This window comes from Phyllobates terribilis, unplaced genomic scaffold (genome assembly GCF_046119375.1).
Source record: "Phyllobates terribilis strain yellow unplaced genomic scaffold, ASM4611937v1 Scaffold_8__6_contigs__length_399053987, whole genome shotgun sequence".
Classification (NCBI taxonomy): domain Eukaryota; kingdom Metazoa; phylum Chordata; class Amphibia; order Anura; family Dendrobatidae; genus Phyllobates; species Phyllobates terribilis.
The window spans coordinates 289,611,271-289,755,449 of record NW_027362768.1 but is presented as its reverse complement, the minus strand read 5'-3'; the positions used below and the strand labels follow the sequence as shown (position 1 = coordinate 289,755,449).

At 46.9% G+C, this 144,179-nt stretch overlaps 1 protein-coding gene across 1 annotated transcript; it reads right to left on the bottom strand.

Annotated features, from left to right (window-relative positions):
- Nucleotides 1-27,015: 27,015 nt before the first annotated feature.
- On the bottom strand, nt 27,016-92,595 carry NCF4 (neutrophil cytosolic factor 4). Its single transcript, XM_073642731.1, has 11 exons — nt 92,503-92,595; nt 87,829-87,891; nt 83,313-83,397; nt 79,638-79,791; nt 79,310-79,380; nt 72,252-72,379; nt 70,587-70,635; nt 65,574-65,672; nt 33,580-33,710; nt 33,428-33,493; nt 27,016-28,075 (listed from the first exon to the last, which is right to left on the bottom strand). The coding sequence occupies exons 2-11, from the start codon at nt 87,858-87,860 to the stop codon at nt 27,880-27,882; spliced, it is 1,011 nt and encodes a 336-aa protein (XP_073498832.1). The 5' UTR covers nt 87,861-87,891; nt 92,503-92,595; the 3' UTR covers nt 27,016-27,879.
- Nucleotides 92,596-144,179: the final 51,584 nt, after the last annotated feature.

Genomic DNA, 144,179 nt, shown 5'->3' with positions numbered 1-144,179 from the left:
AAGGAGGAACAGGAGGAGCACTGCCAGAACCCTGCAAAATGACCTCCAGCAGGCCACAAGTGTGCATGTGTCTGCACAAATGGTTAGAAACTGACTCCATGAGGGTGGTATGAGGATCCAATGTCCACAGATGGGGGTTGTGCTCACAGCCCAACACCGTGCAGGACGCTTGGCATTTTCCACAAAACACCAGGATTGGCAAAGTCGCCATTGGCGCCCTGTGCTCTTCACAGATGAAAGCAGGTTCACACTGATCACATGTGACAGACGTGACAGAGTCTGGAGACGCCGTGGAGAGCGATCTGCTGCCTGCAACATCCTTCAGCATGACCGGTTTGGCAGTGAGTCAGAAATGGTGTGGGGTGGCATTTCTATGGAGGGCCGCACAGCCTTCCATGTGCTCGCCAGAGGTAGCCTGACTGCCATTAGGTACCGAGATGAGATCCTCAGACCCCTTGTGAGACCATATGCTGGTGCGGTTGGCCCTGGGTTCCTCCTAATGTAGGACAATGCCAGACCTCATGTGGCTGGAGTGTGTCAGCAGTTCCTGCAAGATGAAGGCATTGAAGCTATGGACTGGCTCGCCCGTTCCCCAGACCTGAATCCGATTGAGCACATCTGGGACATCATGTCTCGCTCCATTCACCAACGTCACGTTGCACCACAGACTGTCCAGGAGTTGGCGGATGCTTTAGTCCAGGTCTGGGAGGAGATCCCACAGGAGACCATCCGCAACCTCATCAGGAGCATGCCCAGGCGTTGTAGGGAGCTCATACAGGTACGTGGAGGCCACACACAATACTGAGCCTCATTTTGACTTGTTTTAAGTACATTACATCAAAGTTGGATCAGCCTGTAGTGTGTTTTTCCACTTTAATTTTGGGGGTGACTCCAAATCCAGGCCTCCATTAGTTAATAAATTTGATTTCCATTGATGATTTTTGTGTGATTTTGTTGTCCGCACATTCAACTTTGTACAGAACAAAGTATTCAATGAGAATATTTCATTCATTCAGATCTAGGATGTGTTATTTGAGTGTTCCCTGTACTAACTATAAACAAGCAAATCTCTCCCTAGCTCAGCAGCACCTCTCCCTACTCTGCCTGATTCCGGAGTGACTGTGAGGAGCATAGCGGCGCCAGGTCTTATATAGACCTGATGACGCTGTGCGGCGAGCCAATCACTGTAATTCCACAACCAACATGGCTACGGCATTACAGTGCATGGCAGGCAATCCCTGCATGTTCATTGGCTCTCTAAAAAGCCAAACATGCAGGGCAGGGACCCAAGCCCCCGTCCGAGCAACCCGGAAATACTCGCCGAGCGCCAAGCTTGTCGAGCACTGTGATGCTCGGGCAAGTATCGAACAATGGCGAGCACGTTCACTCATCACTAGTAAACAGTATAGAGAGCTGGAACAGCACGGCTCCGTATACAGTGTAGCGGCTCTTCCCTGTGGCTTGGCTCCTATTGAAGAGAATGTGAGCGGAGCTGCAGTACACAGGAATAGCCGCTCTACAGTGTATGGTGTTGTGCTGCAACCAGTAGTCAGACCCTCCACCAATCTGATATCGATCATTAATTTGTCAATCGGGAACAATCCTTTTAAATGGAGAAAACCATGTGGTCCACAGTGAGATCCATTCCATGACCAACAATGACCTTCCTGATATGATATTATTCTATCAAGCGGAAGTGTTAACCAGATCGGATGACTGGCACCAGCGCCCTCTTCTAAACTGTGGTTAGAACTAGCATCTGCCATGCTACCTATGCTGTTATGTTCGCTGCCCTGGGTGGGCCCTCCTTTATATCCACAAAAGTCTTCCGTCCCCCTTTTGACACTACTTTTTCTCAGTGCCTGGGATAGGAAAGTGCTTGACAGGTCACTGTCTTCTAGACCTGGCCCACTGTCACAGTTTTGTCACTTGCAGTCCATAATGAGTTGTGGCGCCCCTGCGGGTCCAGTTGCCACAGAGGTACCGCATCTCAGCCAGAGATGTGGTACCCCACTCTCAGGTAAGGAGGGAGCACTACCCGGGACCCACACACTCACATCCAACACTACACAAGTCCATGAGGGAGGGTCCAGATAGCTCCTAAGGGAGATCACAGACCAGGTCCCTGTCTGGAGGGTGGAACTAAGTAGAGGAGGTGGGTGGAGGAAGTAGTTTAGGGGAGCACTGAAAGAAGAGTATTAAAACAAGGGTAAAAAGATCTAGAAAAGTCATTTCTGGTTCAAGAGCGAGACCTGGTTCTAGTCCTTGGAGCAGGAGTTCAGTGAGTGAGGACCGTGGAGGAGAGGGGCCCAGTCAGAGAGGCCCAGCAGCAGAGTGAAGAGAGAAGACCGGAGCAGTGAGGAGGTCTCCAGAGATAGAAGGGAGCTTTACAGGCACGGGAAGTGCGGAGTCCACCCGTGCGCCCGAGTTTACGCTGACCGTGAAGAGATCAGGTCGCAGGAGAGGACCAGCCCCAGACTAGTGGAGAACTACAAGACTCAGCTAGCAAACCGGAGGTTATGGTATCTTCACGTACCGTAGCCAAACACCACACACATTCGCTGAAAAGGTGGCCATATAGGACAAAGGGGACAGAAAAGACATTGCCCAACAAGGCCCGCGGCCACTGGCTCGGGACACTGTGTGAGGCGCAGGGCAGGAGGGCGAGAGCCAGGGCAGAGAGACGACCTGAGAAGGTACACAAGAAGGGAGTCCCGATCAAGTGCACCCAAATTATCTGAGAGTTGGCTGGATCACTTGCCCAGAGGACACAGGACTCGGCGGGCGGTTATAATCTGGCTGTTATAACCTGGAGCATCTTAACAACTGTGAGTAAATACTTGAAGACTGCACCCCGCTGTGTCTGTGTGACGCTCGAAAGCCCTACCCTGGGAGATGGGGGACTCGGAGCCGGGTCCTATGTTGTCGATGGGGTGCAGCCGTGGCCCGGACCCGCTCCGTGCCCAGGGCCATCACATTGAAAAGGATGGTACGGGCTTATCTGGGTTGAGTGGCTGATCTCGACTACGCCACCTGTGGCACCTGGTGAAGGCCACCAGCGCTGCTGCAGTCCGCTGAGGCAGGGTGTTATGGCAGCCGTCGTTGGTACTACTCCCCACAGGTGGAGCAGTGCCTCAGGGCAGAGAGACAGGATGAAGGGGGGTTGTAGTATAGGATGTCTGGTGCTGCGTAGTGCGGTGTAATGCAGAATAAAGAGTCCGGAGGCCATAGGGGTTAACTTCCACGGTTTTTACTCACGGTGGAGATTGCAGTTGAAAGGCTTCTCCCTGCTCCTCGCGGAGTTCTGCAGTCACCAGAGACAGGGGGGTCCGACAACCTCCGAGTAAGTCCAGTGTTCAATCAGGACCCCGCACCAGAGTGTTCCTAGACTTCAGACCGAGTCCTTTCCTGTCTGTGTGTGTGTAGATAGGCCGGGTCTCCCTCTGAACTTCACTCAGAAAAAGGGTACGGGTGGCAGCTCCGCTCCTTCCGTTACCCGGTGGGATCCTCAGGGCCTACCGGGCTTCCCTGACCAGGACATAGAGTAGGAAGGTCAGGTGTCGGGGGCCGGTACCCCTCTTGCAGCCGGAATCCCTCTGAATAGATCAGCTTGGAGAGGACAGGTGGCGTATACCGCTCCGTCTGCATCCCCCCCGGGATCCATTTGCGGTGGAGCTACACTCCTGAGCTCCGGGCCTTCTTGGTCTTGGTCCTTGACCGGGCTGAGACATACATTATCTGCAACCTGCCCCTCGACCCAAGGCCAGGCTACGAGGGCCGTGTCTCCATCCTCTGCAGGTCCACACAGGATCCACGCTCAGGGAGGGAGATCACGATCAAAGAACCCAGAACCAAGATGGCTGTGTATTAAATATGAAATTTAAAGTGTCACGAAAATGTGAGTCCTCCACCCTCACGCACTAATTGGTTCCCCTATCACTTGGTTCCCCAGTCTCCCAACTTCCAGTAGCGGCAGCACCTAGCGCCTAATAGCCCCCTCTGGTGGGAGAAGTGTGGTGTTGGATGTGGAGGTGGGGTCCTGACCATCGCACTGTTCTTATCTCAAAGGAGGAACACTACACCCCATTAAAGAGGTGCAGCATCCCTGTGGCGGTCGAACCCTCAGGGGCACCACATGTCCTTGACTTAATGGCTGCGTCACATGCTTTGCACTACACAACACCAACATCATAAACCTCCTATTTAACTTCCCTAGGGTCTAGCTCTACCCGTGGAGAGCTGAACCATCTCTGCTGCGTCACCAACAGCCCCAGTGGATCTGAACAGCAGAGGCAGCCATCTATAGCCGCATACCACGGGTGGCGTCACAAACTTTATCCCCAAAACTTTATTTCTCCAATTTACTTTACATTGATTGACCGCCTTGGCCATGGACCGGGTCACTGCCGCCGTGACTACCCCAAATAGAATCGACCGGCCCAGTTACCGAGTACCGAGTACCGAGTACCCCACGGCCCAGGGGGCGCGTCAGAGTCTTCTGATATGGTCCTCCTCAGAGGGTATAACCAGTGGTGGACACAGACTGAAGAAAACCCCTATGCAAGAACTGTATAAGGGCCCTTTGCAGTCCATTAGAGGTTGTTGTGGGCCCCATTACCTCTTGGGCCCCTGTGTGGCTGCACAAGTTTCTCCAATTGTATGTACGCTACATAAATTATGTGTTTTGTAAAGTCAATAGGGACTAGATTTTCCTTAAATATTATACTCTTGTGATACTGTAGTGAGATCATATAATGACACGATTTTACTAAGCTTTTATATTTGTATATTTTATTCTGTCTTTCCTGTTAAAACAAAAGTTGATTGTGCAAAAAATAAAATTTGTGACCCAAAAAAGCCAACAGTTACCTCCAGAAGAGCAGAAGAGCTTGTCCTTATTTTAGATCATATTGTCCCATCCTCAATGAAAGAACAGGTGCTGTTGAAAAATGCATACAATTTGATTTTAATGGCGTTCCATCTCAAGGACCATATAGTGGTACAAAATATTTGTGTGTAGCCAACTGTCTATCATTGAGTATGGTTTCATTTTGTTAATCCAAGTAAGTCGAAAATCATGTTGTCATGTCTGACAGAAGGCACTGGCTCAAAAAGGCTACCCCGGACAGACTTGGCACAAGCAACTCTGTCTCGCAGATTCCAGAGGTACCTCGACCTTCATTCTTTACCCCTGTACAGGGATCTGGTCTTACAATAGGGTGAAGCAGATTGTTTCCCCATGAAATGGCTGCCATCTGTAAGAGCAAGCTAGAGGGAGGAAGGGTCGCCAAGCAGAGTCAAAGCCAAGAGGTCACGTCAGGAACAGAATTGTAAAACATGAGGAAGGTCAAAATTCATGACGACGTCAGAAAACAGGAATATTCAAGAAAGCAAGACAAGTAATGACTACCACAAGCCAGGTAGCAAAACAAATTGACTGGCAGTGGGAGTCAGAAACCCAGGGGTTAAAATAGCAGGCAGCCCCGCACAGGGCTCTCAGAAAGTAGCACTCAAAACCAGAAACTAACTCAATAGCTCCCTGATATCATGGCTCCAAACGTTCCAGGAATAAAACAGGACTCATGCTGTCAAGCATCACCTGCCACAAAGGCACGGTGCCACCTGGCGGCAGAAGCCAGCACAGGTGTTCGGGCTCTTTCACACTGCATTCTTTCCCATATTTGGTGGCCTCATTGAGGATTCGGGCATATGCGTCGACAGGGCCATTGACTATAATGCATCATTTTTGGCTGTATTCGCCTATTGGAGGTGAACATCAAGACATAGACTACTACGTCTTGCTATCCGCCTCCAATAGGTGAATACAGCCAAAAATGATGCATGAAAGAGCTCACAGTGACTCCATCTGCACCATTAGTCAATGGCCCCGTCGGAGAATTCACTTGAATTCCATTTTGCGGGGAGTTCAGACTGGAGCCCGTACTGGGCCACCGAACGTGGGAAAGAACGCCGTTTGAAAGGGCCCTTACGCATGTACTATTTATTTTAGTAATATACAATGTATTGATAGAGTTCATCGCTCCATCCTATTGATGCAGAACTCCAAATACCCTGATTAGCGGGTACAGAGATGAGAACATATACAAGGCCATTCTACTGGTCTTATTTACTAACATAATGTAATTTATACTATTCTCTCAGCTGGATTCTATATGACTAGACATTTTAATGACAGGAAATGAAAGATGATATGAAGCTGTGTTTTAAGGAAGTTACTATGTGAAGAAATGAGGAATATCTTTATATTTCATCATTATCTTGTTGCCAAATAGCAGTTTATAAACAGATTAGATTCATCATTGCATGTATTTTTGTACTATCTTGCCATTGCTTATAAGGACACTTCACTATCATCTGACCCGGCGATACATCACCGTCCCCTGTGTTATTTGTTGAGCGAGTTCCTCCCCACTGGGACTGTCCAGCTGGGCCCAGATCCACTGCTCCCTCTCCTTTTAACCTTGACCAACCCCGCAATCCACCCTGTCCGAGGGCTAAGGTGTGTACATCCTGGGTTGGAGTTCACCTCCAGGATAGGCGGGGGAGGCCTCAGGATCAGAGGGGGACACTCTGGCATAGGTGGGGGACCCACTGGACACTGGACTAACAAGGCTCTAAGGCATTCAGCATGTCCACGAGCCAGAGGCTAAACAGGGATGTAGGCCTCAGCCTCTGATTCAGAGTCGAAGTATCGGGCGACTTTCTCTGAAAGCCGCCTGGCCTCACCTCTTGCTCCACAAAGGCCATAAGCCTCCGCCACTCAATGTTTCCCGGTCCCCCTCGATTAGGTACACCGTACCAGAGCCCAGTGCACTCCATCCAAGATCTTCGATCCGCCATAATCTCTTGCACTTTCTTCTCCAACTTAAAACCCACAAATTACGCTGTCTCTTCTGTCTCCTGAAGCCCGTCATGGCCCCGATTTTCACTGGGTGGAGTAATCTTTGACTCACCATCCCGTTTCTCAGCTGTCTCTGCCCGTTTTCTTGGACCACACCTTATTGGGCGTCCCTTCTTCTTCCATCTCACTCTGTGATGATGGTCACTCCCTGCTGTGGGCTGGCACTCTCCTGTAGGTGACGCGCCCCCTGGGCTGTAGGGTACTTGGTGCCGGACCGGTCGTTGCAAGGGGAGATGTCACAGTGGCGGTGACCCGGTCCGTGACCCAGGGCGGTCAATAAAAGGGGATATTTACAGGGGAATTAAAGTTCTTATATAGTGTTCGTGACACCACCTGTGGTATGCGGCTAAAGGGAGCTGCCGCTGCGGAGCAGGTCCTCTGGAGCTGTTGTTAATGCAGCAGAGTTGGTTTAGCTCTCCACAGGTAGAGCTTAGCTCCAGGGCAGTTTAGATGTTGCTGTTATGGAAGTAGCACTCATGGTACAGTGTAGTGCAGGGGGTGATGGCGCAGCAGTAATAATTGACCGAGACAGTGGGGTGCAGTCTTCCGGATTTACTCACAGTTCTTACTTTGCTCCTGGTTACAACTGCAGATCATAATTTCCCATGTCGTGCTGCGTTCACCGGGCAGGGGCTCAGCCAACCCTCAGGTACCTCCGGAGAACATAACGGGACCCCCTTCTGTGTGTTCCTTCTGGCCGTCTCCCTGCACCTCACACCCAGTGTCCCAATCCAGTGGCCGCGGGCCTTGTCGGGCGACGTCTTCTCTGTCCCCTGGGCCCTCTATGGCCACCTTCTCGGTGAAATAGATGTGGTCTTTCAGCTGCAGCACTTGAAATGCTGCACCCTCCGGTTACCTAGTTGAATATTGTAATTCTCACTAGTTAGGGGCCGGTCCCCTCTGTGACCCGATCCCTCTACCGCCAGGTAGACTCGGGCGTACGGGTAGCCTCCAGCACTGCCCGTACCCCTGGGATCCTTTCTTCTTTAACTCCTGGAGCCTTCTCTCTGCTCCCGTTCCTTCTTCCTCTCCTTCTCCTGGGCCTCCTCACTCAGGCCCACGCTTTCCCTGAGCAGAGCTCATGCAGAGCTCCTGCTCCCAACTCTTCCTCTCACTCTCTCTCATCAGACTCGACTGACTGGACTCAACTCCCAAGATGGCTTCCCTCTTTATACTATTCCTAACAAGTGCTCCCCTGAACTTCTTCCTCCACCCACACCCACTACATGGTTCCCCCTACTTTGGTTCCCCCCACTCCTGCCAGGGACAGGGCTCAGCAGGAAAGCGACGCATCTTTCCCCTCCTGCTGGTCTGGAGTAGTGTAGTGTTGGATGCAGGTGTTAGGGTCCCGGGCAGTACTCCTTCCTTACCTGAGAGTGAGATACCACACCTCTGGGTGAGATGCAGTACCTCTGTGGCGACTGAACCCACGGGGCGCCACATAGGCATACCTTCTGAAGTGCTGGACACCACTTTGCGTCCTTTCTTTACTTCTATGGACACTCTTGGTAGGTTCCTCTCGCCGTTACGCACCACTTATCGGCATCTTGTAGTCCTTGTTCTGTGCGATCTTAGACTGCATAACGGTCGCCATCTTCCTGTAAGTCGAGTCTTCCATGCGCTGTTCTTTCAACTGCAAGACTCTATGCTGCCGATTACGCCAAGTCTAATGTTGCACGGTACGGTAGCCATGGACGAGGCACTCGTCTTCAGCTCCCCGATACATTACATGAAAAGTGTGGGTCCTGGCTGGGTTTGCGGACTTGTGCTGTGAGGGCTTACGCCCATGCAGGCTGCATGTAGCTGGTGTTGTGGGCTTGCCAGGACCAGATGTTTCACAGTTCAATGAGGGAGACCACCTTTCTAAAATAAACTGCTTATTTAACGGTAACTTGGTAGAGGTTATATACAAGGGATAGCGGGTGCAAAGTCTTATGGACATTTTTTTTACAGTATGAAGCATTATTCCACACAGTATCCTTCCTCTTTAGCATACTCTAGGGCTTTCAAGGTACACTGTATCTCCCTACTTTGACACAACCCAGCCTTAACGCTACAATCCTGATTTACAAGTCTCCTCTACTTACTCAGCAGCTCCTATTTCTTCCCCTACTGGCATCCTGGATCTCCCGCTCGGGACCCTTCTCTAATCCCCATCTCTCAGTCTTGCTAAGGCCTGTTACCTTCTGCATTACAAGCTCTAGGTATTGTGGCTAGTTGTCCTTTCCTAGGACCAGTCTCTAGAAGGCCACTCTGTCTCTTTCTGTCACTTTTCTTCAGGATCTCACTATCCCTCGCCTTTGGTCTCCTCTCTCTCAGGGTCACCATCTGATGCAGCTCTGCTCACTTTGAACTCCAGACCCTATCTGCTTTCCCAGCAGGATGCAGTCACTCTCCCTAACACCAACCCCTCCACTGTGGACTAGTCCCAAACATTAACTCTATCTTGCCCTATTGTCAAGTATCTATATCTATCGCATCACACTACTTATCCTATAATACTATGCTTTATATTACCACACACTATACAGGAACACATATTAACAATACTCATCACACTCTATACATTACAATTCACATAACACAATATATATACAAAAGACACAAGACATTATTCAATTTACAATACAACACATAACATGACTGGTGTCTTCAGGGGTAGGAATGTGACAGCAATTGTCCACCACCCTTACAATGAATCGGGCCCACAGTGTTTATCTTTAAGGTGCAGGTAACTGAGCAACCAACAAAACTACATTGTCTATGGGAATGCTGCAGCCATGGGATGTCCTGAACTGAACACAACAGAAGCAATCTTAACAGTCTGAGCGAAGTGTTTTTCCTACCTCCCTCTGGAGTCAGCCTCTCGGTACTCAAGGTGCTCTTTACCTCCTGAGTCAGCCTCTCAGTACCCCAGGTGCTGTTTACCTTCTGAGTCAGCCTCTCTGTACACCAGGTGCTCTTTTGCTGTGTACACTCACCAGTACAGCCAAGTTACTGGTAGTACTGGTAGTCGTGAATTCTTGAAGTTGTGGTCTACAACAACATTTCACTTTGCTTCTTCAGGGGTTCTGGTAATCTCTCCTTGATTCTATACACAGGCCCCCAATTGAGTTGTTCAGCTGTACATCTGACTCCTCAGTCATGGCACACTGAGCTTTGCACAAGAGTAAGATCTAATCACCCACTTCCTGTTAAGGCCAAATCTCCTTCCCCAGTCATCCCGACCAATAATCTGGGAACCTCTACTGCACAATACAGGCACATAAAAGGTGGCAGCAGCATCTGTGTGTGTTACTAATTATTATTATTATATTATTATTTATTATTATTATAGCGCCATTTATTCCATGGCGCTTTACATGTGAAAAAGGGGTATACATAGCAAAAAAAAGCTTACAATAATCTTAACAGAACAGAATCTACAATGGCGAGTCATTCGGAGCTAAGGTTCACTTCTTGGAGCAGACCCTCCTGGCTTCTTCCTGCAGATCTATGTAAATCTTTACAGAATATATTTTCCTTACAGCAGCACTCTATTAACAGTAAGTAAAATTGAAAGATCCTGTAAATCAAAGATCCTTCACAGTAAAAAAAAAAAAAGGTGCACTCTCCCATGCATCTCAACTATGCAAGGGAATCTCAAGCTTTGAAGCTACTTTTGTAAAAATATTAGCAAATGGCTTATTTAATTAGTTACTAAGATCAATTCATGTAGAGCTAATGTGAAGCCCAGCTGTGCTTGGTCTCACAAATCCTAGAAGGGTGTATTGAAGGATTCCTCCACAAGAGGCCCCCATAACCATTCACACATTTCCACCTTCCACCTCAGACCACCAGAGGGAGCCCGTTAGGGAGATATAAAAGGGAAGGTGGAGCCAAGCAGCAGTTAGTTGAGTCTAGACTGGAACTGACAGAGAGCAAACCTGTTGAGAGAGTTTCTGCAGTAGAAGCCTGAGAGAGGTCAGTCTGCAGTGGAGCGTGTTCTAGACTCAGTTGTAGCTCAAAGAAGTGAGATTTAGGTGTTGCGGCGCCATAAGATCGGTGAAAAGCGGCACACTGCTGTTAGTGTGAGTAGCCTATTGAGGGTCCGAGTAGGCCGAAGGCGAAGAGTAGAGAGTTAGTTCATAGGGGTCAGAGGAGCTTAACTAGCTCACCCCGAAGAAGCAGTTACCGGACACCGGGTCCGAAGCTTGCCGGGATCTCCACGACCCAGTAAGATAAACTGGAATCCCTTGAGAACTACAGGTCCCAGGATCGCTAAAGTGCTGATACGTACCAGAGCCAGGAGACACATAGGCCCCGTAGGTCGGGAGCGTGCACTCCAAGAGAAGGCCCTACCACAAGGTCAGCCAGTGCAGGACAGAGACAAAGTTAGGCCTAGCTCCAGGCAGGTCAGAAACTTATTACGCAGCAGCAAGAACCAGGAGGCTCAAAACCTGCTCATTGGGCAGGATCCGGACATACACCCTTCACCCTACAGTGCTCCGGGGAGTGCCTGAAATTCCACCAGTAAAAGGTACTGAAGTGACTTTTGTGTCCGTCCCTATTCTTGCTCCGACTTGGCTGAGTCTCCTTGTCCTGCATCCCCGTTCTTATACTGCCCTGAGGCCCAGCTCCACCTGTGGGGAGCTATACCATCAAGCTGCCTTATCATCAGCCTCAGTGGACTGCGCAGCGCTGGTGATCATCACCAGAAGCCACAGGTGGTGTCACGAACTCTTTTATAAACTTAACAAATCACCAACCCCTTTTTAAAGGAGATGCCCAGGGTAAGGGCCCAGGAGCCGACCACCGCGACATCCCTAAAGGCCAGGCTAAAGGCCCGGGTACCGAGTCATCCCCATCTCCCCCTGGGCTAGTCATCTCCTACTTGGCGTCACGAATAGGATTGCGTGCCCGCTGCAACGACGCCGTGTTTTGCCCATTGCCACCGGGTACTGTGCGCCTTTATTCTGAACTGTGTACGTGAAGTTGTGGTGAAGATAGTCGCCATTGTTGGGCCTTTGAGCAAGAAGAAGGGCGTAACCGCTGGAAAATAAGGGGCGTAACTGCAAAAGAGCGCGAAGTCCAGGACATGCCCCACGCCTCAACGTCAAATCAGGAAGCGCCAGGTCCTGTACGGAGCGTCGCTGAACGCTCTGACGTAGGACGCAAGCGACGCAAGGTCCTGAAGACAACTGTCACCTGCGGAGCTGCGGCCTACCGGAAGAAAAAGCAGAAGGTAGGCCACGGTTAACTAGGGGGCGCTAAGATGTCCGTCGAACAGCAGAACGCCGACCTACCGGTCAACGTCCCTGAAGTTCAGCCCGCACCCGATAATGGGCAGGCCGAAGCCGCCGCTCCACCAGCAGCGCCTGTAACACCTGTGATTCCTATGACTTTACCGTACATTCCTGGAGCAAAGTGGCTCCCAAAGTACAACAGCAAACCAGATACCCTGTCTGGATTCAAGCGGAAGATATGTGGTATCTTAGACATGTACTCTATGACCAGCAAACAAAGAGCTGCCGTTGTATTAGGACAACTGACCGGTGCTGCGGAACGGGAAGTGGAAACATGGTCGGCCGCAGACCAGGAGTCAGTGTCCGCAATATTCCAAAAACTACAGACTGTATTTGAGGACCTTACTGAGGCGGACCTCCGGATGAGGTTCTACAGCTGCTCCCAACAACCAGAGGACAATGTTCGGGACTACGCCTGGAGTCTCCAAGGGGCCCTGCGGGCTCTGAACCAGGTTAGTCCAACCAGCGTTGAGAATGAGAACAAAATGCTGAAGGAACAGTTAGTCCGGGGACTGAAGTCGCCAGTGGAGAGAAGGACTGTGCGTTGGTGGTCCCTGGATCATCCAGATGCCACCTTTGACAATCTTAAGGACATGGCTATAAAAGGGCTGCAGCCCCTGGAAACTAATGCCATCCAACGTTACCAGGGTGGGGCTACTCCAGTGCCTACTACACCCACCTTTTCCCCAGTGGCTGCTGAAGCTAAAGTCCCAGCAACGTCCCCTAAAGAACTGGACAGTCTGCGCTCTGAGGTACGTCAGTTGAGCAAAACCCTGACCACCGTGCTGAGTGCCCTGCAGCTGCGGACGGAGCCCGAGGAAGGAGGGAAGATCCTGCTAGCCGACAGCCCTGAGGATGTCCCCTGGATGCGGAGGAGGAGGAGGCCAACACCACCCTCGCCAAGGACCAGTGACCAGCGCCGCCCACCGAGGGAACCAACCTGCTACCGATGCCGTAAGACCAGACACCTCGCCCAGAAGTGTCCTTTAAATGAGAAAACCCTGGGTCCGAGGGCCGACACTCAGGAGTAGACTCACCAGGCCCATCAGACTGGTACAACAGGTTCGTCGGAGGAAGACCTTTCCTGTCCATTGTACTGGACGGGATCCCAACGCATGCCTTGCTGGACACAGGATCTCAGGGAACCATCATGCCTGAAGTCCTCTACAAGAGGTTCTGGTCCATGGACGATCTACGTCCGCCAGCTCCAAATTTGTCTGTATATGCTTCAAATGGACTCCCCCTTAACCTACTCGGGGTTAAGAATGTGACTGTAAAGGTGGGGAGAGTGGAGCTGAAGGACCAGGGACTAATTGTAGTGGAGACTAACCCTGATGACAGCAACCCATATATGGTACTAGGCACTAATGTTGTTGGTAACTGTTTGGGAGAGGTTGTGTTCTTGCTCCAACAGATCGCTGACACTGCCAGACCGAGACAGAGGAGGGCGCTGCAGAGAGAGATCCGCGTCCTGATGTATCAACAGCAAGTAAAGTTAAAAGATGGTGAAATTGGTAACGTGAGACTAACAGACCCCATACCCATTGTCATCCCCCCAATGAGTGAAATGCTCATCTGGTGTAGAGCTGCCATAGGTCTTAGAGGACAGAGCTACCAGGCGGTAGTAGAACCCCTTTGCTCCGAGCATAGTCCCACGCTCTTAACTGCTAGGGGAGTGGTAGATGTACGTAATGGGAGGGTGCTTGTCCGTCTCCTCAATTTAGGGGAAGATGAGGTCAAACTGCCACGTTATGCCACTGTTGCCAAATTACATGCTGTCAATAACAACTGCATCCATGAGGCGGAGTCCTTAACCTCACCAGATGAAGTAGAGGATAATGACCCTGCAACCCAGGTGGAGGATTGGTGTCAACAGCTCCATGTTGGGATGGACACCACTCCTGCCCATCAAAAACAGGGTGTACACCGGGTGGTACAAGAATACTCGCAGGTGTTCAGTAAACATCCACTAGACTTCGGGAGGGTTAAGGGGGTTCAACATCATATCCCCACAGGCAACCATTCCCCAATCAAAGAACGTTATAGGCTTATACCCCCAGCTCACTACCAGAAGGCGAAAGAAATGCTGCATGACATGAGGAAGGCGGGAGTGATAAGGGATAGTTGTAGTCCCTGGGCGTCTCCCCTAGTGCTGGTTAGGAAAAAGGATGGGAGCATGAGAATGTGTGTAGATTAACGTCAAGTAAATCGCATTACACATAAGGATGCATACCCTTTACCACGCATAGAGGAGTCCCTAGCTGCCTTAAAGTCTGCAAATTACTTTTCCACCCTTGACCTCACTAGTGGATACTGGCAAGTAGCTGTGGCTGAGGAGGATCGGGAGAAGACGGCCTTCACCACCCCGATGGGACTCTGCGAGTTCAACAGCATGCCGTTTGGACTCTGCAATGCCCCCGGAACGTTCCAGAGATTGATGGAGTGCTGCCTGGGACACCGCAACTTCGAGACTGTGTTACTTTACCTGGATGACGTAATTGTGTATTCCAGAACGTACGAGGACCACTTGAAACACCTGGCAGAGGTATTTGAGTCACTGTCCCGGTACGGGATGAAGTTGAAGCCCTCAAAGTGCCACCTGCTCAAGAGGAAGGTACAGTACCTGGGGCACATTGTCAGTCCGAAAGGGGTAGCACCAGACCCGGAGAAAGTCACAGCCATCCAGAAGTGGCCGGAGCCGAAGAACCTCAAGGAGGTGCGTCAGTTCTTGGGACTAGTAGGATACTACCGGAGGTTCGTAAAGGACTACACGAAGAAAGCAGCTCCTCTGCAAGACCTCCTGGTAGGGCAGTCCCCCAAAGGCAAAAACCCTCCATTCCACTGGGGTAAGGAGCAAGCAGAGTCGTTTCAGGAGATGAAGGAGATCCTGACAGGTGATGAGATCCTAGCCTACCCTGACTACAGCCAACCGTTCCTGCTGTATACGGATGCCAGCAATGAAGGCCTGGGCGCTGTCTTAAGTCAGAAGCAGAATGGGCAAGAGAAAGTCATCGCATACGTAAGCAGGAAGCTCCGTCCGACTGAGAGGAACCCAGAGAACTATAGCAGCTTCAAGTTGGAGTTCCTGGCCTTAGTCTGGGCCATCACTGAAAGATTCAAGCACTATCTGGCTTCCAACAAGTTCACTGCCTTTACTGATAACAACCCCTTGACCCATCTTGAAACAGCTAAGTTGGGGGCTCTGGAACAACGATGGATGGCTCAGCAGTCAAACTACCAATTTACAATTAAATACCGGGCGGGCCGCAAGAACGCCAACGCCGATGCCCTGTCTAGGATGCCTCACCAGTCAGACACAGAAGAAGAAGTGGATGACCTGGAAGAGATAGAGCTACCTCCCTTTCACCGGAGTTGGATGATCCATGAGCAACGAGCCTCCAGGAAGCCGCATGAAAAGACGTTAAACCCCCTTCCTCACCACAGCTGGAAAGAGACCCAGGACAGCGACCCAGTTGTCAGCCGCATCAAACAGCTGATAACCCAAGAAGGTGCCTCCCTGGAGAAAGATGCATCTCTGCAAGCAAAGCAGTTGTGGAACGAGAGAAGCCGGCTGTTTATCTACCGTGAGAAGCTGTGCCGGAGGTACGTTAATCCAAGAACCCATGAGATGGTATGGCAGATAGTAGTCCCTAAGACAGACATCCAGATGGTATTAGAAGCTTACCACGATCAGGCGGGGCACTTTGGCTGGAAAAAGCTAGAGACCCTGCTGAAATGTCGATTCTACTGGGTAGGAATGCGCAGCTCCATTGAAAGGTGGTGCCGGGACTGTGGACCCTGCGGCCTAAGAAGGAAGGACTTCAGGGCCAGAAGGCACCCCTGCAACCCATCAAGACGACTCGGCCCCTGGAGATCGTGGCCCTGGACCATGTCAAGCTCTCCCCCAGCAGGTCAGGGTACTCCTATGCTCTGACCATGGTAGATCACTACTCACGTTTCCTGGTGGTCGCCCCTGTCAAAGACCTGACAGCAGAGACAGCAGCAAAGACGTTCCAAGCATACTTCTGCAGACCCCATGGGTATCCTGAGCAAGTATTGACGGACCAAGGCCCGTCCTTTGAGGCTGAATTGTTCAAGGAGTTCTGCCATCTCTACGGGTGTAAAAAGATAAGAACTACACCTTACCACCCACAAACAAACGGTCTCTGCGAAAAGATGAACATCATCATCGACCTGCTAAAGACCATACCACTTGAGGAGAGAAACCAGTGGCCAGACCTACTACCAGACCTAGTGGATCTGTACAATCATATACCAGTCAGTTCCACCAATTGCACTCCGGCATATCTCATGCGGGCTAGGCCAGGAAAGCTGCCCATGGATTTGGAGCTTGGTGTTGTTGAACCTGAAGCTGATATGACCACTGAGGACTGGGACACCACCAGACAAGAGCAGTACAGAAGGGTACAAGCTTGTGTCAAGGACAGTCTTACTCGGGTGAGAGAAAAGCAGGAAATGCACTACAACAAAAACGCACCAGCAGAACCTTTCACACCAGGTGAAACAGTACGAAAAGACGCAACCACAAACTTGATGACCAGTGGGAAAAAGACCCTTACACTGTGTTACCGTCAAGATTTGACAACAAAAAGACTTGTATAATCAGTCGAGATGGAGGGAAAACATCTGCTACAGTGTCCAGGGACCACTTAAAGTTGTGTCCAGAATTACTGAAACCCCAAGAAAAAGTGCCTCTCACAATCCAGGAAGAACCTAAAGAAGCGGTGATACACACTAACCTTGGAGACTTCCCAGCTGATTGGCCTCAAGTAGGAGGTGCAGTAATCATTCCAGTACTCCAATTCTATGAACAGCCAGAAAACCCTCTACAGCAAGTTGTACCTGTAAGTGCTGCAGAAGAGCCAGCTCAAGAAGTATCCCCGGATGAAGGATCCCCGGCAGAAGCGGAGCAAGAGGGCCCAGCCAATGGTAGACTTGCCAGTCCAAGAGAGAGGTTAAGGCAGTTTTACAACATGGTTACACGTAGAACTGGTAGAGTAACTGAGGATACAGATACTGACACTCCACCAACCACAGTACTATGCAGATCAGTACGCAGCACAAGAGGTAAACCCCCTGCTAGGTACACTGAGTAAAGTAGCAAAATGTCAGAGAGTGTAGATAGTTACCCCTGGGGTATTGTATATTAAAATGTAATGTACTGCATAATTGTGTATTTCCCATGCAAATGTACATTATTTTGTGTTTTGCTTATTTTTGAACAGTTTAAGTATATGGACACTTTGCCAATTTACTTCTTTATTTACCAAAGAACTTCGTGGCTGAGGACTGTGTGCAGCCCAAAAACTCTTATTGTATATAATTGCGCTCCTTGGAGTGCCCTTTTAGGTGACCTCAGAAGGAAAACCTGTCTGGAGTGGCACGTGTGGAGGTCCAACACGGGATCTTCATGCCCTGCAGCCACCCCAGGGCCTACATAGAGGGTTTAGGACAGGTCTCTCAAAACTACCAAAGTACTCTACCTTGTGAGATGGACATCCTTGCTGGGAACCTTACCACAAGAGACTTGGATTCTGAGGACACTCTGTAATTATTTTGGTATGCAACGTTTAAGATTCGTGCCTCCCATAAAGGGAAGATTGTTTTAGTATTGCTTATTTTTCCATTGTTACTGTTGTTATATAAAATGTACTTCAGCCAGGGAGTGCTGAGTTTAACTAGGGGGGAATGTGAAGCCCAGCTGTGCTTGGTCTCACAAATCCTAGAAGGGTGTATTGAAGGATTCCTCCACAAGAGGCCCCCATAACCATTCACACATCTCCACCTTCCACCTCAGACCACCAGAGGGAGCCCGTTAGGGAGATATAAAAGGGAAGGTGGAGCCAGGCAGCAGTTAGTTGAGTCTAGACTGGAACTGACAGAGAGAAAACCTGATGAGAGAGTTCCTGCAGTAGAAGCCTGAGAGAGGTCAGTCTGCAGTGGAGCGTGTTCTAGACTCAGTTGTAGCTCAGAGAAGTGAGCTTTAGGTGTGCCGGCGCCATAAGATCGGTGAAGAGCAGCACGCTGCCGTTAGTGTGAGTAGCCTATTGAGGGTCCGAGTAGGCCGAAGGCGAAGAGTAGAGAGTTAGTTCATAAGGAGCAGAGGAGCTTAACTAGCTCACCCCGAAGAAGCAGTTACCGGACCCCGGGTCCGAAGCTTGCCAGGATCTCCACGACCCAGTAAGATAAACCGGAATCCCTGGAGAACTACAGGTCCCAGGATCGCTAAAGTGCTGATACGTACCAGAGCCAGGAGACACATAGGCCCCGTAGGTCGGGAGCGTGCACTCCAAGAGAAGGCCCTACCACAAGGTCAGCCAGCGCAGGATAGAGACAAAGTTAGGCCTAGCTTCAGGCAGGTCAGAAACTTATTACGCAGCAGCAAGAACCAGGAGGCTCAAAAACCTGCTCATTGGGCAGGATCCGGACATACACCCTTCACCCTACAGTGCTCCGGGGAGTGCCTGAAATTCCACCAGTAAAAGGTACTGAAGTGACTTTTGTGTCCTTCCCTGTTCTTGCTCCGACTCGGCTGAGTCTCCTTGTCCTGCATCCCCGTTCTTATACTGCCCTGAGGCCCAGCTCCACCTGTGGGGAGCTATACCATCAAGCTGCCTTATCATCAGCCTCAGTGGACTGCGCAGCGCTGGTGATCATCACCAGAAGCCACAGGTGGCGTCACGAACTCTTTTATAAACTTAACAAATCACCAACACCTTTTTAAAGGAGAGGCCCAGGGTACGGGCCCGGGAGCCGACCACCGCGACATCCCTAAAGGCCAGGCTAAAGGCCCGGGTACCGAGTCATCCCCATCTCCCTCTGGGCTAGTCACTAACCTAGTGTACATTCCCCAAATCAACCTGGAAAGGCTCTAGGTCTTATCCAAATTTGCATCAAAACTTGAATTTTGGATGTATTTCTTAACAATCCGGTGCATGGCTTAAAAGGGCTGCAGTTAGGCACTCAAATTTTAGGAGTTATGCTGTGTATTGACTGTAATTTCAAACACAAGTCCCTGTCCCCCTGGGGCTCACAATGTAATCTCCCTAGAGCATGGGGCATAGTTGAAAGGGTTGCAGTTGCTCCCTGGCACTTGTGCTTGAGGGGTTCTGTGGCTTCACTGCCACATAAGATGAGACCAGTGTTATAAATGGTAGATATATTTACAGATTTTGCATTGAGGTCTAGCAGCTTAACATTACTCCTCTGGTTACAATTCATCCTCCCTTCAACTCAAAAGAACATCGCTCACGAGTTGATTTGTAATTGACACTGTGCTATCAATAGAACTATATTTTTCTACCCCAAAGAATGCTTCAAGCATTGTCCGAAGCGATATTGCTGTATACCGATTAGTTCTCACAAAATCTACGGCTTCCTACTTTTTTTTTACTATTATGCAGCTTAACTACTTCTGGACTGCCCATAGACTGTAAACGTCTGGGTGGTACACACTTTACTCTGCACTGACGTTTTAAAATGTCAATGCAGAGTAAGCATCTTGCAGGAGACTGTGGAGATATGGTTGTCAGAGACAGCCAGACGCCCCACAGACAAGGCAGACATGATTTATTATGTTTGCCTTTATGATCGCGGTGTAAAAAACACTGAACAAGCACTTGTTTATACAGATTCGGAAGCACTGACAGCAGTTCCCCCTCTGGATCCAGTGATCATCTGATTGCTGAGTGAGGGAGGGAGTAAGAGTTGCTGGGTCCTAGGAAATCCAGTCAGCTCTGCAGTGCAGGTAGGAGGCAGAATGTTCCATGTTAGTGTGGCTAATATATCAGCACCAGTTACAGAGGAAATCAGCAATAAAAATAATGTATTAATATGTTCAAAGGCCCCCCAAAGGTCTTTTAAATGTGTGAAATAAATGAAAAAATAAAGCAAGAAAATATATAAGCAAAACTAAAAAAAAATAGAAATACTGTCAGTTTACAGCCCCACCTACGTTGAAAAAATAAAAAATATACTCAATATATAAAAATAATTTCTATGGAAAGGGGAATGCAGTTTTACATATTTTTTTACGCGGTCCACCTGCGGCTGTTAACTAGTTAAATGCCGCTGTCAATCTATGACAGTGGCATTTAACTCGCGCTTCCGGGAAGCGCGTCATTAGCCCCGCCCCCGTCGGTGACCCCGTCACGTGATCACATCACGAGAACGCGGGTCACCGATGGCAGCAGACCCCTGTGATTGTCATGTCCTGATTGCTATGAGCGCCGCCCAGTGGCAAGTGAGCATTTCTGCTGCATACAGGGGATCTGCTCGTCCCCTGTATGCAGCAGAGCCGATCAGGCAAGTGGTGCTTCTAGTCTCCCATAGAAGCATGCAAAAAGTAAGAAAAAATGTTTTTAAAAATATTAAAAAATAAAAAATATATAAAAGATTAAATCACCCCCCTTTCGCCCCATTCAAAATAAAATAATAAATAAAACCATACAAATATTTGGTATCGCCACGTTCACAATCACCCGATCTATCAATATAAAAAATAATTAATCCGATCGGTAGACGGCGTAACGAGAAAAAAATTCTAAACGCCTGAATTACGTCTTTTTGGTTGCCGCAACATTGCAATAAAAGGCGATCAAAACATTGTATCTACCCCAAAATGGTATCAGTAAAAACGTCATCTCAGCTCGCAAAAAATAAGCCCTCACCCGGCCCCAGATCCCGAAAAATGGAGACGCTACGGCTCTCGGAAATTGGCGCCATTTTTTTTTTTTTTTTAAAGCAAACTTTGGATTTTTTTTCACCACTTAAATAAAAAATAACCTATACATGTCTGGTGTCTACGAAATCGTAATGACCTGGAGAATAATAATGGCAGGTCAGTTGTAGCATTCAATGAACGTGGTGAAAAACAAAACACAACTGTGGAATTGCATTTTTTTTGCAATTTCACCGCACTTGGAAATTTTTTTTCCCGTTTTCCAGTACACGATATAGTAAAACCCGTGATGGTGTTCAAAAGTACAACTTGTTCCGCAAAATATATGCCCTCACACGGTCGTATTGACAGAAAAATAAAAACGCTATGGCTCTGGGAACAAGGAGAGCAAAATCGAAAACTCAATAACGGAAAATCCCAAGGTTGTTAAAGGGTTAAATAAATAATTTTAAAAATTGACGTGGGGTCCCCCCTATTTTTGATAACCAGCAAAGGTAAAGCAGACAGATGTGGACTTATATTATCAGGCTGGGAAGGTTCATGGATATTGGGCCACTCGCAGCCTAAAATTACCAGCCCGCGGCCACCCCATAATTGGCGCATCACATGAGATGCACAAATTCTGGCACTTTGCCCGGCTTTTTCCGATTGTCCTGGTGTATTCGGGGTAATGGTAGTTGGGGTTGATGACAGCTGTGATTTGTCAAAAATCACAGCTGCCATCAACCCCTGGGGTTAGTAATGGAGAGGCGTCTATAAGACACCCCCATTACTAACCCAGTAATCAAAAATTGTTCACCAATTTATTGCAAAAAAAAATCCCATCCACTGTAATCCACAGAATCCGAAGTAGTTCAGAAAATGATGCCTGAAAAACAAGACAGTCCCTTGTTCACCAATTATTTGCCCAAAATGTTCCCATGAAGCTCCACCGTAGTCCACGTTTCCCGAATCTGACTCCGGCGAATGTGAATAGCAGTGACTGCTATTCACAAGCGCTGGGTCCTCACAACAACACTCATCAGCGTCGCTGGCTCCCGCTGAACACAGCAAAAACCTGGACTAATGCGGAGCTTCATGGGAACATTTGTGGGTAATAAATTGGTGATCGAGGGACTATCTCTTGTTTTTATTTCTGTGTTTTTATGTTTTTCAGGTATCCTTTTCTGTACTACATTGGATTCGGTGGATTATGGCGGACCTGCATGGGATTTTTTTTATTTTTTTTTTTCAATAAATTGGTGAATGAGGGATAGTGTGGGGGAGTCTTTATCCAAATAAAGTGTTTTTTTCTGTATGTGTGTCTTTATTCTTGATTACTGGGTTAGTAATGGGGGTGTCTTATAGACGCCTCTCCATTATTAGCCCCAGGGGTTGATGGTAGCTGTGATTTTTCACAAATCACAGCTGTCATCAACCCCAACTACTATTAATCCGATTGCTACCGCACCAATAGGGAAGAGCCGGGCAAATAGACAACTCTGGGGAGGCTAGGGGCTTGTATTTTATTCTGGGAAGGGCCCAATAACCAGGGACCTTGTCAGCCTGATAATATAAGCCCATAGCTGTCAGCTTTACCCTTGCTGGTTATCATAAATAGGGGGAACCCAACATCATTTTTTTTCTTATTTATTTAATAGGTTAAATAAAGCTAAACACCCTTTAGTGCCACATGAAAGGCACTCATTTAATGGGTTGCTGGCCAATTACATCCAATTTTATTTGTGTCTTGTACATATTTATTCAAACATAAGTGTATGATGGAGTCATGAAGCTCATTGAATGGCATTAGTGGATAAACATGTATTATATGGTAGCACGTTTTGGTACATTAAGTGCATCCATACTCCATTCATTTTACTTTAGGGATAGTTGACAGCTCACAAAAGTTTAACACACATAAGACTTTATAGCTTTAGATATACTGTAGAGCAGTGTTCCTCAACTGCAGTCCCCAAGAGCCACCAACAGATCATGTTTTCAAGATTTCCTTAGTATTCCATCACCTGAGCAATAGTTAGGAAATCCTCAAAACAAGATCTGTTGGTGGCTCTTGGGGACTGGAGTTGGGTAATTCTGGTGTAATGCTTTGGGCAGGATGGTACATTTATTTGTAGTGCAAGTATAGCAGGACATTTATCTTGGAGTCGGTGTAGGTCACCCTTTATTTCTGTTATTATTGTTTGAGTTTGCATAATATCAGGAGTACCCTCGGGTGGGAGTGCTTCACCTTTTTAGTTTAGTTGTGCACACCCTGAGGTCAAGCGGCTCAATTGCAAAAAATATTTTTTCAATTGGTATTTATTTTCGAAGCGTCATTTATTATGTGTACGTATTAATTAATTCACTGTTGTGCCACTACATACCTACCTATACTAATACTGTAAATCATGCAATTATGTTTCAGTATTGATGTTTGGGTGTGTACCTCACCAGTGGGAAATATCTATGGCAAAAATAAAATATGTCACAATTTATCTTAGATTCGTCTCCTTGATCAAGAATTACATTAAGAAAAGTATTAAAAAAAAAGGTATGTTGATAAAGAGATTGACCCAAGAATGGTGCAAAGTCTTGTGGTGTCTTCTTAGTTCTTGGTCATACCCCACCAAAAACAGGGGGCACCACACCAATGAGGCCTGCTTCTCACAGTTTGAAAGAGAACAGGTTTCTCACATTCAAGTACAATAAGTGTATTTTCTCCAATGCTATTCCAAATGATTCCTCATGGGCACAGCAACAATATGGAAGTGACGCGCCCCCTGGGCCGTGGGGTACTCGGTGCCGGGCCGGTCGTTGCTAGGGGAGATGTCACAGTGGCGGTGACCTGGTCCGTGACCCAGGGCGGTCAATAAAAGGGGATATTTACAGGGGAATTTAAGTTATTTTAATGTTCGCTACGCCACCGGTGGTATGCGGCTAAAGGGAGCCGCCGCTGCGGAGCAGGTCCTCTGGAGCTGTTGTTAATGCAGCAGAGTTGGTTTAGCTCTCCACAGGTAGAGCTTAGCTCCAGGACAGTGTATATATTGAACATATTGAAGTAGTGCTCATGGTGCAGTGTAGTGCAGGGGGTGATGGCGCAGCAATAATAATTCACACAGTGAGGTGCAGTCTTCCGGATTTACTCACAGTTCTCCTTTTGCTCCTGGTTACAACTGCAGATCATAACTTCCCACGTCGTGCTGCGTTCACCGGGCTGGGGCTCAGCCAACCCAAGCCAGTGACCGCGGACCTTGTCGGGCGACGTCTTCTCTGTCCCCTGGGTCCTCTATGGCCGCCTTTTCGGTGAGTTAGGTGTGGTTTTTGGGCTGCAGCGCCTGAAATGCTGCACCCTCCGGTTACCTAGTTGAATATTGTAATTCTCACTAGTTAGGGGCGGTTCCCTCTGCGACCCAATCCCTCCACCGCCTGGTTGACTCGGGAGTACGGGTGGCCTCCAGCACTGCCCGTACCCCTGGAATCCTTTCTTCACTCCTGGAGCCTTCTCTCTGCTCCCGTTCCTTCTTCCTCTCCTTCTCCTGGGCCTCCTCACTCAGGCCTGTGCTTCCCTGAGCAGAGCTCCTACAGAGCTCCTGCTCCCAACTCTTCCTCTCACTCTCTCTCCTCAGACTGGACTGACTGACTAGAATGTTCCACCCTCTCTTTTATATTGCTTCTTACTGAGCTCCCCTGAACTTCTTCCTCCACCCACACCCACTACATGGTTCCCCCTACTTTGGTTCCCCCCACTCCTGCCAGGGACAGGGCTCAGCAGGAGAGCGACGCATCTTGCCCCTCCTGCTGGTCTGGAGTAGTGTAGTGTTGGATGCAGGTGTTAGGGTCCCGGGCTGCACTCCCTCCTTAAATGAGAGTGAGATACTACACCTCTGGGTGAGGTGCAGTACCTCTGTGGCGACTGAACCCTCAGGGGCGCCATAGAAGCCTAATGAATAATTAAAAGGTAATATGGAGACGGAATCTTTTCTGTTGATTGCTATTTTCATACAATATATTTTTCATTTTGGTAACGAAAGGTTTTTGTTTCTTTTTTTCTTTATTTTGTAATTGTTACTAGGTTGTAGTCTAGCCTTTAAAGGGGTTGTCTTGTGAAGGTACAGTACGTTAATCAGGTTGTCCAGACTAAATTGATAAGTCTGCGGTCACTCTGTGTGACTGCAGACTTATGAATCCCCCCAGTGTACGCACTGTGCGCTGCGAGGATTTGATGGTTTCTGAGCCGGGACTGGCAGATACGTATGCGTTATACATACTCCCGGCCAGAATCCAACTAGTGGGCACGGTCTAGCTTCATACACTTGTATTGAGCGAGGCCGCGCCCCATCTAGTGATGCGGCTGTCCAGTGGGCACGGGAGTCCAGCAGGCGTGGCCTTGCATCATACACTTATTTAGAGCTAGGCCACGCCTGCTGGACTCCCGTCTAGTGATGCGACTGTCCAGTGGGCCTGGCCTAGCTTTATATAACTGTATGAAGCAAGGTCGCGCCCCATCTAGCGATGCAGCTGTCCAGTGGGCGTGGAAGTCCAGTGGGTGCGGCCTAGCTCTATATAAGTGTATGATGCAAGGCCACGCCCTGTCTAGTGATGCAGCTGTCCAGTGGATGTGGGAGTCCAGTGGGCGTGGCCTAGCTTTATATAAGTGTATGATGCAAGGCCACGCCCCATCTAGTGATGCAGCTGTCCAGTGGATGTGGGAGTTCAGCAGGTGCGGCCTAGCTTTATATAAGTGTATGATGCAAGGCCACGCCCCATCTAGTGATGCGGCTGTCCAGTGAGCGTGGGAGTCCAGTGGGCATGGCCTAGCTTTATATAAGTGTATGATGCAAGGCCACGCCCCATCTAGTGATGCAGCTGTCCAGTGGATGTGGGAGTTCAGCAGGCGCGGCCTAGCTTTATATAAGTGTATGATGCAAGGCCACGCCCCATCTAGTGATGCAGCTGTCCAGTGGATGTGGGAGTTCAGCAGGCGCGGCCTAGCTTTATATAAGTGTATGATGCAAGGCCACGCCCCATCTAGTGATGCGGCTGTCCAGTGAGCGTGGGAGTCCAGTGGGCGTGGCCTAGCTTTATATAAGTGTATGATGCAAGGCCACGCCCCGTCTAGTGATGCGACTGTCCAGTGGATGTGGGAGTTCAGCAGGCGCGGCCTAGCTCTATGTAAGTGTATGATGCAAGGCCATGCCCCATCTAGTGATGCGGCTGTCCAGTGGGCGTGGGAGTCCAGCAGGCGCGGCCTAGCTCTATATAAGTGTATGATGCAAGGCCACGCCCCATCTAGTGATGCAGCTGTCCAGTGGATGTGGGAGTTCAGCAGGCGCGGCCTAGCTCTATATAAGTGTATGATGCAAGGCCATGCCCCATCTAGTGATGCGGCTGTCCAGTGGGCGTGGGAGTCCAGCAGGCGCGGCCTAGCTCTATATAAGTGTATGATGCAAGGCCACGCCCCATCTAGTGATGCGGCTGTCCAGTGAGCGTGGAAGTTCAGTGGGCCTGGCCTAGCTTTATATAAGCGTATGAAGCAAGGTCGCGCCCCGTCTAGTGATGCGGCTGTCCAGTGGGAGTGGGAGTCCAGTGGGCGTGGCCTAGCTTTATATGAGTGTATGAAGCAAGGTCGCGCCCCGTCTAGTGATGCGGCTGTCCAGTGGGCGTGGGAGTCCAGTGGGCGTGGCCTAGCTTTATATAAGTGTATGAAGCAAGGTCGCGCCCCGTCTAGTGATGCGTCTGTCCAGTGGACGTCGAAGTCCAGTGGGCGCGGCCTAGCTCTATATAAGTGTATGATGCAAGGTCGCGACCACTAGTCGGGTTCTGGCTGGGAGTATGTATAACGCTTACGTATCCGCCGGTTCAGGCTCAGTAACCGGCGAATCCTCACAGCACACTTATCAATTTAGACCGGACAACTCCTTTAACATCTATCCATAGGATAAGTGATAGCTTATGCATCGATGGGGGTCCAACCGCTGGGAAAGGGGGAACTTTTATCCCTGTTAAAAATTGCAGCGGTAGTGCACATGCTCGACCTATGCTGCAATATATGAAAAAGCTAAAAAACACAAATGTTCAAACTATGCCCACAATGGCAAACATAAATGAAAAAAAAACAACATGGGTGAAACACATAAAATAAACTTTAAACAAATGTACAAATTAAAAGAAGAATAGATTGCAAATGAACAACAGGTGACAAATGCAAATAACTAGTCAAAAAAGGCACAAATGCAGTAATAAATTGGGTCCTGTATCTTTTATAGGAGAAGAATGATTGAGGTAGAGAGAAAAAATTACATTAGACATTGGTTCCCACAACATATATCAGTAATAATATTAAATATAATAAAATTCATAAAGGAACAATGGAATGTCATACTAAAAGGAACAAAAAGGTAATTGTAGAATGGAATGTCCCTTTAAGTGCTTTATAAATCTCTACAAGTGCAAAAAACGTAAGCTTCTATTTTATTAATGCTGTCAGAGCAGAACCCCAAGAGCCCAATGTTGTGAAAACTCAAATGGGCAGGGTTCACTTTGTCTTACCTCAGGACCAGGAGTTTTGGATCAGCTTTTTGTTTTATAGGGAACCTATCAAATTGTACATGTGGTCCTATATATGGCGACCATGGTATAGAACAGGAGGAGCTCAGCAGATTGATATATAATTTTGGAAGGAAAGGATTCAGTATATTTAGCAATTTTTTTCATTTAAATCTGTTCTTTTTCTATAGTCAGGAGTCCAGTGGGTGGTCCTACTCAGTGATTGACAGTCAATCACTGACCTCCTACTGGACTCCTAAACCCAGGATGAGCAGTGAATAAATAATCTGAATTCTTTGGATTAGATGATAAGTAGTTTTTTCATTGATTGACTTTTCAACCTCAATGTAATTTTCTGTTACAAGATGTCTCTGGACTAAATTTGAGTAGAATTATTTTTGACCCTCTCGTGATCCTGACATCTCCAGGCTCTGATTTCCCTCTCATTCCATTTTTCTGTAAACGTCCAGGTCATCCATGCGTGTGATATGTAATTCCCAGGGGAAGAAGTTCTTTAGTTGTGCTTTTCTCTTTCCCTTTGTAACAAGAAGTTCCATGTCACTGTTGTCCATAAGGCGAATCAGGTCACCGTCTGGGTCCTTCATATTCAGAGCCAGGTCAATGCCAGGGAACTCGTTTCTGGATTAGGCATCAAGATATGAATAAATAAATTTACAAAATAGTTACATAATTATAAAGGGAGAAAAAGAAAGACCTCTCACTGGCGCTCATGCACAAAGTCATATTACAGATCTGTGTTATATGGATCCTACATCCTATACCGTACCACTAATTTTAAAAGGGGCACACAGAGATTTGTATTGTATTGTTTCGAAGAACGGCAAAATAGCAGCACACAGATGAGCAGAGTTATCAACACTGTCTAATTCTAGACTGTCTAATCTAATGGTTCACCACTAGTGATGAGCGAGCGTGCTCGTTTAACCCTTTCACCGAGCATGCTCGGGTGCTTTCCGAGTATCTTCGGCGTGCTCGTTTATTATGTTCGAGTACTTGCATCTTGCATCTGGTGTAAGACATCCTGAACACATTCAGGGATTGCTTGTTTGTTAGACAGCTTCAACACATGCGAGGATTCCCTAACAGCCATAAATCATGCTGACGCAGGGACTTAAATATAATATACGAGCATGCTGAAGATACTCGGAAAGCATCTGAGCTTGCTCGGTGAAAGGGTTAAATGAGCACGCTTGCTCATCACTAGTCACCACTTATTAATTAACTTACCACAATTTTGGTACATTGGCCCCAATTCATCAAAATATTTCTCAACAGAATTCTGGAGTAAATCGTTTTGAAAAATCGCAAAAAAGTTTCCACCACTCATTAGATGCTCCTGATTCAGAGACTTGTGCCTCTTAATGAATCAGGAGCGTCTGACTCCAACTCGCCCCCTGATCAAGACTGGTGAGAAAATCGCCAGTCTTGATGAATCGGGGCCATTATATAACAGAATAAGCTAACCCCTTTTCCGGCCAAGCCTTTTTGCCCCTGTTCAGACAAGTGGTAAAAACTGTCTAAAACACATCATAAATATTGTACAAGTCATAAAAGACATTTTTTTTGGCTCAGATTATGCCAGAATTGTAGTACATTTAGCTTAATAATAATGTTCCAGAGCATCTACAGATCTATAATATAGAACTGTGGTGGCGGAGTACATTGTCATAGGCATAAGTTCCTTAGTTTCACACCAAAAATATCAATTTCTTGTTGTTTTTCTACAAATCAGACCAATGTGTGCTTGAAAGGTATCCATATCCAATTTAGCCACATACCTAAATATGAGGGCCTCAATTCATCAAGACCAGCAATGTTCAGCCGGTCTTGATGATGAGGTGTGATGGAGCGAGATGCTCTTGATTCATTAAGAGGCGTATGCCTCTTAATGAATTAGGTGCATCTGAAAAGTGGCATGGGTCTCTGTATGCCTTGTCACAAATCTTACTCCAGTTACTGACTGAAGTAAGATTTCTGGTGTAAAGTACGCCAAAGCTCAAAGTTGCACAAAAATGTTGCGACTTTTTGAACCAATTTACGCCAGAATTTTTCAGAAATTGCCTTGCTGACTCAAGGCTGAGATCTCTGAAATGTCAGAATCACAGATCTTCTTTCTTTCACTTAAACCTCTTTTTTAATGTTTATTTCAAACAAAGGTATTAATTCTTACAAACATTAGACATCTAATAATAATTTATGCACTTAGAAACCCATTAAGGCCCTGATACACATTAAAGTTGGCTGAACCCACCAATCATAGTGGGACATGCTGATGTGGCGCCCCTGCGGGTTCAGTCACCACAGAGGTACTGCATCTCACCCAGAGGTGTGGTATCTCACTCTCAGGTAAGGATGGAGTACTGCCCGGGACCCACACACCTGCATCCAACACTACACTCCTCCAGACCAGCAGGCGGGGCAAGATGCATGTGTACAATGCTGAGCCCTGCCCCCTGGTTGGAAGGGGGGAACCAAGAGAGGGGGAACCATTTAGTTGGTGTGGGTGGAGGAAGTAGTTCAGGGGAGCACCTTCAGAAGGAGTATAAGAAGGGAACCATCTTGTAGGAGACAGATCAGTCTGAGGAGAGAGTCAGAAGAGAGAGAGAGTTGGAAGCGGGAGCTCTGTAGGAGCTCTGCTCAGGAGGAGAGGAGGAAGGAGCGGGCCTAGACTGAGAGGCCCAGGAGAACAGACTGAGAGAGGATGGGAGCAGAAGGAAGGCTTCAAGAGGAACAGAGGGGATCCCAGGGGCACGGGAAGTGCAGGAAGCCACCAGTGCGCCCGAATCTACATGGACGTGGAGGGATCAGGCCGCAGAGGGGACTGGCCCCTAACTAGTGGAGAACTACAAGGCTCAGCTAGATAGCCGGAGGCTACTGTACTTTCAAGGTGCAGCGGCTAGAAACCACAATTACATCGCCGAAAAGGTAGCCGCATAGAGTCCAGGGGACTGCACATCGCCTGACAAGATGCGAGGCTAATGACTTGGGACACTGATTGTGATGCGCAGGGCAGGAGGGTGAGAGCCAGCGCAGGAAGACGACCAAAGAAGGCACATAGAACGGGGTCCCGTGTAAGTACTACTGAAACACCTGAGAGATTGCTGAACCCCTTCCTTGGTGAACGCAGGACGACGTGGGAGGTTACACACTGGCGCTGGTAACCTGGAGTCTTGAACAACTGTGAGTAAAACCTTAAAGACTGCACCCCACTGTGTCCTAGAATTATTGCTGCGCCATCACCAGCCCTGCACTACACAGCACCAGCAACATCTACCTCATAACATCACTATTCCCTGCCCTGGAGCTTAGCTCTACCTGTGGAGAGCTGAACCAACTCTGTTGCATCACCATCAGCTCCAGAGGATCTGCACCGCAGCGGCGGCTCCATATAGCCGCATACCACAGGTGGCGTCATGAATATTTATCTATAAAAACTTTATTCCTTTTACTTGTTCCCCTTTTATTGACCGCCCTGGGTTACGGACCGGGTCACTGCCACTATGACATCCCCCAGCATCGACCGGCCGGGCTACCGAGTACCCCACGGCCCATGGGGCGCGTGACTGACAATTCAATATCTATGGGGTGCACTTTAGATAGTTGTTGGCCAAACGACTCCCCATACACAGGAGCGCTCTTCCAGAGAACAAAAGGATTGGTACTGTATTTGGAAAACCAACGTGCTGGATCCTTTTCTCTGCAAACGCCTCCTATCAGGAAAGAGTCAAGGGGCCATCATGCACATTAAACTGGCGCCCTATACTACTAATATTGGCGGTTTCGATTAATTTAATCTAATCTGTATGAGAGCCTTAAAAAATGTACAGTGATACGGTATATATTACTCTATACTAATAGAAGAGTAAAGACAAGTATTGCGATAATTGTTAAAAAAGATTGCACAGGTTGATTTAAATTATTAAACAACGTGTCAAAAAGCAGCACCAATAAACAAAGAGCACCTCCACCATCATGATATGTAGTGCATAGTATATAGTACATGAAGGTGAAAATAAAGTAGGACTAAATAAATGCAGATCTGAAAATGCCAACATCAAAATACGTACAGTTACAAAAAGTTTTGCCACATGTATCGCCACAAACAAGAGGCTTCCTCAGGGGTCTTTACTCTAATATTATGGGTTGCATCAATGCACTTCATTTTTGTTATTGCTATGGGATCAGTGAGTTTATAATGCAATTCGTGACCATATATTTATATTATATGTGGCAGTGCTTCAGGTTGATTGACCATATCACAGCTACATCTAAAGTCTCTTAGATATCTCTGTGGGGCCTTTTTACATATTTTTAGTCTTTTTTATCTGTGTCTGGATTGTTGTATAAAGTATAAATATTAAATGAAATCCTCACTCTATTTAATCCTTGAAGTTGATATTAACAGCACAATTAGTGCAGACATTACATTGGTAAGTATATAATGAAACATCATAGTGACCCAGTTATGTAGATAGCACGCCTGGTCCCCCATGCAGTACTCCGAAGTGACCCATCTACATAACTGGGTCAGTACAATGTTTCAAATAAGATGTGGCTCTTGAACTAATTATTTATAGCTAAGACATTCTTGTCTATTGGGCTTATGCAATAGCATCACTTGTTTGGACATTTCTAATTATAGGGCCTGTGCAATAAAATCATTACTTTGGACATTGGTTCCTTTAGCTCCGCATTCCCCTGTTTTAAAAAGAATATGTCACCTGGTTTTTGCTGCCCTATCTGAGATCTGCATAACGCAAGGGCAGAGATCCTGATTCTAGTGATGTTTCACTTACTGGGCTGCTTGCTGCAGTTTTGAGAAAATCACTGTTTTATCTGCTGCAAATCTAGCAGTTCTCTGAATGCTGAGCTCTTCATAACCCCGCCCACACCACTGATTGGCTGCTTTCTGTGTACTCTGTGCATAAGCAGAAAGCTGCCAATCAGTGGTGGGGGCGGAGTTACACAAAGCTCATGAATATGGAGGACTACATGGCAGCAGGTTTACTAGTCCTCTAGCGATAATCTCCTGCTGATAAAGCTGAATTTTTCAGAAGTACAGCAAGCAGCCCAGTAAGTGACATATCAATGGAATCAGGGTCTCTGTCTCTACATCATGCTGCTCTCAGATTAGGTGACAAAAACCTGATGAGAGATTCCCTTTACCCTATAGTCCCATAGGAAAATGTGCGTACTGTTTTGATATTGCAAGCATTATTTATATAACTAATCAATTCTTAAATCCTAATCTTGGCACCATTTTTTAATCTGCTTTAATCATGTCTATTGTGATTTATTTATTTATTGTACTTTTTCATAATACAGTTATTTTACTGATCAATTGAAAAATTATTTTTGTCTTTTTTTTTTAATACAATTTTTTGGGTTTATTATATTGGTAAATGCCTTAATTTGTTTTTAGATCCTCATAATTGCTCAATAATATATTTTTTAACTTCTGAAAAACTCTTGGGTAAAAAAACAAAACAAAAAACTTTCATATATCAGCAGTTGACAGTGCATTGGTTTGGAATGAATGGTATCAATACACAAAATTAAAATTATGTATTTATTAGACCTCTCAAGGGATTGTTATTAAACCTGTTTCTGCAATACTCCTGGCATCAAGGCAAAATATTTTGTAAATGGTTCGGTTTGTCTGGACAATTGAAGTCATATAACAAAAATGGGCTTTATTTTCTTGAGAAGTTATTGATTTTCTTCCATGATAAAAATATCAATAGTGCATACTGAAGCCTTTGTGAGAAATGCTGCCCATTAGCGGCGTGACCTTCTTTCAACCAAGGGAAATGCCCCTTGCCAGTAATAATGTACATATTGAATAAACCGGCCAATTAAAGCGCACAATAAACTCGCAAATCTTTTATAGAACAAGAGATCAATTGATTGGATCCATTACACAGTTTATTAACCGACCTCAAGTTTTATATTCAGAAAGTAGATGTCTACCTTATTAACTGTAGCAGTTCGTTGTATGACGGCCGTTTCTTTACGTCTTCTTCCAAGGGGATATCTCTAAAACACAGAAGATTGTACACATCTGTGTGCTGCACTGGCAAAATGGGAACGGTGACCACAATAGCGCCCCCTACCATAAATACCTGATCGAGCACACATCATAATCGTGGAAATAGCAACGTAGCCAGCTGGCAGGAAACTTTTCCTCCGGAAGATCCTTGATGATTCTCACAAAGGACAGTGGGAAAATCCCTACTCCATCTGCAGTAGATCCCTGATAACCAAAGCAAGACAAGCACATTGGGTTGTAGTACGAAATATACAGTATTACTGCTGATTATTTTATTACCACGTCAAATATCAGATGCATAGTTAATTTGTGGCTAAATAACATATTGTACTTCTGTAAGGAGATGGACATATTCTCCTGTTCCCCCCTTGAAGACATCAGTGCTGTGTACAATGTAAAGTGTAGTGTATATAATGTCATGTGTTATTGTGATGTGGTGTATTGTAATGTTTTGCAATGTACTGTTAGGAAGATGCGTTCCGCCCAGCAACAGACAGTGAGTAGGGTAAGACATAGTTAAGTGTTGGGACTAGCCCAGAGAGGGAGGGGCTATGTAGCAGGAACAGAGAGGACTTCCTGGTTGTGACTCAGACAGGGCCCAGCTTGCAGCTAGAGCAGAGGTTTGGTCTGAGCGCTCAGCAAGACCACATGCAATGGGTTTTCTGTGGCAAGAGAGAGAGATCGGGATGGAGATAGCGTGATCCAGAGGAACGGACAGAGAGAGATTTACAGAGATGCAGAGAGAAGGACAGTGAAAGCTCATAGGACTGATGAGAAAGCAGAGTGACCAAGTGAGAAGGGTCTGGAGAAAATACGCCTAGCGCAAGGCCCTGAGTAGCTTACAACTCTTAAAGGAAACGGACCAGGACGGAATAGAACGTGAGTCGAAGTGAGTGTCCTGGGCAGGAGTTCCCAAAGTGTTAGAAAACTTGAAGCTGAGTCTGACCATATTGGCAAACCCTCTCCTCTGCGAGGAGATTCAGATGCAGAATCGCGGGAAGAGGAATTGACTTTCACGGACTGTACTGTGGTGATAAGCTGGGTGGTGGTGAAGGAAATGAGACCAGTGGAGGCAGGAATTTGTGACGCTGAGGAAGTAACGAGACTGTGTTTTGAGATGCTCTGTATTAATGAAGAAACGTGCGAGAAGTTGTGTACCCACTATCCTGTGTACTTAGTTGCCATGCAACGCCTGTTTAGTAAAGCTTCGATTGTTAAGAACTGATGGTCTCCTTTCATGAACTGCTTAACATCTAGTCCTGGTAAACCAGTGTCATCGTTTACATGTGACCGGCATGAGCATAACGCCCTCACAGCACAAGTCCACAGAAACATCCGAGAACCCCACCTTCATGTAACGTGCAAGGGCGCAACAGACAAGTATCTCGCCCACCACGTTACACTATGAACAGTTACATAAGAGGAGATCAGTCAGCAAATTTAACCCTACAAAACTACTGAAAGTGCCAGATAAGATGCCTTTGTTTAATTTTAGCTGCATCATATATGATAGTCAGGTTTTATTACAGTATTCACTGATATCACCAGGAGTCTGATCCATATGTGGTGGTGTTTAACACCTTAGACACCTTGGCCAACAGCGACCAAGGCATCAAGGTGGTTCAACAAAGGAGGGCATCACTCTGTCACTGGATTGCTCACCTCTCCTGCAAAATCATCATAGCCACAGAAGCTCGGGACCCTATAAAAGGCCCTAGGCTTGCCATCCTGTAGTCCTTAAAGGGCTTGTCCAGCCATCTAATACTGATGATGCATAAATCAGAAGATCAAGCAAATATAACAAACTTTGTAATAGACTATATGTTAGGGGTCCCCAACTTGTGGCTAGGATGGCACATGTGGCTTGTGGGTCCGTGATGTGTGGCTCATGGTTGTTTGCCAACTTTGGGCATTAGCACCAGGTCTAGCAAACAGCTATTAAGAGAAGGGGATCAGATATGGACTTTTGTGAGTAGCCCCGCACAGAACAGCAGATCTGGATGCACATATACTGTCCTTGTGGGTTGGGAGATGATTTGATTATGGTTAGCTGGTAGGATAATACTAACTGTCAGAATTGCTTGAAGTTGGTTGTGACGGTGTGGTGGAGTACTTGATGAATGGGGTTGAGGCGGAAACCCCTGAATTTTAGTATACTACCTGAATGTGATTTCTGTGGAAAAGTTTTGAATAACTTTATACTGGTAATGGGGGCTCTGTCTGTCACTACTATGAGGGGGCCAGAAGCTGGATGTGTCTCGTGACTCTCTCTCAGAGCTGAATATGGCTCTGAAGGTCAAAAAGGTTGGGGACCATTGCTATGTTATCAGAGAAATGGACTTCTTTCTCCACTTATTAGCCACTTCTAACCCTCCCCTACTCTGCCTTTTCAACTCAAATTCACTCTGAAAACTGCTAAAATCCATCATGTTAAAAACAAAACGGACTGCCAGCTCTGTGAGGGATCATATTAAGGCCGCTTATTGACGTCTATGTAAGGATAGGAAGAAGAAGGAGGAGCAGAGGGAGAGAGATGCACAGAAACATAGACCCTACGGCTGCTTTATCTCACCCTAGTGCTGGACTCACATATATATTGCTCAGTGCTGCTTTACTTCCTGCTGCATCTTCTGGACATGTGCTGCAGAGGTAGGAGAGAGCAGGAATCCTTCAAATCTGTGTGTGCTGTGTATGGGACAATTCACTGCACTCCTCAGCACAGTAGTAGTGATGCTCATAAGGTTTTATTGTGAAAACACACAGGATTATAGTTGAATATAAAGATACACAAGAAAAGTGACAATCAAATCTTGACATTTTGACCCTCTTGGGAGAAGGTAGATAATGGGGACAGGTGGGAGGTGCAGAGGATACGCAGGTCTGAAAATAGTTTAAGGAGCATAAGGGAAGAATACACAGGTAGCAGGTATAAAAAAAACACATAGGAGAGCATATGTACACCGGCCATGAGAGTTACCTGAGTCAGGTACAGTATGTTGAAGGGGTAGAGGTACTGCCAATGCTTACCGGGTATGGAGCAGGAGAGGAAAAATCCCACTATTTATAATCCGATGTAGCTTTGTGCCCTGCTACAGGTATATCAAGGGGGCCATGACTGAGATAATGCACAGGAATGCAGGACACGTTGTTAAGGCAGCGGCTGTCATGGAACAGCTCTTATGCCTCAGAGCAATAAATCAGAACCAGCACTGGGGGTGGAATAGTTAGAAGTGACCCATTAGAAAGTTGGGTCCAAGTGGAAAAAGTCCATAATAAACAGAATGTGTAATGTATGAGAATGGCATAGGACTGTAGTGGTAAATGAATAAATGTGTGAATGAGAAAAATGAGGAATCACCAGCTGGCAAATGTGTATAGATAAGTAAATATACACACATTTAAACACATATGCCAATGCATATATGGAACCAAGGACTAAGGGTGCATCAATGTATCTATGCCAGAAAATTGCATGTTGTATGAATTGCGTGGTGTATGGAACAGCAATGGGGTCCAGTGTGGCCCCAGCTTATGCTAACTACTTCATGAGTCAATTCGAGTACCAGCATGTATACACCAACAATTTATTCATAAAATATGCAATTTATTGGCATTTATAGACTAAAGATATATTTTGTATCTACTATGGTCCCATTGACACACTCATGTCTTTCGTCTCCAATCTCAACAACACAAGCCAAGAGCTCCAGTTTACACTTAATCAAAATACAAAACAGATCTATTTCCTTGGTACTTCGGTCATAAAACATAAAGGAATCCTGCTGCTAATCTTTACTCAAAATCTACAGATAGGAACAGTTTACTTCAGTTGTAATCTCAAATACACAAAAGTAGTCTTCCTCGTTCACAATATCAAGGAGTATCCAGAATAGTTAGCCACAAGACACTCTTACCTACTAGATTAGATGAGATATTGTCCAAGAGGTTCTTGGACAGAGACTATCTGACATATGTCTTAGACCTTAAAAAAATACATGGCAATGACTATCACCCCATCACCAACTAAACTGCATACCATTAGTTCTTAGATACCACCCCAACATGCCCAAATATATAACATTATACACAAACAGTGGCTTCTACTACTGAAAGCGTAGCCAGATATTCAGGATACCAGCACAGATGTGTATGAAAAGACCCCGTAACACTAAAGATCACTTCATATGGCCAGATGTGAGCAATCTAAGCACAACAATTTCTAGGAACCAGGAAACATGGCACACTTCCATGCTTACACAAATGTTATGAAATCAAGACTGGGAAGACATATCCCATTAAGAATTTATACACACGGGAATCCAACTTTGTAGTCTATGTCATCCAATATCCCTGTAGCCTCCGTTATGTGGGTGAAACAATCCAACACATACAGGATAGAACAGAGAGCCACAAGTCCCCCATCAGATGTGGCAAGATTTGCTTACCACTTTCTAACCAAAACATACGGTGGCCCAGCTATGTGATCAGGTGATTGAGCGGCTACCTAGGCCCAGATGGGGTATAGTAATAATCATGTAAGATTACTCAAATAAAGGGAATATTCTTGGATTCACACACTCCAAACACTTGTCCACAAGGGTCTTAATTGTGAACTTGACTTGTTAACCTAATCTATTATTGCTATTGTATACTTAACTATATAAATCCTATTTTCGCAGACTTCTTACTATCACTGTTTATGAGGCAGAGCAGCAATCTTATACCTCCTGTGCTCTCTTTTCTGCTCAGAATCTCCTTCTCTATTTTCTCTTTCTTTAATTTTTCTACTGTTCTTATGGGCACCTACACCCGCAGAACTGTATCCCCATGTCATCTATATCCATACATACATACATTTACTTACAGCTACTTACATATATACATACTTACATACCAGATACCACACACATAGCCTTCATCACGCACCTGCCATGTCCCTTCAACACATTATTTTCAGACTTAGACTGGCCCACTGAGAAATATGTGAGTCCCCTGGTGGACCTCTATAGAGGAGTGGACCCTCCATGCCCCGACATGAGCAATGTTTGGCATAGTACACTTGATGGTAACTTGTCATGTGAAAAAAACGCTATTAACCTGCAGATATGGGGTTAATCCACAGGTTAATAGCATTCTAAACCTGCCCGGTGCCCGCACTGAGGGCCCTGCTGACGGGAGAAAATGAACTTTATTCCTCTCTGCAGTGTATGGGTTTCAGTCATAGGAGTGGCGCCGGCACGGTTTCAGCCACTACCCTGAGCGATGACTGAAACTGTACTTGGGTCACCCCTATGACTGAAACCCAAACTCAGCCAGGAGGAACATAGTTGTTAATTTCCTCCTGGCAGCGGGGCTCTCAGTGCGGGCGCCGGGTAGGTTCAGAACGCTATTAACCTGCAGATTAACCCCATATTTGCTGGTTAATAGCGTTTTTTCACATGAGAGGTTCCCTTTAATGCAACATGTACAGATAAGGGCAACATCTCATCATTTATTTAACAAACTATTATTATATTGAAGCAAAGACAAATTTGTGAACAAGGGTTGCGTAATACTGCATGTAGCTCTATAGCAGGCCCTTGGAATCAATGTCACTACTAGACCCTTTGACACTGTATATCACACATACCCACCCCCACCCCCTGCACAGTCAGTCCTTGGTTCCATATGTGCATTGGTATATATACAAATATATATATGTATATATATATACAGTACAGACCAAAAGTTTGGACACACCTTCTGATTTAAAGATTTTTCTGTATTTTCATGACTTTGAAAATTGTACATTCACACTGAAGGCATGAAAACTATGAATTAACACATGTGGAATTATATACTTCACAAAAAAGTGTGAAACAACTGAAAATATGTCTTATATTCTAGGTTCTTCAAAGTAGCCACCTTTTGCCTTGAAAAGGCATAGAGGGAAACCGTATCTACCCTGCGTGTCATTTCTCCCGGGAAGTCCTCTAAAGCTGCTTGCACTTGAAATGTGGCCTGAACATTACTGCTGGTACTTTTCTGTGGGAATTTGCTTGCCTCCTACCAGCCTGGAATATTTCCAGCAAACTATGGTATGAAGCCATGGTATTAGCACTGCCCCCAGCACCAGTAGCGAAGCCATCCCCAATTTCTTTCTCAGGAATTTTATTTGGTAGACTGAGTGGCTGCCCAAATACATTTTCTCACAAAGGAGCTGAAGATAGAGTGGCAGTAGGTGCAAGTTTCTCCAGCCTGTTAGATATTAGAGGGTGAACGGCAGCACATTGGGTCAGTGGTTAGCACTGAAGCCTTGCAGCGCTGGGATCCTGGGTTCAAATCCCAGCAAGGACAACATCTGCAAGGATTTTGTATGTTCTCCCTATGTTTGCGTGTGTTTCCTCCTCAGTAAAAAAGCAGCCATAGAGTGTCCGGGAACCTTCCCACACACTTTTCTTAGCCAGGACTGCTTCTCAGCAGGGTTGGACAGTCCCACCAGAGAATCCTCTGGTGTGCCTTGGCTTCTACCTCAGGAGAGTTCATGATAGGGCTAACTTTGCAGCTGCTATGGGGCTCTTGAGCGGGTGAGAAAGGTTAGCCCTCAGAATCAAATCCTCTAGTGGGTACAATGTTTTTCAATCTGAAACAGCATCTCAGTGGGAGTTGTATTTCACCACAGCCATATTCTTTAGCTCGGTGAAAGGACTGGCATAGAGGGAAACCGTATCTACCCCGGCTGTCATTTCTCCATCACCAGGTTCCGCCCATTGTCACACACGACCATGCCTGGCTGTATGTTCAGCGGTGAGAGGCGCAGATCAGACTGCTGTGTTACAGCTTTCAACAACTCTGCAGCGCTGGGCGGTTTGTCAATTAAGCATTAAGCATGTTATCTTCAGCACAGCCTGTTGCCGCTTGGCCAAGGCAGTGCTGCAGTGCTGTCAGCTTGTGACTGATGTGATCATTTTGGAGATGGAGGAGGAGGTGCATGAGCTGAACAATGTGATTACATTGAGGTTAAATTGGTGACGCTGTTTTTTATACTAAAGAAAGATCCTATTGTTTTGTTTTTTTTACGTTATTTTTTAAGATAAATGCATTCACCGGGAAATGTCATTTTAACATTTTACAACCTTATCTGGCAATGTGGTGTGTGACACTTCATCAGACACATCCTTTTTTATTCATGATGGAGGGACTCTGAAAGTCATAAAGCCTATTTTTACAGGGACATCAGACGGCCCTTACTATTTTTAAAAGGCCAGCAGTCGGCCGTAGCTATTGTTAGAGATCCATCAGCCGGCTATGCTTTGTTATTCCCATTATTAACAAGTGGGTCTCTTATACTGTTATTGCGTATACAGTGACTGCAAGGGCTGCCAAAAATTTGGACGCAACCCAATACCCCTTTGAAGAGACATAGAGGAGGGTCTCAGTAAAAAAAATGTTCCCATTATAAAGGAGCGGGTCTCCTATCGTGGTAATGCCCATGCTGTGACTGCAAGGGCTGCCAAAATTTGGGAAAAAACCCACTAAGAATTTAAAGACACATAGAGCAGGGCCACAGTAACAAGGTACGACATGTTCCCATTAGAAAGGAGAGGGTCTGCTATACAGTTATAGGTTATGCAGTGAGTCCAACGGCTGACCAATTTTATGAAAAACCCCACTAAGAATTTAAAGACACATGGAGCAGGGCCACAGTAACAAGGTATGACATGTTCCCATTAGAAAGGAGAGGGTCTGCTATACAGTTATAGGGTATGCAGTGAGTCCAACGGCTGACCAATTTTAGGAAAAACCCCACTAAGAATTTAAAGACACACAGAGCAGGGCCACAGTAACGACAAATTCCCATTAGAAAGGAGAGAGTCTCTCATAGTGTTGGCCTATGCAGTGAATGCAAGGGCTGCCAAAAATGTGTAGGCACTTCAATGCCCCTTGGAAGAGACGTGGAGGAGGGCCTCATAAAAAAATGTTCCCATTAGAAAGAAGCGGGCCTCCTATACTTGTAATGCCCATGCACTAAGTGTATGGGCTGACAAACATTTACCCCTGGGGGGTATACATGAACATACTGTATAAAAAAAAATTTTCACGGGCATCATAAACACCCTTTAAAAAAATTATGTGGGTGTTGCATCACGAACCACGGTCACCCTGGTGATATGGTGGTGAAGGATGAGGAGAAGGAGGAGGACAAGAGCAAATAGACAAAATCAGGAAGCGTATACCCATGTGTGGGTGTGAAAAGGTGCATGGGAATACAACTCCCAAGAAAAGACACTGGATTTGAGTTTATGTTACGCTGCTATCATTCGGTGGTGTTGAGAAGTCTGGCCCAATCCAGCCCTTGTTCATTTTTATAAGAGTCTGCCTGTCAGCATTTTCAGTTGACAGGTGGATGCACTTATCAGTTATAATTCCACCAGTGGCACTAAAAACCCGCTCTGATAAAACGCTGGTGGCAGGGCAGGCCAGGACCTCCAAGGCATAGAGAGCAAGTTCATTCCATGTATCCAGCTTGGATGCCCAACAATTATAAGGCACAGAGGAATCACGGATGACGTTGGTATGGTCCGCAAGGTTCTCCCTCAGCATCTTCCCAAACTTTGCACTCCTTGTGAGAGTACCCCGCGCCTCAGGGCCTGTGCGATGGGAGGGTCTGAAGAAACTCTCCCAGAACTTTGAAAGTGTTCCCCTGCCTCTGCTGGATTGAAGTTGTGTCTCTCTCGCCTGTACTCCTTGGTTGTCCAACGAAGTGTGCCCTCTGCCGCCAGCGTTTTCAGATGGGAATTTTAACAGTTCCGCAACAAAGGCCTTCTGGTACTGCCCCATTTTTGTAGACCTGTCCGCCTCAGGAATAAGAGATATAAAGTTCTCCTTGTAGCGTGGGTCTAGAAGTGTCACCAACCAGTAATGACTGTCACCCAAAATTTTGAGAACGCGAGGGTCATGGGAAAGGCAGCGTAACATAAATTCAGCCATGCGTGCCAGACTACTAACCGGCAAGACTTCCGTGTCCTCACCAAGAGGATGACTGACCATGCTCTCCTCCTCCTCTTCTCTGTCCTCTGGCCATCCACGCTGAACAGACGGTATGACAGCTGTGCATGTAGTACCAACTATAGTGCATGAAACTAGCTCCTGTCCTTCCTCCTCCTCCTCTTCCTCATTGTCACCCAATCCACGTTGGGATGAGATGAGGCTGGGCTGTGTGTAATCACCCTGTATGGTTCCTTGCTCCAGCTCATCGTGCTCCGCCTGCAATGCATCCTCTTTGATTGTGAGCAGAGAATGTTTCAAAAAACAGAGAAGCGGGATGGTGACACTAATTATGGCGTCATCGCCGCTCACCATCTTGGTGGAGTCCTCAAAGTTTTGGAGGATGGTACATATGTCTGACATCCATGTCCACTCCTGAGGTCTTATGTGTGGAGTCTGAACTGAATACCGACGGCATGGTTGATGCTGGTACTCAACAACTGCCCTCTTCTGCTCACAAATCCTTCCCAACATCTGCAGTGTAGAGTTCCAACGCGTGGGGACATCACACACCAGTCTGTGAGCCGGAAGCTGCAAACCCTGCTGAAACACGGCAAGGGCGGTGGAAGCTGTAGCTGACTTTCTAAAATGGGCACACAGGCGGCGTACTTTAACAAGCAGATCCGGCAGCTCCAGGAAGGATTTGAGAAACTGCTGAACCACAAGGTTAAGCACATGGGCCAGACATGGTACGTGTGTGAGCTCGCCTCGCCTCAGAGCCGCCACCAGGTTCCAACCATTGTCACACACGACCATGCCTGGCTGTAGGTTCAGCGGTGTGAGCCACCGATCTGCCTGCTCTTTCAGAGCTGTCCACAACTCTTCAGCATTGTGCGGTTTTTCACCTAGGCATATTAGCTTCAGCACAGCCTGTTGCCGCTTGGCTGAGGCAGTGCTGCAGTGCTTCCAGCTTGTGACTGATGTGGTCATTTCGGAGATGGAGGCTGAAGAGGAGGAGGAGGCTGAGGAGGATGAGGTGCAGGAGCTGTAGACCATGGGGGCAACCCTGATTGACCTAGGGCCCGCAATCCTTGGCGTCAGGAGGACGTGTTCCGTCCCAAGGTCTGACTGGGTCCCGGCTTCCACTATGTTAACCCAGTGTGCCGTCAGCGAGACGTACCGTCCCTGCCCACAAGCACTTGTCCACGTGTCCGTGGTTAGGTGGACTTTACCGGTAACTGCGTTGTTGAGAGCACCGCTAATGTTTTGGGACACGTGCTTGTGTAACGCGGGGACGGCACACTGGGAGAAATAGTGGCGGCTGGGAACTGAGTACCGAGGGACGGCCGCCGCCATCAGGTTGCGGAATGCTTCCGTCTCCACAAGCCTAAAAGGCAACATTTCGAGCACAAGCAGTCGTGAAATGTGAGAATTTAGTAGTGTGGCCTGTGGAGCGTTGGCTGCATATTTGCGCTTGCGTTCCAAGGACTGGGGTATGGACAACTGAAAGCTGCGCTGGGACAAGGACATGGACGTGCTTCCTGATGCTGCTACTTGAGAGTGTGCAACGACAGGTGCAGGGCAGGAGGCGTCTTCGCATGCACCATGGACAGGGGATTGGCTTGCATGCACAACAGCGGAAGAAGCAATGGTGCCACCCGCAGACACTGTTCCTGGACCCTGGGGTTCGGCCCACAAAGTCGGGTGCTTTGCTGCCATGTGCCTGATCATGCTGGTGGTGGTCAGGCTGGTCGTTTTGCCACCCCTGCTGATGCTGGCCTGGCAGGTGGTGCAAATGGCCTTTTTGGGGTTATCGGCAGAGTCTTTAAAACACAACCAGACTCGGGAACACCTAACAGTTGTACTGGCAACTTCCTTCATGTTGGTGTTACGGGGAACGGTTGCCTGCCTTCTGTCTGCGGCCACCACACTGCTTCTTCCTCCCTGTTGGGGTGCTCTGCCTCCCTCTCCCTGTGTGCTGCTGTCCTCGCTCTGCATGTCCTCCTGCCAGATTGGGTCAGTTACTATATCATCCACCACCTCATCTTCCACTTCCGCACCCTGGTCCTCCTACTGATTTTCTGGCAATTGTGTCTCATCATCGTCCACCTCTTGTGAAACTTTCCCACCGTCGCCTTCGTGTGACCGTGGCTGCTCAAATATTTGGGCATCGCTACACATGATCTCCTCTTGCCCCGCTTCAAGTGGACCGGGTGAGAGGCCCGAATCTATAAATGGAAAAGTGAACAGCTCTTCAGAGTGTCCAAGTGTGGGATCAGTTGTCTCAGGTTACTCGGCATGGTGCGAGGAAGGATGATCAGGGTGAGGAATATGCAGTCCAGACTCATGGCTACTGAGACTTGACCGTGTGGAAGACAGGGAGGTGGTGGTGGTGGCTAAGTGACTGGAAGCATTATCCGCTATCCAACCAACAACCTTTTGACACTGCTCTGGGTTCAATGGTGGTGTGCTGCGGTCCCCTAGAAATTGGGACAGAAAGGTCAAGCGAGAAGATGTGGGTGTTTGTTGTGGCACAATTTCGGCTTGCCCACGGCCTTGTCCTCGGCCTCTGCATGCACCATTACCATCACGTCCAGTTCCCCGTCCCTTGCCACGTGCCTTGCCTATTTTAAATGGAGGACAGTATCTTCCACGCTCACTACAAATGACTGAGTTTGGAGCGAACTTATATGTGATCCGTGTGATAGAGAAAACAGAGTTTTAAATACCTGGCCTGTAAGTAACTAGTTTGAACAGCAAACTGGTGTGAATTGCTTCAATGACACACTAAAGGAAATTTTTAATGGAAGCCAGAAATGGCAGTATTTTCTGACAACGTATATGTGATCCGTTTGACGGAGAAAACACAGTTTTCAATACCTGGCCTGTAGGTAAGTAGTTTGAACAGCAAACTGCGGTGAATTGCTTCAATGACACACTAAAGGAAATTTTTAATGGAGGCCAGAAATGGCAGTATTTTCTGACAATGTATATGTGATCCGTTTGACGGAGAAAACACAGTTTTAAATAGCTGGATTTCTAGCTCTCTAATATGGAAAGGACCTGGCTGTATTCTGCAGTGCCAACAAGCAAACGGCACAGAAAAAATCGTGTTCTCTGGATTGCTTTTTAAGCAAATAATGAGGATTAAGATCCAAAGAAAAGTATTCCTGGCCCCTGAGACCTGGGCCTTTGTATAGAAATATCTAACAGCAGCAGAAGGCAGAATTGGAATGGAGCCTCTTGTGCTATATGCACTGCAGTCTGCTATATACACTGCCTGCCTATACACCCTGCCTGCCTGATATCTCTGCAGATAGATTAGTCCTCAGAAGGACTGTTTGTTAAGGTGGATATGTGTAATGTATGGTTTTTCTCCCTACACTACCTAATACACAAGCAAATCTGTCCCTAACACAGCAGCAGCTCTCCCTACAGTGTCTGATCCGGAGTGACTGTGACGAACATGGCGGCGCCAGGTCTGATATAGATCTGATGACGCTGTGCGGCCAGCCAATCACTGTAATGCCCACAACCAACATGGCTACGGCATTACAGTGCATGGCAGGCAATCCCTGCATGTTCATTGGCTCTCTAAAGAGCGCCAAACATGCAGGGAGGGGACCCGAGTTCCCTCACAAGCAACCCGGAAATACTCGGCGAGCGCCGAGCATCTCGAGCAGTGAGATGCTCAGGCGAGCACCGAGCAGTAGCGAGCATGCTCGTGTGGCGCCCCTGAGGGTTCAGTCGCCACAGAGGTACTGCATCTCACCCAGAGGTGTGGTATCTCACTCTCAGGTAAGGATAGAGTGCTGCCCGGGACACCTGTATCCAACACTACACTACTCCAGACCAGCAGGAAGGGCAAGATGCGTCGCTTTCCTGCTGAGCCCTGTCCCTGGCTGGAGTGGGGGGAACCAAAGTAGGGGGAACCATGTAGTGGGTGTGGGTGGAGGAAGTAAATCAGGGGAGCACTTGTTAGGAATAGTATAAAGAGGGAAGCCATCTTGAAAGGACAGATCAGTCTGAGAGAAGAAGTAGTGGGAGCAGGAGCTCTGAAGGAGCTCTGCTCAAGAGGAAGGCCTAGCCAGAGAGGTGCAAGACTGAAGAGAGAGAGAGGAGCAGGAGAAAGGATCCAGGAAAGAGGGGATCTCTAATTTTGTGAGAAGCACTTGTATATTGTGGTAGATCGGCTCACTTGGTTGCACATAGAGGTACACAGGAACACTGTCTCTTTAAATCTTCTGCTGAGTTTATTAAGAGCACTGCATGAACTACAGCAATGTTAGCAAAACAAACACGGCCTTCCTGTCCTAACAGGTAAAGCAAAACATAACCATAACGTATGGCACAGTCCTTGTTGCTATGGGTAACCGCAAAACAAAACAACCCAAGGTTTAGCTTTCCTTAAAATGCACACCACAGCTCCAAAGCTTGTGCCTCCAGGCCCTGTAAATTGAGGAAAATCACCAGCTCACCTGGGCTCCGGCGTCATGAAGCATGGAAACGAGGAACCACTCGTGGAGTATCCAAGAAATAAGAGAAGAGTTCCAGCTTCATATATAGTCCAAAAAGGTTTTATTGCAGATGAAAATTAAAATCGGATTCCATAGTCAAATTCAATGAAAAACCAGAGCAACGCGTTTCGAATGCTCTGAAAGGCAGTGATTTTATCCTCTGACCTCTTCCCTTTCTACAGCTGTTCAATCATCCTAGAGCCAAGATGGCTGATTAACCCAATCGTGTGCTGGAACTTTTTTCCTATGTATAATTACTGCTGCTATTAATCTCAGTGCTACATATCTCCCCTCCAGTACTTTGCCAGTGACTTTGTCACATATTCCCCCCCTCAGCCCAAAGCCGTAGGTTTTTGCACCTTCAGTCACCAAACAGGAGAGTCTAAACTAGCGTCTGCATTACTATGCAGCTTCCCAGGCCTGTGTTCACATGAAAGATGAAGATCTGTAGCTCTGAGATTCAACTCTTGGAACACCATCTCTGCTTCAAGAGACCATTTAGCCATTGACATCTTCGTGCCCTTAAGAAGGTCGGTGAGGGGTGCGGCTATCATGGTGAAATTCGGGATACACCGCTGATAGTATCCCACCATTCCCAAAAATGCCTGAAGCTGTTCCTTGGAGACCGGTTTCTGCCAACTTTGGACTGCCTCCACCTTATTCACTTGCAGCTTTATTTTGCTTCTTTCAACGATGTAGCTCAGGTATTTTCCCTTCTTTTTCCCGATGGTACACTTTTTTGGGTTTATGGTAATCCCTCCTTTCCTCAGTGCATCCAGGACGGCCTGGACTTTCTGCAGATGACTTCCCCAATCCAGGCTGAATATCACAATATCGTCGAGGTAAGCTGCAGCGTACTTTTTGTGAGGGGCTAGGGTCCAGTCTATGGCCCTCCAGAATGTAGCTGGGGCTCCTTGCAGCCCAAACGGAATGCTGGTATACTGGAAGTAACCGTCAGGAGTAGAAGAGGCTGTCTTCTCCTTTGCACTTTGAGTGAGAAGGATTTGGGAGTAACCTTTCGTTAGGTCCAGGGTGGTGATGTATCTGGCTGACCTTAGCTTCTCTACGAGATCATTAATGCAGGCTATTGGATATGCATCATATTTCAACATCCGCACATGTGTTTCCGTCAGGATTTCATGTTCAACCAACTGCATACTGTACGTCCTGGCAACTCCGAGAACAGGTCCAAGTTCCGCTAAAGCAGTTCTCAGCACTGTTGTTTTCATTGTCCCCTTCTGGCTTGTCCAGCCCACATGGAGGTTCAACAGGATCCCTCTGTTGCAGTGCCTTGATGGATATCGGCATGAGAGGATTTTGGACGAGAGAGGTGGTAGCAGTTAACTGGCAGGTGGGACAGGACTTGCAATATCTTAGGATTTCTCTGTGACATCTGGGCCAATAGAACCTCTGCATGACTCGTTCTTGAGTTTTGTCCACCCCGAGATGGTCACTTAAGACAGGTGAATAGGCTCTATTCAACACCCTTTGTCTATAGGGTGCTGGTGTAGCACCCTGAGGATTCGGCTGCTACAGGGGTATTGCACCTCAACCCAGAGGTGTGATATTCCACTCCCGGGTAAGGATGGAGTGTGGAACTGAGCTCAGTTAGCTGCATGCACTACACACATCCCATTTCCGAGGGACAGACCGATGGTACTCCCACCAGTTTATGTGCAGGTACGACAGTGTCTGTTCCTGGCTGGAGTGGGAGGGGGGTGGAACATCCCAGTAGTGTAGGGGCAGATAGGGGGAGCAGCCTGGGTAAAGCTAGGAGCTCATTGGGTGCTGGTCACCTGAGCTCACACATAGAGGGAGTATATAAGGTGGGCACCATCTTAGATCAGGGTCAGTCAGTTGTCAGTCAGCCACAGTCAGTCAGTCAGACAGTCTGTCTGAGAGCCTGAGAAGCAGAGCAGAGGAGAAGGAAGAGAGACCCAGAGGCGCAGAGGGGACCCCAAGATCCCAAAATAAGGACAAAAGGGTGAAGGGTCGGCAAAAGGGTACCGGATCCCAAGCTGGCAGAGGCTACAGCACACCTTAGCCAGGAACCGGAGGTCGTGGGCAGGATCTGCCACGACCACCCACTAAATCCACCCGGAAGGCAAACCAAGAATAGGGTCAGGGAACCCAGAGACAAGGGTTTACCAACAGGAGGCCCGAGGGAGCCGGACTTAGGTGGATCCCTGGTGGGGAAGGCCGGAGAGGAGGACAAGTCAGAAAGGGAGCTCAGGACCACACTCCGGAGTTGCCTGGGAGTTGACCGAGTCCAGGACCTGGTGGACGCAGCACGGCTTGGGTGGTCACTGCTGTACACAGTGACCCGAGCAACACCAGTAAGTAAAACCCTGGAACTGCATTTTATGCCTCTGAGTCTCCTTGCTGCACCTTCACAACCACCATCCTCCACGGCTGACCCCCTGAGGCTATACCCCTCCCGTTGGGGGTTATACTACCTAAGCTGCACACACATCACCAGCCTCAGTGGACCCTGCTGCAGCGGCGGCCGTATTGACCGCAATTCAACGGGTGGCGTAGTCGACACAAAAGAACATCTAGTAACATCTATAAGGACTGCCACACACTGAGTTTGCCACCCTGGGCACGGACCGGGTCACCGCCACTCGGAGACTACAACCCCCATCTGATCCGGCTCCGGGTATCCCTAACAGCACTGGCCCAGGGGGCGCGTCACTGGTACCAACAACTGCTCCACTATCTCCTCCCTCACTTTATTAACTCGGTACAATAAGTCCCCACTCAACATAAAATAGGGAAACCTGGTGTCAGCCCCTGACTCCTGTGCTATGCCATTTATGATGGTTACCTTACTGAATGCTTCTTTTAGCGATAGGTCTATATGCTGGGTGATCCCCAAATTTTCTCTGGTCACCGCTATCTCAGGAATATCTGCCCCAGGGAATACTACTTTCTCCTATTTTCCCAATACACAGAAGGGAAACCCATCAGACTCTGGGGTTGGTGAGACTTTTTTAGGGACAACCCGTTTCTTACCCGAGTAATCCAGGTCTCCACCCTTCCCTCACAAGTCCCAAAACAACACAAAGTCCCGGCCTATGCTGATTGGGTGCAACAATTCCGGGACCACGCCGACCTCATGGGACTCAGTATCTCGGGCCGTTTCAGTGACCACTCTGGACACCGGATAGTCTTTAGCATCCCTGTGAATGCAGCGGATGCCAACCTTCTTCCCAGGGATCAATTGGAGAGGGAGTGTGGCCCTCACGAGGACCACCAAACTTCCTGAGTTTAGTAGTCCAGTCATTTGCAGGAAATTCACTTTTACAGGGCAAGTTTGGGGACCCTTGCTGGGTGGACAGTCCACACTGCAATCTGGATGTGGGTAGAAGGAACACCAGCATCCCATGCTACAGTCCATTTGCTTGGTGGTCAGGGGACAATGGGCTTCTATATGACCTGAACCATGACATGTCCAGCAAATTACATCCCCCGATGAGGGCCTTGGCATAACCTCTGCCGCCCCCTTGGATTTTGGACACCACACCCCCTTTTTATCTCCGCCCCCCAGAATGGAATGGGTTTCCTCCCCACAGACCCGTCGACCCCCTCATACCATTCGACCAGTCCGACCAAGTCATCGGCGTTCTGGGGATCTCCCTGGGCAACCCAAGTCTGCAATGGGCTCGGAAGGGAGTGTATGAACCGGTCCATTACAACTCGCTCCACCATCTGCGCTGGGGTAGAGGACTCCGGCTGTAACCACTTTTGGACGAGGTGCAGCAGATCAAACATTTGGGAGTGAGGGGGTTGTGCCGTTGTGCCTGGACAGACATTGTCACCCCCAAACGCGCCAAAATTTCTGTTTTCAATTTTTCATATTCTTTGGCGTCCTGTAAAGCCAAATCATATTAGGCCTTTTGTGGCTCCCCCGTTAAGTATGGCACCAGAACTTCTGCCCACTGCTCTGGCGGGAATTTCTCTATATCAGTGACCCTTTCCAAAACGGTTAAAAAAGCCTCTATGTCATCACCCGGGGTCATTTTCCGTAAGGCTTTCCTCACCGCCTTCCGAACAGAGAAATCATCAGCTGACATTAGTGTTGGAGCCGCTGCCATGCCACAAACCGCCTCTGTGAGTAAATCAATCTGCTGCTGTCGACTGGTACTGTTGGAGATGCTGTTGCTGCTGCAGCTGTTGCTGCTGCTATTGGAGCTGCTGCTGGTGCTGTTGCTGCTGCTGCAGCTGTTGCATAGGCAGCTTACTTGTCTCCTGTTTTGCCAGCTGCTGCTGCTCCTGATGCTGCTTCTTCCGATGCTGATGCTGCTCCTGATGCTTCTGCATTTGTTGCTGTTGGAGCTGCTGCTGCTCCCATTGCTGCTGCAACTGCTGCTGGTGTTGTTGGTGTTGACTTTGCACCAGGTGCTTGATCAGCTCCTCCATTTTGTCTGACAGCTGTTCCTTGCTCACAGCCACCTTTGCTCAGCACATGCAGTCTGTCCACAGCAATCAAATTTGCTTCCTGGGAATCTTGCCCACACTTCTAACACCATCTGTGGTAGATCGGCTCTCTTAGCTGCATATAGAGGTACACAGGAACACTGTCTCTTTAAATCTTCTGCTGAGTTTATTAAGAGCACTGCATAAATTACAGTAATGTTAGCAAAATTAACACGGCCTTCCTGGCCTAACAGTACATGGTACAGTCAGGGGTGGATTAAGAGTAGCAAGGGCCCCGGGCAGTTTAGAAGGCGCTGCCCCCCCCCCCCCACACACACACCTGATGTATCACATGTCACATGATCCCCTGTGATAGATCATGTGATAGTTCACGTGAAATTTGGCACAATATTAATTATAATAATTTTTTTTAGGCTGTGTGCCCTCTATGCGTTTTTTAAGCGTTTCCGCAGCGGCAATTCCGCTGCAGAAACGCTTAAAAAACGCTTGGTAGAAGGCGTGCCATGTTCCCCAATGATAATCCGCATGTGCTGTGCACATGCTGCGGAAATTTTCGATGCGGATTATCATTGCGGAAAAATCCGCAGCATTACCAATTATTTTGCGGAAGCGCGGCGTTTTCGCCGCCATTGACTTGCATTGGAACACATGGAATCCACATCACTGCATCTGTACATGCGGATTCCATGCGTTTCAATGTGCGGATGGTACCCGGGTGTGGAGGACAGGAGACTCTCCTCCAGACTCAGGTACCATAGAACCTGTAAAAAAAGAATAAAATAAAAAATAAATATTATACTTACCTTCTGATGGCCCCCGGTTTCTTTATCCGATGCGTCCTGGCTTGCCGGCAGCTCGCGATGGTCTGAAAAGGACCTGCCGTGACGTCATTTAGTCATGTGACGGATCACGTGACCGCTGACGTCGGCAGGCCATCAGAAGGTAATTATTAGTGTTGAGCGAGTATTTTCTGTTAACCCTTTCGCCGAGTATGCTCGGACAAGCACCGAGTAGTTACAGCTGCTCGGTGTTATGTTTAAATCACTCCCGTGTGCATGATTTGCGACTGTTTGACAGCTTTATTACATGTGAGGAATGCAAAAGAAACAATCATTCCTCACATGTAATAAAGCTGTCAAACAAACAGTCGCAAATCATGCACACGGGAGTGATTTAAACATATCACCGAGCAGCTGTAACTACTCGGTGCTCGCCCGAGCATACTCGGCGAAAGGGTTAACAGAATATACTCGCTCAACACTAGTAATTATATATTTATTTTCTATTTTTTACCATTCTTTTACGGTCACACTATATAAATCCATGCTGGTTGCATGGATTTATATAGTGTGACCAAGTTGTCAAGCACTTTCTAAGTGATGCTAAAATCGCTTGGAAAGCGCTTGTCAACCCGCATGCAGAAATGCATGTGAAGAACGCTTCACTTCAGTTTGTCCCTGGCAGGAAAAACGCATGTACAATCCGCATGTACAATCCGCATGTAAGATCCGCATGTACAATCCGCATGTAAAATCCGCATGCGTTTTTTCTGCCAGGGAGATGCAGAAACGCTCAAAAAAAATCCGGAGCATTTCTGCATCGTGGGCACATAGCCTTATATTAATTGTATGACTCAATATTGAGCACACGTAGCCATCTATACACGACGGGAGGCCACACGGCGCCATCTATACACAGCGGAAGGCCGCACGGCGCCATCTATACACAGCGGGAGACCGCACTGAGCCATCAATACACAGCAGGAGGCCGCACGTACCCATCTATAGACAGCAGGAGGCCGCACGTAGCCATCAATACACAGCAGGAGGCCGCACGTAGCCATCTATACACAGCAGGAGGCCGCACGTAGCCATCTATACACAGCAGGAGGCCGCACGTAGCCATCTATACACAGCGGGAGGCCACATGTAGCCATCTATACACAGCGGGAGGCTGCACGTAGCCATCTATACACAGCGAGAGGCCGCACGTAGCCATCTATACACAACGGGAGGCTGCACGGCGCCATCAATACACAGTGGGAGGCTGCACGTAGCCATCTATACACAGCAGGAGGCCGCACGTAGCCATCTATACACAGCAGGAGGCCGCACGTAGCCATCTATATACAGCGGGAGGCCGCATGTAGCCATCTATACACAGCAGGAGGCCGCACATAGCCATCTATACACAGCAGGAGGCTGCACGGCGCCATCGATACACAACGGGAGGCCGCACGTAGCCATCTATATACAGTGGGAGGCCACACGTAGCCATCTATACACAGCGGGAGGCCGCACGGCACCCCCCCAGAGACAGCGGGAGGCCGCACGTAGCCATCTATACACAGCAGGAGGCCGCACATAGCCATCTATACACAGCAGGAGGCTGCACGGTGCCATCTATACACAACGGGAGGCCGCACGTAGCCATCTATATACAGCGGGAGGCCGCACGTAGCCATCTATACACAGCGGGAGGCCACACGGCGCCCCCCCAGAGACAGCGGGAGGCCGCACATAGCCATCTATACACAGCAGGAGGCCACACGTAGCCATCTATACACAGCAGGAGGCCGCATGGCGCCATCTATACACAGCGGGAGGCCACACGTAGCCATCTATATACAGCGGGAGGCCGCACGTAGCCATCTATACACAGCGGGAGGCCGCACGTAGCCATCTATACACAGCGGGAGGCCGCACGGCTCCATCTACACACAGCAGGAGGCCACATGTAGCCATCTATACACAGCAGGAGGCCGCACGTAGCCATCTATATACAGCGGGAGGCCACACGTAGCCATCTATACACAGTGGGAGGCCGCGCGTAGCCATCTATACACAGCGGGAGGCCGCACATAGCCATCTATACACAGCGGGAGGCCGCACGTAGCCATCTATACACAGCAGGATGCTGTACGGCACCATCTATATACAGCGGGAGGCCGCACGTAGCCATCTATACACAGCAGAAGGCCACATGTAGCCATCTATACACAGAGGGAGGCCGCACGTAGCCATCTATATACAGCGGGAGGCCGCACATAGCCATCTATACACAGCAGGAGGCCGCACGTAGCCATCTATACACAGCAGGAGGCTGCACGGCGCCATCTATACACAGCGGGAGGCTGCACATAGCCATCTATAAACAGTGGGAGGCCGCACGGCGCCCCCCCAGAGACAGCGGGATGCTGCACGTAGCCATCTATACACAGTAGGAGGCCGCACGTAGCCATCTATACACAGCAAGAGGCCGCACGGCGCCATCTATACACAGCGGGAGGCCAAACGTAGCCATCTATATACAGCAGGAGGCCGCACGTAGCCATCTATACACAGAGGGAGGCCGCACGGCGCCATCTACACACAGCAGGAGGCCACATGTAGTCATCTATACACAGCAGGAGGCCGCACGTAGCCATCTATATACAGCGGGAGTCCGCACGTAGCCATCTATACACAGCGGGAGGCCGCAAATAGCCATCTATACACAGCGGGAGGCTGCACGGCGCCATCTATAAACAGCGGGAGGCCGCACGTAGCCATCTATAGACAGCAGGATGCCGCACGGCGCCATCTATACACAGCGGGAGGCCGCACGTAGCCATCTATACACAGCAGGAGGCCACATGGCGCTATCTATACACAGCAGGAGGCCGCACGATGCCCCTCCCAGAGACAGCGGGAGGCCGCACGCAGTCATGCACACACAAACATATACAGACATATACAGTACATACACGCATAAACACATTTGAAACACAAAAATACATATAAACAGACATCACACAATGATATCTGCCTGCACACACACACTCACTCAATCACACACACACACACTCACACTCACACACACACACTCTCACACACACACACTCACCATCCCCCGGCTCCAGTCCTCCTCCTCCTCTCCGGTGCAGCAGTGCAGGCCGGGCGCGCACTGCGTGACATCACAGCTAGGAGACACGGCCGCGCACAGGGCCGTGTCTCCTAGCTGTGACGCGGCCGGGCCAGCACAGGGAAGTTAACTGCTGCAGTGCTGGCCCGGCCGAAGAAGAAGTATCGGCCGTGCGCCGCTGCTGGGGGAGCGGTCTGGGGGCCCCCCGCCACTGTCTGCCGGTATGTGCCGCGGCGCTGCACATATAATGAGGGCAATCTTGCCATAGACACCCCGGAGCCCCGGGCCCCTTGGAGGCCTGGGGCCCCGGGTGGTAGCCCAGATTGCCCTCATTATAATCCGCCTATGGGCACAGTCCTTGTTGCTACGGGCAACTGCCCACTTCAGGAATAAAACAACCCAAGGTTTAGCTTTCCTTAACATGCACACCACAGCTCCAGAGCTTGTGTCTCCAGGCCCTCCCCACCAAATGCTCTGAAAGGCTGTGATTTTATCCTCTGAGTTCCTCCCTTTCTACAGGTGTTCAATCATCCTAGCATTTTTCCTATGTATTACTGCTGCTATTAATCTCAGTGCTACATATCTCCCCTCTAGTACTTTGCCAGTGACTTTGTCACTATATATATATATCCATGCTTATGACCACTGATACAGTGACCATTAGTTAGTTGCTAGTGGTCGTAACCATGGATACCTAAGGTCCTGCAATGCCTGCACATGAGGAAAGAGACATAGCGAAATTAGAAAACTATACTATATTTCTAATTGCAGGTATTTGCTAATATTATTATTATTACACCTACTACATATTGGGATAGGATCTTAGAGACGGGAATACCCCTTTAAGAACTATCTTCATTGTAAAGAGTCTGTGTCGGATTACATGAAGAGACAGAAGGACTTGCACAAGCCTACATCCACAGAAGATCTCTAGTTAGTTCTCCAAGATGTTTGAAACAACCTCCTTGCCAAGTTCCTTTAAAAACTGTGTGCAAGTCTATGTAGAAGAATTGATGATGTTTTGAAAGCAAAGGGAGGTGAGCCGGTGACACCAAATATTAATGTGACTTAGATTTCTCTTTTGTTCATTGACTTTGCGTTTTATTGATTGATAAAAATAAACTAATAATGTTTTTATTTTAAAAGCATTCTTTGAATCATTTTTCACACCTGCCCAAAAACATTTGCACAGTATTATAGCTTATTACTGGGTGCTTGATGCTCGGGTACTCGTTGCTCGGGTCGAACACATTGGAATACTCGGGTGTTGACCCGAGCGACGAGCCCAATATAAGTCTATGGGAAACTCGACCATTTTTCAGGCGGCTCCCCCCTGCGGTCTGCAGAAGGCCTAAAAATTGCCGAAATCGGTGGGAATAGTGCTCAAATGGCATGGGAACAGCATGGGGAAGACCCCTGGAAGCACTTCTGACTCCCAGGTCACTGCTGTCAACAACGTTGACAGAGTATTACGCCACTTTTACGGACTCACAATAAAGCATACAAAAATGAAACCAAAATGGATTTTCCTGGGAAATATGTTAAGGAACATCCTTTACAGGGTAATGACTTGTATATAAGGCAAAATAAATAAACAAAACAAAAAATACTCCTCCACACCTTGGGCTATGTTCCCACGTAGCATTTTTGATGCATTTTGCACTTTTGCATTGCTTTCAACCAAGACAAATGCATTCACTGGGAAAAGTCATTTTAACATTTTACAATCTTATCTGGCCATGTGGTGTGTGACACATCATCAGACACATGCATACAGTGCTGAAAAGACATGGGAACAGCATGGGGAAGATCCCTGGAAGCATGTCTGACTCCCAGGTCACTGCTTAAAAGTGTGCCCATCATAAGTGATCCTTGGCGCATGCGAAGATGCCTCCCGCCATGCACCTGTCGTTGCAGACTTGCAACAATCACCGTCTACCTCCTTGTCCCAGTGCAGCGTTCAGTTGTCCCTACCCCATTCCTTGGAATGCAAGCGCAAGTATGCAGCCAGCCACCCACCCACCCACAGGCTGCAAAACTAAACTGCCAGATATCAGGGCAGCTGCTTGCACTTGAAATGTGGCCTTTTAGGCTCGTGGAGGCGGAAGCTTTTCACAACCTCATGCCGGCGGCCGGGTGTCCATACTCGGTCCCCAGCCGACACTATTTCTCCCAGTATCATCTCTGTCTTCTACAAGCGTGGGTACCTGAACATTACTGCTGGTACTTTTGTGTGGGAATCTGCTTGCCTCCTACCAGCCTGAAATATTTCCAGTAAACTATGGTATGACGCCATGGTATTAGCACTGCTCCAAGTACCAGTAGCAAAGCTATCCCGAATTTCCTTCTCAGGAAATTTATTTGGTAGACTGAGTGGCTGCCCAAATACATTAGTTTCTCACAAAGGAGCTGAAGATAGAGTGTCAGTAGGTGCAAGTTTCTCTAGCCTGTTAGATATCAGAGGGTGAACGGCAGCACATTGGATCAGTGGTTAGCACTGAAGCCTTGCAGTGCTGGGATCCTGGGTTCAAATCCCAGTAAGGACAACATCTGCAAGGATTTTGTATGTTCTCCCCGTGTTTGCGTGGGTTTCCACCTCAGTAAAAATGCAGCCATAGAGTGTCCGGGCACCTTCCCACACACTTTTTCTTAGCCAGGACTGCTTCTCGGCAGGGTTGGACGGTCCCACCAGAGAATCCTCCGGTGTGCCCTGGCTTCTACATCAGGAGAGTTCATGATAGCGCTAACTTTGCAGCTCCTATGGGGCTCTTGAGCAGGGGAGAAAGGTGAGCCCTCAGAATCAAATCCTCTGGTGGGCCCAATGTTTTTCAATCTGAAACAGCTTCTCAGTGGGAGTTGTATTTCACCACAGCCATATTCTTTGGCTCGGTGAAAGGACTGGCATAGAGGAAAACTGTATCTACTCCGGCTGTCATTTCTCCGTCATCAAGTTCGGCCCATTGTCACACACGACCATGCCTGGCTGTATGTTCAGCGGTGAGAGCCACAGATCAGGCTGCTGTGTTACACCTTTCAACAACTCTGCAGCGCTGGGCGGTTTGTCACCTAAGCATTAAGCATGTTATCTTCAGCACAGCCTGTTGCCGCTTGCCCAAGGCAGTGCTGCAGTGCTTTCAGCTTGTGACTGATGTGGTCATTTCAGAGATGGAGGAGGAGGTGCAGGAGCTGAACAATGTGATTACATTGAGGTTACATTGGCGACTCTGTTTTTTATACTAAAGAAAGATCCTACTGTTTTTTGTTTTTCTTTACATTACTTTTTAAGATAAATGCATTCACCTGGAAATGTCACTTTAACATTTTACAACCTTATCTGGCCATGTGGTGTGTAACACATCATCAGACACATCATTTATGATGGAGGGACTCTGAAAGTCACAAGGCCTATTTTTATAGGGCCATCTGGCGGCCCTTACTATTCTTAAAAGGCCAGCAGTCGGCCCTCGCTATTGTTAGAGAGCCATCAGCCAGCTATGCTTTGTCGTTCCCATTATTAACGAGTGGGTCTCCTATACTGTTATTGCATATGCAGTGACTGCAAGGGCTGCCAAAAATTCGGACACAACCCAATACCCCTTTCAAGAGGCATAGAGTAGGGTCTCAGTAAAAAAAATGTTCCCATTATAAAGGAGCAGGTCTCCTATAGTTGTAATGCCCATGCAGTGACTGCAAGGGCTGCCAAAATTTGGTAAAAACCCCACTAACAATTTAAAGACACATAGAGCAGGGCCACAGTAATGATATGTTTCCATTACAAAGGAGCGGGTGTGCTATACAGTTATAGGGTATGCAGTGAGTACAACGGCAGAAAAAATTTGGGGAAAAGCCCACTAACAATTTAAAGACACATAGAGCAGGGCCACAGTAATGACAAATTCCCATTAGAAAGGAGAGGGTCTCCTATAGTGGTAATGCCCATGTTGTGACTGCAATGGCTGCCAAAATTTGGGAAAAACCCCACTAACAATTTAAAGACACACAGAGCAGGGCTACAGTAATGACATGTTTCCATTACAAAGGAGCGGCTGTGCTATACAGTTATAGGGTATGCAGCGAGTCCAACGGCTGACAAAATTTAGGAAAAACCCCACTAACAATTTAAAGACACATAGAGCAGGGCCACAGTAACGACAAATTCCCATTAGAAAGGAGAGGGTCTCCTGTACTGTTTGCCTATGCAGTGAGTCCAACGGCTGCCAAAAATTTGGAGGAACTACAATGCCCCTTGTAAGAGACGTAGAGGTCGGAGAGCCTCCTAAAAACAATGTTCCCATTGTTAGGAAGTGGGTCTCCCATAGTGTTGGCCTATGAAGTGAATGCAAGGGCTGCCAAAAATTGGGAGGCACTCCAATGTCCCTTGGAAGAGACGTGGAGGAGGGCCTCATAAAAACATGTTCCCATTAGAAAGGAGCGGGTCTCCTATACTTGTAATGCCCATGCACTAAGTGTATGGCTGACAAACATTTACCCCTGGGAGGTATACATGAACATACTGTATAAAAAAATTTTTTTACGAGCATCATAAACACCCTTTAAAAAAATTATGTGGGTGTTGCATCACGGACCACGGTCACCCTGGTGATATGGTGGTGGAGGATGAGGATGAAGAGAAGGAGGAGGACAAGAGCAAATAGCCAAAATCAGGAAGCGTATACCCATGTGTGGGTATGAAAAGGTGCATGGAAATGCACCTCCCAAAAAAAGATACTGGATTTGAGTTTATGTGGTGTTAAGAAGTCTGGCCCAATCCAGGCCTTGTTCATTTTTTGTTCATTTTTATAAGAGTCAGCCTGTCAGCATTTTCAGTTGACAGGCGGTTTCGCTTTTCAGTTATAATTCCACCAGCGGCACTAAAAACCCGCTATGATAAAATGCTAGCGGCAGGGCAGGCCAGGACCTCCAAGGCGTAAAGAGCCAGTTCATGCCACGTATCCAGTTTGGATACCCAATAATAATAAGGCACAGAGGAATCACGGAGGACTTTGGTATGGTCGGCAAGGTACTCCCTCAGCATCTTCCCAAACTTTGCACTCCTTATGAGAGTACCCCGCGCCTCAGGGCCTGTGCGATGAGAGGGGCTGAGAAAATTCTCCCCGAACTTTGAAAGTGTTCCCCTGTCTCTGCTGGATTGGAGTTGTGTCTCTCTCACCTGTAGTCCTTGGTTGTCCAATGAACTATGACCTCTGCCGCCAGCGTTTTCAGATGGGAATTTTTTTAATAGTTCCGCAACAAGGGCCTTCTGGTACTGCCCCATTTTTGTAGACCTGTCCGCCTCAGGAATAAGAGATATAAAGTTCTCCTTGTAGCGTGGGTCTAGAAGTGTCACCAACCAGTAATGACTGTCACCCAAAATTTCGAGAACACGAGGGTCATGGGAAAGGCAGCGTAACATAAACTCAGCAATGCGTGCCAGACTGCTAACAGGCAAGACTTCAATGTCCTCACCAAGAGGACAACTGACCATGCTCTCCTCCTCCTCCTCCTCTCTGTCCTCAGGCCATCCACGCTGAACAGATGGTATGACAGTTGTGCAGGTAGGACCGTCTATAGCGCATGAAACTAGCTCCTGTTCTTCCACCTCCTCTTCCTCATTGTCACCCAATCCACGTTGGGATGAGATGAGGCTGGGCTGTGTGTAATCACCCGGGATGGTGACGCTAATTATGGCATCATCGCCGCTTACCATCTTAGTGGAGTCCTCAAAATTTTGGAAGATTGTACATATGTCTGACATCCATGTCCACTCCTGAGGTCTTATGTGTGGAGTCTGAACTGAATACCGACAGCCTTGTTGATGCTGGTACTCAACAACTGCCCTCTTCTGCTCACAAATCCTTCCCAACATCTGCAATGTAGAGTTCCAACGCGTGGGGACATCACACACCAGTCTGTGAGCCGGAACCTGCAAACGCTGCTGAAACACGGCAAGGGCGGCGGAAGCTGTAGCTGACTTTCTAAAATGGCCACACAGGCGGCGTACTTTAACAAGCAGATCCGGCAGCTCCGGGTAGGATTTGAGAAATCGCAGAACAACGAGGTTAAGCACATGGGCCAGGCATGGTATATGTGTGAGCTCGCCTCACCTCAGAGCCGCCACCAGGTTCTGGCCATTGTCACACATGACCATGCCTGACAGTAGGTTCAGCTGTATGAGCCACAGATCTGCCTGCTCTTTCAGAGCTGTCCACAACTCTTCAGCATTGTGCGGTTTTTCACCTAAGCATATTAGCTTCAGCACAGCCTGTTGCCGCTTGGCCGAGGCACTGCTGCAGTGCTTCCAGCTTGTGACTGATGTGGTCATTTCGGAGATGGAGGCTGAAGAGGAGGAGGAGGCTGAGAAGGATGAAGTGCAGGAGCTGTAGACTGTGGGGGCATACCTGATTGACCTAGGGCCCGCAATCCTTGGCGTCGGGAGGACATGTTCCGTCCCAAGGTCCGACTGGGTCCCGGCTTCCACTATGTTAACCCAGTGTGCCGTCAGCGAGATGTACCCTCCCTGCCCACAAGCACTTGTCCACGTGTCCGTGGTTAGGTGGACTTTCCCAGTAACTGCGTTGTTGAGGGCACGGCTAATGTTTAGGGACACGTGCTTGTGTAATGCGGGGACGGCACACCGAGAGAAATAGTGGCGGCTAGGGACCGAGTACCGAGGAACGGCCGCCGCCATCAGGTTGCAGAATGCTTCCGTCTCCACGAGCCTAAAAGGCAACATTTCGAGTGCAAGCAGATGCGAAATGTGGGAATTTAGTAGTGTGGCCTGTGGGGTGTTGGCTGCGTATTTGAATAAATGGAAAAGTGAACAGCTCTTTGGAGTGTCCAAGTGTGGGATCAGTTGTCTCTGGGCACTCGGCATGGTGGGAAGAAGGAGGTTCAGGGTGAGGAATACGCGGTCCCAACTCACAGCTACTGAGACTTGACCGTGTGGAAGACAAAGTGGTGGTGGTGGCTAAGTGACTGGAAGCATTATCTGCTATCCAACCAATAACCTTTTCACACTGCTCTGTGTTCAATAGTAGTGCTCTGCGGTCGCCTATTAATTGGGACAGGAAGGTTGAGCGAGAAGATGTGGGTGTTTGTTGTGGCACAATTTCAGCTTGCCCACGGCCTCGGCCTCTGCATGCACCATCACCATCACGTCCAGTTCCCAGTCCCTTGCCACGTGCCTTGCTCATTTTAAATGGAGGACAATATCTTCCACGCTCACTACAAATGGCTGAATTTGGAGCAAACTTCTATGTGATCCCTGTGACGGACAAACCCCAGTTTTAAATACCTGGCCTGCAGGTAACTATTTTGAACAGCAAACTGGTGTCAATAGCTTCACTGTCACACCGAAACAAATTTTTAAACGGTGTTCTCTGGATTGCTTTTTAAGCAAATAATGAGGATTAAGATCCAAAAAAAATTATTCCTGGCCCCTGAGACCTGGGCCTTTGTCTAGAAATATCTAACAGCAGCAGCAGCAGACAAAACTGGAATGGAGCCTCTTGTGCTATGTGCACTGCAGTTTGCTATATACCCTGCCTGCCTGCCTATATACACTGCTGCCTGCGTGATATCTCTACAGATGGATTAGTCCTCAGAAGGACTGTTTGTTGAGATGGATATGTGTAATGTACTTCTGTTCTACCTACACTAAGTAGAAACAAGCTAATCTCTCCCTAGCTCAGCAGCTCTCCCTACACTGTCTGATTCTGGACTGACTGTGACGAGCATGGCAGCGCCAGGTCCGATATAGACCTGATGACGCTGTGCGGCCAGCCAATCACTGTAATGCCACAACCAACATAGCTACGGCATTACAGTGAGTGGCAGGCAATCTCTGCATGTTCATTGGCTCTGTAAAGATCGCCAAACATGCAGGGAGGGGACCCGAGCTCCCGCCGAGCAACCCGGAAATACTCGGCGAGTGCCGAGCATCTCGAGCAGTGAGATGCTCGGGCGAGCTCCGAGCAGTAGCGAGCATGCTCGCTCATCACTAGACATTAGCTTATTATTATTGGCCCTACTGATGCAGGATCATGCCCTTGTTATATTACAGATCTTCAGACCAGAGATACCTGCTTTATGCCCAGGTCAATATCATGTCTAAGGATCCGTTATGCCAGAAACCTATCACTGACATATCATCAGCACAGTGCCCTCCTTTCTTGTAGAGAATCTGCAGCTTCAGTCTACACTACATATATCACACAGGGTGTAACATCCTTGGTGGCGTGCTTGCATAGTGCACCACCTCCCACTATGCAAGACCGCAATTTTACCTGTCAGTCCAGCCTACAAACCTTGCTCCAGTTCATGCTATGTGCATGTCTCTTGACTGACTGTTTAGGACGGCGGCCCGGTTACTTCCTGATTCTTATAGCTGCTGTGGGCGCACCCCTAATGCGACTCCAGCCTATTGCTGTGAGTCACTGGATATTTAAACCCCCTCCACCCAGTAGGAGGGGCCTGAGCAACACCTTCACTCAGTTAGTCTTTGCTACTGAATTGCCAGGTCCTGTCCTGTTTCTAGTCTGTCTCCGCCATTCTGGGGGCTGCATTCCCAGACCTGTTATCTCTGACTTCTAGTCTGTTCCCGCCACTCTGGGGGCTGTATACCCAGGCTCGTTCTTGTATCTCATTGCAGTAGCAGTTCCTGTCTGAACTGTATCCTAGCCTGTTACCTGTTTCTCTCTATGTCCGTACCTTCCCTTTTCCTGCAGTATCTAAACCTGCACCTAACTCCAACTCGTTGTCTCTGTACTTCTGTTTGTGAGTTTTGTGTCCACTCGCTACTTCATGTGAAGTACCTTGTGTGTATCTGGTTCTGCTTGTCCCTTTTCCCTTCCTCCGTATCTTCCTCCTGTGTTCTAGCCATCTTCCTGCATTTTCCTGTCTGTTCCATGTGAACAGAGCCCTGTCCTCTCTGCCTTGTCCACCGCACCTGCGGTTTCGCTCTGCTCAGCCTTGTCCACCGCACCTGCGGTTTCGCTCTGCTCAGCCTTGTCCACCGCACCTGCGGTTTCGCTCTGCTCAGCCTTGTCCACCGCACCTGCGGTTTCACTTTACTCTGCTTGACTACCGCATCTGCGGCTCTGAACCCGTCTCCCAGTCTGTACTGGACCCTATCCAGCCTGCGCTCCAACCTGCTAGTACCTCCCTGTCTGCACTCCAGCCGTGCTTGCCAGTGCCCACCTGTCTGCATACCAGCCTTGCTTGCCAGTGCCCACCTGTCTGCAAACCAGCCGTGCTTGCCAGTGCCCACCTGTCTGCATACCAGCCGTGCTTGCCAGTGCCCACCTGTCTGCATACCAGCCGTGCTTGCCAGTGCCCACCTGTCTGCATACCAGCCGTGCTTGCCAGTGCGCACCTGTCTGCATACCAGCCGTACTTGCCAATACCCACCTGCCTGTATGCCAGTCTAACCTGCCTGTTCCTGCATTCCCTGGTGTGGGTCAACAACTATGACCGGGGTCTGACCTGGAGTCGCACCTGGTCCCTCTGCTCGGTTCCTCCTTGGTCCACGGAGTCGACTAAGCCGACGTGCGACCTTGGTCGGATCGGGTTGATACTTAGTTACGCCCCTCCAGGCACTCCTCGGTTCATGGTACAGTGGGATCACTAATCACGCTCACGCCAGTCAGTCCAGGCGCGAGCGTAACACAGGGTTTTATTACTGTTGCAGACATTGCACAACATAATTTTCAATAAAATGAAAACACCAGTAGCCAAGTGAGTTCTTTCAGTGATCTTTGAATGTGACGATTGGGGATAATTATTAATAATCACTTAATTATCTTTGTTTAAAGAGAACCTCTCACATTGTACATGCAGTCTCATCTGTGATCAGTACTGCTTAGAAGAAAAGCTGAGCAGAATACTATATAGGATTGTTGCAAAATATTCAGTATCACTTGCATTTTATTCATTGAAATCCCTGGTGTTTGACTGCATATGACACCTGTGGGCGGAGCTATTAGTGATTGACAGTTATCTCTACATGCACAATACAGGGAAGACTGTCAATCACTGTATAGGACCACTCACTGGACTCATATACATATAAACATCAGGAATGTCTATTAATAAAATGCAAGTGTTACTGAAATGTTACCCAAATAATGTAAATCTATCTGATCAGCTCTTCTTGCTCTTTTACATCCTGCCTGCAGATCAGATGCCACATTTTCAACATGCAAGGTTCCCATTATACTCAACCAAGTTGTCCCTTTTTTACCTCCAACCAGTTTTTGTTGACTCGGCTCAAAAGATATATGAGATCTCCACACTTAAAGTTCAGTTCTTGGTCAGCATTCCCTTTAAAGTCAAACAGAGCCTAAGAAAAGAAATGTAAAAAATCATGTAAATAGATAGATAACACTGGTATACAGTTTTTGGTGCCAAGGATGTTTGAACAATTTTATATTAAGTTTATGGCGCCGTTTAAGGATAAAGGGGTTTTCCCACAAACAAAAGTTGATTTTAATCAATAGATCTTGGAATAATAATAAGTTCCCCAATTGGATGTGTTTAAATAAAATGTTCCTGTGCTGAGATAATCTTATAAATGTGCCCCTGCTGTGTACTGTGTAATGGCTGTGTCTGACCGTGTACAGAACATGGTCTGATCATACCACATCTCCTGGGCAGGGGAGGAGGTAAAAGAGTATACAGACAGGACAGCACGGGATCATAGCTGATTCTTTTAGTGAGGTAAAGCATTTCCCTGCCTGTTTTTAAACAATGTTTTACCTTAAAGAAAGAATCATTTGCGATCTCCTGCTGTAATGTCTGTATACTCTTTTGCTTCTTTCCCTGCCCAGGAGCTGTGGTATGATCAGACCATGTTCCTGTACGGTCAGACACAGCCATTACACAGTACACAGCGGGGCACATTAATAACATTATCTCAGCACAGGAACATTTTATTTAAATAACTTATTATTATTCCAAGATCTATTGATTAAAATGATCTTTTATCCAAGGGAAAACCCCTTTAAGTTTTGCCAGATTGGCTCTAGATTCTGAGATATTTAATAGTTAATTAATTAATTGAAGTAGAATTCTGGCTTTAAAATAGTTTTTATAACATTGGAAGCCTACAAATTGAAATACAAAATAATTATATGGGATATTCCATTACTTAAGACAGTGACTTAGGTCAATGAAGAGTCAAAATAATTATCTAAGAGTTATTGCATTTGTTATCACACACAAGTTGCATTGGGGAATGCATTTTCATGGATACATTATCTCAATAACTAGAACCAATTCAGCAAAAATAATGGGACTTTTGAATTCAGCACCCTCAAAATACCCTAAATTCATTAAAAAAACCTTGGCACCTGCAAAAAAATGTTTTGTAGACCTGTGAGATAGATAGATAGATAGATAGATAGATAGATAGATAGATAGATAGATAGATAGATAGATAGATCTAAGAAAGGGGATGCAGGCTTGTTACGTTTATATAGAAACATTTTAGGTTAGATCATTAAGTTAAAATTGATATTAAAAACCATCTTCAATTAATTAGGTAATTTCAGAAAAGTATAAGAAGTGGTGCACTGGCTGGTACGCCTCATTACGGAGAGGTTTAGCTTTCACTGCATTGCAGCTTTCCTGCATTCTTCGCTTCTCTCTGTGTATGACCCTTGGTGAAGCCTCATTGAAGCATTAATCTGGTGTCTGCTCCGACTGTGCACTGGTTAACATGCAGTGAAGCGAAAATGCAAAGTACACATACACTTATCAGGGAGAAAAAGATCAGTATATGTAGATATACAGAGCAAGAAGGTGACAGGTACTGCTGTGGACCAGAACTGGCACAAATACTGTATTAGGAGCATTGACATTCTCTGTATTTACAAGAGTGTGTAATGGGTCTTATACAGGATTAGTTTTGGGGTTATGTTACCCAAATAGTCGTACAGCATACGTCACCATTCACTATTGGAGGAGGCACCGTGCTTGCACAGGGTACTTTTATCACTACTGAAGAGGCACTAAGAAGAAGGTCGACGCTTGGACCAGAATAGCAGTTTCAGCCAAAAATGACATAGCTTAGTTGTAACATGACGGCAGCAGTTTGGGCAGCACCGGTCCTGCACACCCATTCTGTATACAGTAAACAGGGATGTCTGGTGTTCTCTTTTTTAGGTGTTGTTTTTGATGGCAGCTGTGGATGGGTGTCCTTGGATTTTATAACAAAATTGGCAGGTTAAAGGATATGGGCCTCCCTGATTATAATGGTACTTTGGAAGGTCTGGCTGTTTTTTTGGGCTTCCTGTTAGTTTAAATATTAAGTGGCATCTGCCATTGGCTTTTATACCCCCTAAGCTAGTGATAATGGTTCAAGGGTAAATAATATCTAATATCTCTAGCTCCACTGACGTTCACTGAAACTGTGGGCCACAGGCTCAAACAGTGGATCACAGGCTGCAGGATCCCTCGCCCGCCGTCCGTCCATCGCCCAGTGTCATCTCTATCTGCATCCTCGGGTGAAAACAGTGGTGAATACATTGGTGGAGGACGGAGCCATCAGCTCCTTCTTCCACCAATCAGCAGATACAATGATATCACTTCTCCTGTGTAGAGAATCAGAGCAAAGGAGAAAGGGAGCGAGGTCTGTATGTGTTGATCTTTTTGCATATGGGATGTTTGCATGTATTTAGGGGGCTATGTGAGAGCTCATACTGTATTTAGGGCTTATGGGCTTATACTGTATATAGTAGGCTATGTGAGTCCTCAAACTGTATATGGCAGGCTATGTGCTGGTTCATACTGTATATTGGGGGTTATGTGGGGGCTCATATTGTATTTAGTGGGCTATGTGAGGGTTCATACTGTATATAGGAGGCTATATGGGGGCTCATACTGTATATTGGAGGCTATGCGGGGACTCATACTGTATGTAGGAGGCTCTGTAGGGGATCATATTGTATATAGCGGGCTATGTGGGGGCTTATCCTGTATATAGGAGGCTATGCAGGGGCTCATTCTGTATGTAGGAGGCTATGCGGGGGCTCATACTGTATGTAGGAGGCTACGTGGGGGATCATATTGTATTTAGTGGGCAATATGGGGGCTCATACTGTATAAAGAAGGCTATGCGGGGGCTCATACTGTATGTAGGAGGCTACGTGGTGGAGCATATTGTATATACAGAGGCTATGTGGGGGCTCATACTGTATATAGCGGGCTATATGGGGGCTTATACTGTATATAGTGGGCTATGTGGGTGCTCATACAGCACATAGGAGGATGTCAGCATACTTACTTCTGCTCAACATTAAGTGATACAACTAATAATAATATAAAATAACTATGATTAATATATTAATATTGAGCAGAATTAAGTTCAGCCTATTGGCTTGATCCTCCACAACAGTCATGGTCTCTCGTGTGGGCCCTCGGAAAAATTTAATTGCCAACCCCTGATTTATATCATCAATCCTGTGGGGAAATGATAACTTTTTTTCACCAGGCAACCCCTTTGATTCCTGTGAAGCACCTGTATTAGCAAAATGTCTAAATGCTGCTTTAAAAACTTTCAGAGTTAATTCCGTAAGGTATTAGGTTTTCCAAAATATGCCTACACAAACTGTCAGATGGTGAGTGCCATTGAGGGTCCACTTTTGACCAGTTACCGAACATGGATCGGCACGATGAGAGTGCTTTTTTTACTGGCCTGTTTACACGGGCCGATAAAGACTGATGGTAACTGAATTAATATGATCATTATGTCCCCATGCACCATGATGTTGTGGGCAGCCCATCTCCAGTTTCTTGGGTCATCGCCGGTATTTCTACACAGAACGATTACCGGCTCATCTAAGCGGACCATTAATTTTCTTCCGGATGTATTTTTCAAATGTATATACTCAGCACAAAGAAATTATTTCAGTGCACTTAATGGTATTAAACATAATGCCTAATATCCTGTATCCATTCAGTATAACGAAGACTTATTTTACCATGCACCAAGCATAAGTACTTGGGGAACGTAATAACTAATTTTGACCTTTGTGAGTCATAATGATATGAAAAGCCCCGATTTTCCGTATAACCCCATCTCATTTACATAGACATCTAATCAGATCTATCACTTATGTGAATACATAGATCACAGGGACAGAATTTTATCTGCCTATTAAGCGAGATAGAGACATCCAGCTTTGAGCTCCACTCTATAAATACATTAGTCTGCTCATTATATTGAACGACCACAAATCCCAGCACGATGCCAAGTATGTCTACAGCGGCTCCTGGAGATTATGGTATGTAATGCTGTAAAACGTTAAACCATTAAAACTGATTTGTTGAAAGACTATGGTAATCAACCTTATTGAATTTCTCCTATTAGGGAATGCAGCGGGGCAAGTCAGGCGAAGGGATCACCCTACAGGTGAACTTCCCTTTTAGGTGCAATGGTAATCCTAGACTCGTACGACAGAATTGACTTCTTCATTTTATAAACTCTTGAATAAAAATTAAATTTTTTGGGAATAACATTTTTTAGAAAGTTATTTAGAATAAAAGTTACAACTTAAAAAGTGATGAAGATAAGAGATAAAAAGATACGAATACGGAGATCTCCATGAATATGAGAGAGAGAGAGATCTGTTGCAAATGGTGCAGTATTTAAAGGGAATCTATCACTAGGATTTGCTACCCCATCTGAGAGCAGCTTAATATAGAGGCAGAGACCCTGATTCCAGTGATGCATCACTTATTAGGCTGCTTGCTGTTATTTTGAAAAAAAAATCACAATGTTATCTAAGGCTGATCTATCAGTTCTGTGAATGCTGTGCTCTGTATAACCCCGCCCACACCACTGATTGGCTGCTTTTTGCCCATATACACAAAAAGCTGCCAATCAGTGGGGGGGGTGGGGTTTTACAGAGCTCGTTAATATGCTTGACTAATTGGCAGCAGCTTTACTAGTCCTCTAGTGATAATATCCAGTTGATAAAAAAGTGACTTTATCAAAACTATAGCAAGCAGCCCAGTAACTGAAATATCGCTGGAATCAGAGTCACTGCAGCTACATTATGCTCATGTCAGATTAGGTGACAAAAACCTGGTAACAGATTCCTTTTAACTCCACATTTTGGTTCACTGCTATGGAGTTTCTTGGCATGCTCAAACTAAAATTTTATTGCAGGTTTACATAAACAATTTCCTGCAAATTATAGATTATAAAAGCTATATTGATTATTTTCTCTATGAATCCTTATAACTGTATTACCTCTGCCCGGGGTCTCTCCATATCTGAAATGGTCTGCGAGTTCTTCTTACTGTCAGAAAAAAATAGATATATAGATTACGCCATTTGGTTGCCCTTTCACATCAGTCCTATTCTGAAATATAGTACTAAGGGCTCATTCACACTTGCAATTTTCTCACGTTCAAGAAAAACGGACCGATTATTGATCCGGCTTGATCCGGCTTCGATCAGCGTTTGATCAGAGTGTGGTCCATGTGTCACTAAAGTTTCTCCACCTTCTCCTTTCTGACAGTCCGTGAAAATCGTTTTTCACGCACCATTTTTTAATGGACTCATAGACTTGCATTGCCAATTCTGATCCGACACTTGGATCAAAATTGAACATGTCTCCGTTAATCCAGTTGCATGGATTTATATAGTGTGACCAACTTGTCAAGCACTTCAACAAGTGATGCTCAAAATCGCTTGGAAAAGTGCTTTAAAAAACGCATGCAGAAATGCATGCAAAAACGCTTCAAAAACGCTTCTACCTGGCAGAAAAACGCATGTAAAATCCGCATGCGTTTTTTTCTGCCAAGGAGAAACGCTCAGGAAAATTTCTGCATAATTTCTGCATCGTGGGCACATAGCCTTCTAGCTGATCAGAACAGTTTGGCAATGTTCACACTGAGTTTTTTTAAGAGTTTTTTTGGGATCATATCCTCACTCAAAAACTCTTGGAATACTCTTCCAATTCATTTCTATGGCAACTCCTCTTTGCCTTTCATATGAGGAAGGTTTTTTTTTTTCGCTTTTTTTAACCTAAAGAAGTTTGGAAAAATGCCTTGTGGAGAAAAGAAAGTGCATGAGAATTTTTGCGAAGAGGATACTGAAGGAAACCTCTCCAAACTAAGCACTGTCCATTCAAAGGCTATGTGTGCACAGAGTCTTTTTGCAGTGGTCTTTTTTTGAGGAAACTGAGCAGAGCCTGCAACTTTTTGAGGAGCTTTGCAATTTTAAGGAGGATTTGAAGAGTTACCTCTCTGTCTCCTCTAAACTTCTGCTTCAAAAACTCATTGAAATACTCCATGTGCACATAGTCAAAAGGCTGTAAAGAACACTTCAAGAAACATAAAACTCTTCAAAAAAACTGCTTCAAGAAACTAAAAACTTCTCCAAAAAATGCTGTGTGCACACAGGGGATTTTGTGCAGAGTTTTCAAAGCAGAAACTGTCCATGTGCACACGATGTCTTTAATATTCAGGCAAAGCCTCACAGTTCTTCAAGCAGAAGATACTTCAGGAAACACTGGTGTTTTTTTTCCTGAAGCGTCTTTTGTGTCACTTTTGTAGTCACTTCCTGAGCATTTTTCAGACTTTTTTCAGCCAAAGGTTTTTTGAAGGGTTTTCCCATAGTTTAATTTAAGTCTTTTTTTAATGTAGTTTTCCAGTTGTTTTTTTCACTCCAGTGCTGATCATTGGCTAAAAAAATCCAAAATGCTCGATCAGTGTTTTGAACAATTATGAATGTTCAGTCGAAAAGAATGATGGTTCATTTCACCGATCCGGCAAATCATTGGTTCTGGTCGAAATCGGCCCATTCATTCATCTCTAATCTAATGCACATGGGCTCCCTTCTTCTTTCTATGCCATAGCTATTGAAAAAGACATGATGCTCTGAATATTCAGTTTACAAAGAACGACTTACATTCTCCGAGTCTGAGGGCGTAACCTGCGCAGGGCTCGGGGGATTCTTTCACTGTCATCGGTTGTTTGGTAGAAGAATAACCGAAGATCTTCATCTAATAGAATCCAGACAGGTGAGGTCAGAAGTGTCTATAGATCACAGATGGAAATGACAATGCAAGGAATATTAATTGTGGTAGTGTGACAGTATGAACATGAAATTAAACATTACTAACAAACCACTATATTGTTTAAAGATGTGGTCAGGGATTAGAAAAAGAGTCTCTCCTTTTTTTCTGTAAAAGCACTGCAGAATATGTTGGCAGTATACAAGTATAAGAAAAAAGAGAAACATTTTCAATCATTAAAGAGAATCTGTCAGCAGATTTTGTTATGTAATCTGAAAGCATCATGTAGGGACAGAGACCCTGATTCCAGTGATGTGTCACTTACTAGGCTGTGTTCTGCTGTTTCAATAAAATCATTGTTTTATCAGCAATAGATTCTCACTACAGGATAACCGGCCTCGTGCCTCCAGGTCTAACCCTGCCCATAGCACTGATTAGCAGCTTTCTGTCACTATACATTGTACACATAAAGCTGAGGTTGGACACAGCTCAACAACTGAGATCTGCTAGATCTGCAGCATTGGTTAGTGGGGCCGATCTGCAATACCAAACTGAGCCCAGAGGAGAGAGTGGCGCTGTTTCTGGAAAATAAAAAAGCTGTCCATTATCTTGCATAACAATAACCCGTGAAAAAATACTTTACAAAGGAGTTTTCACCAGTTTTAGCGTATTGAACTGGCCACATGACGGATTTATGGTTGCAGAGCTGAGTAAAATGTTGTTGTTTTTTTTTCATTTCTCTTGTGCATTGTGCAGATATTTTCTTGGAAAGTTTAAGTTATAATTTAAGATAAATCCAACTTGGTGTTACCAGAAATTCTTCTCTGGGGCGTGTACTTCTTCCCCTGTATGACACTGACCATTCATAAGCAGGCAGTAACATACCAAAGGGAAAAAAACATGCCTCCACAATAGGTTAGAGCAGATTTCTTAATGTGAGACATGTAATGACAGACAGTCTGCTCTCCTCAGTGATCTCAATGATAATAGATAATTACAATGTGTTGGGAATAGAGCAGAAAACAGTGTAGTTAGAAATACCTCACAGCTTTCATCTCTCAACAGTCACTGTAGGGGAAGGGGACGTACAGCTGAGCTGACAGCACTTTGAGAGGAGATCTGCAGCTGCAGACTTGTTTGTAATGAGACAAAGCTCAGCTCTGCTGTACTCTCCTCCCCAACATGACTGCCATGAGATGAAAACTAAGAGATTTTTTAAACACACTCATCTCTGCTCTACTCCCGGCACTATGTAATCACACAAAACTCTGCTGTGATATCAGCGAGGAGATCAGACTTTCATTATGTCTCACACAGGAGAGACTGCTCTTCTTTACTAACACCCCTTCAGCTTTCATCTCAAGGCAGCCAGTGTGTGTGGAGGGGCAGTACAACAGAACCGAGTTTTGTCTCATTACAAACACATCTGCAGCTCTCAAGATACAGTGCCTTCAGCTTTGCTGTATTGTGCCTCCCCACACACTGACTGCTGTGAGATGAAAGCTAAAGAAGTGTTAGCAATCTCTGCTCTACTCACAGCACTTTGTAATCACACATAGCTCTGCAGTAAAACTAGTGAGAAGAGCAGACTGTCTGTCATTAGATGTCTCAAACTGAGAAAGTCTGTTCTAAGCTATTGGGGGCGTGTTCTTTTTTCCACCCTGTATCGCTGCCTTCTTATGATTGGTCAATGTCATACAGGAGAAGAACAATGCAGCCCCAGAGAAAAATCTCTGGTAACACCCCGTTAGTTTATCATAGATTATAATTTAACCTTTATAAGCTAATGTGAAGACACGGGGGTCAGTGTGTGCTCTTGTCCGCTGACCTGGCTGTCTTTAGAAAGACCACATGGACCAGGGCTCATACTACTGAATGCCCACTTTCTTTTACTGTGGGCAGAACATTACTCAGACAACACAGGGTGAGGACAAAACAGTGTGGCAATAATTTATTGAACCACCAACAAACAATGACATATAGAACAGTCCCAGCAAATACCCAAGATGGTGCAAATTACAGAGTCCTCAGCCTTCCACTGGCCCGTCGGGAATAGAGTAGCTGTGATTTCCGGGCTTCCAGGGCCGACTATCCCCACCAGTAGCACCCCGCTTTTCGCAGGCACCCACAGAGAGGAGGTAACAACAAGCTTAGGAAACTAGCCGAGATAAGTGAGGTCTGAGGTCTGTGACCTGATTGTCCCAACCTGGATTCTTCAAGACATCTCTGAGGGCTCAATGGAGCTGATCTGTATTTCTCCAGCTGGGGCCGTAGTACCCTAAGCTGACATACTGTGGAATGACATCGAATAGAGGCAGAGACCCTCTTTTTATAGATCACAATTATCCTTTCAGCCATCATTCACAGGTCAAGGGTCAGAGATGAAGGTGGAAGAGGCTCATGACTCATTGTTTGAGCATTTAATCAACTTGCATAGTTTGTCCTCCATTGCTCTGCAAATCAACAACTCCCTGGGCTGGTATAATATGTAATCAACATATTATCAAAAAGTATTGCTCTGTGACTCTATCTTGCAAGATTTGCAGACAATAATTTGCAGTACATCTCAACTCAAGTGTCAACATTCAGGATTTTTCAAACAATAGTCTGTGTTAATCAACTAAAGAAAAACACCAATGCAAAAGTCAACATGAAGATAAAAGCATATAGATCCTGGCTTACTGAATTTGTCTGGCATAATTAAGACGAAAAGCTGTGGCGTCACAGCTGATATCTCCGCATGATATTCCATGAAGTTGTCAGTTTAACATGCTTCAACTACTGAAAGATCTTCTTTAAGCAGACATTTGAAGTCCATCAATTATTTTGCTGTAGCAACCTTAGGCAAAGGAAATACTGACTGTAAATATTTATTTCTTATACTTTCTTATGTGGCGCCAGCATAATTGCCAGTGGTTTTACACACATTATCTGCACTGTCCCCATTGGGGCTCACAATCTACATTCCCTATCAGTATGTCTTTGTAGTGTGGGAGGAAACCGGAAAACCCGGAGGAAACCCACAGAAACACGGGGAGAACATACAAACTCCTTGCAGATTTTGTCCTTGGTGGGATTAGAATCCAGGACCCCAGGTCTACAAAGCAAAAGTTACTATGTTGCCCAAAAGTCTTTGCCCCTTTATCTCCAATGCAAAATGTTACTTTAAGGAACCATTTTCATATTGCTTATACTCTGCTAAAATATTTATTTCATATTACAAGCCAAAATAATAATAATATGTATAAACAGATTATTACTGACAGTGACAGCACAGCAACCTATAAATGGAAAAATGTTCCATTTTCTATATATTTGTACAGCAAGCAAACCTCTGAACGTGGTTACTATGTAACTACCACTACAGTATAATCATAAAATCATAGCAGAAATACTTTAATATCAGACTAGACAAATCAGTCAAACTCAGAACAACTCGCAGAAATAAAGCTCAAAAAAATGAGAAAGCGAGAGGAGGGTGTGTAAAGAAATGTGGCAAAATACATAGTACCAAATAAAAAGGCTAGAAACGACTTCCTTCCCTTAATTTGAAGGGCTTATTAATGGGAGTGTGTCGCTCCCAAAATCAGAGGCAGGAAAAGTCCCAAAAATGCAGAGTGAGGGGCCGTAACATGCCCAATGTTAGACTGGGGTGCCAAGGGCCCACCAGTAACCAATGGGTACGCCTTGTTGTGCTGGGATGGCTTTTATGCTTTTTTGATCAAAATGAACCCCTTTACCACCTTGGATGTATGAGTACATCCAAGGTGGTATCTCTGCACTCCATGCAGGCTCTGGCGCTGAGCCCGCATGTTACCGGGCACATGACAGCTGATCTGTACAGCTGTCATGCACCCCTAACAGCCGCGGGTGGAATCGCGATCCAATCACGGCTGTTAACTAGTTAAATGCCACAGTCAATCGCTGACAGCGGCATTTAACATTGCCGCACCAGAAGCGCGTCACTAGTCCCACCCATCGGTGCCCGTGTCACATGACCGCAGGTCGCCAATGGGTTAGCATGACAACCTGGGGTCTGCAGGAGACCCCTGCGGTTGTCATTGCCGGGATGCTGTGAGCGCCGCCCAGTGGTCAGCGCACATAGCTAGTGAGCACTTCTGCTGAAGCCCTGCTGTATGAAGCACAGGCAATTAGAAGATCACAGCTTCTAGTCTCCCATGGAAACTATTGAAGCAAGTGTAAAGTAAAAAAAAAATGTTTTTAAAATATTTAACATTTTTTAAAAAATATAAACGTTCAAATCACCCCCTTTCAACCCATTCAAAATAAAACAAAAATAAATCAAATATACACATTTGGTATCACCGCGTTCAGAATCGCCCAATCTATCAATATAAAAAAAGAATTAATCCGATCGGTAAACGGCGTAACGAGAAAAAGCAATCAAAACACCAGAATTAAATTTTTTTGCTCGCCGCAACATTTAAATAAAATGCAATAACGGGCGATCAAAATATCGTATCTACTCCAAAATGGTATCAATAAAAACGTCAGCTCAGCGCGCAAAAAATAAGCCCTCGCCCAGCCCCAGATCCCGAAAAATGGAGACGCCACGGCTCTAGGAAAATGCCACCATTTTTTTGTGTGCAAACTTTGGATTTTTTTTCACCACTTTAAATTAAAAAAAAAACCTATATATGTTTGGTATCTACGAACGCGTAATGACATGGAGAATCATAATGTCTGGTCAGTTTTAGCATTTAGTGAACATGGTAAAAAAAATTGTGGGATTGCACTTTTTTTGCTATTTTACCACACTTTGATTTCTTTTTTTCCATTTTAAAGGAAACGATATGACAAAATTAATGGTGTCATTCAAAAGTACAACTCATCCCGCAAAAAAAAAGCCCTCACATGGCCATATTGATAGAAAAATAAAAAAAATATATGGCTCTGGGAAGAAGAGGAGCAAAAAACGAAAGCACAAAAACGGAAAAACCCAAGGTGGTGAAGGAGTTCATTGAGTGCCCTGTGTTATTTACGTGTACTGTTACTATGTACTTATTTACTTGCTGGAGGGTTTATGCTCATTTTTGTTTTTCTGTTTCTTTCTTGGGTTTCTAAAACCATCAAGCAATTTAAAGAAGTGACATGCCTATTCACCTGGCATTTTCCATTCGGAAGATGCTCTATACTTTATAATTCTCAATACTTTTAGTACAATTATATTTTATTTTTTTCTTACCTAAAAGCATGTTTTTTGAGGCTAAAAATCATTTTTGCATTTGGACCTCCTTAACAAGTTTGCCCCGTTTGGCTTTTACAGGCTCTTTGTTTCCTGCACATTCAACTTTGATGTGGTCCACGGTCATAAATCTATTAAGAGCGGCTCAGAAAAGAACAGATAAGAGAGCTTCAAACTCCCAGTCATTCAATCTGAATTAGCTCACTGACAGATTCGCAGTTAACTTATTCTGCAGCCATCACAGAGGTTATAGAAAGTAAATGGTGGCAATTTTTTAATGAATCCCAATTGAAAATAGGAGTTTTAGCCCAAAATGCATGCCTTTAAGTAACACATTGCTCTATGTTCACTGAAATCAATGGACTTTCCATGTAATGCTCGGAACTGCAAAACAAGAGGCATTATGTATAGCCACTGACTCACCCCCAGGGCCGTGGGGTACTCGGCAGCCGGGCCTCTGGTTGCCGGGGGATATCACGGTGGCTGGCCCGGTCCGTGACCCAGGGCGGTCAGTAAAAATGGGAAGAGTATTATATGGGATTGGAATGTTCGTGACGCCACCTGTGGTGTCTGATGAGGATCACCAGCGCTGCGACAGTCCTCTGAGGCAGATGTTGGGTCAGTTTGTGATGGGACAGCTCCCCACAGGTGGAGCAGGCCTCATGGCAGTGTAGTAGTAGAGAGTGGGTTGCGCTGGGCGTTATGGTGCAGGGGGAACGATAGTGCCGATGAAGAATGGACGGAGGCAGTGCAGTGCAGTCATCCAAGATTTTACTCACAGTTCTTAAGACACTTCACAGGTGCACTATACAGGTAAAGGCCTCCCACGTCGCGCTGCATTCACCGGGCAGGGGTCCAATCCTTCCTCAGGCAACTTGGGAATGCCCGGCAGAACCCCACTTTCTCGTGTTCCTATTTTGACCGTCTTCACACTGGTCCTTCTCCCTCCTGCTCTGCGCTGCCCACTCTCAGTCCTGTTCAGGTACTCTGAAGTCCCTCCTGTCCGTCGGAGTTACACAGAATTGCTTGACCCTCAGGGGACTAGAATGCGGCTGCGATCCCTCTGTCTTCTGGCAGATGCGGGGTGTACGGGTGCCTTCCTGGACTCGCCGTAGCCCCTGGGATCCCTTCTCAAAACGGAGCCTACTCCCTGCTCCCCTCCGGGGCCTCCTGACCTGGCCCTACTTGTGGAGCAGATCTCCTAATGAGACGCAGCTCCCGGACTGTTCTTCTGAACTGTCCCAAGCTGTTCTTCTGCTCCCACTCACTAGACTGCCACCCTAAGATGGCTTCCCTATTTTATACTCCTACCAAAGTTCTCCCTCTAACTACTTCCTCCACCCACACCCACTACTGGTTCCCCCTACCTTTGGGTTCCCCCCACTCCAGCCAGGGTCAGGGCTCAGCAGCAGCGCTCTGCATGTTGCCCCTCCAGCCGGCCTGGAGCAGTGTAGTGTTGGATGCAGGTGTTTGGGGTTCTGTGCAGCACTCCCTCCTTACCTGAGAGAAGGGAGACACCACACCTCTGGATGAGGTGCAGTACCTCTATGGCAACTGAACCCTCAAGGGCGCCACAGCCACCATTGACTCTCGCTAATACATGAGGGTCCTTCTATTAATACAGAATTCCCTACTAAAGTATTTTCAAATGGAAATGTGTTTTCTAACCAGATAACCTCTTTAAATAATTGGTTATTTTTTGTATGGAGGACGGTATTGGAAGGTAATGGATTGTAGCCACTATACCTTCATATAGGCATTCAAAAGCGGAATGCGACTCTCAGCAATTTCCTTCTTGTTCCCAACATAAATCTTTCCTGCAAGACAAGGTTATTAAATCCATTACACTGGGCAAGGCTCACATAACAGCTCACACAACAAGTAAATGTTAAATTAGGCTACGGAGAAATGCAGGTCCCATGACAATGGTCATTGACTAAAGGTACAGAGTGCACTGACCAAAGCTCATTGCCAGAAAACAAAGAACTGCTCGATCAGTCCCCAAGAGATCAAGTAATTCAATTACTCATTCACTGCGTGATCTGAACCAACTGGAAATACTATGTCTACTTACCAGGTAATGGTGGGAGGGTGCAGATATAAGGGACTGTGCCATTCTCAGGCCCATAATTGCCGTCAAGCTTGGCGTGCAGAGTGAAGAACTGGCTGTATCTTCTATATATGAAATACTTAGATCCACCTTTTGTTTTGACCTCAATCACAAATGTCTGCAATAGCAATTGAAATAAATAACAGTGGTGATGTCATGGGTGTGTCAGATGTGACAGACAGTCGCCCTGCAGTTGGTTGCAGGAGATCTCTTTGTTTGGCATTACAGACACCTTCTTAGCTGTCTCACTCTAGGACCCAGCGGCTACCTCCCTCCTGCTCTAATTGACAATTAGGCCTGGGTGTTTAAATACTTCCTGGTTGCTACACAGAGGTGCCGGTGATATTCACATGACCCCTTGTGAAGGCTTGGAGCAAGTGCAGTTCTTACTTCCTCTCTGGTGCTAAGAGGACGTGTGTGCCATCTCTCTGAATTCAACTCAAGCTAAGCTACTTCCCCCCTCTTCCCTATCCAGGGCCAAGCGCTAGGGAAATACAGGGATAGGTGCCTGTGCGGAGATTGGTGAGGAACCTCGGTAGGGAGAGACAGGGTGATTGCAGATCAGCCTAGGAGGTCTCCACTTCCACCTTTTCCTAGTATCTGGGCTCCCTTCCCCTCATCCCTTCATGTCACACTTTGTCTTTCCTACACTGTGCATGACTGGTGACCACTATAACCCAAGGATCAGTGATCTTACTGTGATGGAAGAAGATATAGAGATCATCACTAAACATAATTTAAATTCAAGTAGGATTTCCTTGGATTATTAGATATGAGTTGAAAGATCATCTGAGATGTACAAAGACAGTGGTCACTTGGGTCAAAGATCAAATTTTGCTTTGATGCTCTAATAAGTTCGCTGAGCAGCAAGCAATGACCTTTAGTCACACAGCATCCTTGGGGCAATAGTGATGAGATTGGGATCACAAAAAAGTTGCAAATATATTTTCCAAACAACTACATCAATTCGAGTAGCAATTAGGCTGGTGCCTGTTTTCCTGAAGTGGTTTCGCGAGGTTCGCCTTTGCTGTCGTTCTTGCAGCGGCTCCGGCTTTATACTGTGAAGTAGAGAGAGCGGGCAGCTTCCGAACAAAAGCCGTCTGAAGAATGAGAATGTCACTTCTTTTACCCGCTTCAGGGGTTCCGAACCTTGAAGCAGGTAAAAGAAGTGACATAAGACAGAGCATGTGCACAGCAATGTCATTTTGACATTACTGTCCACTATGTTAATTTTTTGGGGTGCTTTTAAGGATCTTTTTCAAGCTGATTTCATGCTGAATCCGCATGCACATAGTCATAACAGAGTTTTTTCATGACTTAGGCTTCATGATTATGGACTCAAAGTGCCACGGTATAGTGCTCCACATAGCTCTCACAGTTTTAGAAGAATTGTCACAATAAAAACATACTGCTTATGAAATCGGTGGTATGGGGTGGTACGGAAAGGCACCGAATGAAAAAATAGTTTCTGCCATTTTAATACTGATGACCTGTCCTTAAACCCTTGAGAAAGCAGACAATTTTCATCTCTGAGATTTGTTTCTTTTCGTCCACTTTGTCCAAGAGCCACATTTCTATTTTTCCATTGGCATACAGCAGCTCTACGAGAGGTTGATTTTTGGGCAACAAGTTGTAGTTATGAATGACATTATCACTTTACCATATGATATACTAAAAAAACAGGGATTGAAATGGTGAAAAAAAAAAACCTGCAATTCTATACACCTTCTCCATGATGCAATAGTATGTCATCACGGAACAGGAAGGAGTTAAAATAGACCATCAATAAAAAATAGACGGGGGGGCCAAACTTTCAGTACATTCTGGACACCATGTATTTATTAGCCATTGTGCTGGGCAAGTCAGTTTTGTTGTATTCATTATGTTCAATGTTTTGGTGTATGAAACAGTGTAAACAATAAAGAAGCGGAAGTGCTCACTTGGGTGGAGAACTCCTTCAAACAGCTGATCAGTAGTGATGAGCGAGCGTGCTTGGGTATCGTGTTATCCGAGCATGTTCGGGTGTTATCCGAGTATTTCGGGCGTGCTCGAGTAATATGTTCAAGTCCCTGCAGCTGCATGATTCGTTGCTGTTAGACAGCAGCAAAACATGCGGGGATTGCCTATTTGTTAGGCAATCCCCGCATGTTTGTGGCTGTCTAAAAGCCGCGAAACATGCAATCGCGAGAGCTCAAACATTACTCGAGCGCGCCCAAAATATTTGTGTAAGCACGCTCGCTCATCACTACATCAGCTTTGGTACCTACCAAGAGATGGACACCCAACGATCTAATATTGATGGCCTATCCTAAGGATATGTCAAGAATATAAAATCCTGAACAACCCTTTTGAGTGCAATAAATGTACTATTGTATAACACTCGTGTGCGTGAATTTTTGTATCTACATCGGGCTTCTGTTTTATTTGTAAAAAAAAAAAGTTTCATTTACCATTTTCTACAGTTTTTCAATTGTCTTTGGGGAAGATTTACTGATAATGTCTAAAAGGCCGGGTTCTCAAAAGTGTATAAAAAAAATCGTCCAAATTTCATCCAGAAAAAATGGATGATTTTCATTTATATGCTTGGTCTATTTTGAGCCCTGGTAGGCACATAGCCTTTAAGTTTTCTTGTTTTAAAAAAAACCAGACCTGCTCAAAAAGGAAGCTCAAGATCTTCTGTGTACAAATAAGGTTGTATTCACACTGCATTTTTTTCCCAGCATTTTTGAGCAGCTCCGCTCCTAAAAATTTTGAAAAAGTGCTCAGAAGAATCTTCTCATTAATTTCTATGGAGATTGCTGTTCATATGCTCAGTCTTTCAAAACTGCCAAGCAGTTAAAAGTGTCACGTCCATTATTCAGTTTTTTTTCCACTAGGAAGATGCTCTTTACTTTACAACAGAAGTGAATGGAAAAGCTAACAAAAATGGCCAGAAGATATCTAGCCAACTTTTTGAGCATTTTGTTAACTGTTTTCACCTAAAAAAAAAAAAAAAACAGAGACAAGCAATTTTCTGAACAGTCTTCCACTTGAAAAACAAATGTTTTTAATAGGTGGAAAAAGACGCAGTGTGAAAAATTCAACCTTTGTTGCTTCAGATGGTAAGGGACTGTCTGCTGAAATTACTAGATCCTTTGACAGGTATGGTTTACATCTACCTTAAAGGGGTAGTCCAGAGGATGAAAAGTATTTAATAGGGCTCAGTCTTGTGGAATGGAACATTTGCCTATCTCACGCAGCTTCAGTTCTGAGGTTTACCTGGTTCCTGCTGGTTTCCACTTCCTGCACACCGGAAGTCCAATCAGCCAATTACTGGCCACAAAGGTGACCCGTTTCTGTCTTTGATTAGCTGAGCAGGCAATTCTGGACATTTCTGGTGTCTCAAGATGGTACAGGAAGTAGAGACCACGGGGACATGGTAAACATCAGAAAGGGAGCTGCAAGGTATTGTTGAGGTTACTATTTTTAATTTTTAATCAGTCTAAGCCCTTTTATAAATGTTTCATTGTCTGGACAGCCTCTTTAAGATCTATGAGCCACAATTTAAAGGTCCCCAGGTCCCCATCCTTTTATATGCAGATAGTATAATTTATGTTCTTTTGGGGAAAAGAGGAATACTCTGATATAAATTTTTCTTACATAGTATACTGAGAAACCACTTCTCTCTTCTATATCTGCTATATGGGCGGACACAGCAACATCTTCTGGAAGCTGCTCAAAGTCACTAGTGCAATGAAAACAAAGTACATAAAAATCAGAAACACAAATGAGTAACAGATGTTATAATGAATATATATATCTGTATAACCACACACAGTAATTGTCTAATCTGCACTGGACAGATAATGTAAAAAGCAACTACTGACTTGGTGCTGACTTAGTAAGTGATCAGTTAACCAGAACACATCTATGTATGGTCGTATTTGCCAATAGATGCAGGAGGTCAAGTGCCTAGGGCGGCAGATTGCCAGAGGTGGTGTTAAATATCTAGAATTTTTTTTATTTTATTTTTCTATCTTTTCCCCCCATCCTCCTCTCTGACTTCTACTAAATTAGCATCTCAAGAGCGGAAGGTTGGGGTAGGGCAAGGGGGTGCTATTAGCAGTAAGCTGAAGGGAAGTAGCTCTTCTGCGGTATGTGTGATTTGAGTGCTGCTCTGATTGGTGGAGCAGCAGTCACTGTGATGTTCCTCCACCAATCACAGCTAAATATACTCACAGCACCACTAAGGAAGCACCCCAGGCTGCTGACCCTGCACACCTCCAGCAAGCCAGGGTTACCTCGCCCTGCAGTGCACCATTTAAGTGTAAGTACAACACTTACACCACAATTAAATGCTTCTGTGACCACTTTGTTATTGCACACCGCTGATCTAGTGCACTCAAGAGGGAGTAGTGAGGAGTGTAGTGGCTGGAGGGAAGAGATACAGTGGTGTTGGGACATGGGCACAGTTTTGGGGATGCAATGTCTGGGCAAGCCTCTGCAGTCTTCACCACCTTCAGAACACCACGGCATCTTCTACTGTCCTGTAATGTAAGTAAATTTACTACTTAAGATGATGTATTTTGCCTTAATTTGGAGAGCAGTGCAGTGGGATGTGGAATGGAGATCGGTTGCGTTGTCGAGGGTGGGGGTGCATTACCAGGATCAGGTCATAATTCCCTCCCTGATGTTACTGTGACCACACTGTGCAAGTTGTACTTATGCTCCCAGTTAGGTGATATCTTATTGATCGTTGTGGGTTTGACCGCGGGGACCCCCGGCGATTGGCAGAATGGGGCACTTTTATTCCAGTTAGAATGGAGCAGCAGTGCACATTCTCATCCCCTGCGCTCAGCTTTTTTTAGGAGCTCCATAGAGAATGAATTGAGAGGTGTTCGGATATGCACATTGCCGCCCCATCCAAACTGGGATAAAAGTGCCCCATCGGAGATAAAAGTTCCCCGTTCTGGTTGTTTACACTGGAGAATGCCCATTTAAAGGGTTCTCTGGCACCGTTTACTTCCTCATCAGGAGCTGAGCGGCACTGATTATGTCACGTGTACACATATCTACGAGGATTGCAAACCTGTAATATTCTTATGAATAGGATGAGTGCATGATGCCTTCCGATCTGGCAGCTTTGTATAGATGCAGCGTCATCAGCATCAAGAGGCCCTTTAAGGTTATGTTCACACAGCAGAATTTTTCAATAATATACAGCAGTAAATCTGCATCAAAAGGTGTGGATTTTGCAGTTGATTAGCTTGCGAAAAATGACAGGGCATGAGTAAAAAAACACAATATTCACCCCCTCCATGGCTTTGTTGCCTTGTCCCCCACCAGTCTCAGTATAACTAGGCCTCCTGCAATGATGTTCCAAGGTGACCTGCAGCCCTCCATGGAATGAGTCAACATCGTAGTGTGGCGCCCCTGAGGGTTTGACCGCCACAGGGATGCTGCACCTCTTTAATGGGGTGTAGTGTTCCTCCTCTGAGGTAAGAACAGTGCGATGGTAAGGACCCTTCCTTCACATCCAACACCACACTTCTCCCACCAGAGGGAGCTAATAGGCACTAGTGTGCTATCCCTACTGGGAATTGGGAGACTGGGGAACCAAAAGTTAGGGGAACCAATGTAGTGGGTGAGGGTGGAGGACTCACATTTAGTTTACACTTAATATTTGATATTTAATACACAGCCATCTTGGCTCTTGGTTCTTTTGACTTTTCTTGTAATGTGATCTCCCTCCCTGAGAGTGGATCCTGTGTGGACCTGCAGAGGATGGAGACACAGCCTTCGTACCCTGGCCTTGGGTCGAGGGGCAGGTTGCAGATAATGAATGTCTCAACCCGGTCAAGAACCATGACCAAGAAGGCCCGGAGCTTAAGAGTGTAGCTCCACCGCAAATGGATCCCAGGGAGGATGCAGACGGACCGGTGTACGCCACCTGTCCTCTCTATGCTGATCTAGTCAGAGGGATTCCGGCTGCAAAAGGGGTAACGGCCCCCGACATCTGATCTTGCTACTCTACGTCCTGGTCAGGGAAGCCCGGGTAGGCCCTGAGGATCCCACCGGGTAACGGACGGAGCGGAGCTGCCACCCGTACCCTTGTTCTGTGCATAGTCCAGAGGGAGACCTGGCCTATCTACACACAAACAGACAGGAGAGGACTCAGTCTGAAGTTTAGGAACACTCTGAGTGGGGTCCTGATTAAGCACTGGAATTATTCGGAGGTTGTCGGACCCCCGTCCCTGGTGACCGCAGAACTCCGTGAGGAGCAGGGAGAAGCCTTGCAGCTGTACTCTCCACCGTGAGTAAAAACCCTGGAAGTCTACCCCTATGGCCTCCGGACTCTTTATTTCTTCACCGCACCACACAGCACCAGAACTTCTACACTACGACTCCCTCCATCCTCGTCTCTGCCCTGAGGCCCTGCTCCGCCTGTGGGGAGTAGTACCATCTTCGGCTGCCATTACAACCCGCCTCAGAGGACTGCAGCAGCGCTGGTGGCCATCACCAGACACCACAGATGGCGTAGTCGAAATACCACTCAACCCTGAAAGCCCATTACATCTTTTTTTAATGTGACGGCCCTGGACACCGAACCGGTCCAGGCCACGACTGCTTCCCCCAACATCTGACCTGGCTCCGAGTAACCCCACTTCCCAGAGTGAGGGCTGTGAGCGTCACAGTAGGAGGCCTGGTGCAGGGTTTAACATATCATTGGTGCAACCTGTGCGGCAGCACAGGTGCCCAAGAGGTAAGGGGGCCCATTTCTATCTCCAAAGCAGGTGCAATTTAGCATTTTTAGGAGCTCTTGGGCTGCAAAGGGCCCATATATTGTTCTTGCACAGGGGCCCTTTTCTGTCTGTGTCCGCCAGTGGCCTGGTGGTACTGAGACTGGTGGGGGACAATGCAACGGAGCCATGGAGGTGCCAATGGAGGTGATTATAGTGGGCTTTTTATTTATTTTTTATTTTATTTCCTGGTTGAAAGTAATTTTTTTCCCTTGACGCAGATTTTGCTGTTAATCTGCAGGTATATGCAACAATCTACGATTAGAGATTGTTGCAGAGAAACATGAGGCCCCCATAGACATTAGATGGTCAGCCAATCCTGCCACAATGAGCAGGTTAGGATGACTTTCACCTAATGTATATGGGTGGCAAAAGGTGTGGGTTAACAGGTTGCTGCCACACTATGGTGGATGTGCCCCCAGGATGTTTTTTAAATTGACTGTAGTTAAAAGCAGTTTCATTATTAATGGTCGCACAGATATGCAGTGTTAGGGCGCAGTCAGATGCCAGTGTAAACTAGACCGAGTGTAGGGACTGGCCAGTGGCTCTCCCGACCCGAATGTTACAGCTGCATGTTACAGCTGCATAGAAATACATGAAGCTGTCACGCTCAGGTCGGGAGAGCCGCCAGCTGCGTTGCGACATCGGTCCGAACCTGCCAAATCTCATAGGGTGTGGTAGATCTCCCAAGAACACATTAAAACAAAGCACTGATGACCAAGCTGGGTGGACACATGGAGTGACTTTAAGTTATTAGAATACTGCTATTTGCTATCATTCGGAACCCCTATATTCACGAAGGGTATAAAATATACAAACACTCCAGCAGTCACTGGAGATTGTTGGAAATCACAAGCCTGTGTATTTCTCTGTTCTCACAAGCCTTAAACTGAATCCCCAAACCTTCTAAGTTGGAGTTATGTTTTGGACTGAGTCAATTTGAAAACCGTGATCTAACAAACCCAGAAACTGACAGCAGCTAGTAAGGGTGGGGCAAGGTGTCTTGGTACCCAAGATGATGGCTTCAAAATGTTCCCCCTAGCCTCTGTTCCTAAAATTCAGCATAGGGGCTGTCATATCTTTGGGATGGTCTTTCATTAATTTTCTATTTATGCAACTTTTTCAACCAGTACTTAAAATTAGAAAGTTTCTGTTTTTTTCTATCCGCAGCTCCTATGTAATCTTGTATTTGTGTCACCCACATAATTCAGAATAGGTGCAAGACGGTTAGATATTTTTATGCACAAAAGTTTTTGCAATGTTTCTTTTTTTTTAATTTAAAATGTATTGGAATATTAACAAAAATGGGTGCAAATATTGACTTTTATGCTGTTTAGATTATGTCATTGATTTCTGATAAACTGTATGTCACTTACCTTTCATCCCTTAGCTGACGAGGGAGAGACATGATCAGTTGGATGACTGCAGCTATGTCTACCCTGTATTAATAATAATTAAAAAAAAATATTTAAAGGTGTTTTCCAGTAGAAAAAAAATATACACATGTTGCAACGCTAAACTGAACTTGCAAGACACGCTATGCCGTTATCATAGTAAGCATACACTATTTACATAGCGCCATTGCTCATTCACATTATATTAAACCAGCCCCTTTTCCTCTCTTTCCATAAGTCCTGAGAAAGAAGCGGGCTGGTATGGCTACTGAAAGCGTCCAGTCAGTAAGCCCCCTTCAGCACTCGCTCTTGTGCTGAACTCAAGTCACAAATTAATCTTCTGGGATCAGCACTGATACATTATAAGAAATATCTAAAATATTGCAACATCTACACATTACACCTACAGCAGCTTTTCTGACCTCCCATTCAACATCCATTGGCATTAATATGGATCGGACCCTTTGCATCTATAAAAGCTTCCACTCTTCTGGGAAGTTTTTCTGCAAGATTTTGGAGTCTGTCCAAAGATTTTGCCCATTCATCCAGAAGAGCATTTGTGAGGTCAGACACCAAAGTTGTACAAGTTGGCCAGGATCACAATCTATGTTCTAGTTCATCTCAAAGGTGTTTAATAGGGTTGAGGTTGGGGCCAGTATATGGTCTAGTCAAGTTCTTTCACATCAAGTTCACCCAAGCATGTCTTTTTGAACCTTGCTTTGTGCACTGGGCACAGTCATGCTGGAAGAGCAAAGTCTTCCCACAAAGTTGGAAACTGCAATTGTCCAAAATGCATTGTTTGCTGAAGCATTAAGATTTCTCTTTACTGAAACTAATGAACCTAGGCGACCCCTGAAAAACAGCTCAATAGCATTTTCCCTCTTCCAGCAACCCTTACAGATGGCACTATACAGTCAGGTAGGTAATGTTTTCCTGACATTCACCAAACCTAGACTTGTCCATCAGGCTTTCAGATAGCTCATCACTCCACACAACACAGTTCAACATCTCCGGAGTCCAATGGTGGTGACCACTGGTGAGCTGACACCACTCCATCCAACACTTGGTATTGTGCTTGGTAATGTAAAGCTTGCATGCAGGTGCTCAGCCATGGAAACCCATATCATGAAGCTCCTGGTGCACAGTTTTTGTGCTGGTGTGCCGGTGTTAATGCCAGAGATAGTTTGGACTCTGCAGTTATAGAGTCAGCAGAACGGTGATGACTTTTATGCCCTCTGTTACTCAGCATTCTGCAAACCTGATCTGTAACTTTAGATGGTCTCCACTTTATTTCCTAAACTCTTCTACTTTTCAAGAATACCACTCACAATTGATTGTAGAGGGGGATGGAGAAGTGTGAGAGGACAGTATGGGGGAGTGTGTGATGGCAGCATGGGGAGGAGTGTGAGGGAACAGTATAAGGTGGGAAATGTGTGAGGGCACAGTATTGGGGACGTGAGAGAGGACAGTATGGGGTGTGTGGTGACAGTATGGGAGAAAAGTGTGAGGTGACAGTATGGGGGAAGTGTGAGGAGAGAGTATGGGAGGAATAGTATAAGGGGACAGTATGGGGGAAATACTATAGAGTGAAGGGACAGTATGGAGGGAAGTATGACAGGACAGTATGGGGGGATAGTGTAAGGGGACAGTGTGGGGGAAAAGTGTAAAGGGATAGTGTGAGGGAAGAAATGTGTGAGGGAACAGTATGAGGGAGAATAGTGTGAGGAGATAGTATGGAGGTAGTGTGAGGGGACTGTATATGTAGAGAAAAGTGTGAGGTGGCACAGTATACAGATTTGGTTGTGTGAGGGGACAATATAGAGAGTGGGCAGAATAGAGGGGACACAGTGTGAGGGAACAGTGTGAAGAAAGGCCTAGTATAAAAAGGAGAGGCCATGTACCATAAAATGGACAGTGTTAGGGTTATATTTTGTGCATAGAGCACAGTGAGAAGTAATTATTCAAGAGCACACTGTAAAGCAAAAAAATAAAGTAAAGATATCCCCTTTAAGCTATGTATAGGAGGGGATGTCAAACTGAATTTTTTTAACCGATGCAGGAAAACCCAAATACACCTTTGCTCTTGGGGGTTTTGCTTTCTTTAGATTGACATGTTATGTTATTAGTTGAACTTGATAGATTTGTGTCTTCTTTCAACCTTAAAACTTTGAAACTATTACAGGACCAGCTCAAATTCAGTGAGCACTTTAGAACGAGCTATTCTGTCACAAATGTCAGTAAAGGCAGACTGCGTGGTGAGAGGCCGGATTTTATACACCTGTGGAAATGGAAATGAAAGAAAAACATAGGGTGTCCCAATACTTTTGTCTATATAGTATAAAACAAAAAGAAAGTAATTCAGCTCACCTTCCTTCTGGCCAGTAGTCACAAAAGATACGGCGCACAGAAGTATGCAGGAGAGTTAGTCCCGGTAAAGGAAAATTTCCGAGACACTAGAGGAGCTAGAATTCGGGAAGCTAGATTTTAACTAGTTTTACAAGTCTTAGATCCTCTACTACCTTGGACATTTTGTCAATATAGTGTAGCTTGAGATAAGGGCAGCTCTCTTCCTTCTTTAACTACACTGCTCAAAAAAATAAAGGGAACGCTTAAACAACAGAATATAACTCCAAGTAAATCAAACTTCTGTGAAATCAAACTGTTCACTTAGGAAGCAACACTGATTGACAATCAATTTCACATGCTGTTGTGCAAATGGAATAGACAATAGATGGAAATTATTGGCAATTATAAAGACCCACTCAATAAAGGAGTGGTTCTGCAGGTGGGGGCCACAGACCACATCTCAGCACCAATGCTTTCTGGCTGATGTTTTGGTCACTTTTAAATGTTGGTTGTGGTTTCACACTCGTGGTAGCATGAGACGGACTCTACAACCCACAGAAGTTGCTCAGGTAGTGTAGCTCATCCAGGATGGCACATCAATGCGAGCTGTGGCAAGAAGGTTTGCTGTGTCTGTCAGTGTAGTGTCCAGAGGCTGGAGGCACTATCAGGAGACAGGCCAGTACACCAGGAGACGTGGAGGGGGCCGTAGGAGGGCAACAACCCAGCAGCAGGACCGCTACCTCTGCCTTTGTGCAAGGAGGAACAGGAGGAGCACTGCCAGAGCCCTGCAAAATGACCTCCAGCAGGCCACAAATGTGCATGTGTCTGCACAAACGGTTAGAAACCGACTCCATGAGGGTGGTATGAGGGCCCGACGTCCACAGATGAGGGTTGCGCTCACAGCCCAACACCGTGCAGGACACTTGGCATTTGCCACAGAACACCAGGATTGGCAAAGTCACCACTGGCGCCCTGTGCTCTTCACAGATGAAAGCAGGTTCACACTGAGCACATGTGACAGACGTGACAGAGTCTGGAGACGCCGTGGAGAGCGATCTGCTGCCTGCAACATCCTTCAGCATGACCGGTTTGGCAGTGGGTCAAGTAATGGTGTGGCATTTCTTTGGAGGGCCCCACAGCCCTCCATCTGCTCGCCAGAGGTAGCCTGACTGCCATTAGGTACCGAGGTGAGATCCTCAGACCCCTTGTGAGACCATATGCTGGTGCGGTTGGCCCTGGGTTCCTCCTAATGCAGGACAATGCCAGACCTCATGTGGCTGGAGTGTGTCAGCAGTTCCTGCAAAATGAAGGCATTGAAGCTATAGAGTGGCCGGCCCGTTCCCCAGACCTGAATCCGATTGAGCACATCTGGGACATCATGTCTCGCTCCATCCACCACAGACTGTCCAGGAGTTGGCGGATGCTTTAGTCCAGGTCTAGGAGGAGATCCCACAGGAGACCATCCACAACCTCATCAGGAGCATGCCCAGGCATTGTAGGGAGGTCACACAGGCACGTGGAGGCCACACACAATACTGAGCCTCATTTTGACTTGTTTTAAGGACATTACATCAAAGTTGGATCAGCCTGTAGTGTGTTTTTCCTTTAATTTTGGGGGTGACTCCAAATCCAGGCCTCCATTGGTTAATAAATTTGATTTCCATTGATGATTTTTGAGTGATTTTGTTGTCAGCACATTCAACTTTGTACAGAACAAAGTATTCAATGAGAATATTTCATTCATTCAGATCTAGGATGTGTTATTTGAGTGTTCCCTTTATTTTTTTGAGCAGTGTATATTAGTAAGGTCTACTTACACAAAGGGATCGGTGGTATCTGAATATTTCTCTGTTTGGTAAGACTCATTCACAATTTTCTAAATGGATAATAAATTTTATCAACAGTGGATTACATATATTATTGTTCGTTTGGCTCATTAATATAGGGCAACTTTCAATATGGCATTCAGAAAATAAAATGACCAGGTTTACATTTTAGCAATCATTTGAGTTCAGTCGTTACACTTTCAAAAGTGTCAGATTTCTAAACATTTCTCCATTCATAGCGCAATGCACAAGGAAGTCAGCGTGTAATCTTCCTCTTACTTCACAGGAGCACGAAACTGTCAGGACTGTACCCGAACACATAGCTCTAACACATCGTACACAGCTTAGACACATCATCGGCTTGCTAATCTGTCATAGAAAATACAGTTTACATGGATCACCTATACGACCTGCACATAGATTACCCCTGAGTCCCATCTCGAAGCCAAAAACTCTACAGTCCCATGCTGCTCCTGTCTCTCACCTGTTCCACTGTCTGGGAACACCACGACGGGTTTACTCTTGTCTCTGTCAAAGAAGGAAGTGTATAGAATAAATTGTGAACAAAAGCAGAAGGAGAGTTATAGGAAGTGGTGACACAAGTCAGACCAAGCCTCCCCTTCCACCGGCATGCTCTTTTTTGACTCTTCCTATTTACAACACTGATATGGATACTGGAGATTTAGTCATATGTGTAAGAAATTTTTAACATCGGTCACATTCATGTTTAATAACTGATAATTACATGGTTAACAATACAATCATACTGCAATATATCTGTATCTTCCTAACAAGGATCCCAAAGTCTAAATAAACTATCGTTCAGTAGTTTTGATCAGGGGAGGTTTGTCTCCTGAAATTCCCATTGATCGCTCAATGGAAGGGGCAGAAATGCTCAACGTAACGTCGAGCACCGGCAAAGTGGAGTACAGGATGGAAAGTCACTGTTCTATTTGTACGTCTGCGACTTCCTTTGAGTGAAAGGTGGAGGTATTTGGACCTGGACCACCACACATTTTTGATCAAAAACAGTGTTTACTAGGTATCCTATGTTATTTAGAGTGGGGAAAATAAGTATTTGATACACTGCCGATTTTGCAAGTTTTCCCACCTAGAAAAAATGGAGAGGTCTGTAATTTTTATCATAGGTACACTTCAACTGTAAGAGATAGACGCTTTAAAAAAATCCAGAAAATCACATTGTATGATTTTTACATAATTAATTAGCATTTTATTGCATGAAATAAATATTTGATACAATAGAAAAACAGAAGTTAATATCTGGTACAGAAACCTTTGTTTGCAATTACAGAGGTCAGACGTTTCCTGTTGTTCTTTACCAAGTTTGCACACACTGCAGCAGGGATTTTGGCCCAGTCCTCCATACAGATCTTCTCCAGATCTTTTAGCTTTCGGGGCTGTCACTGGACAACATTGAGTTTCAGCTTCCTCCAAAGATTTTCTATTGAATTCAGGTCTGGAGACTGGCTAGGCCACTCCAGGACCTTGAAATGCTTCTTATGGAGCCACTTCTTAGTTGCCCTGGCTATGTGTTTCCGGTCATTGTCATGCCGGAAGACCCAACCAGGACCCATCTTCAATGCTCTTATTCAGGCAAGGAGGTTGTTGTTGGCCAAAATCTTGCGATACATGACCCCATCCATCCCCCCTTCAATATGGTGCAGTCGTCCTGTCCCTTTTACAGAAAAGAACCCCCAAAGTATGATGTTTCCCCCACGGTGCTTCACAGTTAGGATGGTGTTTTTGGTATTGTACTCATCCTTCTTCTACTGTGGCTGTGGATGGGGGTTGGGGGCGGCAGCGGAGGAGCAGCAAGTCACAGAGGCAGGAGCTGGCTGCTGCAGCTATCACGTGTGCCCGCTGATAAAGAAAATGAATATTCGCTGCTCCCCATGCCCATAGTCCCACCCATCTCTATGCACTGAAGCTTGCGCAGAGAGGTGTACAGGACTATGGGAGTGGGGAGAAGTGAATATTAATTTTCTTTAATAGCGATCACACTGTTAGCTGCAGCTGCTGGCTCCTGCAGCAGCTGGGCAATCACGTGTGCCCACTATTAAAGAGAATTAATATGAACTGCTCCCCACGCCCATAGGAGTGGAGAGCAGTGAATATTCATTCTCTTTAATAATGAGCACACGTGATCTCCGAGCAGCTGCAGGCGCCACCGCAGTGGCTAACACTGGGCCCCGCTATTAAAGAAAAAGAATATTCACTGCTCTCCATGCCCATAGTCCCGGAGTGGGGAGCAGTGAATATTCCGGCAGCTGACCTCAGCGTGTGAAAGCGCATGGCAGTGATGTCATGAGCTGCTTACACGCTGAGATCAGCTGCTGTCATCAGAACATGAGGCAGCTCTGTGAGGGAGCAGAGGGAAGATAAGTAGAATCATTTCTTTTATGTGTGCAGCATATACCAGGATGGGGAGGGGGGACATGTATACCAGGATAGGGATGAGGGGGCCATATGTACAAGAATGAGGATGAGGGGGCCATGTATACCAGGATGGAGATGTGGGGGCCATAAATACCAGGATGGGGATGAGGGGGCCATATATACCAGGATGGGGACGAGGGGGCCATGTATACCAGGATGTGGATGAGGGGACCATGTATACCAGGATGGGGATGAGGGGGCTAAGTATACCAGGATGGGGATGGGGGGCCATGTATACCTGGATGGTGGGCCATGTAAACCTGGATGGGGGGCCATGTATACCTGGATGGGGTGACATATTTACCTGGATTAGGGGACATATATACCAGGATGGGGATCATATATATATGGATGGTGACATATGTATATATCAGGATGGGGGAGGCATATATACCAGGATGGGGACAATATATATACCAGGATGTTGGATATTAGTACAGAATTGGGGTACATTACCCCTATAACAATGTCAGCAGCAGATCCCCACCCTATAACAGTGAGTCATGACCACATTTTTTGCTTCAAGTTTTTTTCTATTTTCCTCCTCTAAAATCTAGGTGCGTCTAATGGTCCAATGCATCTTATAGTCTGAAAAATATTGTATTTCATGCAATAAAATGCAATTTAATTATGTAAAAATCATACAATGTGATTTTCTGGTTTTTATCTTTAGATTCTGTCTCTCACAGTTGAAGTGTACCTACGATAAAAATTATAGACCTCCATCTCGCTAAAAGACTCCAGAGGTCTAGGATTCTCCAGATGTACTCTTTTACAAGAAAACGTTTATAAAACATTAACAAGATGGTACTGAACAACCTGAATTATTACACCATTTAGGACTCTCTAACTCAAAAGTGTGTTGGAGATGTAATTCAGGAGTAGGAAACATGACACTCATATTCTAGTCTTGTCCACTCTTACAAAAGTTCTGGTCAGACATCAATAGAACATTTAAGGAACTAAATCTAATAAACAGAAACCTCTCCCCCAAAAGAAATCCTACTCTCATGCCCTTCCCCTGATATTAAACTTAAAAAACATGACCTGCTATCGCTTATGATAAGTGCAGCTAAACACTTAATCCCAATTCATTGGAAAAATTCTACACCATCAACACATTCTGAATGAATGGAAAAAAATAGATTAATATTCCGACTAGTAGAAATCACTAGCTGGGAAACACATACACACCCTATCTGTCTAAAAATTTGCCCCCTTTGACCCAGAAATATAACAATAAACCATAGAATCCTTCTACACCAAACAAGTCATCTACAGTATATGTGTTCGTGTTAACATAACATGACGACTTTACATTTATCTTCGTTGCTGTCAAAAGTAGTCAGCAGGCTAAGATGAAGAGACTACTTGCGATCATCGTTACCACCAAAACTAATATAGAAATAAGTTACCTAAGGATTATTCATGCTTTAATGTAACATGAAAATAAGTTAGGTTTCATACCGTAATTGGCATAAATTCCTAGACTGTATCAACAAATATGCACACATTTGTACCAAATATCTGTTTGGTTTACTTGTTTATTCGTTACTTTTTTGTTACATTTTACCAATGCTTATATTGGACTATGTAACAACCCAAATGTTGGTAAAAATCTTTGTTCAATAAAAAAAATTATAGAAAAAAAATTACAGACCTCTCCATTCTTTGTAGGTGGGAAAACTTGCAAACTCAGCAGTGTAACAAATACTTATCTACCCCACTGTATTTGTACTATTACTACTTACATACTTACTTACAGCAGGGTATATGCTCATTTTATTTCTCTCTTTGGTTTTGTCTGTTAAATGGCCACAGTGTGAACATGCTCTTGTATGTTGCATGCATACCAACTTATGCTATAGCTCCTTTTTTTTGTTTTGCTGTAGTTTCTTGTACTTGGTACAAACAAAGATGTGGTCCTCTTTTTTGAGATGGGCATTTCATTTAAATAGCTTCCCATGGCCAGGTGTCTGAACAGTTGGACTCCGGTCCTATTCTGCGCCCATCTACATTGAGGTTGTCTGACACAAGTTGATGTTTTAATACTAGAGGATAGGACTGTCCTGATTTGGAATGCCCCTTGAGGTGAAAACATTAACTAAAAGCTCTAACTCATGATGATAATCCGTTTATCCTGAGTAATTTTGTTTATCTCTGGTTATCTATCCAACTGGCATTGCTTTGATGATATGCCCCAGGTGACAGCTCCCAGCACTGAGAGTGATGTTAGCAGCCATCGGTTCTTGAGATGTAATTACTTTGTCCTGGTGTGGAAGAAAGAGATCTGCACATGATGTGGGATCCAAGACAATTCTGAGGAACATCGAATATGAAAGATGTCTTCTCAAGGTTGAATAGTAGTAGAATATCCAACCAAAGGGTTCTGAAGCAGGGGTCTATGTGACGCGCCCTGGGCCTATGTGATGCAGCGTTGCGCACGCAGGGACTACCCAGAGCCGGATCTGATAGGGGTAGTAGTCTCGTGGCGGTGACCCGGTCCGTGCCCAGGGAGTCAGACTAAGTGGCGGTATATTAGCAGTAGATGTAGAACGACTACGCCACCCGTTGAATGCAGCTATGGAGCTGCCGCTGCAGGGCAAACCGCTGAGGCCGGTGGGAGCATGGTGCAGCGTGGATGGTATAAGGCCCAACGGGAGGGGTATGGCCTCAGGGCAGCCGACGTGGATGATGGGGGTAGCAGGAATCACTCAGAGACGATACGGTGTAGTTCAGGGTCTTTACTGGTGACAAAGATAGACCCTCCCGGAGTACTGGCTAGCGATCGGGGCCTGGTCAGTCCTTGAGCAGATGGGATCCCCCTTGGCCAGGCGGAGTTGTAGGCCTCCCCAACTAATTGTACTCTTCTGGCTACCTTGCTAGAGGCGGGTAAAGGTAGCCCACGTCCCTGAGTGTACCGTGTGGTGCTCACCCGTATGGCCGGTGACTCGGGGCCTTCTAGTAGCTTCCGCTCCACGACGGCGGTGCTGGTCCCACACGTGTGACCGAGCCTTCGGGTTTCTGGGCCAGAGGACCTGAAATCCCCTGCCGGTCGGTTTCTGCTGCTGGGTAGGAGTTAGTCCCCACAGCCTCGGACTCCGGGTCCGGTAAGAAATCTTCAATCAGGGCGAGCTCTACAGCTTCCAGCCCTGATCTCCTCTTAGCACGACTCCCACAGAGCTCCTGATCTTTCTTTCCTATCACTGCTTCTCTTCTTCTCTCTACTCTTCTTCTCTAACCCTGCCTCAGCCCCAGGTTTATATAGGGGAAGTCCTTCCCCTCCCAGGACTGGGCAGGAGGTGTGGCATGCATAGGATTCCTGACCAAGAGACCTCCCACCTGCTCTCAGACATAACACTGCTGTTACTGTGGAAACCAGACCCCTGGGGTGCCACATTCCCCCCTAGTGAAATTTAGTACTCCGGGACTAAACATATTTTAGAAAAACATAACCAATACAAACAGAAACGGTACAATAGAAAAAAAACATATTAGAATGGTCACGGCGTGTCCACAACCGGGTGCAGTTTTTGAAGAAAAGCAAGGTGTCCATTTCACCAAAACAGGGAGACGTAACCAGGTAGGGGTCTGTCCTGCCCCGAGTCCTTAACAGTCTTTAGTCCATTCCTAAGTTACGCTCCAACCAATTGTACAAGGATTCCCGGTAAATCCACCAAGGACTCCTAAAAATAACTAGAAACACATAATTATTTACAAGTAACAGACAGGTGACCACAAATAAAACAATTTAAACACTTCAAATTCTCCAACGTGCGGGTAACTGGCCTTTAGTGGCCCTAGTGGACCTACGGAGCTGACTGTCTGGCCCTGAACTACAGGGTGTAGGAGCTGTCAAGGGTAAACTGGGCAGCTGTCTACAGGCTCTTTGGCTCACTAGGGCTATGGCAGGCTCACTATAAGCAGAGGGTTGATCCTCCTGATCTGCTTGTGTGGAGTCTTCTGCCTCCTGGACCGGCTGTTCTTCCAGCTCTACCGGTTGCTCCGTGAGTACTTGGGATGCTGGTTGGAGGAACGTGAGGACGGGTACCACAACTGCACCATTGACTTGAGTCCAGGACCGAGGGAAGTCTCCGAGCACAGTACTAACCACATCTTCCCTTTCCTCTACGGGTCGAGGGTCTTCTTGTTCCTCTTCAGGATTCCGTAGCTGTTCGGGACACTTCTTCAGGTGATCCCGGGATACAATGGTTGTGGTTTCCCCTCCGTCTTTACTGATGGTACAGACCTTCGGGTTGTCGTGGCTTGAGGGCAGTACGATGTACGGGTCCTTCTCCCACTGGTCGTCCAACTTGTGGAGCCGTCTTTTCCTCTTCAAGACCTGCTCTCCGGGTACCAAGGGAACAGCGGGAGCATACTGGTTGTAAGTTTTCTCTTGTCTTTCCCTAGTTAGACAGAGACTTCGCTCCACGCTCTCCTGTACTTTCCGGTACTGCTGCTGCCTCTCTGTGTCCCAGTCTGCTTCCGGTGAAGTGTCCTCGGGTGTCAGGACTCCCATCTCCAGGTCAACAGGTAGCTTACCGGGTCTTGCCCTCATTAGGTAAGCCGGGGTACAGTTGGTGGAACCTACAGGGATGTAGTTGTATAGGTCCACCAGGTCGGGCAGCTTCTCAGGCCACAGACTGCGTTCTTCCAGGGGCAATGTTTTTAGAAGATCTATCACCACCTGGTTCATTTTCTCACAAAGTCCATTAGTTTGCGGATGATAGGGTGTCGTCCTGATCTTCCGGCAGCCATACAGAGTACAGAACTCTTGGAAGACCTCCGCTTCAAAGGCAGGTCCCTGGTCCGTCAGCACCTGCTCTGGGTAGCCGTGTGGACGGCAGAAGTGCTGCTGGAAGGCTCTAGCTGCTGTTTGAGCCGTTAAGTCCTTGACGGGGACGACAACCAAGAACCGGGAGTAGTGATCCACGATGGTTAATGCGTAGACGTAGCCACTTCTGCTTGGGGTCAGTTTTACATGATCCAAGGCTACCAGTTCCAACGGCTGCCGGGTGACGATGGACTGAAGGGGGGTCTTCTGGCTGGCACGGTCCTTCCTTCTTAGGTTGCATGGGCCACAGTCTCTGCACCACCTCTTGTTGGTTCCTCTCATGCCTACCCAATGGAACCGCCCGCGCAGCAGGAACTCCAGCTTCTTCCATCCGAAGTGCCCAGCCCCGTCGTGGTATGCCTCCATCACCATAGCTGCGTCCCTTCTTGGCACCACTACTTGCCAGATCAGTTCATGCGTCCGGGAGTTAACCATTCTGCGGCACAACTTCCCCTTGTAAAGGAACAGTCGACTCTTCTCTGCCCACAGTTGCTTGGCCTCCTCCGGAGCGTCTGGGTCAAGGCGAGCTTCTGGCTGAGTCAGCATCTCCTTCACCAGCCGGACGGCAGGGTCACTGTCTTGCGTTTCCGCCCAGTTGTAGTGAGGTAAGGGGTTGAACGTAGCAGCTTGCTTACCCCTTACACGGTGGGAATACTGGATAGTCCCATGACGGTGGAAAGCAGGGAGTTCGACCTCTTCCAAATCTTCTGAATCCTCACCCTCGTCCGGTAGGTTTGGCATCCTGGACAGGGCGTTCGCGTTGGTATTGGAGCGTCCTGCCCGGTATTTGATTGTAAACTCATAGTTGGACAAGCGGGCCATCCATCTCTGCTCTAGAGCACCGAGTCTTGCAGTGTCCAGGTGTGTCAACGGGTTGTTATCCGTGTACACGGTGAACCGGGAAGAAGCGAGGTAGTGCTTAAAGCGTTCGGTGACTGCCCACACCACTGCCAGGAACTCTAGCTTAAATGAGCTGTAATTCTCAGGATTTCTTTCGGTGGGTCGCAGTTTTCGGCTGGCGTAAGCAATTACCCGTTCTTTCCCCTGCTGGATCTGGGATAGTACGGCTCCTAGCCCGATGTTACTGGCGTCGGTGTAGAGGATAAAGGGTTGGCTATAATCAGGGTACGCCAGGATTTCATCCCCCGTGAGGGCCATCTTCAGCTGGCGGAAGGACTCTTCTTCCAACTTCTCCCATCTGAAGGGCGGCTTCTGGTTCTTGGCCTTCCTGGACTGGCCTATCAGGAGGTCCTGCATAGGAGCTGCCTTTTTGGTGAAACCGGGTATGAACCTTCGGTAGTAGCCTACCAACCCGAGGAACTGCCTCACTTCCTTTACACTGGAGGGGCTTGGCCATTCCTTAATTGCGGTGATCTTATCAGGGTTGGGAGCCACTCCGTCAGCACTCACCACGTGTCCCAGGTACTGCACCTTTGGCTTCAGGAGGTGACACTTGGAGGGTTTCACCTTTAGGCCGTAACTTGCCAGAGCTTCAAACACTTCCGCCAGGTGCTTCAGGTGGTCCTCGTAGGTTTTGGAGTAGACGATGACATCGTCCAGGTATAACAGGACCGTCTCAAAGTTCCGGTGTCCCAGACAGCACTCCATCAATCGCTGGAAGGTTCCTGGTGCGTTGCAGAGTCCAAACGGCATGCAGGTAAACTCACTAAGTCCCATCGGGGTGGTGAATGCGGTCTTTTCCCGATCCGCCTCTGCTACAGGAACCTGCCAGTACCCGCTAGTGAGATCCAAGGTGGAGAAGAAGTTAGCAGATTTTAAAGCAGCCAAAGACTCCTCTATTCTTGGTAAGGGGTACGCATCTTTGTGTGTGATACGGTTTATTTTCCGGTAATCTACACACATTCTCATGGTGTTGTCTTTCTTTTTGACCAAGACTAGTGGAGCTGCCCAGGGGCTACAGCTTTCCCTGATTACCCCAGCCTCCTTCATGTCTCTAAGCATCCCCTTGGCGTGTTGGTAGTGTGCAGGGGGTACGGGTCGATACCTCTCTTTTATGGGAGGATGGTCTCCCGTGGGGATGTGATGTTCTACCCCCTTGACTCGCCCAAAGTCTAACGGGTGTTTACTAAACACTCTCTCGTACTCTTGAACCACCCGGTAGACTCCCTGTTTCTGGTGGGAGGGAGTGGAGTCAGTACCCAAATGTAGTTGCTGACACCAATCCTCCATTTGTTGTTTAGAGCCGTTACCTTCCTCCGGAGAAGATGGAGGCAAGGGTTCTACGGACTGTATAGAATTCTGATTGATGGTATACAATTTGGCTAGCGTGGCATACCGGGGCAGGTACACTTCCCTCTTCCCGACATTTATTATGCGAACGGGCACCCTCCCATGGCGTACATTGACCACCCCCCGTGCTGTCAAAATGGTGGGCCTACTGTCTGAGTAAACAGGTTCTACCATTGCCTGGTAATCTCTACCTCTCAGACCAATAGCCGCCCGGCACCAAATCATCATTTCACTTTTTGGGGGCATGGCAATAGGGAAAGGGTCACACATTCTCACGCTACCAATCTCACCGCCGGAGAGTTCCACCTGTTGCCGTCGCATCAGTGCCCGGATCTCCTTTTGGAGCACTCGCTGCTGGCCGGAGCTGGCGTTCTTGGCAACCTGCTGTAAAATAAAAATCACCTCTGCAAGACAATTTTCAATTACATTAGTTCCTAGAGTTATCTTAGGGTGACTCTCGCGCTTATCAATGTCCACAATGATCAGTCCCTGGGCTGCCAGCTCGACTCTACCGATTTTAATGGTCACCTCTTTAAATCCGATCTGTGGCACGGGCTGACCATTGCTGGCGATGATACTCAAGTCGTCGTCAGGGTAGCGGGTTATATCCGAGTCATTCCAGTACTGCTTGAAGAGCACGTACGGGATGGTGGTGACCTGTGACCCAGTGTCCAGTAGGGCACTCATAGGAATGCCATCCAGTACCACAGGCAAGACTGGACGTCCTCCCACATATTTGTCACGCCAGTTTGATGGGCCTGATGATCTTTTTCCTAGGGGTTGGCCCTCTACCCTAGGTTGTGCCAGTTTAAAGGACAGTACCTTGCCATATGTCCGGGTTGATTGCAGCGGCGGCAGATAGGTTGTCCGTCCTCGTTGTATCGGTCGCTGGGTCTTCCTCTGGCCGGTGGGGTCCTCCTTGGTCGGCGCCACGGGATGTCCTCCGGTCCGGATGCCAGCTGGATCTTCCCTGGAGTAGAAACCTGTAAAGACTGCACAGTTCGGGTTAGCGCAGCAACGCTTTTAGCTAGCTCTTGGACCTGATGGTGCAGGTCGGGAGCCGGGTCATTGTTCAAAGCCTGCGCATCAGCTCCCACAGGCCCTGCCGACAAGGGCGCCGCCTCTTGGTGGTAAGTGGTAGTGGGGCGTCTGTGGGTCACAACGCCACCTGGTGCCGGTTCTCGGAGCACCCGGATGGCTCTGTCCTTGAACTGTGCAAATCCCAGATGAGGGTCCTGTAAGGCCATTGCCCGCAACTGGGTTCGGTGGGCATTGCAATATAAACCCTCTATAAATTGTTCAGTCAACAGCCGGTCCTCGTCTCCCACGCCGTCAGGGTCGGTCTGCTTAATGGCTCTCAGGGCCTCTTGTAGGTTTAGTGCATAGTCCCTTATACTCTCTTGTGCTCGCTGCTTGCACCCGTAGAATCTAAGCTTGATCTCGGCTGAGGTGCGGGTATCAAAGGTATCCTTCAGCCGGGTTAGTATCCCTGTGACAGTCCTTCCCCCAAGTGGCCAGGACTTTACCTCCCTTTGGGCTGCCCCAGTTAATTGGGCCACCAGGATGCTCACTTTTTGCTCTTCTGTGAGGGGGTACACCTGGAAGAGGCTATCCAGCTTTTCTCTAAAGTCATGCAGAGTATGTGACTCCCCTGAGTACTGGGGTAGCCAGGCCGCTCCCGGGATATAGGGCATGGTGAAAGGCATGACTGCAGCAGCGGTGGCGCTGGCGGGGGTTGAGGCAGTGAAGCTCTCCTCCGTATCCGACATCTTCCTCCCCCCTAGTGGACCGTGGCCTACCTTGCGATGATCCTCTTCCGTAGGACGCGGCTCCGCAGTGGATCGTCAGGGTTGAGGACCTTCCGTCGCGCTCCTGTGACGTCGGCGTCTGTTGGGCTCCTTCCAGGACCTTACGCAACGTCCGGACGTGAGGCGGGGCTTCAGTTCTCGCGCGCTTTCGGAGTCCACGCCCCTCTTCTTCCCGCGCGGCGTCTTCAAGATGGCGTCCAACGGCGGGAAAACTCCACGGATGGCGGGAAGAAGGCAGAAGATGGCGCCGGATGGCGGGAAAACTTCGCGGATAGCGGGAAGAAGGTAGAAGATGGCGCCGGATGGCGGGAATCTTCACCACTGGTAAGTTTGAACAGTCTTTTTCAGGCACGCAGTACCCGGTGGTTGCGGGCACGAGATCCTGCCGACTACGCCAAAAGTTGACGCGCCCCGGGCCTATGTGATGCAGCGTTGCGCACGCAGGGACTACCCGGAGCCGGATCTGATAGGGGTAGTAGTCTCGTGGCAGTGACCCGGTCCGTGCCCAGGGAGTCAGACTAAGTGGCGGTATATTAGCAGTAGATGTAGAACGACTACGCCACCCGTTGAATGCAGCTATGGAGCTGCCGCTGCAGGGCAAACCGCTGAGGCCGGTGGGAGGATGGTGCAGCGTGGATGGTATAACCCCCAACGGGAGGGGTATGGCCTCAGGGCAGCCGACGTGGATGATGGGGGTAGCAGGAATCACTCAGAGACGATACGGTGTAGTTCAGGGTCTTTACTGGTGACAAAGATAGACCCTCCCGGAGTACTGGCTAGCGGTCGGGGCCTGGTCAGTCCTTGAGCAGATGGGATCCCCCTTGGCCAGGCGGAGTTGTAGGCCTCCCCAACTAATTGTACTCTTCTGGCTACCTTGCTAGAGGCGGGTAAAGGTAGCCCACGTCCCTGAGTGTACCGTGTGGTGCTCACCCGTATGGCCGGTGACTCGGGGCCTTCTAGTAGCTTCCGCTCCACGACGGCGGTGCTGGTCCCACACGTGTGACCGAGCCTTCGGGTTTCTGGGCCAGAGGACCTGAAATCCCCTGCCGGTCGGTTTCTGCTGCTGGGTAGGAGTTAGTCCCCACAGCCTCGGACTCCGGGTCCGGTAAGAAATCTTCAATCAGGGCGAGCTCTACAGCTTCCAGCCCTGATCTCCTCTTAGCACGACTCCCACAGAGCTCCTGATCTTTCTTTCCTATCACTGCTTCTCTTCTTCTCTCTACTCTTCTTCTCTAACCCTGCCTCAGCCCCAGGTTTATATAGGGGAAGTCCTTCCCCTCCCAGGACTGGGCAGGAGGTGTGGCATGCATAGGATTCCTGACCAAGAGACCTCCCACCTGCTCTCAGACATAACACTGCTGTTACTGTGGAAACCAGACCCCTGGGGTGCCACATATGCATGCCTAAACAGTTTTAAGCAGTCGTACACACTGGTGCAGAGCTTATACCATGCCATGTGATGGTTATAGCCAATGTACTACTGAACAGAGATTCTGTACGTCTATATGTATAGAGATATTTTTCCCTACTCATTCTTCATACATTGTCATTTGGGTTCAGTTCCTGGAATACCCACTGAACTATGGACTGTTCCAGCCTGAGTTATTAATAAAGATCAGTCTTGAACTGAATTATGTTGAAGTGAATGGCTGCCAAATGCTGCCTAATGGCCCTTTTATATGGACTGCAGGCCGAGTGTTTGTAATAACCTTGAATTCGCAGTCATTAAGCCTGGCAGCAATAATGAAACTATATACAATTGACAATCGCACTACCGAATGTACAGGCGCACACAGTTCCAATGCTTGCTCTGTCTATGTTGTCGATCCGAGCTCGTCTCAACCTTAGATACAATGAACATCTACCTTTCAGCGCCTAAATTCAGTCCTCAACATTGAATTTGGAATCAACGCCAAGAAAGAAACGTCATGGAAGTATGGAAATCACGGGATCGATAGTTATGTTAATGATATGCAACTGATACCAAATGGAAACAAAATTTTAAAACATCTCAATTTATTCAGTATCACGAAAGAGCGCCATGCGGAGAAATCCCCGCACTTAAACGTCTTGTCTGCTATCAATGAGGTGTAAAGGGAATATGTCAGTAGTTTTTTTGCTATGAAATCTGAGGGCAGCATGAGGTATGACCGACCTAAATGGGGTACACCTTGTCGCAGTTGGATTGCTTTTACGCTTTTTTGATCAAAAACAGTATTTACTAAGTATCCTATGTTATTACTATGTACTATTACTATTTACTAACAGCAGGGTATATGCTCATTTTGTTTCTCTCTTTGGTTTTGTATGTTAAATGGCCACAGTGTGAACATGCTCTTATACGTTGCATGTATACCAACTCATGCTCCGGCTCATTTTTTGGGTTTAACTTTATCAAACCAGTTGTATCCATCTCTCAGCTAAGAAGAGGACTTGCAGTGTACCAGTCACTGCATGTGAACAGGAGTATTATATTAAGATGTAGGACTTTATATTTATATAGAAAATAAATTAATTACATAACATTGGAAAATCCCTTTAAATATTTAACTTGTTAACTGTGTGTTAGTAATTGCTTTACAAACTGTGGTTATTCTTTCCCCACAATGTTTATCTTGATATTACACGCTTCAACATTGAAATTACAACACAAAGAAGGAAAAGACCTGGAATTAGGGAAATTACAGGATCGAGAGATATGTTAATGATATGCAAATGATAAAAAATGGAAACAAAATTTTAAACAAAATTGTAAAACATCTTAATTTATTTAGTATCATAAAAGAGCACCATGCACAGAAATCTCACACTCACACACCTTGGCTGCTATCAATGAGTTATTAATCCTTTCATGGTTGTTTGAGGAATGTTCTGCCACTCTTAATGCTCTTAAACAAATCATCTAGATCCGCTGCTGGCAGCTCCTATTTCAATTGCGTGCCAATGAAATCCCATATATGCTCAATGGAAGGCGAGTCTGGAGATGATGCAGGCCATCGTAGTATGTTTAGGAAGCACAGGCTGCTCAAAGAGCAACATGAAATTGTCATATTGAAAAACAGCTGAAAAGACACTTTCACATTCCCTCATGAAGGCCTCTTAATGGTGTTGCCCACGTGAGCTCCAGACTCATCTACCGCCATCTTTGCATCCAAGAAAAAAGCAGAACTCATCGCTGAGGTGCATAGACTTCCATTCTAGCCTCCATTGCCATCTTGCTCCACACCATCATAGCCTTTCAGAGCAGTGTTGTGAGGTCAATGAAGCACCTGTATCTGGATGTCTGGCTTATAGGATAATGTTGTGCAAACGTCTTCTGATGGTTTGTGTAGACACTGCTTGATGCCTTAGGCTTGAGGTGTGATGTCTACTTTCATTTGCTGTACAGATTGGATCACTACGTGCCATCTTTCGAATCTGATGAGACCACGTGAACAAAACCATGAGGAAGCCTTCATGAGGAACCATCATACCGGTCCTACTCCTGGGATTATGGTGTGGGTAGCATATTGCATGGTAGCCGGATCCCTCCAACCTTCATTCAGGTACACTAGGCCCTAGGGGGAGAGCTAGGCCCTAGGTACTCCCCCTCCCTACCTAGGGCCTAGCTCTAGGGTCAGCCAGGGCTAAGGTATCCTGCTCGGTGATAGGTGCGGGACCTATTTAGGGATGATAGAGGAGTCAGGGTGTTGTTAGATCTGCTTAGGGATCTCCACTCCCCCTTTCCATAGTTGCTGGGCTTCCCCCCTTTTCCCATCATCGTACGCTGGGTTCTTCTCATACCTGGCATGAAGGGTATGTGTTAATTGTATGGCCCTAAGCTGATTTTAAGGGTCTAAGGTTGAGTTGAGCGCCAATCGACAACATCATTGGAACTGGGTGTGCCTGTACATCCGGTAATGCGATTGTCAATTGCATATAGTTTCATTATTGTTGCCAGGAGGAATGGCTGGTAAATTGAGGTTATTTCAAACACCAGCTCACTCCGCCAGAAGTCCATATAACAGGGCCATTAGGCAGCATTTGGCAGCCATTCACTTCAACATAATTCAGCTCAAGATTGATCTTTATTAATAGCTCAGGTCCAAACAGTCCATAATTCAGCGGGTATTCCAGGAACTGAACCCAAATGATAATGTACAAAGTTATGAGTAGGGATTGATTTTACGGAAAAATATCTTTATACTGTACATTGAGATGTACAGCATCTCTTTTCAGCCGTACATTGGCTATAGCCATCACACGGCACGTTATAGGCTCTGCGCCAGTGTGTACGACTGCTTAAAACTGTTTACGCACGCGTCGACCCCTGCTTCAGAACCCTTTGCTGCAGGTACTATTACTATTCTAACTTGTCAACATATTTTTCATATTTGATGTTCCTCAGAATTGTCTTGGATCCCACATCATGTGCAGATCTCTTTCTTCCACACCAGGACAACGCAATTACATCTAAATAGCTGATGGCTGCTAACATCACTCTCAGTTCTGGGAGCTGTCACCTGGGGCATATCATCAAGGCAATGCCAGTTGGATAGATAACCAGAGATAAACAAAATTACTCAGGATAAACGGATTATCATCATGACTTAGAGCTTATAGTTAATGGTTTCACCTCAAGGGGCATTCCAAATTGGATTCTGAATGTAATTTTGCTTAGAGAAAGCATAGGATAGCATTAGCTTCTCAAGTCAAACAGGTTAAAGAGAATTATGGACGTTATTAAAAAAATCCCTGTACTACATCACAATAAAGATTTACACAAAATATGCGATGCCATTAGTCAGAATATTTCTTCTTTTAGTAGAAATGGTTTCAATAGGTCAAATAAAAGCTGAACCAACTTTTATGTTTGTAAACTAAACTCTGATATTATCCAGCACGTTCACCTATATAGTATGTTCTCGGTCAGTAACTTTTTCTAAAACTAGCACACTACGGAGCTCCATTTCTTGATATTATGAATGTGCCAGAAATTTAGTTGTCTCATCTAATGCTACTTCTATCTGCATTATGATGATATGTCACACTGAAGTTCAATAGGCTTGTCAAGAGAACATTGCCCAGAACAATGCACTAAGGTCCACACTGGTCCAAGCAGCAACAAGAATGATCTTATTGGAGTAAAAGGGGTTGTCTGGGACCATAACATTGATGTCCTATGTGCCACCCCAGGGGGTTGCCACAGTGGCATTGCCTCCCTCACAAGGGGTGATGCCATACCTGGAAGCAAGGAGGGGTCCCCTAATCAGGTTTACCAGAATACAACACTTTCCTGGCTCCAGATCAGAAAGGGGAGCTCCTCCCCTTAGCAACTGGGATCTGGAGTTAGTAAGAGTGAGTTGAGAGGAGTTGAAGACAGGACAGCGACGAGGAAGGACCTGGGGAGTGGAGCTGTAAGACAGCTCACCCCAGAGAGGAGCGCAGCAGAACCGGACACCGGAGTCTGAGGTTGTGGGGTACTGAAGGCCCAGCAACAGAAACCGCAGGGCAGGAGACTGCAGGTCTCCTGGCCCCACCAGACGCCTGGAGGCTCAGCAGCACATAGGGACCAGCACCGCCACGTGGGAGCGACACTCCAGGAAGGCCCGAGCTGCCTGCCATACGACTGAGCACAAAGACGTTGTACTCAGGGACGAGGGCCACAGCATAGCTACAAGCAGCAGGGCCAAAGAGATTAGCGCAGAGGGAAGGCCTACAACTTCACCTGGTGAGGTGGATTCCCAACTTGCTTCCAGGCCACCCGGACCTTTACTACCAGCTAGTACCTGTGCCCCGGTCTGCTTAACAAACCGCAAGTAAAGATAAGAGGAAACTGCCATTAACCTGTGGACTGGTCATTATCTGCGCCATCACCTGCACTACACCGCACCAACAACATTCACCTCATAACAGCACTATTTCCTGCCCTGGAGCTAAGCTCTGCCTGTGGAGAGCTGAACCAACTCTGCTGCGTCACCATCAGCTCCAGAGGATCTGCACCGCAGCGGCGGCCCCATATAGCCGCATACCACAGGTGGTGTCACGAACATTATCTATAAAAACTTCATTCCCCTTTTATTGACCGCCCTGGGTCACGGACCGGGTCACTGCTACCGTGACATCGCCAGCACCGACCGGCCCGGCTACCGAGTACCCCACGGCCCAGGGGGCGCGTCAACTTGGCGTCACGAACAGGATTCACGAAGCCCGGTATAACCGGGTACTGTGAGCCATAGACTTTACTGAGCTGTGTCATCACGTCATTTGCCGTCAGCCGAGGGGAAGCAGGAGGCCCCGATCCAGAACCGCCGGGTAAGCGATCCCTCTCGCCTGCAGAGCAGCATACTGCTACGCCAGCAGAAGCCCAGGACCTGGCTGAGGTTCACTAGGGGGGAGGAAGATGCCCAACCTGGGAGAGGATTCAGCCGCGGCCGCCGCCACTGTAATGCCATTACCAGTGCCATATATACCAGGGGCGGCGTGGTTGCCCCAGTACTCAGGGGAGTCACGCACCCTGACCGACTTTGAGGAGAGACTGCGCAGTTTGTTTAAAGTGTACCCCCTGTCTGAGGAGCAAAAAGTCAGCATCCTCATAGGCCAGCTAATCGGTGCGGCCCAGAGAGAGATGAAGTCCTGGCCGGGCAGGGACAAAGGCACTGTTAAGGAAATACTGGCGCGGTTGAAGGATACGGGTGCAAACAAAGGGTGCAGGACAGTGTACGGGACTATGCTCTAAACCTGCAGGAGGCGCTGGGGGCTTTTAAACAGGTAGACCCCGACAGTGTGCGAGACGGGGACAGATTGCTGACTGAACAGTTTATTGAGGGGCTCCTGTCTAAAGCTCATCGGACACAGCTGCGCATTATGGCTCTGCAAAACCCTGATCTGGACTTTGCGCAATTTAAAGACCGAGCCATCCGGGTGCTGCGAGAACCAACCCCAGGTGGCACTGCACCCCTCCGGCGCCCAGCTATCACATACCACCAGGAGGTGGCATTCTTTTCCCAGCACCTGTGGAGGCTGACGCGCAGACCCTAGATAATGACCCGTCTGCAGACCTACGCCATCAGGTCCAGGAGCTGACCAAAAATATGGCTACACTAACCAAAACCGTGCAGGCCATGCAAGTGTCTCCAAAGGAAAAGATCGAGCTGGCTTCCAGTCCAGATGACGTCCCGTGGCGACGACAGAGAAGAATTCCACCGACCAGAGGGAGGAACAGTGATCGCTACGACCAGGACGGACAACCCATCTGCCGCCGCTGTCAAAAGGCGGGACACTTCGCAAGATTCTGTAATTTAAACGAGCAACCCCTGGGGCAGAGGGCCAACCCCCAGGAGTAAGACGACTAAGCCCACAAAGCTGGCGAGACAAGTACGTGGGAGGACGACCAGTCCTACCTGACGTGCTTGATGACATCCCGATGAACGCATTGCTGGACACTGGTGGCAACGATGCCATATATCCTTTTCAAACGATGCTGGACTGATTCAGACATTACCCGCAGTCCAGATGAACATCTTAACATTTATGCCAGCAATGGTCAGCCCTTGCCTCAGGTGGGGTATAAAGAGGTGACCATAAAAGTTGGCCGAGTAGAATTGCCATCACAAGGAATGATTATTGTTGATATTGATCGCTGAGAAAGTCATCCTATGATAACTATAGGAACCAATGTGATAGAGAATTGTCTTGGGGAAATTATTGTTTTGTTGCAACAGGTCACAGAGACTGCCAGTTCCAGTCAGCAGCAAGTTCTGTAGAAGGAGATCAGAGCCCTAATGCAAAGACAACAGGTAGAGCTGTCTGATGGAGAAGGTGGCAGTGTCAGAATGAGTGATCCATTTCCCATTGCAATGCCCCCTAGGAGTGAAATGATAATATGGTGTCGGGCAGCAATAGGTCTCAGGGGTCAAGATTATCAGGCCCTGGTAGAACCCGTGTACTCTGATAGTAGGCCCACCATCTTGACAGCCAGGGGTATAGTCGATGTCCGCAAGGGGAGAATACTGATACGCATCCTGAATTGTGGGGACAAAGAGGTCCATTTACCCCAGTATGCCACTCTTACTAAGCTGTTCACTGTCAGTAACAATGCAATAAAGGCAGTGGAACCCTTGCCTCCACCCAAACCGGCAGAGGATAACGGCTCCAAGGGGCAGATGGAGGATTGGTGTCAGAAGCTACAAGTAGGCACTGACTCCACCCCTTTGCACCAAAAGCATGGAGTGTACCAGGTGGTCCAAGAATATGAGCGAGTCTTCAGCAAACACCCACTAGACTTTGGGCAGATAAAAGGGGTCCAACATCATATCCCCACAGGAGATCATCCGCCCATTAAAGAGAGGTACCGGCCTGTACCCCCAGCTCAATATCAATGTGCCAAAGGAATGCTACGGGAGATGAAGGAGGCTGAGGTGATCAGAGATAGTTGTAGCCCCTGGCCAGCTCCATTAGTTCTCGTTAGAAAGAAAGAGGATGTGTGTTGATTACAGGCAGATTAACCGCATTACACATAAGGACGCCTACCCATTACCCAGAATTGAGGAATCATTAGCAGCACTGAGATCCGCCAACTATTTCTCCACTTTGGATCTCACCAGTGGGTATTGGCAGGTTCCCATGGCAGAGGCGGACAAAGAGAAGACCGCATTTACAACACCAATGGGCCTCAGCAAGTTCAACTGCATGCCATTCGGCCTCTGCAGCGCCCCAGGAACCTTGCAGCGGTTAATGGAGTGTTGCCTGGGGCACAAAAACTTCGAAACCGTCCTGCTGTACCTAGACAACATAATCGTCTACTCAAAGACATATGAAGACCACTTGGAGCACCTGGCAGAGGTGTTCGAAGCCCTATCTGGTTATGGCCTGACGGTAAAGCCATCCAAGTGCCACCTGTTGAAGCCCAAGGTGCAGTACCTAGTTCATGTGGTAAGCGCTGAAGGTGTAGCACCAGACCCTGAAAAAGTCACCGTGATCAAGGACTGGCCAAGACCCTCCACTATCAAGGAAGTGCGGCAGTTCCTCGGGCTGGTAGGCTACTACAGGAGATTCATCAAGGGTTTCACCAGGATAGCGGCACCCATGCAAGACCTCCTAGTGGGCCAGTCCAAGAAGGCCAAGAACCCGAATCCTCCATTCAAATGAGGTAAACCAGAAGACGAATCCTTCACTCGGCTGAAAGTGGCTCTTACTGGAGACGAAGTCCTGGCCTACCCCGACTATGACCAACCCTTTATATTCCATACGGATGGCAGCAACGTGGGATTGGGAGCGGTGCTGTCCCAGGTACAGCAGGGCAGAGAGAGAGTGATTGCCTACGCTAGCAGGAAGCTCCGGCCCACGGAAAGGAACCCCGACAACTATAGTTTCTTTAAGTTAGAGTTTTTAGCCATAGTCTGGGCTGTAACAGAACGCTTCAAACACTACCTCGCCTCCTCCAAATTTACAGTCTTCACGGATAACAACCCGCTGACGCACCTGGAGACTGCGAAGCTTGGTGCCCTAGAGCAACGATGGATGGCTCGACTGTCTAACTACGAGTTTACCATCAAGTATCGGGCGAGGCATAAAAACACTAATGCTGATGCGCTGTCCAGGATGCCCAACTTGCCAGATGGGGGAGAAGACCCAGAAGAGCTGGAGGAGATAGAGCTACCCACTGTGTGAGGGACAAGCGCTCCGCTAACAGAGAGGCCACGTTTAACCCATTGCCCCACCATGGATGGGCAGAGACGCAGGATAGCGACCCGGCTGTCCACCTGGTAAAGGAGTTGCTGACACAAGCTGACTCGCACCCTGATCCAGATGCTCCACAGGAGACCCAACAGTTGTGGAAAGAGAAGGGCAAGCTGTTCATCTACGAGGGAAAGCTGTGTCGAAGAAGCATCAACTCCCAGACATACAAACTGGTCTGGCAGGTGGTAGTCCCGAGGCGGGATTCGGCAATGGTCTTAGAAGCGTACCACGATGGAGCAGGACACTTCGGGTGGAAGAAGTTGCAAGCCCTGCTACGTGAGCGATTCTACTGGGCTGGCATGAGGAAAGCGAACGAGAGATGGTGTCGAGAATGTGGTCCATGCAACCTGAGACGGAAAGACCGTGATAGCCAGAGGGCTCCCCTGCAGCCCCTAATCACCAAACAACCACTTGAACTGGTAGCCTTGGACCATGTGAAGCTAGCCCCAAGCCGGTCAGGCTATGTCTACGCTCTCACCATAGTAGACCACTACTCCCGGTTCTTGGTAGTAGTACCAGTGAAAGATCAGACGGCTCAGACGGCAGCCAAAGCGTTTCAACAACACTTTTGTCGCCCACACGGTTACCCTGAACGAGTGCTTACCGACCAAGGTCCAACATTTGAAACAGAAGTGTTTCAAAAATTCTGTAACCTGTACGGCTGCAAGAAAATAAGGACGACACCGTATCATCCCCAGACCAACGGGTTGTGCGAGAAAATGAACCAGGTGGTAATAGACCTTTTGAAGACGTTGTCCCTTGAAGAAGGTAGCCTGTGGCCAGAGAGGTTACCAGATTTGGTGGACCTATATACCCACATCCCAGTGAACTCCACCAACTGTCCCCACTTATCTGATGAGAGCAAGACCTGGCAAGTTACCCAATGACTTAGACATGGGAGTCTTAACACCTGAGACGACCAGATGCAGACTGGGATACGGAGCAGCAGCAACAATACCGCAAGGTGCAAGAATGTGTGGAGAAAAATTTGTCGCAGGCAAGACAGAAGCAGGAGAAAACTTACAATCAGCACGCACCTGCAGTTCCCTTGTTGCCTGGAGAACAAGTATTCAAAAGGAAGAGATGAGTCCACAAATTAAATGACCAGTGGGAGGTTGAGCCATACACCATCTTACCTTCAAATTTCGATAACACCAAAGTGTGCCTCATCAGTAAAGATGGAGGAGAAACTTCAGCGGCAGTCTCAAGAGACCACTTAAAGATATGCCCTGATCAGTTGAAACACAAAGAAGAAGACCAAAACAGCCCTCAGCCCACAGAAAAGGTGGAAGAAACGGTCCAAACAGTCCTTGGAGCATTTCCCCGGTCTTGGACACAGGTGAACAGAGCAATCGTGGTACCTGTCCTGACCTTTCTCCAAGGGGCTTCACCGGAAGCTGCAGAGGCTCCAGAACATCTGGAAGACCAATCGGCCCCAGAAACAGATGCTTCATCAGCAGTGGATCAGGAGAATCTACCCTCTGCTAGCGGTGAACCTATCATACCCATGGTGAGTCAAAGAAGTCGTAGAAGACTACCAAGCCTACCAGTGTTACCTCAGACTAACCGTAGTGTAGTCCACACTGAGCCCACCACACTAGCGTTAGACATTAGAAACCCAGGGAGGTCATTGGCAACAAATGTACTGCGTAAATCAACCCGTAGTACCATAGGTCAGCTCCCTGCCCGTTATAGGGACTAAAAGTGTAATAAAATAATAGTATATGTTATATAGTTGTAACCGTTACGTAATCCTGGATATATATAGTTATTAAATTTATGGACAATTGGACCACAGGACTAGGTGTGGTCAGGACAATGTTGAATAAAGTTAATGGTTGGCCTTGAAAATAAACCAGAGGCGTGGCCGAAAACCAGGCCCACCAACAGAGTGCCCTGAAGCCACGGCCAGGGACGATACACGAAGTGGGTTGAGACGGTTCCCACCAACCAAACTTCAGTTATCCGGAAAAAGACAATTCCCGGATTGTGGCGTAAAGACTAAGCGCCGCAGTGACTGCTACCAATTTTTGTTGGATTTTTGTGATTTTTGCTTTTTGAGATTTTGTAAATTGTTGTTAATTGTTAATTCAAAAAGGTATCCTCAGTCCGGGAGTACTGAATTTAACTAGGGGGGAATGTGGCACCCCAGGGGTCCGGTTGCCACAGTGGCATTGCCTGCCTCACAAGGAGTGATGCCATGCCTGGAAGCAAGGAGGGATCCCCTAATCAGGTTTACCAGAATACAACACTTTCCTGGCTCCAGACCAGAAAGGGGAGCTCCTCCCCTTAGCAACTGGAATCTGGAGGCGGGGTTAGTAAGAGTGAGTTGAGAGGAGTTGAAGAAAGGACAGCGACGAGGAAGCACCTGGGGAGTGCAGCTGTAAGACAGCTCACCCCAGAGAGGAGCGCAGAAGAACCGGACACCGGAGTCCGAGGTTGTGGGGCACTGAAGGCCCAGCAGCAGAAACCGGAGGGCAGGAGACTGCAGGTCTCCTGGCTCCACCAGACGCCCGGAGGCTCAGCAGCACATAGGGCCCAGCACCGGCACATGGGAGCGACACATAAGGAAGGCCCGAGCTGCCTGCCATACGGGTGAGGAAAAGACGTTGTACTCAGGGCCGAGGGCCACAGCATAGCTACAAGCAGCAGGGCCAAAGAGATTAGCGCAGAGGGAAGGCCTACAACTTCACCTAGCGAGGTGGATTCCCAACTTGCTTCAGGCCGCCCGGACCTCTACTACCAGCTAGTACCTGTGCCCCGGTCTGCTTAACAAACTGCAAGTAAAGATAAGAGGAAACCGCCATTAAGCTTTGGACTGGTCATTATCTGCGCCATCACCTGCACTACACCGCACCAACAACATCCACCTCATAACAGCACTATTTCCTGCCCTGGAGCTAAGCTCTGCCTGTGGAGAGCTGAACCAACTCTGCTGCGTCACCATCAGCTCCAGAGGATCTGCACCGCAGCGGCGGTCCCATATAGCCGCATACCACAGGTGGCGTCACGAACATTATCTATAAAAACTTCATTCCCCTTTTATTGACCGCCCTGGGTCACGGACCGGGTCACTGCCACAGTGAGATCCCCAGCACCGACCGGCCCGGCTACCGAGTACCCCACGGCCCAGGGGATGCATCACATATACTTACGGTAGGTCATCAGTGTCTGATTTGTGAGGGTACGACACCCCCGCCAATTAGTAATCTTGTAATTTTCACACTGACCACTGGGGCTTTTTTAGACTCCTACAACCTGTCCTTTCAGGAACAGTTTCAAGCACGGGCAGAAGCAGGATTACAATGACAGTTAATACCTACAGTGGGTAGGGAAAGTATTCAGACCCCTTTAAATTTTTCACTCTTTGTTTCATTGCAGCCATTTGGTAAATTTTAAAAAGTTTATATATTTTTGTCATTAAAGTACACTCTGCACCCCATCTTGACTGAAAAAAACAGAAATGTAGAAATTTTTGCAAATTCATTAAAAAGGAAAAACTGAAATATCACATGGTCATAAGTATTCAGACCCTTTGCTCAGTATTGAGTAGAAGCACCCTTTTGAGCTAGTATAGCCATGAGTCTTCTTGGGAATGATGCAACAAGTTTTTCACACCTGGATTTGGGGATCCTCTGTCATTCTTTCTCGCAGATCCTCTCCAGTTCCGTCAGGTTGGATGGTGAACATTGGTGGACAGCCATTTTCAGGTCTCTACAGAGATGCTCAATTGGGTTTATGTTATGGTGCTGGCTGGGCCAGTCAAGAATGGTCACAGTTGTTCTGAAGCCACTCCTTTGTTATTTTAGCTGTGTGTTTAGGGTCATTGTCTTGTTGGAAGGTGAACCTTTGGCCAAGTCTGAGGTCCAGAGCACTCTGGACAAGGTTTTCATCCAGGATATCTCTGTACTTGGCCTCATTCATGTTTCCATCTATTGAAACCAGTCGTCCTGTCCCTGCAGCTGAAAAACACCCCCATAGCATGATGCTGCCACCACCATGTTTCACTGTTGGGATTGTATTGGGCAGGTGATGAGCAGTTCCTGATTTTCTCCACACATACCGCTTAGAATTATCACCAAAAAGTTCTATCTTCGTCTCATCAGACCAGAGAATCTTATTTCTCATAGTCTGGGAGTTCTTCATGTGTTTTTGAGCAAACTCTATGCGGACTTTCATACGTCTTGCACTGAGGAGAGGCTTCGGTCGGGCCACTCTGCAATAAAGGCTCGACTGGTGGAGGGCTGCAGTGATAGTTGACTTTGTGGAACTTTCTCCCATCTCCCTACTGCATCTCCGGAGCTCAGCCACAGTGATCTTGGAGTTGTTAATTACCTCTCTCACCAAGGCTCTTCTCCCACGATTGCTCAGTTTGGCTGGACGGCCAGGTCTAGGAAGACTTCTGGTGGTCCCAAACTTCTTCCATTTAAGTATTATGGAGGCCACTGTGCTCTTAGGAACCTTGAGTAATGCAGAAATTCTTTTGTAACCTTGGCTAGATCTGTGCCTTGCCACAATTCTGTCTCTGAGCTCCTTGGGCTGTTCCTTTGAGCTCATGATTCTCATTTGGTCTGACATAGAGATGAGCGGTGTTCGACTAGAACTGTTCGCCAATCTCAAATTCAAGCTGTTTTGGGCAGTGTTCGAGTCGTTCGACGAACGCGAACGATTTGCAAAAAATTTGGCTGTTCGAGGTTATGTTCGATAACTGTTCGTGCACCAAAAGCGTAACTGGATTTTTTCACATCATGCAGGGATTGTCTGCCACTCACTGTAATGTCACAGCCATAGTGGTTGTGGCATTACAGTGGTTGCCAAAATCGATGGGAACAGTGCTCACAGTGAAACATGAAAAGCCGGCAATTCAGCAGCGGCATACACCGGTACCCGACAATTTAGAACAGAAAGAATAGAGCATCACACATAGATTAGATAGATAGAAACATGTCAGTCACATATATAAGAAGTACAGTGACAGTGTTGGTTACTGTACTTGTCATTTAGTGTTAAAGGATTTATTAAAAAAAATAAGTGTTTTCATGCACCGTCTCTTTAAAAAAGCCGGCCGGCAATTCAGCATCGGTACCCGACAATTTAGAACAGAAAGAATAGAGCATCACACATAGATTAGATAGATAAAAACATGTCAGTCACATATATAATAAGTACAGTGATAGTGTTGATTACTGTACTTGTCATTTAGTGTTAAAATAAAGGATTTATTAAAAAAAAAATTGACGTGGGGTTCCCCGTAATTTTAGTCTCTAGCGGAGGTTAAGCAGACGGCTGGGGCAGATGTTTGAAGCCTGGGAAGGGGGTAATACCCACGGAGCTTCCCAGGCTACTAATATCAGCCTCCAGCTGAATACCTAGCCTTTACTAGCTATTAAAATGGGGGACCCCAAAAAAAAATGTTGTGGGGTCCCCCCTATTTTAATAGCTAGCAAAGGCTAGGCAGACAGCTGGGGGCTGATATTAATAGCCCAGGAAGGGCGCCATGAATATTGGCCCCCTCCCAGGCTAGAAACACCAGCCGTCAGCCGCCCCAGAAATGGCGCATCCATAGGATGCACCAATTCTGGCACTTAGCCTCGCTCTTCCCACTGCCCTGTAGCGGTGGCAGTGGGGTAATAGGGCTGGGGTTGATGTCAGCTTATAATGCCAGCTGACATCAATCCCAGGTTAGTAATGGAGAGGCGTCTATAAGACACCCCCATTACTAACCCCATAGTCAAAGTTAAAAAACCCCACAAACACCCAGAATAAAGTCCTTTAAATGAAATAAACACACAATTCTAACAATGGTTAGTTCTGTACTAGGGAATATGAGTTCCCCATCCCTCCCCTATCCCTTTATCATTGATGTGGTCCTTGCTTTTGTCTCCCTCGGCCTCATGTCCCACCTATCTGATGTCTTCTTTTTGGGTTGGGTGTACGCTTTGGGCCTCATTTGGCCAGTGACTACTGATCTAATGTTGCCTCTTTTTCTTTTTCTTTAAGCCATTTACCCCCTGGGGACCATGCAGTGTGGCATGGCACTGCATAGGGTGCATATCTGGGGCTGTGTCCTGGTATGCGTGCTTGCATAGACACACCCCCTATGTTGGAGTGCGGATGGGTATCGTAGGCAGAATGTGTGTGTTCTCCCCTCCCCCGCGATCACGTGAATATTGTTTACCTCACGTGATGTCTCCACTTCATGTCTGGTGCGTGAGCGCGTTTGGCGACGCGCGCACCGGATGTTGTTTGCGTGTCACCTGCGTTCCACCCACAGGAAGTGAGGAACCCGGAACCGGAAGTGACGCGCTCGCGTGCCCATAGCGGGCTCAGATATAAAAAGATGACAGGATCATCTGCAAAACGTGCCACCTATATTGTGAGGTTGGCAATAGACACCCCCTTCTCCCCTGATGAGCGAATAAAGCAAAGAAGCGCGTTGGGAGCGGTGTTTCTACATGTGGATGGCAGACAAAGAGGTGCCGATGCCCCACATAGTGAGCTGTCTTGAGGAGCATCCGTGAGCCGACAACGTGCACGGTGAGATTGTTCCTAGTATTTTAGTAAATTAGAACTCTCACCAAGAATCACTGGTTATCGGCCTGATTGCATACCTCCATTATGATTTTTTGACGGCTCTGTTATATGTTCTGCCACTGTCTTGTTTACTGGATAGGTGGGATTTACCTGAGGTATTTGCCCTTTTATTCCTATTTATAACAGGTACACATTTGGTTTAGGAAATCTAACTACATCCTAGGCGGACATTCTATTGCATATTGGGTCCTAGTGATATTTTATCTTTTATATCTTTTTAATATATCCATTTATTAAAGGTTACGTTTTAACCTCTCTCACCATCTATTTGCTTCTTTCGTAAAGGCTAGGTATTCAGCTGGGGGCTGATATTAGTAGCCTGGGAAGCTCCGTGGGTATTACCCCCTTCCCAGGCTTCAAACATCTGCCCCAGCCATCTGCTTAACCTCTGCTAGAGACTAAAATTACGGGGAACCCCACGCCAATTGTTTTTTTAATAAATCCTTTATTTTAACACTAAATGACAAGTACAGTAATCAACACTATCACTGTACTTATTATATATGTGACTGACATGTTTCTATCTATCTAATCTATGTGTGATGCTCTATTCTTTCTGTTCTAAATTGTCGGGTACCGATGCTGAATTGCCGGCCGGCTTTTTTAAAGAGATGGTGCATGAAAACACTATTATTTTTTTTAATAAATCCTTTAACACTAAATGACAAGTACAGTAACCAACACTGTCACTGTACTTCTTATATATGTGACTGACATGTTTCTATCTATCTAATCTATGTGTGATGCTCTATTCTTTCTGTTCTAAATTGTCGGGTACCGATGCTGAATTGCCGGCCGGCTTTTTTAAAGAGAGTGTCTTCTGAGCAGTTTGTCAGCTTTTGGACACCTTTGAAGGTGTTTTCTATGTATTTTTATTTGCCTGCCATTGGTTTTAACGGTGTTCAATGGTGTTCGACAGTGTTCTAAGGTGTTCGACGAACAGTTCCACGAACATCCCGGGGTTCGACGAACCGAACCCGAACACTACGGGGGTGGCTCAACACTAGTCTGACATTCACTGTGAGCTGTGAGGTCTTATATAGACAGGTGTGTGCCTTTCCAAATCAAGTCCTATCAGTTTAATTAAACACAGCTGGATTCCAATGAAGGAGTAGAACCATCTCAAGGAGGATCACAAGGAAATGGACAGCATGTGACTTAAATATGAGTGTCTGAGCAAAGGGTCTGAATACTTAGGACCATGTGATATTTCAGTTTTTCTTTTTTAACAAATTTGCAAAAATTTCTACATTTCTGTTTTTTTCAGTCAAGATGGGGTGCAGAGTGTACTTTAATGAGAAAAAAATGAGCTTTTTAGAAATTACCAAATGGCTGAAATGAAACAAAGCATGAAAAATTTAAAGCGGTCTGAATACTTTCCGTACGCACTGTATATACACAGCAGATAACACTGGATCAACCAATCACAACATGCAATTTCACAGCTACACCTTCACAATGACTTTTGCACACACTCATTAGACACTTCAATACAAAGGATAGGGTCAGAGTATTTTCATTGAGGCTATGTACATGTGTTATTTCCTGAAACAACAGAGTAAGTTACAGGTAAAAAAAAAAACAGTGGGTAGTGTGAAAATTAAAAGATTTCTATTTTTTTTCTAATAAAAATACAGATTGCGATATGAAAAAAAAAACAATGCTACAATTGGAAAAAATAAAAACATTTAGCAAAAAAACACGATTTAAACAATAGGTCATATTCTGATGATAGGTAAAATCCTGTAAAGATAAACTATTAGTGAGTGTCACATTTATCCTTTCTATTTGAAAGGTCCAATTGAGTTGTTCTCCCCCTCCACAAAGAGCTACATGCACCTCTTAGATCTTTACTGCCTTATCTTTGGCTTTCACAAAAGGTTTGAGGTTTTCTTTAAGGCATACAGTGGTGTGAAAAAGTGTTTGCCCCCTTCCTGATTTCTTATTATTTTGCATGTTTGTCACACTTAAATGTTTCAGATCACAAAACAAATTTAAAGGGAATCTGTCACCCCCCTGTGAGTTATCAGGCCGCTCCTATGGGCATACAGCGTATAGAAAAGTAAATCTATACATACCTGTATGGCCGATGGTAGAGGTCTGATTGCAGAGAAAAGTAGTTTTGGTCTTCAACACACTTGGCATCCGGGGGACGCCAAGCAATGCCCGCCTATCTGATTATTATTCCCCTAAATCAGCCTAGTTACCATTTTCCCTCCCCCGCACGTCACAATGCGCTGCGACGTGCGCTTTCCTTCCTCAGCTCCCGGCGCATGCGCAAAGTGCGGCTCTTATAGACCGCGCTTTGTTTCCTCCAGGCCGGGTTTGTATGAGCACAGTGCCGCAGAAAACCTTCTTGTTATGTGCCGGGAGTCACTGGAGCGGAAGTCACAATGACACCTCGGTGCCTGTGAGATAGAGCACTGCGGCACTGTGCTCATACAAACCCGGTAGGGTAGGGTGAGGAAGGAAAGCGCAGGGGAGAGAGGGAAAATGGTAACTAGGCTGATAGGCGGCGATTTAGGGGAATAATAATCAGATAGGCGGGCATTGCTTGCCATCCCCCGGACGCCAATCCTGTTGAAATCCAAAAAGATAAAACTACTTTTCTCTGCAATCAGACCTCTACCATGGGCCATACAGGTATGTATAGATTTACTTTTCTATACACTGAATGCCCATAGTAGCGGTCTGATAACTCCCAGGGGGTGACAGATTCCCTTTAAATATTAGACAAAGATAACCCAAGTAAACACAAAATGCAATTTTTAAATGAAGGTCTTTATTATAAAGAGAAAAAGAAATCCAAACCTACAGGACCCTGTGTGAAAAAGTGATTGCCCTCTAAACCTAAAAACTGGTTGGGCCACCCTTAGCAGCAAAAACTACAATCAAGCGTTTGCGATACCTGGCAATGAGTGTTTAACAATGCTCTGAAGGAATTTTGGTTCACTCATCTGTCACGCACAGTGTAGGAAAGGCAAAGTGCGACACGAAGGGATAAGGGAAAGGGAGCCCAGATACTAGGGAACGGGGGAAGTGGAGACCTCCTAGGCTGATCTGCAATCACCCTATCTCCCCTACTGTCCCTATATTGGTTCCTCACCAATCACAGCACAGGAACCTATCCCTATATTTCCCTAGCGCTTGGCCCTGGATAGGGAGGGGGGGATGAGCGCTAGTTGATCTCCACTGACAACTAAAGACAGCAAGGGGGAGACAGACACGAGGGAAGTACCTTAGCTTGAGTTGACTTCAGAGAGATGGCACACACATTCTCTTAGCACCAGAGAGGAAGTCAGAAGTGCACTAGCTCCCAGCCTTCACTAGGGGTCATGTGAATATCACCGGCACCCCTGTGCAGCACCCAGTATTTAAACATGCAGGCCTGATTGTCTATTACAGCAGGAGGGAGGTAGCCACTGGGTCCTAGAGTGAGACAGCTAAGAAGGTGTCTGTAATGCCAAACGAAGGGATCTCCTGCAACCAACTGCAGGTCGACTGTCTGTCACATCTGACACACCCGTGACAGTACCCCCTCTTCTACGAGTAGCCTATGGACACTCAGGACCAGGTTTCTCAGGATAAGAGGCATATAATGAACGAACCAACCTGGGAGCGTTCACCTCTGATGCTGATGAAGCGACGAAGCAAAACGTTTCTCCTCAGGAACTCCCGAAGCTCCTCCCCCACTGAAGGTACTAAATTGTGGGGGTAATCATATGCACCAAAAAACGGTGACCTGCTAGTGGTTTGTTGACGATGATTATTATTGACAAATTCTGCCAGCGGTAAGTAGGATGCCCAATCCTCCTGATTTTCGGACACGAAACACCTGAAGTAGGTCTCCAAATTCTGATTGACACACTCGGTCTGTATATTCGACTGAGGTTGAAAGGCAGAGGAAAAGGACAGCTGCTCCCTCAGTCGAGAACAGAATGCCTTCCAGAACTTGGAAACAAACTGGGTCCCCCAATCTGACACCACATCGGAGGGAACCCCGTGAAGCTTCACAATCTCATTTATGAACACCTGAGCAAGAGTCTTGGCATTTGGAAGTGCAGAAAATGCGACAAAGTGAACCATTTTACTGAACCTATCTACTACCACCAAAACCACCGTTTTGTCTGCAGAAACCGGTAGGTCAGTAATAAAATCCATGGATAAGTCTGTCCATGGCCTACTAGGGATAGGTAGCGGAAGAAGAGTACCAGATGGACGGGTATGCAAAATCTTAGAATGCGCACAAATACTGCAAGCAGATATGTGTTCAATCATATCCCGAAGCAACCCCGGCCACCAAAAACGACGAGAGAGGAGGTCTGTGATTGCCTTACCACCTGGATGACCAGCAAGCGCAGAGTTATGATGTTCCTTAATTACTTTGCGGCGCAGATTAGATGGTGCAAATAACCTTCCTGAAGGGAGGAGGCTGGGAAGTTCCCCTGAGCCTCCAACACCTCACCCTCCAGTTCAGGATATAATGACTACCCCCATCTGTAGTATCGGGGCAGGGTTCTCATGGTCACCGCCACCAGGGAAGCTCCGGGCCAAAGTATTAGCCTTGACATTTTTGACCCCTGAACAAAAAGTGACAACAAAATTTAACCTAGTAAAAAAACAGGGACTATCTGGCTTGCCTAGGGTTGAGACATTCAGCTGATTGGAGATATGATCAGTAATAACAGTAATAGGATGGACAGCCCCCTCCAACCAATGTCGCTATTCTTCGAATGCCAATTTGATCGCCAAAAGTTCCCTATTATCCACGTCATAATTTCTCTCAGCCAAAGACAATTTTTTAGAAGAGAAGGTGCATGGACACCATTTACCAGGGAACGGACCCTGAGACAACACAGAACCAACCCCCACATCCGACACATCAACTTCCACAACAAAGGGAAACATTGGGTTGACTGAGTATAGGTGCAGTGGCAAAATAATTCTTTAAGGAAGAAAAAGCCTGAAGAGAGGCATCCGACCATTTGGAAAAATCAGACCTCTTCTTAGTCATGTCAGTAAGGGGTTTCACAATTACTGAGTAATTTTGGATGAATTTCCGGTAAAAATTAGTAAAGCCCAGAAAACGTTGTAGTGCCTTCAGATACTCAGGACGGTCCCAATCAAGGACTGCACGGATCTTCTCCGGATCCATCCGAAAACCTGAAGATGACAACAAGTACCCCAAAAACTGCACCTCCTGAATGGCGAAAACACATTTTTCCAGTTTGGTATAAAGTTTGTTATCCCTTAATATCTAGAGCACCTGTTTAACATGCCCCTGATGTGTCTCAAAAACAGGTGAGTAAACCAAAATATTGTCCAGATTGACCACTACAAACCTCCCCACCAAATGATGGAAAATATAATTTATGAAATGCTGGAATACCTGGAATACCGCAGGTGCTTTGGTCAAACCGAAAGGCATAACCAGACTCTCGAAATGCCCTTCAGTGGCATTGAATGCTGTTTTCCATTTGTCCCCTTCTCTGATTCTAACCAGATTGTAGGCTACCCTTAAATCCAACTTGGAGAATACCTTAGCTCCTACAACCTGGCTGAACAAATCAGGAATCAGAGGAAAAGGGTATGGATCTCGGATGGTAATTTGATTTAATTCCCGGAAATCTAGTCCGCCATCTTTTTTCTTCACAAAGAAGAAACCTGCTGCCACAGGTGAAGATGAGGGCCTAATGTGTCCTTTCTCCAGACTCTCTGCAATGAAATCCTTCATGGCTCGTCTCTCAGGGCCAGAAAGATTATACAGTCTGGACTTTGGTAGTTTATCTCTGGGGGTCAGATTAATAGGACAGTCATATTCATGATGAGGAGTCAAATCCTGACACCGCCTCTCAGAAAAACGTCCTCAAAACCAGACAGAAAAACAGGTAATATTTCTATCCTGAAGGAGTCTATCAAGACGTATGGCCAATGACATGGCAGCCTCCAAGGACTGAGGGGTTTCATATACTGCCAAGGCATCTTTTCAACCTTTCAGAAAGACCCTCACAAAATTGACTTCTAAGGGCTGAGCCATTCCATTTAGAATCTGTTGCCAATCCATGGAATTCAGAACTGTACGTCTCCATTGACCGATTCCCCTGCTGAAGGCAACGTAGCCTAGACTCAGCTAAGACGACTCAGTCAGGGTCATCATAGATGAGGGTCAGAGCCCCAAAAAAACCCTGTACAGACTGGAGACAAACCGAATCCTGTGGTAAAGAAAACACGCACAATTGAGAATCTCCCTGCAGTATAGAGATCACAATTCCAATCCTTTGCTCCTCATTTCCAGAGGAGTGAGGACGAAGTTTAAAATACAGTTTGCAGGCCTCCTTGAATACAAAAAACTTGTCCATACCTCCTGAAAACCTGTAGAGGAGGGCAACTTTGGGTTCAGGCTGGAAAGGCCAACCTGCAGAGATCCCCACATAAGCAGGCCGCTGATGTGTTTCTGAACCTCACAGCGGAGGTCATTCACCTCCAGAGACAGACTGCTCAGCAGCTCTGCAAGCTCTGTGACTGAACCCATACCAATGTGTGAGTTTGTTTTTTTCTCTAAATGTGAACAGTCGGTGATAATGTCACGCACAGTGTAGGAAAGACAAAGTGCAACATGAAGGGATGAGGGGAAGGGAGCCCAGACACTAGGGAAAGGGGGAAGTGGAGACCTCCTAGGCTGATCTGCAATCACCCTATCTCCCCTACCATCCCTATATTGGTTCCTCACCAATCGCTGCACAGGAACCTATCCCTGCATTTCCCTAGCACTTGGTCCTGGATAGGGAAGGGGGGATTAGTGCTATTCGATCCTCACTGACAACTAAAGACAGGAAGGGAAGGCAGACACGGGGGAAGTAGCTTAGCTTGGGTCGACTTCAGAAAGATGGCACACATGTCCTCTTAGCATCAGAGAGGAAGTAAGAACTGCACTTGCTCCAGGCCTTCACAAGGGGTCATGTGAAGATCACCAGCACCTCTGTGTAGCAACAAGGACGTATTTAAACACCCTGGCCTGATTGTCAATTAGAGCAGGAGGGAGAAAGCCACTGGGTCCTAGCGTAAGACAACTAAGAAGGTAGGTGTCTGTAATGCCAAATGAAGGGATCTCCTGCAACCAACTGCAGGGCGAATGTCTGTCACATCTGACACATCCGTGACATCATCTTTGCAAAATTGTTGTAATTCAGCCACATTGGAGGGTTTCCGAGCATGAACCGCCTTTTTAAGGTCATGCCACAGCATCTCAATCAGATTAAGGTCAGGACTTTGACTAGGCCACTCCAAAGCCTTAATTTTGTTTTTCTTAAGCCATTCAGAGGTGGACTTGCTGATGTGTTTTGGATCATTGTCCTGCTGCATAACCCAAGTGCGCTTCAGCTTGAGGTCACGAACAGATGGCATTCTCCTTCAAGATTTTTTGATAGATAGCAGAATTCATGGTTCCATTTACCACAGCAAATCCTCTAGGTCCTGAAGCAGCAAAACAGACCCAGACCATCACACTACCACCACTATATTTTACTGTTGGTATGAGGTTTCTTGTCTAAAATGCTGTGTTACTTCTACGCCAGACGTAATGGGACATACACCTTCCAAAAAGTTAAACGTTTGTCTCATCAGTCCACAGAGTATTCTCCCAAAAGTCTTGGCGATCATCAAGATGTTTTCTGGTAAAACTGAGAAGAGCCTTTATGTTCTTTTTGCTACCTAAAGCAGGCTACATTTCATCTTTTAATTCTTTGGTGTTGATATTGTTCTCCATACAGGGGTACACATGATAAAATCGAAATTGGTTTTCTTACTATCGTACTACCTATAGCAGGCTACATTTCATCTTTTAATTCTTTGGTGCTGATATTGTTCTCCATACAGGGGTACACATGATAAAATCTAACTTTGCTGTCTTATTACCGTGATACATACAGCAGACCACATTTTAGCTTGTAATTTTCTGGTGTTGAGATTCTGCCTTGTCCACAGTAAAAAAAAAAATCAAATTTCTTCTGTTACTAACGTGATACAACAGGCCACATCTCCGATTGTAATTTTTTGGTGATGAAATTTTTCTCCATCTAGGGGTTCACATTACTTAGGCCACATTTGAGCTGTTAATTCTTTGATGCTGATATTCTGCTCCATGCAGGGGTTCACATTAATAAATCTCAATATTTACTGCTACTACAGTGTTAGGGTTCTTTCACATGTCAGTGTGTCCGGTACGTGTGATGATAGTTTCCACACGTACTGGAGACACTGACACACACAGACCCATTCAAATCTATGGGTCTGCGAACATGTCAGTGTGACGCCCAGCTGCGCTTGGTATCACAAATCCTAGAACGGTGTATTGAAGGATTCCTCCACCAGAGGGCTCTCTATGCATTCACACACCTCCACCTTCCACCTCAGACCACCAGAGGGAGCCCGTTAGGGATATTTAAAGGGAAGGTGGAGCCAGGAAGCTCAGTGAGTGATTCAGCAAGTTCCTGCTCTGACACAAAAGCAATCAGTGCAGTCGAGCCAGAGCCTAGCAGTTCCTGCAGAAAGAGTTCAGTACAGTCTGTAGAGTGTGTCCAGACTAGAACTCACAGAGCTCAGGATAGAAAGCTAGGAGTGTGCCGACACTCTGAGAGCGGCGAAGAAGAGCAGTGTCCCGGCTGCAGTGTGTGTAGCCTAGTGAGTTACCGAGCGAGGCCGAAGGCGAGTGGAAAGTGAGTAACATAGGGGGCAGAGGAGCTTAACCAGCTCACCCGAAAGTTATAGCGGACACCGGGTCCGAATCTACGTGGATCTCCATGACCAGTAGAAAACTACCGGAACCCCTGGCGAACTACATGTCCCAGGATCACCAAAAGCTGATACGTACCAGGGTCAGGAATCACAGAGACCCCAAAGAATAGGGAGAGTGATCTCCAACAGAAGGCCCTACCACAAGGTCGGCAGGTGCAGAACAGAGACTAAGTTAGGCTTAGCTCCAGGCAGGTCAGAAACCTACCACACAAAGACCAGAGACAGGAGGCCCTATCCCCGCTCCCTGGGGGGGAGAATCCGGCAATGCACCCTTCACCCTACAGTGCTCCGGGCGGTACCGCAACTCCACCAGTAAAAAGGTACTGAAGTGACTATCGTGTCTGTCCCTGTTCTTGCTCTGGCCCGGCGGGTCCCGTCTATCCTGCATCCTTACATCATACGCTGCCCTGAGGCCTAGCTCTACCTGTGGGGAGCTATACCACCAAGCTGCCTTACCACCGGCCTCAGTGGACTGCCGCAGCGCTGGTGATTCTCACCAGATACCACAGGTGGCGTCACAAACTTTCCCATATAAACTATTCCCTTTTTGTTTTGTCCCTTTCTTTTTACTGACCGCCCTGGGTCACGAACCGGGCCAGCCACCGTGATAATCCCCGCAAGCCGCCATCGGCCCGGCTGTCGAGTACCCCACGGCCCAGGGGGCGCGTCATCAGTGTGTTTCCATGCACTGTGTGCCCGTGGGCAAAACACGCTGACGTGTCCGTTTTTTACACGCTGCATGGTTTGCAAAATGTCTCACACTGACCACACGCGGATGACATCTGGGAATCAGCGGTACAGTTAGCGCTGTTCCCAAGCACTGGGGGCTGAACGCTGCCCTCATAATTGTGCCCTGCTCGCGCTGTGATCAGCACAAGCAAGGGACAATGTTGGGAGCAGTAGTCTGCTCCCGCTGTGTCCTGGTATAAAAATAAGAATAAAATAATAAAGTCCTTATACTCACCTGTCCGGAGATGTCCCCATCTGTAATCCAGCAGAGGAGCCGGGGAGACAGACTCCTGCAGCGAGCGTGCAGATCATCTTTCCTCTTTACTCTCCAAATCACATCTCACTGCCTGAGAACTTGACCCAATACCATCCCACCTCATTCCAAACCTTACCACAGTCTTCATCCCAAGTCTAACCCACCTTTTCAACCTGTCACTAACAACTGGTGTATTCCCCTCATGATTCAAACATACCTTGATCACACCCATCCTCAAAAAGCCCACCCTTGACCCATCCTCTGTGTCTAGCTATCACTCTATCTCACTTCTCCTCTAAGCCTCCAAACTACTGGAACAACACGTCCATTTTGAACTGTCCTCCCTGCTCCGTCTTTGACCACTTACAATCTGACTTCTGACCACACCATTCCACTGAAGCTGCCCTAACTAAAGTCACCTGTATTTGTATTTGTGACGCACCCCCTGGGCCATATTCTTTTAGGGGAATACCCGGAGCCGGATCAGATGGGGGTTGTAGTCTTCCGAGTGGCTGTGACCCGGTCCGTGCCCAGGGTGTCAAGCTCAGTGTGTGGCAGTCCTACAGATGTTACTGGATGTTCTTTAGTGTCGACTACGCCACCCGTTGATTTGCGGTCACTACGGCCGCCGCTGCAGCAGGGTCCGCTGAGGCTGGTGGTGTGTGTGCAGCTTCGGGTAGTATAACCCCCAACGGGAGGGGTATAGCCTCAGGGGGTCAGTTGCAGAGGATGGTGGTTGTGGTGGTGCAGTGAGGGTGGTAATAAGACTCAGAGTCGGGCTGTGCAGTTCAGGGTCTTTACTTACTGCTGTTGTTCTGGTCACTCCGGCCTTGAGTGACCGCCCGAGCCGTGCTGCGTCCACCAGGTCCTGGACTCGGCCAACCCCCAGGTGATTCTGGAGCGTGGTCCTGAGCTCCCTTTCTGACTTGTCCTTCTCTCTGGCCTTCCCCACCAGGGATCCACCTATGTCCGGCTCCCTCGGGCCTCTTGTTGGTAAAACCCTTGTCTCTGGGTTCCCTGACCCTATTCACGGTTTGCCTTCCGGGTGGATTTAGTGGGTGGTCGTGGCAGATCCTGCCCACGACCTCCGGTCTCTGGCTAAGGATTAGGGCCCTCCACCAGCTTGGGATCCGGTACCCTTGTGCCAACTCTTCACCCTCTGGTCTAATTTTGGGTTCTTGGAGTTCCCTCTTCTCCCCCTCTGGGTCCTTCTTTCTCCTCTCTCTCTCTCTTGGCCTTGGAGCTGGCTGAGCTGCTCTGCTTGTCTGACTCAACTCTGACAGACTGACCCTGATCTAAGATGGTTCCCACCTTATATACTCCCTCTATGTGTGAGCTCAGGTGACCAGCACCCAATGAGCTCCTAGCATTACCCAGACTGCTCCCCCTATCTGCCCCTACACTACTGGGATGTTCCACCCCCCTCCCACTCCAGCCAGGGACAGACACTGTCGTACCTGCACATTTCTCTAGTGGGAGTACCATTGGTCTGTCCCCCGGAAATGGGATGTGTGTAGTGCATGCAGCCTACTGAGCTCAGTTCCACACTCCATCCTTACCCGGGAGTGGAATATCACACCTCTGGCTTGAGGTGCAATACCCCTGTAGCAGCCGAGTCCTCAGGGTGCTACATTCCCCCCTGGTAAATCACAGCACGTCCTCGGGCTGTAAGAGAATAAACATCCAAAACATACAATTTTTTTTTTTTTCATAAACATAAACATATAAAACATCATATATATATCATCAGCAATAAACTTTTCATATAAATAACATTCTTGTTCCTCCGGCCACGGTGCAACTTGTGACCGGGTAAAGTGCGACAGTCTCTTTAAGAAAAACAACAGTTTCCTATAAAACCGGTAGGGGGCGCCTTAGGAAGCGCAACTATATACAAAGGGAATATGGCCGCTCTCAGTCCTCGGCCAGGTAATGGGAATAGGGACACACGGGTTAACAGTTCACTCTTGTCCCAACGGGGACATATTTAAAGCAGCAACAGTTCACTGTACCCTGATGGGTAACTATTTACAGTCTCTTTACCGTACTTTAACGACGGCGTCCTCCTGCTCCTTCTTTGGATTCAGACCCGTCCGGGTCCTCTTGCTCCTCCTCACACCGCAGCTCCTCCTCCGTCAGGCGATGCACATGGAGGGCGTAGGGTCCTTTGGCACACTTGTGCCGGGTGAAGGTGACCTCGTCCCCTACATACAGGTCACGACCTCTGTGTCCCTCCGGCAGATGGCTTTCTACGTCTCTGCGGGTGACAAAGACGTCGCCGGGGGTATGATGGTCTCTTATGAAGCCCCACCCATGCTGCAGGTTGAATTTAATCACAGTCCCGGTGGTACGGGGACCATGAGCTGCACGGGGATCTCTCCTGGTCCGGCTCTTCTGCTCCGCGCTCCTTATCTGTGCTTGCTGTTCCCGGACCCGCCTCTCTCTCCGCTCCTTCTCGAAGACCTCGAGCTGCTGGCGGCAGCACTCTGCACGCTCCGCTGCGGCCGCCCGAGTCTCCTGAGTGAACCCCATGAGGTCTCCTCCGGTGGGGTCCCACTCAAACTGTGCCTCCTCTAGCGGGGGCTGGGTCCTCCTGACGGGCTTCGGAACCGGAATCAGGGGCTCATCTAGGGGTCTTTCTTTCCGGAGTCGGGGATGGTGAAACTCCGGTGGCCACACAAAGGGCTGCCCATCCGGGCACGTATGCTGGGCGAACAGGTCCTCACCCAGGTGCGGTACTTTAGGTGTTATGGGCGCTGTGGTGGTAGCGGCGCCCGGGTTGACCAGGCCTTGCGACCAGGCTTGGGGCACGCTAAAGGAAAAGGGCACCGTAAGAACGGCGGCGCCCGTGGTTACTCGGCCCTGCGACCAGGCTGGTGGCTCCGCGGAGGTAGGGGGCGCTGTTGGAATGGCGGCGCCCGGGTGTACTAGGCCTTGCGACCAGGCCGATGGTATTTCCTGCTTTGCCGCGCTCAGGGTCGAAGCGCGTGACGTCACAGGGGTCGCGGCCGCGGTTTCCGGTTGAGGCCTAGTCTGCGGCGGTGACGATGCAGCGACGGGCACGGCAGGGGGAATTTCGGGCTCTGCGACGGGGAGCTGGGGCAGGCACGCGGTTTCCCGGCTCGGGGTAGAGACGTCCCCTTTACCTGCCTCCATTCGTTCAGCTCCCTTCTCGGCGCCGTCTCCGGCCTTGAGTCCTCCTGCACCATCCTCAGAGGCGGTCTGTCTCCTCGTCTTGGGTGGCGTGCTCCGCTGACGGGTTTCGGTCCGCTGGGCCATCTCTCGGCTCCACTCCGCCAACGTCTCTCGCTGCACCTGGGCCATCCTCCGTGCGAGGCCCTCCAGCGCAGTCTGTGCACACTCCCGGTCTCGGGGGAGCTGTGCCAGGACCTCCACTAGGCCTAGTGGGGTTGTGGCTTGTAGCAGGCTCCTGACCACTGGGTCGGTGCTGCCTGACTCTCCCTCCATCTCCGGGTAGGCTTTCTCTGGACCCCTCTCCAGACTTCTTGTCTCCGGGTGCGCTCTCTCCAGACTCCTCTCCAGACTTCTTGTCTCCGGGTGCGCTCTCTCCAGACTCCTCCAGGCGACACCCATCTTTGCTCTCTTGTTCTGTCTCCGCCCACGTTGAGGGTGGTCCCGGGGCAACTTTGTGATTGTCAGTTCCAGGGGCAGTTCTCTCACGCTGATGGACACTTCCAGCATCACAGTCTCTGTTGGTGGGCGCGGTTTCCGCTTTTGGCGCCATTCTTCGACCTGGCCCACGATGGGAGGTGGCCTCTTGCCACCCTCTGGCACGCCCATAATGGCGTCCGCTCTTCCAAGGCGGGAAATCTTTGGAAATGGCGGGAATCGTCTCCCAGTGGCGGGAAACTCCATGGATGGCGGGAAAAAGCTGCAAATGGCGGACAACCGGCGGGAAACGACCTGTGATGGGGTCCGTTGGCGGGGACCCTCCGGAACCGGCGGGAGACTTCTTTTTAAGGTAACAGTGAACTTCTCTTCAGGCACGCAGTACCCGGTTGTTGCGGGCACGTTATCCTGCCGACTACGCCAAAGTTGACGCGCCCCCTGGGCCAGTGTTGTTTGGGGGATACCCGGAGCCGGATCAGATGGGGGTTGTAGTCTCCGAGTGGCGGTGACCCGGTCCGTGCCCAGGGTGTCAAGCTCAGTGTGTGGCAGTCCTACAGATGTTACTGGATGTTCTTTAGTGTCGACTACGCCACCCGTTGATTTGCGGTCACTACGGCCGCCGCTGCAGCAGGGTCCGCTGAGGCTGGTGGTGTGTGTGCAGCTTCGGGTAGTATAACCCCCAACGGGAGGGGTATAGCCTCAGGGGGTCAGTTGCAGAGGATGGTGGTTGTGGTGGTGCAGTGAGGGTGGTAATAAGACTCAGAGTCGGGCTGTGCAGTTCAGGGTCTTTACTTACTGCTGTTGTTCTGGTCACTCGGGCCTTGAGTGACCGCCCGAGCCGTGCTGCGTCCACCAGGTCCTGGACTCGGTCAACCCGCAGGTGATTCTGGAGCGTGGTCCTGAGCTCCCTTTCTGACTTGTCCTTCTCTCTGGCCTTCCCCACCAGGGATCCACCTATGTCCGGCTCCCTCGGGCCTCTTGTTGGTAAAACCCTTGTCTCTGGGTTCCCTGACCCTATTCACGGTTTGCCTTCCGGGTGGATTTAGTGGGTGGTCGTGGCAGATCCTGCCCACGACCTCCGGTCTCTGGCTAAGGATTAGGGCCCTCCACCAGCTTGGGATCCGGTACCCTTGTGCCAACTCTTCACCCTCTGGTCTAATTTTGGGTTCTTGGAGTTCCCTCTTCTCCCCCTCTGGGTCCTTCTTTCTCCTCTCTCTCTCTCTTGGCCTTGGAGCTGGCTGAGCTGCTCTGCTTGTCTGACTCAACTCTGACAGACTGACCCTGATCTAAGATGGTTCCCACCTTATATACTCCCTCTATGTGTGAGCTCAGGTGACCAGCACCCAATGAGCTCCTAGCATTACCCAGACTGCTCCCCCTATCTGCCCCTACACTACTGGGATGTTCCACCCCCCTCCCACTCCAGCCAGGGACAGACACTGTCGTACCTGCACATTTCTCTAGTGGGAGTACCATTGGTCTGTCCCCCGGAAATGGGATGTGTGTAGTGCATGCAGCCTACTGAGCTCAGTTCCACACTCCATCCTTACCCGGGAGTGGAATATCACACCTCTGGCTTGAGGTGCAATACCCCTGTAGCAGCCGAGTCCTCAGGGTGCTACACACCAACCGCCGAATCCAAGCGGCACTAGTTTGTCCTCCTTCTCCTGGACCTAACATCTGCCTTCGACACAGTGGATTATTCCCTCTTATTACAAAATTTCTGATTTATTGGCATTACAGACTTGACCCTTTGTTGAATCTCCTCGTACCTAACGGACAGGACATTCAGGGTCTCCCACTCACTCACCACCTTCCTCATCTCGCTCCCTATGTGTCAGTGTCCCCCAAGGTTCAGTTCTAGGACCCCTGCTCTTAACCATTTACACCTTCGGTCTGGGACAACTCATAGAGCCTCACGGCTTTCATTATCACCTCTATGCTGATGATACACAGATCTACCTCTCTGGACCTGATATCACTTCCTTACTAACCAGAATCCCACAATGTGTGTCCGCTGTTTCATCTTTCTTCTCTGCTAGATTTCTAAAACTTAACATGGATAAAATCGAATTCATAATCTTTCCACCATCTCATTCATTCCCCCCAACTGACCTATCCATCAAAGTCACTGGCTGCCCACTCTCCCCAGTCCCGCAAGCTTGACTCTGATCCTTCAAACGTCAGCTCCAAGCCTTTTCCGCTTGCTGCCGACTCCAAATCCAAAATATCTCTGGGATCAGCACATTCCTCAACCATGAATCTCCAAAAACACCATTGCACGCCCTCATAATCTCCCGCCTCGAAACTACAACTTCCTGCTCTGTGGCCTCCCTTCTACCACTCTCACACCCCTCCAATCTATCCTAAACTCTTCTGGCTGACTAATCCACCTGTCATCCCACTATTTCCTGGCTTCTCCCCTCTGTCAATCCCTGCGCTGGCTACCCGTTGCCCATAAACTCCAGTTGAAAACCCTAACTTTGGCATACAAAGCCATCCAAAACCTGTCTCCTCCATACATCTGTGACCTAGTCTCCCTGTACTTACCTGCGCCCAAACTTCCATCCTCACAAGATCTTCTTTTCTACTTCCCTCTTGTCTCTTCTTGCTACAATCGCATATAAGATTTGTCTTATTGCATCTCCCCTACTGTGGAACTCTCTACCCCAACACATCAGACTCTCTCTTACCATGGAAACCTTCAAAAGGAAGCTGAAAACCAACCTCTTCCAACAAGCGTACAACGTGCAGTAACCCAAAATGTACAGGAGAAAGCTAAAATTCTTCTGGGAAAGCGTCTTGTGAACAGATGAGACCAAAGCAGAGCTTTTTGGTAATGCCCATCATTCTACTGTTTGCCGAAAACGGAATGAGGCCTATAAAGAAAAGAACACAGTACCTACAGTCAAATATGATGCAGGTTCAAATATGTTTTGGGGTTGTTTAGCTAAATCTGACACTGTGTGCAAGGCAACATGATATCTGAAGATTATTAAAGGATTTTGGGTCATAATATAGTGTCCAGTGTCAGAAAGCTGGTTTTGCATCCTCCTAGGTCAAGGGTTTTCCAGCAGGACAATGACCCCAAACATACTTCAAAAAGCCCCCAGAAATGGATGGAAGGAGAAGACGCCCTTCAAATATGAAAGAAGAGTGGTCCAAAATTCCAGTTGAGAGATATAAGAAGCTTGCTGATGGTTGTAGAAGCATCAAAGGTTGCAATAGCCACAAAAATCATAAAGAGACCTATAAAAATTAGCTTTTATTAATATATATTCTAAAAGATCAAGGATTCTTGATCCAAAACCTAGAGCTCACACAGACAATACAAAAATAACAACAAAGAACACACATAAGGGAAGATAAAACTGCCAAAATGTAGGTCTAGCTGATACTCTAGACTCAACCTACCCTTTCCCTACCTCTCAGCGGAGGTTGGTTCCTTAGGGGGAGCGTTGTAGCGCCCCCGCTCCTCGGTGGCTAGCCCTAGAGATCCCTATTAAACCCTAATATAAGCTGATAATGGACATGACCCTAGGCTAAAACATAGAAATACCTCAAAACTAAGGGAGGTGTAGGTGAAATGACCATAGAAAAGGATGCAATGATAATAAACTGATATTATTACTTGTGATACTTCAATCCATAAAAGGTCACACCCACTGGATATAGCCCAATACTCAGCAGTTGGTACTAATGCTGAAAATGAAAGCTATGTTTGACAATGTGCAAAGTGCCTAAAGATCTCTTTTAATAGAGTGCTTAATAAGTTAATATATGCACAGGCACATGAAATGCTACAATCTGGTTTAGCATATACCAGGTATATCTAACGTGGTTCAGGTTTCCAGGTATAGGGATATATATTTCATTATTCAGATGAGATATAACATGTCACATAATATGATTGATAATAGACATGAAAAAATTATTTTATCTCAATGGTGGCATAGTAAGCATTAAAGAACATTAATATATCATAGCATAATCATCCAGTGAGATGTGCCACACATCACAGAACTGCCTGTATTGCCTCTATGCGTTTCGCCCCCGTGGGCTCTTCAGAAGGCCCAATGGTTCAACATAACCTTCCATGTGAGTATCTTGATGAATAGATAAGGCATACATGTGCTCCAAACCTCATCTGGTTTTATATGGCCCGCTCATACACATTAGGCCACTCCACAAACATTCACTCATATCCTGTTCCGCTGTATGCACGTATATCATGCCGCAATCCAATGTGGAACGCATCCCCCACATGCGCTATAATACATCCACACCTCCAGATTGCATCCAGATAGAGAGAGGCAACCTAGCGCGCAGGACCGGAAATGATGCAATCAGCGTCCTTTGCTCTTCATGCACTCCTCCAGTCACCGAAGCTAATCATTCGGGCCACTTCTGGTAAGAATGAACATCATGCTACGCATGCCTGGATGTGACGCAATATGGGCCCTCCAGCCTCAATGCGTTCCACACGCCGGAAGTAAACCCGGCGTGGAGCGCAGGATTATCAGCAAATCCAGCAAAGGCACATTACCCTTAAAATACAGAAGGGGGAGAACTTTAATATTGAAAAAGTATACATAGAAAACATTTTCTATGTATACTTTAATAGTGATGTGTTCACTAAAACAATAGTTTTTGTAAATTTCACTGAAAAAAAAATGAAAAATTACTGCTACACTTTTAATCCTTCCAAAATCTTTAAAAAATAGTTAAAAAACTATGCTGACATAAAGTAGACATATGGTTAATGTTATTTATTAACTAGTTTGTCTAGTATGACCATCTGTTTTAAGTGAATAAAAATTAAAGGTTCAAAAATTGCTAATTTTTCAAAATTTTTACACAATTTCAGTTATTAAAAAAAAGCTCAAATCATATGAGCCTAAATTTACCACTTACATAGTACAATGTGTCTCACATTGTAAAAACTGTCTCACAATCACTGGGATATTTAGAAGTATTCCAAAGTTATAACTACATGAAGTGACACATGTAAGATTTGAAAAATTTGATCTGGTCAGGAAGGACAAAACTGTCTTCGGCTAATTAGGGATTAATTAGCAAATCACATTTGCTTTGTCTTGGGAATTAATCACTACAGTATAGTACATTAACAATGCTACTGTCTTGTTATACAGACAGAAACCTGGCCCAAAATATTAATAGGACAGGTGCTTGTGAGCATATGCAGGAGTAACCTCCACTGCTGTGACCTGGTTATAACCTATACCACATATTGTCATATTATCTCCAAGTCATAACAACCACTCAGCATTCAGAAATACGGGGTTGGCAGGAATGAAAGCAGACTTTTACCTCATGACTACTGGAATCTCCAGTATTAGATCAGATTAACAGGGTGCCCAGCAGTGAGAAGCTTCTTCCTACCTCAGCTTTAGATAAGAAAAACAAGGGTGGGCAACATTGTGAGCAGCCTCTTCTTACCTGAGCACAACTGGTATCTCCAATAGTAGATCAGATAAACAGGGTGAACAACAGTGTGAGCAACCACTTCTTACCTGAACATCTTAATATCTTCAATAATAGATCAGAAAGACAGGATGGACAGCAGTGTGAACAGCCTCTTCTTACCTCAGCATCACTGGTATCTTCAGTAATAGATCAGATATACAGGGTGGACAGCAGTGGGAGCAGCCTCTTCTTACCTCAGCCTCCCTGTTATCTCCAGTATTAGATCAGATAGACAGGGTGGACAGCAGTGGAAGCAGCCTCTTCGTACATCAGCACCTCTGTATCTTCAGTAATAGATCAGATATACAGGGTGGACAGCAGTGTGAGCAACCACTTCTTACCTGAACATCTTAATATCTTCAATAATAGATCAGATAGACAGGGTGCACAGCAGTGTGAACAGCCTCTTCTTACCTCAGCATCACTGGTATCTTCAGTAATAGATCAGACATACAGGGTGGACAGCAGTGGGAGCTGCCTCTTCTTACCTTAGAACCTATGTATCTCCAGTAATAGATCAGATATACAGGGTGGACAGCAGTGGGAGCAGCCTCTTCTTACCTCAGCCTCCCTGTTATCTCCAGTATTAGATCAGATAGACAGGGTGGACAGCAGTGGAAGCAGCCTCTTCGTACATCAGCACCTGTGTATCTTCAGTAATAGATCAGATATACAGGGTGGACAGCAGTGTGAGCAACCACTTCTTACCTGAACATCTTAATATCTTCAATAATAGATCAGATAGACAGGGTGGACAGCAGTGTGAACAGCCTCTTCTTACCTCAGCATCACTGGTATCTTCAGTAATAGATCAGATATACAGGGTGGACAGCAGTGGGAGCAGCCTCTTCTTACGTCAGCACCTCTGTATCTTCAGTAATAGATCAGATATACAGGGTGGACAGCAGTGTAAGCAGCCTCTTCTTACCTCAGCCCCCCTGTTATCTCCAGTATTAGATCAGATAGACAGGCTGGACAGCAGTGGGAGCAGCCTTTTCTTACCTCAGCACCCCTGGTATCTCCAGAATTATATCAAATATGCAGGGTGAACAGCAGTGGGAGCAGCCTCTTCTTACCTCTCCACCCCTGGTATCTCAAGTATTAGATCTGATAGACAGGGTGGACAGCAGTGGGAGAAGCCTTTTCTTACCTCAGCACCCCTGGCATCTCCAGTATTATATCAAATATACAGGGTGAACAGCAGTGTGAGTAGCAAGGCCTACTGCCAGTGTGAAGCCTAGTGAGAGCCCCGAGCGTGGCCGAAGGTGAGTGGAGTAAGCGAGCTACAGAGGGGGCAGAGGAGCTTAGCCAGCTCACCCCAAGACCATATACCGGACACCGAGTCCGTGTCTGCAAGGATCTCTAGGACCAGCAGAAACAACCCGAACCCCTGGCGAACTACATGTCCCAGGAACACCAGAAGCTGACCGTTATCCCAGGGTCAGGAATCACAAAGGCCCAAGAGACCAGGGAGTGTGATCTCCAACAGAAGGCCCTACCACAAGGTCAGCAGGTGCCAGACAGAGACCAAGTTAGGCCTAGCTCCAGGCAGGTCATAAACTTACCAGGAAAAGGCAAGAAACAGGAGGCCCCACACCCGCTCACTGGGGAGAGTCCTGAAATGCACCCTTCACCCTACAGTGCCCTGGATCGTGCCTGAAAACACCACCAGTAAAGGTACTGAAGTGAACTGTTCTGAGTGTGCCTGTTCTTCTCCTGACCCGGCTGGGTCCTCTCTGTCCTGCATCTTTCCTCCTTACGCTGCCCTGAGGCCCCGCTCCACCTGTGGGGAGCCGCACCAACTAAGCTGCCTGACCACTGGCCTCAGAGGACTGCAGCAGCGCTGGTGATCCTCACCAGACACCACGGGTGGCGTCACGAACATTTCCCTATCCCATATAACCTTTCCCCCCTTTTCTTTTAAGAGTGACCCCAGGGTACGGGCCCGGGAGCCGACCACCGCGACATCCCCCAAGGTCAGGCAACAACAAGGCCCGGGCGCCGAGTCGTCCCCATCCCCCTGGGCGCGTCACCATTCAGCGCCTTGATTTTTTGTGGTGTTCTTTGTGCCTGTGTCTTAGCCATGAATGACAAAGAAATTCTTCTAGATTCTATACGATACGTCAATATTGGTTGTGTCCTAAATATTTTATTTTGCTCACGATTACCTTATAGATGTCTTTGAACAAATAAATGGTAAATAAAATCCAGCCCAATATATTAGCCGGATACTTCATTATTCATTCTTATCAAATTTGCATATTAATACAACAAGCACTTTGTCTACAGCAGAGTCTTCCTTAGGTGTGAGTTCTCTAAATCAGTATGGTAATTGTATAAGATGAAGTGAGATATTGATTATTACATGCTCTGCTGCTTTCCAGCTATGTGCCGTGAAAGTTCAATAAAGGTAAAACCAAAGGCATAGAAACAACATCTGCTTAATGAGCTTTAAAGAGAAAAACGGAGTCTTAAAAAAAGACTATCAGTACAAAGTGTAACTCTGACTTAAGAAGAAATACACGTTTCTAAGTGCTTATTTTTTTATAACTTATTTTTATATAACGGCAATCACAATATAATTGGAAATATCATTGCAAGTAATCATATGCACCAGTAATTTCCTATACAAAATGACACACAAGTGAAAATTCACTGGAATTTCTAAGGTATTAATTTAATTCTAGTTCATTCTAGGTTTTGGAGTCCAGTGGACGGTCTTTCCCACTAAATAACAACTACAGTATATATGGGTGTTAAGGGAATCTGTCAGCAAGTGTTTGTTATGTAATCTGAGAGCAGCATAATGTAGTGACAGAGACCCTGATCCCAGTGATGTGTCACTTACTGGGCTACTGTCTGTCATTTTGATAAAATCTCTGTTTTATCTGCTGCAGATTTAGCTGTTCTCTGAATGCTGAGCTCTGCATAACCCCACCCACATTACTGATGAGCAGCTTTTGTGTACACTGTGCATAGGCAGAAAGCATAGTAGTGGCAGCATTATATAGAGCAGGAGAACTACATGGCACCAAACAACTAGTCCTCTAGTGATAATATCCTGCTGATATAGCGCTGAATTTATTGAAACTGCAACAAGCAGCCCAGTAAGCAACACAACCTGGAATCAGAATCTCAGCCCTTACATCATGCTGCTCTCAGATTACACAATAAAAACTTGCCGGCAGATTCCTTTTAATCACTGATAGAACAACCCACTGGACTCCTAAGTCCAGAATGAACAGAAATTAATATAGGTAACAAGTTGTACTAAATCTTTCCCACCCAACTACAGTGACTTGAAAAAGTATTCATACCCCATGAACTTTTCGATATTCTTTCACATTACACCCACAAAGGTAAATATTTTATTTTGATTTTATGTGATATACCAACACAAAGTAGCAAGTATTTGTGAAGTGTAAAGGACTAAGGGGTAACGTTTCTCCTTGTGGAGAGTGACATACCGGTTCTGGCAAGCCATTGTAAGGAGGCTTATTCACCGTGCAATGCTCCTCTGGGAAATTTAATATGTAAATTGCCTCTTCGGAGTAGAAGAGGACTTGAACTCTATAGCGCCACCTGTTGAAAGCAGCAATCCTACAAGTCACAATCGACCCTTTAACGAGTCTTGCAATATGACTTAGGATAAAAGCCAAATCAGAATCTCAATTTGCAGACACATGTTTCAGGCTATTGGCCCTTGTCAGTGCAAAGTATGAGATCTGATTTGGCTGGGTGAGAGGCTCTGGAGTGAGGTCTAAGGGGTAACGTTTCTCTATGTGGAGAGTGACATGCCAGCTCTGGCATGCCAAGGTAAGGAGGCTTATTCATTGTGGAATGCTCATCTGGGATATTTAATATGCAAATTACCTCTTCAAATGTGAAGAGGACTTAAACTCTATAGCACCACTTCATGGAGACAGCAATCCTACAAGTCACAATAGACCCTTTAACGAGTCTTGCTGATTTGGCTTTTATCCTAAGTCATATTGCAAGGCTCATTAAAGGTTCGATTGTGACTTGTAGGATTGCTGCTTCCAACAGGTAGCACTATAGAGTTCAAGTCCTCTTCCCCTCTGAAGAGGCAATTTGCATATGAAGTGTAAAGGAAATGACACATTGCTTTCTAAATATTTCTAAAAATATCAATCTGAAAATTGGAGCCTGCATTTGTATTCAGCCTCTTCTAGTTTAATACAACCAAATACAATTCTGAATGACCAATTGCTTCCAGTAGTCATATAATTAGTAATTTAAGTCCATCTTCGTGTAGTTTATTCTCAGCATAACTACAGCTGTTCTGTGAAGGCCTCAGATGATTTTTTTAGAGCATTAGGGATTAAACAGCATCACGAAAACCAAGGAACACACCAGACAGGTCAGTGATAAAGTTGTGGAGAAGAGTAAAGAAGGGTTAGGTTATGAAAAAAAATGCCCACGCTCTGAACATCTTACGCAGCACTGTTCAATCCATCATCCAAAAATGGAAGGAGTATGGAACAACTACAAACCTACCAAGACATGGCCATTTATTTAATCTGACATCCCAAGCAAGGAGAGCACTAAGAGAAGCAGCAAGCACAAGAGGCCCATGGTCACTTTGGAGGAGTTGCAGAGATCCACAGCTTAGGTGGGAGAATCTGTTCACAGGAAAACTATTAGTCATTCACTCCACAAATCTGGCCTTTATGTAAGAGTGGCAAGAAGAAAGTCATTTTTTAAAGAAAGCCATAAGAAGTTCATTTGCAATTTGCAAAAAGCCATGTGGGGGACACAGCTTATATGTGGAAGAAGGTGTTCTGGTCAGATGAGACCAAAGTAGAAACGCTATGTGTGGCGGAAAACTATCACTGTACATCACCCTGAAAACATCATCCCCACCATCAAACATGGTGGTGGCAGCATCATTTGTGGGGATGCTTTTCTTCAGCATGGACAGGAAAGGTGGTTAGGTTTGATGGGAAGATGGATGGAGCTAAATACAGGGCAATCCTGGAAGAAAACCTGTTAAAGGCACCATAAAACTTGAAACTGGGTCGTAGGTTTTCCTTCCAACAGAACAACAATTCTAAGCATACTACCAGAGCTACAATGGATGGTTTAGATCTAAGCATATTCATGTATTTGATTGGCCCTGTCACATCCAGACCTAAATCCCATTGAGAATAGCTGGCAAGACTTGAAAATTGCTGTTAACAGACCATCTTATCTCACGGAGCTAGAGTGAGTTTGCAAAGAAGAATAAGCAAAATGTCAGCCCTTAGATGTGCAAAGCTGGTAGAGACATACCCCAAAAGACTTGCTGTGGTAATTGTTTGTCACAATTTTCAGGTTTATATTCTTAAAATATTTTAAAAAGCATGTATCATTTCCTTTACACTTCACAAATACTTGCTCATTTTTGTTGGTATATCACATAAAATCCAAATAAGATACATTTGTTTGTGGAAAAATGTGAAAAAGTTCACGGGGTATGAATACTTTTCCAAGGCACTGTATATATTTATTTTATAAGCTGTTGGGGTAGATATAAAAAGCTTTTTTTAAAAAAAAACATAGATGTGGCACCCACTTATGCTGCACTTTTAGGCTTTGCTACA

Bases quoted from the DNA above. Each gene is read 5' to 3' on its own strand.
- NCF4 (XM_073642731.1), bottom strand. From the start codon at position 87,860: ATGTCTCTCCCTCGTCAGCTAAGGGATGAAAG. The intron at 83,398-87,828 runs GTAAGTGACATA...TCATTGCACTAG, and splicing joins CGTCAGCTAAGGGATGAAAG to TGACTTTGAGCAGCTTCCAG. The intron at 70,636-72,251 runs GTAAGTCGTTCT...TTTTTCTGACAG, and splicing joins CGCCCTCAGACTCGGAGAAT to TAAGAAGAACTCGCAGACCA.